This window comes from Harpia harpyja, chromosome 9 (assembly GCF_026419915.1).
Source record: "Harpia harpyja isolate bHarHar1 chromosome 9, bHarHar1 primary haplotype, whole genome shotgun sequence".
In the NCBI taxonomy this organism is placed as follows: domain Eukaryota; kingdom Metazoa; phylum Chordata; class Aves; order Accipitriformes; family Accipitridae; genus Harpia; species Harpia harpyja.
The window spans coordinates 45,186,630-45,310,718 of record NC_068948.1 but is presented as its reverse complement, the minus strand read 5'-3'; the positions used below and the strand labels follow the sequence as shown (position 1 = coordinate 45,310,718).

General features: G+C 43.1%; 4 protein-coding genes across 13 annotated transcripts; 2 read left to right on the top strand and 2 right to left on the bottom strand.

Annotated features, from left to right (window-relative positions):
• Positions 1 to 2,469: 2,469 nt before the first annotated feature.
• FBXW8 (F-box and WD repeat domain containing 8) lies at positions 2,470 to 55,748 on the bottom strand. Of its 2 annotated transcripts, XM_052795753.1 has the most exons (11): positions 55,184 to 55,748; positions 52,213 to 52,317; positions 44,232 to 44,396; positions 43,540 to 43,628; positions 29,559 to 29,716; positions 21,555 to 21,751; positions 19,829 to 20,038; positions 9,727 to 9,854; positions 5,928 to 6,101; positions 4,079 to 4,195; positions 2,470 to 3,363 (listed from the first exon to the last, which is right to left on the bottom strand). In XM_052795753.1, the coding sequence occupies exons 1-11, from the start codon at positions 55,460 to 55,462 to the stop codon at positions 3,219 to 3,221; spliced, it is 1,767 nt and encodes a 588-aa protein (XP_052651713.1). In that variant the 5' UTR covers positions 55,463 to 55,748; the 3' UTR covers positions 2,470 to 3,218. The 2 variants fall into 2 exon arrangements, with proteins under 2 accessions (XP_052651713.1, XP_052651714.1); XM_052795754.1 differs by lacking the exons at positions 2,470 to 3,363; positions 4,079 to 4,195; positions 5,928 to 6,101 and adding an exon at positions 7,122 to 7,653.
• A 2,677-nt stretch (positions 55,749 to 58,425) lies between these two features.
• HRK (harakiri, BCL2 interacting protein) lies at positions 58,426 to 67,361 on the top strand. Its single transcript, XM_052795770.1, is given in 3 exon segments — positions 58,426 to 58,451; positions 58,453 to 58,738; positions 67,242 to 67,361. Coding segments are annotated over 2 exon segments (264 nt in total). The 3' UTR covers positions 58,691 to 58,738; positions 67,242 to 67,361.
• A 7,915-nt stretch (positions 67,362 to 75,276) lies between these two features.
• RNFT2 (ring finger protein, transmembrane 2) lies at positions 75,277 to 107,130 on the bottom strand. Of its 9 annotated transcripts, XM_052795762.1 has the most exons (13): positions 106,850 to 106,870; positions 106,336 to 106,523; positions 105,223 to 105,320; positions 104,071 to 104,110; positions 103,618 to 103,676; positions 100,351 to 100,829; positions 99,121 to 99,197; positions 97,444 to 97,544; positions 94,675 to 94,828; positions 84,032 to 84,181; positions 78,741 to 78,806; positions 77,591 to 77,692; positions 75,277 to 75,852 (listed from the first exon to the last, which is right to left on the bottom strand). In XM_052795762.1, exons 5-13 carry the CDS (start codon positions 103,662 to 103,664, stop codon positions 75,718 to 75,720), a joined length of 1,311 nt encoding a protein of 436 aa, XP_052651722.1. In that variant the 5' UTR covers positions 103,665 to 103,676; positions 104,071 to 104,110; positions 105,223 to 105,320; positions 106,336 to 106,523; positions 106,850 to 106,870; the 3' UTR covers positions 75,277 to 75,717. The 9 variants fall into 9 exon arrangements, with proteins under 9 accessions (XP_052651722.1, XP_052651720.1, XP_052651719.1 ...); XM_052795760.1 differs by lacking the exon at positions 105,223 to 105,320; XM_052795759.1 differs by having other exon boundaries at positions 103,618 to 104,110; positions 106,850 to 106,869.
• A 103-nt stretch (positions 107,131 to 107,233) lies between these two features.
• On the top strand, positions 107,234 to 113,777 carry SPRING1 (SREBF pathway regulator in golgi 1). The gene is made up of 5 exons (XM_052795769.1): positions 107,234 to 107,505; positions 108,110 to 108,266; positions 109,563 to 109,714; positions 110,230 to 110,343; positions 111,382 to 113,777. Exons 1-5 carry the CDS (start codon positions 107,395 to 107,397, stop codon positions 111,463 to 111,465), a joined length of 618 nt encoding a protein of 205 aa, XP_052651729.1. The 5' UTR covers positions 107,234 to 107,394; the 3' UTR covers positions 111,466 to 113,777.
• The last annotated feature ends 10,312 nt before the right edge of the window (positions 113,778 to 124,089 follow it).

The window sequence follows — 124,089 nt, the reverse complement described above, 5'->3', positions numbered from 1 at the left end:
TGGCAGCAGCTGGAGGCTGCTATACAGAGACAGCCTCCCCCTTTGATCATATATTCTCTTTGGAGAACAGCAGGGAAGAAATTTATATCCAGGGATCCTTCTCACGAAGACAATGGATACCTCTTTTTTTGCTAAGAATCACTGTCATCAAGAGCAGAAACCAGAAGTTGTTCTTGAGGCTCTTCACCCCAAACTACCACCTCCTTTGACGCATTCTGATTCTTTAGCTCTCCCCAACTACCCAGCCCATCTGACGGTCACCAGCCTGGTCACAGTGTGAGCCTTTGCCTTCAGTTTAAACTCTGCCTGGTCAATCCACAACACTGCTCCAACACGTCCTGACTGCAGCTCTTCAGCTCGAAGCCCTGCCGTCAGCTCCAGGCACCACCCAACACAGAAGAGGTGCCCCCTTGCTGAGCGATAACCTTTGCCTGTGGGATACAACAGGGGTCTGCTGAGACAAGAGTCCACCTTTACCCCTACCTACCTCAAACTGGTAGCACTAACAAGTCCTAGGGAGTGCCCAGATGGGAAATCCAAAGGTGGCATCTGTCTCTGGTAAAGACTGGATGGTGACTCCATTCTTGCTCTTGAAGTTGTTAGGGAAGAGGATCCATTTAAATGTCACCTAACCCTGGCAAAGATACAAACACCCACGACTGCATTTGCTGCACTCCAACACAGTATTAATGACTACCCAGTGAAGTAGGACAACATCTCTTTTCAGAAACAAAAATTAAACTCCCAACATGGATACTCTCCAACAGCCTAAGTGCCCTCATTTGCATTATGAATGCTAGTTAAATACATACACAATCTTCTGCTGTGGTACAACCTTCCTAAATGAATTCCAGCGATAGGAAAAACAGACCAAAAGGACCACCCTCCAACCCACCCAGAGGAGCTGCATCCAGACTGTGAGCCAACAAAATGGTGGCTGTGGGGACAGAGAATTTCTTTTGCCGCTGGAGGTGATGCAAGCCTTCCAGTATCCGGATGGGGTGACGTTTGGTACCCGATGAACTGATGACTTGTCTTCTCTGCATAAAAAAAGCAAACACCTCTACAAACGCAGGTGCTGCAAAGCATGTTCTCTACCAGCTCAGTGACTACCACGGGTCAAGGAGCAATACGGAGGCAGCCTTGCCACAGGCAGCGCAGAAGTAGAGGGGAAGCACAGGGGAAAAGGGCTCAACACACACAGGCACAAGACAAACTTATCTGCTACTTGCAGCAGGGAGACAAAGGAAGAACAAAGCTGTCCTGAGATAACGAGGCAAGATAAGGAGAGTCAAAGTCAGAAGAAGCCAAGGGTGTATTAAGTGAGACGGGGCAGCAGGTCACAGCGCGGAGGGGAAGAGAACAATGAAGCAGAAGCTCTCTCTGTTCAGCCACATCAGAAGACACAGGGCTGGAGCAACCCACAAAATCATTTGTGCTACCGAAACTATTATTTATTTGACAGGTTTCAGCTGAGCTCTTGTCCAAACTATGTATCCGTGACACTTCTTGCTCTTCCAGGAATGAAAGAAGTGAGCTGGCTTCCCAGAAGGGCAGAGGAAGAAAAAGGAAAAAAAAAAAAAAGACCAAAGCTTTATGAAAGATAAAATCTATTGGTCAGACAGAATGACTTTGCCCCTTGCACTTCTTGTACCAGTCCATCACAAGGAAAAAGCTAACCATTAAAAACAAAACACGTGAAGGGCTAGCCTAGGGGTCATGGAAAACCACCCTAAGCCAAAGACAATGAAAAGCTGTGAAACACGTCTCTCTCCAGGCAGGAGAATGGTAGCACGAAGCTCTCCAGGAGCTGCCTCAGCAACTGGTTAAGGGTTGAAGTGACAGTCCAGCCAGCCCCTCTCCTGCAGGTTCGGGCACCTTTCTCACATCCCACCCCACCACTGTACTTCTAAACTGATTCCATTTAGCCAGCAAAAAGGTGTTAAGTTACAACTTAACCTCAATTTAAACTTGATTTACATGGCTTTGGCTCGCACCAGTAAGTTTACAAGTGCAAATCACAACCATAAAACAGTAAACCAGTATAACATACCCATGCAGGACTCCAGCTCTTGTTCGCCAAACTGGTTCTACCTATGTCAGCGCAACTTGGATTTAAGATAAAGCCTTACTCCTCATTTTCACCTGAGGTTCTACACCACATCTTTCAGCCTGGATGCTTCTCCACAGCATTAGTGTGAACTACTCATGCAGAGGGATTGCGGCCAGTTCATCCCTTCTGCGTCATTAAATCAACATGATCAATTCCCAGCTTGGAAGTGAGGGCAGTGTCAGAAACACAAGTCCCAGGCATCTGGGGAAAACCTTGAGGTGCTGTGGAAGGGCATGATCCAGCAAAGAACATACCTGACAACTAACCTGAGACACAACAGCCTTTTGTTTCAGTGCATAGGGGTTAGCTCACCCTAAAAGACTTCGGGCCAAACCCCCCACAAACACATGTACATATACAATTACAAAACATTTAATCCAGAATTTGAGAGACTTAAAAAAATAATTTATTTTAAAATAATTTTGATGCGTGTGTCCTGCTGAGTTTCCAAGCATCCGGCCTGGCCAAGGCCAACCTTCCCCTCCCTCTCTCCATCATACTCCCCTCTCCCAACTGCCATAACCTTTTGTGCACGGTTCTGTTCCTAGACACATTCTGATGCACTCCAAGGAAAAGAAGAATGAGCAGCTTATTACAAGGAAAGAAATTTCAAACATGTGGCTCTGCCAGATGCTTTTTCCAAGTCCTTGGTGGGGTTTTTTTTTTTCCCCTCTCAGGACAGGCATCAATTCCTCAATGTGCTCCCAGCCTCCCACCACTTCAGCAGTTTGCCACTTGGGGCTCTCGCTTCCTGACCATGTCCTCTGCCAAGATGGGATCAGCAGCATTTTTCCCACAAGCAGCATGAAGGAACATTTTTGTTTACACCGAAGCATACTGTTCCCCTTCAGTCTTCAGTCTCTCCATTCCACCATAGTGGACCTTTGAACATTTGCGCAGCAACATATTTTAGTGATATGCTCGAAGGCAGCCACACTCTCTGTTCTGGTTCATATCCCCAAGTTTTCGGCAAATGCTCAGCCCATTTGATGTGCCTGCAGCCAATGCCATCTTTTTGGCATTTGTCCCATGTGGATCTCCTTTTTGCCTTTGGCCATGTACTTGGCAGAGGGCTGGACCACAGAAGCCAAGTAAAGTGAATTACCTAAATGTTATCATAGGGAACTGCAAGGCCAATGTTGTAGTTGTAACCAGTCACTTCATCGTAGGAAGAGCGGCAAATAGGAAGGATGCTTTCTACAGCCAACTGGTCCACTGAGAACTCGTAGGCATAAATGATTCCTCGATGCCTGTACAAAACACAACCAGGACACACCATTTTACCTTAATTATGTACTTCAACAGGGGAAACAAACAAAGTTAGAGATTGCCATAAAGGATCAAAATTTGATGCTTCAGGAGCTGAATATAAAAACACATCCCTTCTGCACTAAGGCTGTCTGTGCAGTTCTAGCAGACAAAACTCCCTCCTGCCTCCTTCCAGGGACCCCACCAAGCCCTGGAAACGGTCGGTGAATCATTCACTTTAGCACTGCAGAGACATGACTGTCATCTGCTGAAACATTTCTCATCTATTCAGGAAGGGGGAAGAAAAGTACATTTTAGTTTGATAGTTCAATTAGACATGCTAACAGCCATCTGAGATGCAAATACCAAAACCTGGAGTTTAAATATCAGTACTTTTCCTTTAGGAGGAGATATCATTACTAATACTTAAAACAAGGAAAGGGCTGCATTCCCTGTCTGGCTTCAGTGGCCTTTACATTCCCCTGCTGAAAAAGAAATGCATTTTTTTTGCGCTCAGAAGTAAATAAAGAGCCAATTCATCAATGGTTTTCAAAGCCTTATGTTTAAACTTTTTTAAATTTTATTTTTTAGATGCTACACCTTCTCTATTATTGCTCTGGATCATGACTCAGGTGCCTAGTGTGCCATTTTAAAATATATAATAAAGCAGATCTTTGCAGTGCCAGAAATCCTACCCTTCAGAGCTGGCTTACTCACTTGCGGTGCGCAGTAAGGTCATCATCCGTGATGCTGGCGCCTCGGGGACTTTTCTCATCAGGGATGTTTGCAGTGATGAGGCTATGAGAATTAAACCATACATGGCGGACTGGATGTCTGAAAAACAACCCACAGCACTGGGTGAAATGCCACCTGCATTAGACTCCTAAAATCCAAGTGCAGTAAAGGAATTGCTCTGGATTAAACAAGAACTCAATTAAATCAGTGCCCTCTCTACGGCCAGAGGCTGGGAACCCACACCTTTGGCTCTTCTCCTCCTGTCTGGAGCAGATAAACACAGCTTTTATCCCCATCTAGTGGGCTGTTACCAGAACACACGTGGAGGCCAGAAAATATTTTAGACCCTTGGCAGCACACAGGCTGCAAAGGATCCAGGCTGCCCGCTTGCTTTGCTGCTTTAAGGACTGCAGCAGCACACTCCTGGGAAGAGCAGGATGCTTCCCAAAATGAAGGATGGAGACACCCAGGACCCCTACACCCTCAAGCACTGAGCCATGGCTGATTTAGAAATGCACTATATGGCACAAGCTAAGAGGTCTGGTCTTCATTCCTTTTCCTCTCACTGGTGAATAAACTAACCCTGAACCATTGTAACAGCATTTACTGTTCAAGTAGGAGTAACTTATCTTCTCCGATTAAGATGGCTCATCTCCATGACCCTAATGTGTCTCCTGTCATCTCCCTTAGCTTCTGCCCTTGCTTTCCACTCATGGCACTGGGCATGGATAACAACACACAGCCTTTTTGATTGAAGTGATCCCTTCTTATTGCTATATAGATTAAACAGTATTTTAAATGTTTAATCTAATGGTTTCACTTTTAGTACACCCCCAAAGCTCAGATCTGCACTGCCTGCCCTCCTTCTTGACATGCTCATTAGTGCTGCTCCAGGAGACAATCAATGCAATATCGTCCTTAATGCATCAGCCGCATCACAATGGGCTGTATAATTCACAGGGTCAGAAGAGAAGGAGATACCTGCTATTAATCAATGACAACTCCAACTTGAACTTCTCTGACTGTAAATACCTCATCTACCTCCTCTTTGGGGAAGATGCATTAGGGAAAAAAAAAAAAAAAATCAGGATTTATCTGTTCATTTTATTAAGGGGATCACTCAGACTTACAAGGGGCTAAATCCTTGAGGTCTTCATTCAGACAAAGCTACACCCTGGGAATTGTGCCTCGATCAGGAAATCATAACTTGGCTGTAGCAACTAACAGTCTTCTGTCAACTCCAGGATACTGATCTCTGCTTGTACTTTCAGTACTGTACTTCTTGTGTTTTCAGTACAAACTGGTATTTTAATATTTAAATGAGTTTAAATACCAGCCTGGTTTTGATGGTTACTGCTAAGGGAATGCATGAATGAGGTGAAGAGAAACACAGGTATTGTGTAAGGATATAGCGGATAGAGACAGCCAGGACCAGTCATTCTGAAGACAACAGCCAGGAGTCCAGCATTTTAAATCCAAGGTTCAGTAAAGTAAATACTGGTTGGGGATGGGGCGGGGAGAAGACACTAACTGAACTTCACAGAAAATCCAGGGGAAACAATTTCCATGCTCCCTTACGCCGACTGAAGCACTCTTTAACTAACGAGCAAAAAGCCTATGACAGCTAAAGGGCACACACAGAACCAGGCACAAGACTCCAGGTGGGGAGGCAATCTGTTCCCAAATCACATGAAAACTAAACAGAATTCTCAGAAGCTTTAGACATGGACATATTATCATTTTGGTCCTGGATCATCCCATTCCCACGTTCCTCCTGTCAGCCAGATCCAATAAACACCCTTGCGATAAGGCCCCACACAGACAAAATTACCTGGCATGCACTTCCCAGAGTTTGGTGCCCATCCGTTGGTCCCACACACAGACCAAGCCCTCTTCTCCTCCACTGACGACCTTCCAGTCATCCATCTGAACCGCAGACACTCCTAACTGGTGGGCATAGAGGGAGCACAAAGATTCGCTTTTGCGGAGATCGAATACCCTGACCCTAAACAAAAGCAAATAAAGAACAGAGGTAAGAAAAGCTGTAGCTCTGCAGCCTGTGGGTTCTGAGAGCGCAAGTACTTTGGGGGTTACGAAAACACATCTGGGATAGCAGTAGTCCCACAGCTGCTACAGGGCCAGAAATCCAATACGGTTGACACTTTTCACCACCGAATTTTCACTATGACTTCTATTATCAAAGATTTTTTGAGGCAGACTTCTCCCACCATACGGGACCTCTCTGTCTCTTTACAAGCCCCAGGTGATACAAGATGTAAGTGAAATTTGGAGAAAGCTCCTCTGTTTGTGCCTCCCAAAATGTTAGCAATGCCGTGGGGCATAAAGCACCATGTTTTGGGTATACTGCTAACACATCCTACCCCTTGGTACCTAACCCATGTCCACTATGGCCAAGGGGTAATATTATTACGAGGATCAAGGAAAAGACTATTATTACAAAGATTTAGGAAGAGACTAAATGTGGGGCAATTCAAAAGTCAAGTGAATTACAGGTTTATATGCTTGAGTCAACCACCAATACTAAAACAAAGCTATCCACAAGCATCCAGCAATCAGTATCTCTTCTGATTTAAAAAATGCAGCTACTGACTGTGGGTAGCTTTTAGGTACATCTGGTTTTCAGAAATTATTGATCACTCAGACAAGGCATTTTGAAGAGAAACATATCAAACACTCGGCTAGAAGCAGAACTGTAGAAAAAGAGCTTAGCATTTCAACCACTGCAACAAGTCCACAAAACCAGTTAAAGCTAATGGTGTTAAGTTTTAAACCCAGCACTTATCACAAAGGAGTATGTTTTTTGATCCGTATGTATTGAGATTAAGAGATAAAGCAAGTACATTTGTGAATAAAAAAAAAGATGCAGCAAGTGAAAACAGAAGTAAAGGGGAAATACTGATCTCAGATTTGAAAAGAAGCCAGAGAAAGTTCCTTCCAGCTGATGGCCATCAAGAATGAAACCATCAGGTACATATTAATTCCAGAAAAGGCCAAAACACACTCGTTCCAACACATTAACTTTACTTTATTCCATACCCCTGCTACGATCCTAACGGTGTTGCAAGTCTTTCCTTTTCCTTTCTCAAATGGAGATTGCATCATACAATTTTACAAACACATTTCAGCAACCGAAATAAAAGGCAAGAGAACAGTCCAGAACTCCAACAGAGCAACATCCATCTGACATGTAGAAAAACATGCTGGAACAGAGCAAGGAGCATGCTTTGTGTGGCTCTGCAGCCACCCTTAGGAAAATCCCATCACAACAGCTGCTGATGGTGAAAAGGACTTCTTGCTTTCTCCAGCTCCAGCAGAGAGAAGCTTTGGCTACGTATTAGAGCTGTGCTTTGGGTAAGGATGGGGTATTTTGGAAGTGTTCACATCCAGCACTCGCCCTGTCTTGCTGCATGTGTTCTGCACGGCAATCAAAGCTTCTTCTGTTTGGTAAGCACAGTTGGAAATGAAGATCTGATTGTGTCCTGGTTATTTCATCAGCAAGGGCCCAGGTTTCAGGCAGGTGTCCATTCTGGCACACCCTTGGAAGAATTAGAGGCACACTTGAGTTGTTTAGATATGCTTTACAAAAAAAAAAAAAAAAAAAAAAAGCATTTTGCAAATCTAATGTGATGCTCTAATGCAGACCTGGCATGGCCTGCCATCTCCTGCCTCAACAGCTGGGCTCAGTGGGAGCACATAGGATTCATCCGAGTTCAACGGAGCCATAAGGAATGCGTTCTCATGACCAGGCTTTGACTCTCCTGCTAGACTACTTTAGAAGTAAGCTCACTTGCCTGTAGGAGAACATGGAATACATGTTTTGATCCATACCTTTCAGAGATGGTATACACCAGGCTTGCCATATGTTTGCTTTTCCAATGCTATTCACCATCTTAGGTTCCACCAAGAAAAAGGGTGCTGTTGTGCAGTGCAGCAGCACACACTCCCTGTTATCAGGCCTCCTGTCAGTGTGAAGCACAGCTAGGTAATCAAATAAATCAGCAATGCTTCAGGAGTATTTTCTGATGGAAAGACAGATTTTATAGGTCCTACCAAAAACATTTGACAAGTGTCACTTTTCAGAATCATGGCTTTGAATGAAAGAATACCATATACTCGTAAAATTGTGAAATTGCTGCATTTAATTCAAGCAGTAAGTTTTCCCACTGGCCATCAGCAGTGTGAACTCCCATGGCAAGATCCCTATTTAGTACACTTGCTCTGTAATAGGGCTATGGAGGTTCAAGTCACATTCCACCTGTGGATGCCCAGCACCTATTAATGCCCTTCATGCAGCACCACATGAAGAACTGACTTCTGAAATACACATGGTCTTGCCTCCTGGATGCCAAACTTATTTGCTGAATTATTGATTCCTAACTTTTTGCTACTTTAGTGATGGCCAAACCCCTTGAACTCAGTCAGTGCTTGAGCGGAAAAACTGAAAAGCTTTCTGGAGGGGAAAGGGTGCAGACACTTACTCTAGTATAAAGGGAGTAAACTTCAATCTCACTTAAGGGATATCAACTTTATCTACTCTCCCATCATTGCGCAAGAGATCAAAATTGGAGGTAGTTTTACTGGGGTGCTTTGGAAAATCAATTATCTGCTTTTAGAGGGGGAAAAAACTCCCAAGGATTCAATTACATGTGTCAAACTTCTGATATTTCCTTTATCCTCTTTGCTGAGAAAGTGTGAGGTTTGCTTGTACTGCCTATTCACTGAGAAGGAAAAAAAAAAACCTGTTTGACAAAATAATCATTTTTGCAAGCTGCTGCACTGGCGGGACAGAGGTCTGGGATTTGGCAAAGGGAAGTATCCGCCTTACAATCTGATACCCACCACCACACCAGACCACCACCTGCAGCCTGATGCCCAGTGCAGAAAGGAGGAGGGAAGGAACAGGGAGCCATTAGAGACTGGCTCCTCGCCATCCCACATCTCCTTTGGTGCACTGGATCAGACCCCACAAATAACTAGCCAAAAAAAGAAAATCTAAAAATTGGACTCAAAGGGTCTTTTTAAGCACTTTAATCCTTTTGCACTGTTCCCAGCGCGTCCATTCCTGGCACCAGATATTGTGCTGGGAAAATCCTACTCCCCAAGCCAAGGAGTTAAAGAGAAAGCTGCTAATCAGCTAAATAGAAGCTGGAATCTGTTCATATGAAAGTCTCTTTTTTTTTTTGTCACCTGAGGGACATCACAGTGTTCCGAAATACACTCTTGACATCATTTGGCAGACGGACCCATCTCATCCTACATGATTCATCCCTTAGGTTATTTTTTTTAATATCAGAAAGTGAGCTTTTAAATGCCAAACTAATTTTGCGGGTGGTGGTGGGGAAGTGGAAGATATTCCAAGTGGTCTCGCTGGGCTGTACACCAACTGCGTCCACCAAATGGCTTAGAAAGAAAGTCTTCCCATGGAGCTTTCTGAAACAAAGCAAACTGGTAGCCACATCCAACTCTTACCTAATATTTTGTTCCTGAAGTTCACGCAGGCTGCATTTGAAACATTAGAAGAGAAACAAATTCTAGCAGGTCCAGATGTAGGACAGCAGGACAGGAAGTAAGCTAATTTGAGATGGGTTACAGCTCTTGGTAGCACCTACCTTCTGTCTTTATTGCCTGTAACAAGCATGTTTGGAGGACTGTTCTGGAGGTTGACACACGTAAAGTCACCTATCGAGTTGCCCATCTTCTTCAGACACTGACTTGTTTCCAGATTGTAAAGAAGAATCTGGCAGAAAGAGAACAAACACCAGCTAAATGTAGCCTGAGCACAACAACTACATTTTGCTGCAGCATAAAGTAGAGCAGAGTTATTACCATCAGAGGTGGTTTGCAGGACTCGTTTCTCAATATGCTAATACATAACCAAGATACAGATCTACCCCTATTAAGAAGGGCAATAACGCCCTCAGAAATGAGGAAATCAAGTTTCACAATGGAATCCATCAAGAAGCAGGGATGCAAGGCTCTTGCCAACCAGTATCAGAAAGGTATAGCTCTCAGGCAGGCAAAGCAAGCCATACAGATTTTCTCCAGGTCACATTTTTAAGGCTTACATGGAAAAGCAAATAGTTTCTTCATCAATTTTAATATTTGGAAGACTAGTAAAAGTAAACAGAATCAACATTTAGAAGGTTTAGACAGATGGACTGGGCAAGAAACATTCAATCAAATACAGCAAAAAATGAAGAGCAGAACTGAACACCGACTCAGCGCTGACAGGCCCTGCTGACGGCTTTTGTACAGATCCTGCGGCAGAAGCAGATTAAGAGAAATATTACATCTGAAGTGGCAGTTCAGATGGGAAAGGAATAAAAACAGCTCTGATTTTAAGCAACATCCGAGATGATTCGACTAGAGACTGGAAGAGAGGTACGAGTTGTTTCCCGTCTGTTCACCCACCTCTCCTTTGCACAGCAATCAGTTTAATCATGTTCACTGTCTTTCCTGTGTGGCCAGATGAGATTTATCTGTTTGGGCCTTTCAATTTAGGAGAGCAAGTATTTTTAGAAACAGAAAAATGTACTGGTCAAAGCCCAGTGGAGTTCAGCACAGTACCTGGTCTTACATAACTTCATAAACATTATTAAATTTCATGGTGATGCTCCTTTAGTTTAAAAGAAACCTATGACTATGAAAAGAGTAACAGTAGTTAAAACATCAGAAAAAACTTATGGCTTCCATGGCAACATCAGCATGGCTATGTCAACGTCACATCAATATTCTTAGCTTCTACTCTTCTGATTATGTCCACATGCAGCTTAATAAATATTACACTATCTGTACATATTATTTCAACATTTCCCAGAACAGCGATAGTGATGCTGCCTGGCCTTTTACTTCCTATCTGTGCAATTTTAGTTAGCATCTCAAAGGTCAAATTGAGAGCAGGAGGGGATCATTTTGTGATGGACGCCTCTAGGCAACAAAACTGAAGCTTTAAAAATTTCTAGGAATACTGCAAAGAAAGGCAGAGAATTTGTAGGTTTCCTACACCTGCCATTTCTCCCAACTAAAGGGCAGGCATGGTTTTATTCAGATATGTTATCAGTTCCCTATTAGAATCAACACATTCATACCTGACTTCCTCAGTTGCTTATAATATTTGTAATCTCCCAAATAGTTCCCTTTCCCAGCCTTGTCTTTGTGAAGCTATCTGCCTCAAATACCAGTCTTTAGCATGTAATCTTTCATCTTTAAGACTTAAGGTACTTTGCACAGGTTTCAGTGCAAAGGAAATCAGTATCTGTGCCTGGCAACCAAATTTCTCCTTGGAAAGTTTTGATCAAAAGACAAAGTCAATAAACGGCTGAATTCAACTTATGAACAATAAATGATCAGGTCAACAGCAACATATTCCAGCTCCCAGTTGAGCCTCTGAACAAGCCCTTCCCAGATGTACGCTAAAACTCTGGAGAGGAGAGGGCCAAATGCTGCTTTCTCAAAAGTCCCCTGGGGCTAATACTTAAAATGAACATCCATAAAGTATTAATTTATCTAAATGACCATAGCTCCCATCTATCCTATAAACATATGATACACACTTGAAAAATTCAGTTATGCCCATGAAAGACTATAATGAAAAATTACTTCCACATAGCATTTAAAGATTCCCTTGTTTTACATCAGAACAAGCATTAGATATTCTCCTGCTTGCAGTCTCAATTTTAGAGCTGTGGCAATCCTCATATCTAGGTAGCACCAGCCGAAAAACTGTTTATTTCTCCTCACATAACTTGTAGATGGTCACCAAGTTAACGTGTTTGCATCTAAGAAAGAAAATCTGTAAAAAAATAAAGGTTTAGATCCACAAAACTGGAATAAAAGCCTTTGTCTTTTCATCTTCTCCCACTCCGTCCAATTCCTTCTCTTCTCACATCAGTCTCCATTCTTTTAGAGATCGTTGGGTTGGGTTTTTTTTAAATTTTATAATGCACGTGTGTATTTCCAGCCAATTAGCCCTGTCATTGGAAGAAAGAGTCTCTTTGTGATTTTCGGTATCCAGGTTTTACCTACCTTTAAATTCAACTTCTGTCTTGACCAATATTATGGTCTGCAAATGAATTTCAAAACCTTACCCTGACATACTGATAGGTAAAGAAACAAAAAGAACTCAGAATGCTTTTTTAAAGTCTGAATAATAATTTCTTTAAGTCAGGGTTTTTAAAAGCATACTGATGACAATTTTGAAGTTGCTAGAACACTTCTGATGAGCTCTCCTATGAAATCCCAAGGCAACAAGGGTTTTCTTTACAAAGGCCAAGGAGAAAAAGAATGAGAATACCTGGTCAATAGGGACTTGAAATAAGGGCCTGTATGTTAAAGGGCAGATAAAGCGTAAGATCTTTAGGAGGTTTATAATCCTGTAATGCACACTGCAAAGGGATTACCCTTTTAAAGAAATTTGTAATCCTATAATGGACACCCAAGACCAGTGACCTAATAGGTACCGAACTGAAGGTAAGTGAACCAAGAGCATTTGGGTGTGAAATGAAGTACCCTGGGATAACACACTAACGAGCATCCCTTCCCCCAGTGGGACTTTGGGGACGCAAGGGAGGAAAAGCATTAAATACTCTGTGCAGATGTACCAGGATCTAACGCACAAAATAAAAAGTGTTACCTATTAACATTGTTCAAATGAAAAAGTCTTAAGTTATTGGATAAGAGCCAAGCAATCTCCCAGAATGCTTAATAATTCAACAAGCCAGAAATAGCCAGAGTACCTTTACCATTATGTTTAGTTAAAGACCACAGAGATTAGAAAACACATTATCCATCTCAGAGGCGATTCTTTCCATGTTACAAGTCCCTTAACGACCTTTACCATCTCTCCCTCTCTCTCTCTCCCTCTTTTAATAAGGCTGAGCAAATGGGACTTCATTTTATCCGATTGCCACAGACTAGTGGTATTAATTATTCATGCTCATACTCTCTCTTTTGTTAAGGCAGTGCATTAGACTAATTTCCCTCTTTACTGGGAGAGTTGGGCACATCTCAACCTGTGACCACTGTTCTCGGACAGATGCGCCAAGAAGCTGGCAAATTCATGAGACCAGGCAGAGGAAGAAAGGAAAAGTTACTGTACTTCATGAAACTGCAGAGCAGTGGGTACGGGGAACTCTCTTTAAATGCTGTCCAAGAACTCAAGAAAGACGACTAAATTAATTCACAAAGAATTAAAGTCTCTGTAGTCAGAATAGCTAAGCTGTGAGCTTTGTTACATCTTGCAGCTAAGTGAGGTCAAGCGTGGTCGATGTACTCTGGTTGAGATACTTCCAAGAAAAACCAAGGAACTGAAGGAAATGCTGTTGATGGAAGTCTTCCATGCATGTCCAATACCCCAGCAGGTGTTTTGGGATCCTGTGTTGTTGGAGATGTCTTTTTTGGATGGAACATTAAAACAACAAATCCCCAAGCGCTTGTTATCAAAGAGCCTGTGGTACTTTCAACAAGAGCAGGGGTGTTCAACCCACTGTCCTGGCTGAAAGCCAGCAGACAACTGCTTTGTGAAATAGCTCGTTTCCCTCTGCAATCACATTTCTGCTTCTTGTCAAAAGTTACCACATCGCGCAGCTAGGAAAAACTGAGCTGTCTCTCGGAACTGGGCAAAGCGCTCTGTATATACAGTATATTTAGTTCTTATTTAGATGAAGTATTGAACAGAGTATCATAAATATTAGCAAAATGTGTACTGTAAAACCACACTCAAAACCTACATCCTCTTCCATTCGGAATAACACACAGGACACATTAAAGAACCCCTTTCTCAGAAAGAACTGTCTAGTTTAGAGGTTCCTAACTGTCATTTTAGAGACAGAGGATCAAAATAAAAAAAACCTGAGATGCTCAAAGAGGCAGAGGAACAAGCAGCAAGATTGGGAACAGAATCTGCATTTATTTTCAGATTATGTTTCTCCCCCTTTCCTTCTGCCCATCCCTCTGCCAACTAGAAAAAACATTGTCTGAATACATACAAATATTGCCAACAAAAGAAAGGGTCATGAAATTTCAAGTCCATCATGAATAAAAAGGGATCTGGTTTTCGCTCAGGTCAAAACCATTCAATTCAAAGGGTATCTACAAAAGCGGTAAGGCTATTTCATATGCATTTGCAGCAGAAGTCATCAAATTAAGTACAACATATGGTACACACTGCTGCAAGTTTGAATTTTATTTCTAAAGGGATGTGGAAAAAGAATATTTTCAAAGTTTACAAGCCTCAGGGGCACAGTTTCCCAGTGCAAATGTACTGAATTGCCTTCTGTAAATATGGCACATAACACTGCAACAACAACAACAAAATTTGACTATTAACAAATGCAAGGTCAGCATATTGATACTTGTACACAGAGATAAGTGTTCTGGCTCCATAAATTTAAAGATGAGCTAAGATTTAAAAGGAGCAGCTGAGGGAGACAGACAGACAATCAGAGAGAAAGAAAAAGAGTAAATCATACACAAAACAGCCAGTAAAAAAAAAAAATAAAAAAGCAGTTAATATACATGAATAATGGATGTTTGATTTAAAAGCAGTTTACTCCAATATGATGTAATTTTTGACAATCAGCCAGAGAGACTATTTTGCAAGTTCTTGCCAGATATAAGTCATTGTGTAAAGCTGGTAACACAACCGTTCCTCCGAGCATGTGGAAAATTGACTTTCATGCCATCCTAAAGGTGACTTTACGCTGGCAAACGAGAACTCTTATTTTGCATGCGCTGAGCTGCACCAAGCAGCCTCAAGCAACGTTTCAAGATCCACACAGAGGACTGCAAAAATAACAGAGTCTAAACAGCTTGCAGCAAATCCAGCAGCAAAAAAAGCCAGCCACACACACTACCCAATCCTCCAAATACCTATACCTGCCGTAAAAGTTACACATGAAGCTAGAGACAAGTGTAGTTTGGTTTTTCCTTTCAAGTTTTCATCTGACTGCAGTTAAAAAGTAAGACTCCAAGCTGGTAGCAAGAAGCAGAGCCAAGCATTGTGCAGGCAGGCAGCGCACAAGCTTCAGCAGCGAAATTCTGCCAACGCACCTGCAACCCTTGCCGTTCCAGCACTGGACACTGCCCCAGCCCGGGCTGCCAGCGGCCGGGACTCTGCCAGACTTGATGGGCTTGTGATGTGGACAGATGTCTGCTAGGAGCTGGAATGAGGTCACCAGACTCATTTGACTTGTGGCTGAAGACTGATGTAAGAGTTCAAGTACCCAGAGACGAAAGGACAGAATGTTTATCCACTGAACCACCCACTCACTAAAAAACAAGCCCTAGCCCAGAAACACATTTTCCCTAACCTAAGGATAGGACAGGGAAAAGGAAGCCAAGGTAATTCTTAAAAACCTGAATGAATTCTCTTGGTTTCATAGATTATCACCTTGAATACTCATGACACATCCTAGCAGCTATATTTTCAACACCTGAGACGCTTACCCAAGCAGCTGTGCCAAAGTTGAGGTATTCACGTTAATGTACAAATAGGAGAGAGAAAAAAAAAAAAAAAAAAAAAAAAGCAAGCAGAATGTCATTAACATTAGCCAATACAAAAGGGATTCTTTTTTTTTTTTTAACTTGCAAAGTTATTTCTGGTCATTTACAAACACAGAAAAAACCAAGATGGATGATTGTCACTTTTCAGCAAGAGAGGGGTTAATCGATACATCATGCAAAATTTAGGCAAGGAAAACTTCTGGTCTCTCTGCTGGACTGTATTTCTTGCAATGCCTGACTTATAAAAAGTTACACAGTTCAGATCCTCAGAAAGAGTTCTGTCACTCCTACATGGTACCAAAGAGTTTATAAAGAAAAAGGTATTTAACACACCTTTCACCTTCAAAGACCTGCTAACACCCTACAGTCCTACAGCTCCGCAAAGCAAAACGTTCGGGCAAGTCCCATATGTTCAAATTCAGTGAGACCTGCCCTTCTACTGGTATGAAAACAAGAGTTCAAAAAGACCAGTTTATTGAAAGCTGGACTATTTACAAGGGCCACAGTGGTTAACAAAACTGAAAAAAACCCAAATTTTTTAAACAAGAAAAAAATCAAGATTAAAAAAAAAATTGAAGTCTTTGGAACTCCAGGAGAACTGGAGACACTATAACACCAGAAAAGACAATGCAAGCTTACCAGTTAAAGAGGAGGATTTTAGTTAAAATAAGGTGCAAGGAAAGTGTAACCTATGACCTAAATACATCATCCAAGAGAGACTGTAGAGTACGAAATTCAATTTAAAGGATTATTTAAAATTTGTTTTTCACTTACTATTAGTTCATAACATCCACTTCAAGTGGTTAATTCTACTGGATACGCTCACATTAGCAAGCAGTTGAAGAACTCTGTGGAAATATTAAATACAGGAGCAAAACTAGGCAGTATTTCAATCGCTGATGAGAAGAGACAGGTGATGTTGAAAGCCATTCATCAAGTACAAGCCAATCACCAGCTCAAAACAGATGAAAAAGCGACAGCATAACAAACAACTCCCAAGACATCTGATCTCAACATATCTAGCCTTCTGTTCCTAAGTTGGAGGCTCTAAAATCATTACTGTCCTCCCTGCGCTCCTCTCTTCCCCATCTACCTGTTCTGAAATAAGGTTCGTTTGTGCGCAAAGCAACCAAAACCACAGACATGCTCTGAACTGCGCCTTATAATGCATGCAACAGAGTTCTTCAGCCCCACGAGCTTACAATAAAATTCTCTTACATGCTATATGAAGTTTCTTGGGTGGAAAAAACCCCCAAATCCTCCCATGTTGATGATCTTCTATCACCAAGAACTGCTGAATATGTTAAAAAATTTCAACTACATTGTAAATACAGGAGAAGGTTGGGTTTGTTCCCCCCCCCAAGAGAATAAAGCACCTATAAATTCCCAAGAAATAATCCACAAGCAGAAGAGAGCTCACCTGAAGCTACAGTAGGAGACCAGACTTACTTGACAGCAGATGGTCCATTCAGGCAAGCTTATAAATATACCAACTATGAGAAAAGCTTCAGTGAGATCCTACAATCAGCAAGATAACTGCATCAGAAATCGGATGATGTTAATCCTGACAGTTATAGTGCTACCTGTTTAAGAGGTTTATATCCTGACAGGAAGAGGACCAAAGCCAGCTCTAGTTTAAATCTGTGGATTTAATTTTACATACAATGCTCAAACCCAAAATTCAAGCAGGTGAATGCCAAGACTGTGATGCTGCTGCAGCATCGAGATCACAGGGCACCAAACTGCACGACACAGGGTAATGTGTTATTCGCTAGACACCATCCTTCAAGGCATGTCCACTGGATGTCATGAGCACCACTTTAGGTTGAAAGGGAAAGCCAGGGTTAGGGTTTTCCCTGTGGTTCATTAGCTGATCTATATTTTTAGCCATGTACGAGCCTAGATGGGAAGAGAGACCTCAGTATTTCAAGAATTTGGAATTTACGGAAAATAGTACATTCCACGTTGAGTTAATACAGCTGAAATAACCCTTACTAAAGAAACTTCTCTTAGCTTAACATAAAACAAAGAGCTCCAGGAGCACTAAACAGATGAACTTTCAAGAAACAGCACCATTAAGTCTGATGCCTAAATAAAGTGAAAGTTGAACTTCTCACAGATGAAGCATTTATATTCTCCTCTCTCTCCTGCAAGCATGTCTGTCATCTAACAGTAGGCAAGTCTATGCCACAGATTTGATGTTTTTCTCCTCTCTGACATAAAAGTTCCTACAAAATTTATGCCTCAGATCTCTACTTTGCTGTCAAATTTGGTTAAAATTAGACAATGATTAAAAAAAGAGAGAGGGAAAAAGATGGTTTCTCTAACTATATTTTCAGCAGAAAGCAGGTTACTAGGCAGTAGCATTAGGATTGTGAGCTTACACTAAAGAAAAAAAATATCCCTCAGGAAAACCAAATAAAACCCCAAACCGAGAAGAAACACAGCTTTCCCACTACAGCAACACAGCCAGAAGCAAACGGGGCTGGAATTCTTCATCATTACGTTTCTGAGACTGAAAGCTCTCCTAAAGACAGATTGTCAACTTGTGACCAGTGTAATCAGCCAATGCGAAGTCCCTTCACGTCTGCGCGAGGTGAATAATTATCATAATAGACATTAGTAATTAATTTCCGGCGTGATGTCAGCTGGTGCGGCAATGCCAAGCAAGCGTCCTTGTCAAACACACCCCAGCCGTCTGGACGACTTCAGTCCCATCTCCCTGATTAGGATGCGCGCTGATGCACTGCTTAATACAATCTGCCATCAAATGCCAAATAGTTCAGAACTAAATTAGGAAATATGTCCGGCTTTACAGAGTGACGCTCAGGGGTCTAAGTAGATTTCTCTATTCCTTTATGAGGCACAAAGGCGATCACCGACGTAATGCCCCCGAATGAGGCAATTTTACCTTCTAACCTCCCACCTCTGTAGGGAAAAGAATTGAATTAGGACAGCAAAGGAATTAATAAAGACAGCATGGCCTCGCAGCATCTCTCAACCCTAGAGGTATTTATGGTGGCCTCAGCATTTCCCTAGTGAACGTGAATTTTAAGGGGAAATTAGATGCAGCTGGACACATTTATTCCTAACACAGAGGTAGTCCTAAATTAAGCTTTCCTGTTCCCATCGCTTGCCAAAGAAAACACTGCATTTTTACACTACAGACCACAGCTCATCTGGGTGCTCACCTCCTGCTTCTTTCTGCACCTGCCTGAAGCACTCTCCTTCCCTCATTTCTGATAGCCCATCACATGCCTGAAGTATAACCACAAAAAATGGAATTAAATTAGGGAGTGGAAAAGTTAGGCAAGATGCTGGAAAGGGACAGGAAGTCTTCTCAAAGCATCTGGAAACAGGTCTTTCCGCAGCTCGGTCCCTGCCCTGGCATGGGGCTGTGTCTAGGAGCAGGCTGCTGCCACCAGCTACCTGGGATCTCAGGTAGGATTCTGAGTCCCCCCCAAAATGCAATTATTTACGCTACCTATTTGGGTCTGCAAGCCCGAAAGAGCCCCTCCTGCAAGCAGAGAAGTTTGAGAAGAGTTGCATTAGAAGCATGCCTCGGCTATGAGTCTTCAGCAGGGTTACAAAACCAGTCTGGTTTTCATCTACCCTGCCACTGCTAAGATGTGCTGATAAAAGAAGCAGACTGTGTCACAGGGGGCTTCAAACCCATGATTATCATTTAGCTTCTTTTAATACAACAGTCACACCATCCTCACCAAACTGGAAGTAACTTAGTTCAAATACTCAAGTGCACAAAAAGAAGCAGCATCCTCCTAAGATCGCACATTTGAATGTACAAGGCTTGACAAGCTGCTCAGGATGCCCTCATCAGAAAGGCTGAAGGATGTTTTGGCTTTTTGGGGCAGGGGTTGTTTATTGGGGTTTTTAGATTTTTCAGGTTTTTTTTGAGGCGAGTTCCCCCTAGAGGGCCACTGACACAGCACACAGCTGAACAAGCTGGGATTCACTGAGGAGCAGAGAATGCAAAATATTTACAGTGAACCCAGTTACCTGAACTATAATCCCTTACCTCAGCCCACTAGAAGAACACTAATAGAAGCATCAGATTGTTGCACTAAAAGAATATCTTACCTCCACTGTCAAAAGCTGAATAGCAGGAAAGGAAATGGTCAGTAGCATTAACTATTTTTTCCTTTGTTAATTATGAAGGTATAAAAATCTTACAAAAAAAAAATTAAATACCTGGTTGGGCTCATTCAATAACCAGCCAAAGGTTTTGACCCCAAAGGCTGCTTCATGAGCAGACACATCGAGACATGTGACAGGCTGACCATAGACAGAATGGAGAATTTTGCCAGGATCTTCTGCTTTCAGGAGATAGACAATGTCTTCTGCAGCTGCTACGGTCACTGGACTCCCCGTAACATCTGGAACCAGATTAAGGAAGTTGACCTAAAAAGAACAGACTTTTTATTTTTATTAGAGCCAAAAATTATTTTACATCGCTACTGCCACAAGCTAAACTAAACACACTACTGATGTGTGGTTATCAGCTATCTTGAATCATCCCAATTATGGATTAATTTCAGACAAAGACCAAGTATCAATTTTATTTCTGGACTTTTGCAAGTTTAGCTCCTGTGATGAAGTCTAGGTCAGTCTTTAGAATGAGCCCATTTAAAAAACTAATCAGAACACATTACAACAAAACACACCAAAATGTGCCATCAAAGAAAGGAGCAAGACTTAATGGACTCATTCAGACGAAGAGCAGAAAACCATAAGGTTAAAGCACACAAAGCAAGTATTGTGGCTAGAATGTGAATATAGTGCTCCAGAAGAGGCAAAACATTCACGCAACTAACATAGAATAGTTGATGCTTACCCTGCAATCATGTATATATACCCTAAATTAACAGAAAAGTCATCACATGACTCTAGGACAGCCCAAATATCAGCTCCCCTATCTTCTGTCACAAGACCAGAATGACGTTGCTCTTCCCATTTCAGTAAACAGTTAAGATGTGGCTGAAAAGTCTCACCACAGGAAGGGTATAAACTCTTTAACAGTACAGCTATTTCTAACCCAACCTTAGAAGAGAGTGTAGTGTCCTGAGTGTCCGTCTTTCACATGTGGCAAACTGACATTTCACAGCAAGCAAGATGCAAGAGTAAAATGGATCCAACTACAATGGAGTGTGTGGTAGTGTTTTAACATTTTTGCTGGGAAACCTCTTAAAATGTTTGGGGATTTTGTTTATTTAAGTATTTTAAGACTGACTTAGCTTTGAAAGAGGGGATTAATCAAGAGTGGTTTAAATCGCAACTTCATACCCATTAGCTGTGCAGTCAGCTTCCTGCAATAGGAGAGAAGCTGCAAGACTCAATTTATTCCTACGCACTTCCTTCCCCTTTCAAAAAAATGTTGCTACTCTGAGACATAATAAAGCTTCAGAGAATGGGACAGCTTTGAATTTTTAATTAAAATAGTCTCAAAACTTCGGTGACAGAAGGTGCAACCTAAAGAAGCTGCACAACTAGTTACAGCTTCACAAGTGATACTATTAGCTCGTCTGCAATATCCTGCCTCAGAATTAATCAGATAGTGTTGATCTGGAATGAGACCTTGAGTTTTAGCTCCAATTCTACGCGAGAAAACTGATTTACAAAATGAGCCAACTTAGTTTAGTGTTGACAAAAAAAGTAATTAAAAACAGCCAACCTCCTGCACCATATGGACTTCTATTCATTTTCACTTGTAGCTTAAGCCAGCATTTCACCCTTGCTCTTCAGTGATGAAAGGCTCATCCATTAACCTGCTTCAAAACCATAGCCTCTAGCTGCTAATGCTGTTATCTAGTTCAGGCAATGTTCTTGTAAGATTTTGCTAAGATCTCTCTCAACTGTACCAAAAATAATTAGTGGATCAGGAGCTCCTGGAATGAAGCTGAGTAGCCTGGAGACTCACCAATTTCTGGATTTCAAATGTTGCCGTAGTTTGCCAGAATCCTCTGTCATTAGGGCTTTCCACTTTGACCTCAAAGCCAGATGCTGTTGCTACCGTTGCACCCTCTGAAGCAAGAGCTAAAGCCTGTATCCTCTGATTGTGCTGGTAACGATGGATTGGCTCCCGCCCAAACATCAGGTTCCAAACACTAACAGTTCCTGTATACAAAAAAAATAATAAAGTAATCGCTATGCATTATCTTAGAATTTAACAAAACCTTAAAAGATCATTTAAAGATGTAAGCTTAAAAGCATTGTAATGGAGAAAGTTAATACACAGAAAAAAGACTGCAGGGCAGCAAACCAGAACTTCAGGACGCTGCATAGCACCACACAACAGGTTCAGGGGAAACTTTCCAAAATTATGTGGTCTGGCATTAGAGGCTCTGTTGCTCTCTGTAAGTAATTCCTAATTTTTGACTTTCAGATAACGATGGCATCTACCTTGAGGAAGACTGCTTGACTTCTCTCACATTTCCATGTTTGGAGAAGATCAGACTTAAACAGATGCCTAAATTCTTGTTCTACTATATACTTGCCCTCAATTACCACAAAAAATAGTGAAGAAGAACCCACATTCAAATTTAAGCCACTCTGCTGCACAACAGAGAAGTTTTAAAGTGAAGAACCTGAAGCTCTGCACACACCCCAATCAGGTCAGGGATTTTAATACCATTCTTAACAGTTTACAACCAGCAACAAAGCTCCTAATCCTGATGCTCTGGAAAAACAGAAAATGCAGAGGACTTCAAAAAGCTAAAGAATACAAATCCCAAAGAATACAAGAGTATAAGTCAAAAGACAACACATTTGCAGTTGCATTTTTTCCTGGTATAGATCACTGATACTCTATTTAAAAGCATGGTACATTAAAGCAATAATCTGAGTAAGAGCAACCTAAAGCAATCAGGAGTGTATTACAGAACAGAAGGGCCAGACAGAATTGGAGACTTCTGGGCCACCTTTGCACTGAATTAACAGAGAAGCAATCTTCAGACGTGATACAGAGGGCTAGAGAAGCCTTCCTTCTACTTGAGCATAGCCATTAATGATGAAATGATTAATGGTAGCTATTCCTTCAAAAGGAGACATAAAAGCTCTGACAGACAGCTGTGGACGGGCACCAATGCCAGTTTGCAAACACTCCTCCCATGTCCCAAAGGAGGTGAAGCAAGAGTGTGGTAATGAAACTGCACATAGTGAAATGGTATCTAAATGAGTTTAAATTGATTTATGTTTGCTTTTGTAAAGATTATTTGGTATCTGGAAAGTGCTACCAATGTGAAATAATGCAGATAATCCTTAAGATCCCTGTCTAATGGCACTCCCACTGAATATTTATATTCCTCGCCATGGGAATGAGTACCATAATGGGGACCATTTTTGTTTTATTAGGGATGCATATTTAAATTAATCTGCTATTTGCCTAAACAATTAGCCGCCTCTGTTTGTTTACACAAAGCCAAAACTGCAATTAGGCTTCCATCAAAAAGATAAGTCCCGACTAAAACTGTCCCGATGGAGTCATAAGGGCTCAGAGCATAACTTCCCAAAATTACTTCTTAGCATAATGGTAATTATGTTAATTGCTTAAAAGGTAAATAACTGCTGAACTGGTTTTGAAAAACAGAACGCTAGCTCACATCACAAACACTCACGCTTAAAACAAGTTAACAAATACAAACGGACAGCACAGGCTACAATTCCCTCCGCAGCCTGGGCTGCCCCACGCGAAGGCTTAGCAGCGGCACTTTTGTGCCTTCACAGCGAGTCCTCGGCTCCAAACTAAAACAAAGGGAATGTGTGAAGTCTCATCTTCAGGATGGCTGATTTAAACCAGCAAACGTCAATGATAAAAGACTGTAGTGATATCAGATCGCGGATGTTAGAACTAGACTTTTTAATCAGACAATGAAAATTGCTGCCAAGCTCCTCTGGGCAGGAGTATTTTCAACTTTTTTATGTAGAACATTTATCCCAATTAAAGACCACTTTTGTGAAGGGGGAAAAAGGAAGCTGATTTGCTTTCAGTGAAGTCGTCTGTTTACACATGTCTGTGATGAGCATTTCACTGTTTTTAACAGAGTGTGTTAACGTATGAAAGTTCTCCAAAATACCAAAAAATATTCAAGTCAAAGAACCCTCTTCTGACCATGCGAGCTAACTAGGAAACTCAGAATTCAGCACTCTCTTCCCTAAGTTTGGGCAATAATAATAACAACAACAACAGTGGCTTTGCATCTCAAACATCACAAAAAGAGAAGACAGTGAAAATGGCTCATGCAATATCAGTTCGAGACAGGTACTTTTTTTTTTTTTTAACCAGATGTTTAACTGCAAAATCTGTCCAAAATATCTGAAAATTTTATCAGGCAAACACAGCGTGTGCAACACCTGATGCACAACATGGTGTGAAAACATCCCTGGTAATATCAAAAAACCAAGTGACTTGTAAGGTCACAAGTTAACATCTGTTTAATGAAGGAGCACAATATAAAGAGTAAAAAGGAGAGTTCAAAAGGAACGCAAAGAGCAAGAGAAATACCATTTTCTTTCATTAGGTTGAACAACTATTTGCTCGCAGAAGTATTGCTTGTCCCCCTTACTTCTCCCCTCCTCCAAAAGAGTGTACGATTCTGTACGTACATCCTCCATCATTTGTTACTTGCTACCAGTCAGAAGCTTCAACCATTGCGTGCAAGGACCTTCTGTGGAAATGCGCTATTGTCGAAACAGGTGTATGCATTCATGTATGACAGCAGGAAAACATTATCAAGTTTTAAATAGAAAAAGCAAACACTCCACTGTATTTATCAATAGGTAAAGCTACTACTAGATCTAGAAGTGCTACTCAGAATATTCTGTATTTCATGGCAGAAACAGCAAAATGTATTTATTAGCGTGCAAGCCTTTGCAGCAGTCAATCATGTTTGTGTAAGAGAAAAAAAAGCCACCATTACAGTTAAAGTTATTAGTACAGCAACATAGAAAAAAATTAGGCATAAGATTTACCAGTGCAGATGAGATCACTACTTTACATAGTCTATCTTCCTGCCTCCAGCAGTGACCAGTACTTCATTTCCAAAGCAGTATCTTTGCTAAGGTGAAGTTAAGGTTGCAAGCATACGGTATCTTTTCTTTCTTTCCTTTTTTTTTTTTTAATACTGTAATCTTAAGTGTTAGAAAGTCATTAAATCAAAGTTATAAGCAATACTTTCACAGCATGCTAAAATCTGCACCCCAATTGTGATTATTCCAATTGAACTCTAACAATAACTCCTCAAACCTATTTAGACTTTACAGCTTGCTTATATTTCATCCTGGCTCAAGGAAACGAGTTAAGTGCAAGAAGCTGATGAAGATGGTACAATTGCTGACACTTGACATTACAATCACTGTACCAGCCCTCGTTTATCACTTTGGCCCAGACTGTACAAAGAATTCAGGTTTGTAACTTCTAACCCAATATATTGTTGAAATGTGGCCTGATGAAAGGTCCATTTATTGCAATTCACTCTAGATTGCAAGGTATTTGGATAAAACGTTTAACTATGAGTCTATTGTGCCTTACACAGTGCACTGCTGATCCTGCCTGTACTCCAATTTTAGTAAGCATCAGCCAGTCTTACACATCTCTTGCTATATCAAAGGTGAATGGCAGGAGCTGTTGTCCATTAAGAGTGCGTGTCTCTAGTATATTCCCCTCTTTGCAGCTGGAAGCACAAAAGACATCCTGCAAAAGCAGCTGGTTTTTATATCTGTTTCACATAGGTTTCTCTCTGGTATAAAAGGCAATGCTTTTGCCACAACAAAAAAAAGTATCTCTTCTCCTGTAAAACTCTAATCCCATAACAGGGAAAGGCAGCATAAACACAGAGGCAAAAAACAGTAAATCACATTTGTAAATATTATACTGGCTGCGTTCGCTGGTGTAATACAGCATGTCACAGCTCCTTCTAAGTGCCAGCCACAGCAGAGGACAGCTGCCTGCTCGTGCTACCTGCTAACAGCAAAACCTTGGGCTAAGTGGAAGGAGAGCTGTGTTTTGGTGCAGAAGGAAGATCCTACGCTCAGATCCTAATGACCCATTACATCAGCTCTCCCACATTATGATGATACAGCTAGCAGTTGCTGTCAGCTTTAGAAAAAGTAGTAATCTACATGTGCATTATCTGCCAAAAAAAAAGAGAGCAAAGACAGAATTCTGTATATGCTAGAGCAGGGAATCGGGACGTGCTCATGGTTTTCATGCTCATTCACTTCAGCTTCTAAACACAATTCCACGGAAAGGCCGGAAGCTGCTTAATTCACATCATCTACATGATGTTTTTCCTGTTTGTGAGTCGCTGTCTTACCACTTCTATCTTGATTTAAACAAAATAAAATTCTTTTTCACCTGCTGAAAACACTTACATGTATTTTTTTCCTCCAAGCTGGGAACATTAATTTATTTCCTTGTAATTTTCAGATAACATCATACTTCTATGAAGTACAAAGATGAAATACACAGGTGGAGATGAACACCGTCCTGAAGTCTCAAAACTTCTTATGTTGAATTTCAACTTTCTCCCCAAAACATTTCTAGTTGGAGGGACCACCAACACACAGCCAGTTTAACCTTAGTAGATGCTTGGTGTTCATTAACTAAAATTTTACATTCTATTTTCACTGCAATGTTGTTTCTCAACTTTCAGCAGGTACAGCAAGGTACTCACCGTACTAAACACCGAGAGACTAGACCTCAGTCTTAAGAGTCATGTCTTTACATTACCATTACCACATCAGTTTCCACCAAATGTTGTCAGGCTTTATCTCCACCACTCTTCTTACAGAGATTTCTAAAGGACACCATCCCTGTACAGTCCCTCAGAAAAGGCACAGACAAGAAAGCCTGTATTTTGTTCCCAACTTGGGGACTTGAGTCTTGAGAGGCAGACTTCCCTGGCTGTGATGTAAAATCACAGGCTGTTTACCCAAACCAAGAGTTTTGCATCCACAGCCTCCTGTACGTTATCTGATGGGAATAAATATACTACTGCCCACGACGTGCAGTTTTCTTCAAAAACTTTTTCCTTTATTCGAGCCAGCCTGTTTCCCTGCTCTTGCTACCATACAGCATGTCCTGGCACTTAGGGGAAGGCACCAAACACATCATTCCATTTCTGTCTTTGCAAAGAGGGTACAGAAGGGACAATACCCACGAGCAGCTTTAAGGGCATCAGAATGGACAAGACAGCAGATTTCCAGTCCCAGAACGTAGCACTGCCAAAATTCCCTTCCTGGAGCCTGCTAACAAGCAAGAGCGCTTCTGATCCATGCAGAAACCACTTTCCTTTGCTCCATGTTGCTACTCTGCAACTTGTGAAGTACCACTAACTCCTCCCAGCGGGTCTCAAAGCATTACCATGAAGGGCAGCAGCGCAGCACCTCCCCACCATGCCTACACAAGTATGAAGCACGGCATTTAAAAAAAAAAAAAAAAATCAAAACAAACCAAAAAAGTACGTTCTCTTGTTGCAGCACATTGTTTTCAAGTCAAACTATGAGACTCCGGAGGCTGGGGGGGGAAGAGTGATGGCTAAAGTAGACTGCTGTTTCCCAAAAGCTGTGGCTCACAGCCAAAGTCAGGCAAGCATGGAGCAGATGGAGTCCTGGCAAGGCCTCTACTGTCCCTGCATTAGCAGCATCTGCTCATTACCCAGAACCCTCGCCTGCTTTATCTAATGCTCCAGGAAAAGCATTTTGATTTGATTCATTTCAGTTCGGTAACGTGCAACACAATTAGTGGTAAAATCAAACTGGAGGACTGCCAGTGCTGACAATAGGAAACAAGGCAGAAGAAATATGAGGCCAGTGGGTTGGAATTCAAAAATCACAACTGTGGATCAAGTTGCCAAGTCCCGTTGCCCCAGGTGTACATACAGTGCCCCCACTGAGTATTGGCATGGGCGGAGGGAACTTCATTTTCTCCCCATACATTTTTCTCTCATTTACCTCTCCTTGCAGCTTGTTTCTCAGAGGCTGACACCGTCAGAAACATTCACCAGAAGTCGCAATTCAATTTTTCTTTAGTGCCATCATGGAGTTACAATTCACTTTGGATGCAGGCATCCCAGTAAGACAAATCTTTCTCCTTGCTATACTTCATATGCCTTGGGAAGCATTTGCTACTACTGAACCAGCAAAACAGCGCTGTAAGGCAGGCACGGCGCGAGCAGAATCTGCCTGTTAGTTCTTCCCTGTGATCGGATGCCAAGGACATCGCTGCGTGAGCTCTGTTGAACTGGGAGAAACTGATGTTATCTGAACGAGTCTGCTAGCCAGGGATTCGACAGAGAAGTCTAGACTCTTTGCCTGACAGCACCACCTCCAACACTAGCAGATGGTTTCTCTGTGTTAGTCAAACTTACAAACAAAAGAGAAAAGGAAGCTGGAAAAGTACAACAAAGAACAAATCAAACATATTATCTTCAAAGTCATCCTCTCCCTCCCCGAGTTTAAAATAATTCTCTCCACCAAATACACGCTTTCAGATTCCAGTTAGTAAACATTTCTAAAATCAGTCTTTATAATTCCCTAGTCACACAGAAGCTAATCTATTCTGACCAGGCTTCTCAAATCAGAGTAACTGCCGTATCACAGAGCCCATTAAAATTTCCACCCAAAAGAATAAAAGACGCCGAGCTTTATGCAAACTAGTTTAGTCACAGCACACACAGGACTGATGACAAGGAATATGACAGAAAAAAACCCCTAGACAAATTAGAAGATTAGTCAGTGGGAGACTAGAAAACAAACAAAAGACCCTCTGCTAGTCATTGTTTGGCACACTGGACAAAAAGCCAACACTTAAAACTAGCACTGTGTTATAATTTCCTATGACTCGAGTAAATAATATTAATGAGTATTCTGTAATACCAGACTTGCTGTTGTCAGAAAACGTTGCCTATCAACAATTCTTAGGCACAGAAATCCATTCTAGCATGATCCATGCTAGAAAAACAGCTAAGGGTGTTGATCATCTTAAAACAGTTGTTTTCACATATAAAGCATTTAATTTACTTCTAAAATAAAGTATACGGATTAGAGATTTTGTTTGGATTACCCATTTTCGGTTTTGTTTCCACATGCAGAAATGCCAGGATCAAAGATAGTATGTGTACAATGCTCCCTAACTTAAAAATACTCTTTATTCATACCCAAGGAGAGGTTTTTTAAGTGTCAAATCATACATTTTAAAGAAAGATGATAGGAGTTGAGCTCTGCCTGAGCAGCTCAGGCTAGGATCACAATTGGCTAGCACTATCCAAATCTGACTTTAGTTGCTGTTCCCACATCTAGTAGATGCACGGTTAGGCTCTGGCTCTTGTTGCCCATTAGATAAACATCTAAGTATATTTAAAACAATGCATATAACCAGGATTTTATTAGGGTTCCATTAAATATTAGGTCATAGTTTTTAATTCTCTACATCAAAGTATACAATAACCCACCACTGCAAACCAATACTTCAGTTAAGAAAATGTGCATCCGTACACTACGCCAAGAGCAAGATAGGACGCAGATTAATCAGACATGGAAGTTTACCAGTATTCCCATAACAAAGCTTCACAGCACCCCAGGGGAGTTTTGGACAGAGGAGAAGGCTGGTGGAAGAATATTTAATATTTTTATAGCAAAACAAGTTATTTGCTTAAGATAGTTTGGCTGGACTACAGCCTGGCACTCAAGCTTTGTGTAGCAGTTCCAGTAGGAATAAACATCAGTTTTAATGGGTGCTATGTTCCAATGCCTCCTAATGCATTTAGGGTTATTGGCCAACTTTCTCACATAAAAGCAAGTGTGTGCGTGTGTGTGTATGTACAGGATTACAGACACACAAAAAGCTGAGCACAGCTGCTTCATTTTTGTAAAGCCTTTTTTTTTTTTTTTTTTTTTAATAGGGAGGAGAGTTGTGGTTACTTACCGTCCTCATAAGCTGCTACAGCCAGAGAGCTGTTTATCCTCACAAAGGAGACATGTGGCTGAGGTCCAGCATCACCAGGACCATGCATTGGTTCCAGGATGGGGGCTGTGTAGTCCCAGGTGCGAGTGTCCCACAACCTCACTTCTCCTGATGTATATCTGGAAAAGAAGGCTATTACTCATCCCAAAACATCTAAAAAGAGGTAGCTGCAGAAGGGAGGAAGAAACAAAAAGCGTCTTAAAACCCAACACCATTTACAGCTCCTAGACTGATTCTCCTCCTGTTTACACACTCTGTGTACAAGCCCATCAACTTTGCTCATTTTATTCCCATTTACTGAATGTAACATCAAGCCTACTAAGACAGCCAGGTAAAACGGAGCTACAAGAATGACATGACTGAGCTACCACAGGTTACAAACTATTGATATTAGCTTTACAACTAGAATGCAAGGACAGCTGGGCTCAAGGGAAAGAAGGTAGTCAGTAACGAGTCTAAATTACATTATGGCAAAACTTCAAACTGTTTTTCTTCGGTCTTTAAAAATTTGTGATTGTGGTTGTGCCAAGGAAAGGCTGTTCAATCAGAACATTTATGTACGTACATACAAGCACTCACACGCATACACCCATCCAAACTACTGCTCTTTATAGAAAGAATTTCTTAGTGCCTCATCAACGGATCAGATTTGCCTACATCTCAAAAGACTAATGAATTTATTAATACAATTAAGTGTTGTCTTTAGAATTAAGGCAGTGCTGCCTTCTTTGCAGAAGGCTCTCTTGCTGAAACATCAGAAAAACTATCGTTTAAGATCAAACTACAGTTTGCCAATGAGAAAACGAAAAAATAGAACTAAACTTCTCGGATAATACTGAATATATCTAAATTAATGAAGGCTGTTACACAGCAAACACCACAGAAACTGTTCTGTGCCATCTATGCTGTGGCACACAACATACTATTAAAGAACAAAAAAGAAACCCACCGCACACAAAGTAAAGGAGAAGCTCCCTCTATGACTGGTCAAAGAACACAGTTCAAGAGCTATTTGGAACAGTTCAATAATTATTTAACATAAATTTTGACAGAACTGTGACAGTTAACACTGTCAGACAGTCTCAGATGTCTTTCTCTGCCATAGCTGAGACTTGGATTCTGTTGGAAAATGAAGGACGCTTCCTGGTCTGTCAGCTTTGTTGTTACATCCTGACTTTTGGGGGAAAAGTATTTCAAAAGAATGATTCTTATAAGCCTCAGAGGTCTACTGGTTAGAAATCTGGCTGTCCTATGTTTATGAGGAAAGTAAGAAAATAGTTATTTACAAAGGAGGTGAAGGAAAGTGCTTAATAAAGGTTTAGAAGATGTTGGACTTCAACTCAGGTTACCCAGTTCTTTGGGGAGTACCATGCAGCAGTGTTACAGGTACTCTGGAGCAGATTACTCCCAACATCTCCGGGTGAAAACGCTCCACTTTATACAACTAATTAAAGTGCCTGAGGGGGCGGTGAAACCTGCCAAGCAGAAAGAGATGCACATTAATTCTCTGCACTGCATCAGGAAGAGAGGAGAACTGTGTCCTTGTCACCTGGCTTCCTCTTCAGTGCTTTACATGGTAAGACAGAAGAAAATGAGAGAATAGGCTGGGATAGCACTTCTCCCTTTTTCTCCTTCTGCAAATGAGGCCCAAATCCTGCTTTCGTTTCCAATTTACAGCAGCACTATTAAAAAACAATAGATCAAGAAAGAAGCTTCCCCAAAGCAAAGCAAAATGTTTCATGTTGGACCGAACAAGCAGTCCAGGTTAGTCCATAACAAATAGTTTACAAACCTGAAAAGTACTCATTTCAGATACATTTTAAAATTTGGAGGTAAAACACAATGGGACAGGCAATTGCACAGATCTGCTGCAGTCCCCTTCAACAAGGGACACAAATAACATTTTGGAAGCATTTTCATTTTGAGCTGCTTTTTGTTTCCCTTTATGTTTGGGCCGGTTGGGGTCATGTTTTCAAGCTTCTCCTAACTGTGATGAATAGCAGATTACTCCCAAGGGGGAAGCCAAAATTCTTTCGTCACTAAGTGACCCTGAAAAGTGAGTTGAGGGAAACATAAAATACTGGTAGAATTGACAGAACTAAGTGACAGAATATTCATCTTCCTCCCCAAATAAGCAAGGAAGAACAGCATCTCCTCCTAGTGCATATACATACTCGCTCTCACACAGTCCAGTCTAGGAATGTAAAAAGACAGACCAATAGATAGAGAAAACAGAATGACAAGAATAGAGAATTAGCCAGCCCCGTGTCTCTTCTCCGAGCACACTGCTTTTGGTTTTTCTACATAACATGCAACACAAGTGATCCAGGGCTCAAGACACACTACCATCCATAAAAAAAAAACACGGACCACAATCTTGGAATTAAAGATCCAACATCACGGTACCACAATAAGTGCTCAAATTAATTTTATCTCAGAATTCAACCAAGTAAAAATTTAGTTTGAACTATTCTTTGTTCTTGAAGAACCACCTGAACCACCTCTACAGCTAAGCTCAAACTGGAACAGAACCACCAAACACTTCTATCAGTTTTAAATAAATTTGACTCTAATTCCGATATGTTTGTGCTGGGACCTGTTAAATGCAGGAACTGTCTCTGCATCAGACCACCCTGTAGCCTCCTCTTCCTCACCAGTGACGGATAGGCACATGCTGAAGAGCTTTCACTTCTATACCATGAAGCCATGCTGCTCTCCTACCCCTAGCAAGGACCTGTTGAACACAAGAGCTTGTTAGATGTACCTCGGGTACGCTCCCGTGGGTTCAGACAGATACTACAGAACAATCCGTAAGAGGATCCTGGCCGTAGCGCTCATTCCAGTTTTGTCATGACAGAGAACTGGGAGCACCGTACATGCCAGGAAAACCCTGCAAGCGCCCGCCAAACCCTACCTTCGTGCATGTCCGTTTAGAAATCCCACCAGCGTGCTGCAAGATAGGACAAGTGCTTTACGTTCATCAGGAAGAGGAGGGAGGAGAGCAGTAAGGCATCTTTGCCCCCATCCCTCCCGTACCTCTCCCACCCCCATTTCTCACTCAGCAACACCACTCACATCCTTCCCAGTGCAGCACGACAGCAAATCAGTCCCACGTGGCAAACCTAAAGGATTTGGAGAGATGTTACAAGACCATGCTGGAAACGTAAGTGGAGGTCTAGGTTTGGGCAGGGAACCAGCATGGGGAAACAGGAGACATAAACCATCTCCTCAGCTGACAACATGCTCTGTTGGCCATCACCACCGCATGCCCATTTCCAGCATCCACTGGGCCTGTACCAGAACTGAACTGGAAGAATTTCAAACACAGACGAATCCAATTCAGAACTAAAAAATTTAATGGTTCAACTCCCCGCTTTTAATGCTGTTGTAAAGAGCAAAACACTTTCAATTTGTAACCACAACAAAAGGCTTTTAAACTATTAAAGCATTGCCTTGCTGTAAAAAAATAAAAAGGCCGCTTTATTGCAGATAATTGGCAAATCTGCCATATCAATATAGATAGCTGAAGAGAAGAACACGCTGCACTTTACAGAACCTATTTCTAGATAATTTCAGTATTTCTATTCATTTCCTACCACAACAACTTTTACACTTTCCCATGAAAATTTAGTTTGGATTACCAGCTACTGAATGAAAGAACCCTAGATTTAAGTCTTCTGCCCCAGAACAAGCACAGTCCTCCGAACTCCTTCAGTTACTGATTTTTCTATCAAGATGGCTATGAAAGGCCCATACAGCTTTCTGCTGGAGTGAAAAAAAAACCCCCAAACCCCCAACCCACAAAACCCCCCAACCCCAAAACCCTAAAAACTTTTCTGTTTGATATAACAATGAGCACATTCTATTTGCTATAATACCAACAGCATTCAGCTGCTGCTTTTTTTCCCCTGGTGGGTGCAATGAGATGATTATTGCAGTGGCAGATAAATACTGCAACATCTAATATAAGCCACTTGCGCAAAAAAAAAAAAAAACCAACCAAAAAAAACCCAACCCACAAAACCCCAAACCCAAAACCTACAAATTCTGAGTTCTCAAGTTTAAAGGAAGAAAAAAAAAAAAACAAAACCACAATCATGTTAGAGACCATACCTGATTTACTTCATTTAGAAAGGCTGTTCAAAGCCTTGCTTTCCCAAGCACAACAGGGAGCAACAAGCAAAAGACTATTGCTTACAACGCCAAGTTTCCCCCTCTCCAGATACCCCCTGCCCTGCTGCCTTCCGAGGTGTTTCATCCACACAGTGCCTGGCTTTCAGCTCTGGGTCTGCGTGTTTTGCTCCCTATTAACCAGACACAGACATCCTTCTCTTAGCGTTCAACAGAGATTCTCCACCCAAGTAACTCAGCCTCTTTGATGGACTTATGTTTCACTTTGCTCTTGTTCTTCTGAGAATTTCAGTGTATACAGATGAGAAGTAGCAGGAGGAAAAAGACAAGAGCTATATTTTTCTAACTGTACTTCTCCTTGACAAGCCAGTTCTGCAATTCTTGACAGATATGTATACAGCTGTAAGAATTAGTCTGCAAATTCAGCTTAAGCTTTACAGATATGCAAAAAAACCTTGCTGAAATGGAGCAACTATAGGTGGAATGCATATGGTATACAGAAACAGAAAAAAATTAAATTCATATGGTATCTACAAACATACTGTAATAAAAATACCTACTCGCTAATCAAAAGCATTTCAACTACTTTTTATTGGCAGTAATGTCATAATGAGATGAACAATTTCCTCATGCCCTCTCACATGAGTGAAAGCAGAAGACTGAAGGAGAAGGAGCTGGGGGTTAAAAGCTCCTGATGTCCCACGATGGCTGGGAAGCAGGTGGTGAAGTGCAGAGCACATGTGGGAGGAAGCAGAGATGGAGGCTGGGCACCGCTCTAATGAAGTGGTGCTGAAGAGGCAGATGATTTCATAAGGAGAAAAACATCAGGAAACTGGTCAAAACACAGAATCTCATCTGAAAAAGCTCAACTGTGTTGGATAGCAATAGCCAGAACAAATTTGGGGAAGAGGAGGAGGGGGAGGCTGATCTCTCTCCAGAGCCCCAGATGTCTTTATCGTTGCCTAATGACAATTATACTCAACCAATTAAGACACTGCTATCACAGTTGCATTGTTAGTAAGCCTTTGGCCCTGAGTGTTGATGGCTGTCTTATTAGTGTTTGTGCAAAGTACAACTGCAACTAATATATAAACTGACAAATACACAAAAGAAAAACTGTTAACAGGAACATTTTCAAAACAGTCGATACTCTACTCATTCAGTCCATGGCAGCAGCAAAGACAAACTGCTTTCCTTCATGGCTTGCTTACTGCTGGCACTGCAGAATTTCACTTCAAACAAGCGGGTCAACTAGACTGTTGCTGGGTTTCTGTTGAAACAGGATGCTGGTGTCAGTCCATTTTGTCAGCTGCCTCAAGCACACCACTCCAGGGCAAGTCTCACTACACTAAGTTGGTCTGAACACCAAAGACTTTTGATAAGACACTTCAGAAATCAGTTAACATTTTCCATATTTTCTCCAAAGAATTTGCAGCAAGAAAATAAAAAGGAAGGAGAAAGAAAAACCTTTGTTTCACAGTCAGGTTTGATTTCCAGAAGGCAAAGTCTGTTCAGTTTCCAGATACCTGCGGTGATCAACAAAACAAAAAAAAACCCAACAACTTTGTTTCAGGCAGTCAGTGACCATCTGTTAATACTCAAAAGATCTTATTATAAAGTCCTTACAACGTCAATGCATTTTATTGAAGTCAGTAGGAATTTTGCTCAAGTAACAATCTCTAGCTACAGCTCTGTTTAAACCGATGCCTGTTGATAAGCAAGTAAAAATAATGAGTATTTTGCATTGTCTTGCTGCAACAAGCATCTCGGACCTTTCATCCTTATTCTACCAAAAGCAACTAACCAGTCCTTCATGTGGTTAATTAAGGTATCTAGTCAGTGACCCCCATCAGTAGGCTTAAGAATAAGGTCCAATTAAACATGCAAACCCAAGTCCAACCGTTGGACTTTGTTGTAACGTTGTAAGTTGGTTCAAATTGCTCCTAAGCTTCACCTTCTCTACAAGGCTCAAGTAAGACAGTGGTAATTCATAATTTTCAACTTCAAAAAAAACTCTTCATCGAAAACACTGCAAGTTGGAAGATACCTCAATCACAACGCACAATACTGAAATTAAATGGATTCTATTACCTTCTTTATACTCAACATTAAGACCCACAACTCTTCTCTGAAGTGAGGGATAATGATGGACTGCTTAAACACATTTACCACAGTGTTTGATGCCTCACAGAGTAAGGCTGGATGAAAGAGGTAAAAGTTCCCAAGCCTTCCTGTGTTCTCATTTCCAGTTATTTAGAGACACTGATTTCGCCACTACATATATAACTGAGAGGTAGCTTGGCTATGGGATCCCTTAGGGGGAGGATTCAGGAAAAACAGCCTAGTAGCAACAATGGAGTAAAGAACTACTTTATATGGCAGAAGGGAATATAAATAGAACACAATGACAAAAAAAATGAAATACAAATGGAACAGAAAAAATTTTCTGCTATTACATAGCATGGCCGAAAGCTACACCATAAAATACAAGAAAAAACAGATGGGGGTAAACCAAAACCTGCATTTGGAACAATCCTAACACTGGTAGAAGAACATGAAGTAGAAAAGTAATGTCACTGATTTCATCCAAACATTATTTTGGGTTGTTTGATATACGAGTGCAGCTACGAAAAAAGTGACTAACTTGTATCAAAACAGATCTGGAAACACTTTAACATGTAGGAAGTACATTCTGAGCATCCCTACAATCGGTTCCCAAACTCTTCTGCTGGGAACTTGACTTTCCAACTCATCAACCCACGTCCATCTGTGGACCACTCACAGAAACTGAGCTGCAGAGAGCTTATACCTTCATTCTTAAGCCCTTATTTAGGAAAGCATAGCTCTAGAAAGTGGGTTAAGCTGCTGGAGATAGCGTGCAGTTCTTCTGCAGCTTATCATTGTTATCTGTAACAAAATGAACATTTCACCGTCCTAAGTACTTCTGCGTGGCTCACCTTCTTATTAATTTTAAGTGCATGCAAATATCATACCAAGGGAACAGAAACAAGCCGAAGGGTTATATGGTAGGCAAAACATTTTAATGAACACTTACAAAAGCAGAAGTTAGAGAAAGCCAAATTGTCTCTAGTAATTTCTTTTTTAAGGCCAAGAATCTCCCATCATTTAGATCAAGGTTTCAGTGGCTTGCATCAGCCCAGGCCCATTAATTAAGCCAGCTGCTCTGACCAAGGAAACATATTACTGTGGGTACCGCCTCGGGCTACTGCCATCACAGGAGAAAAAAAAATTATCTTTTTCAAAAGAATTCAAGAGGAATTATGATGCAATTTGGAAAGGATCTGGTCCCTCAGCCCTATTTTTTTTCACAAAGGACAAACATGTAATGCAACAAATAAAACAATGGCTCCAGTTTCAGATACAGGCAAGAAAACACCATTTGAAGATGATGTAAATTGATATGTTTACATGTTGGAAGGAACACAAACTGCAGCACACTGCAAACAGCAGAGAGGAAAAGTATCACCTGAACTCTAGGCACTGATGGCAACAGCCCAGAGGCTGGTAGGTTGTGAAACAGTAAAAATGAAGTGTTCAAGAAGTTTACTAGAAAGAAGGATGGGTTTGTCTGGCCTCAGTAGAAAACCAGGCTTTACAAGCTCAAAAATAATGACTGTGACTTCAGAATACTGGGCATCACTGCACATAGTGCATCTCACTGCAACAACGCATTCCTCTGCATCCAGCAAATCCTATAGGTAAACCAATAGCTTAATGGTCAGGCAGGCTGAAAAAGCATCTTTCACAAAGAGTCAGTATCAAGCTTCTACTATTGGTTTCACCTGAAAGGCTCTTTTTCACAAGATGACAGAGAAGCCAACATGTTTGTCACTTAACACAACCTTACCTAACTCCCGTAGTTTGTCATCTGACCCCTCTGAACTCATGATGTCATGCTGTTTTCAACCCTCCTAAAGGTGACTCACTTGAAAAAAAGAAGGCCTGACACTTATTACTTCTTAACAATGATGAGAATGAGTGAAGAGAACACAAAAGGTTTGGGGAAGGTTGAAGGAAAAAGGCGAGTATTTTTACCTTCTGCCTTACTGCTTTGTTTTACATCCAGGCTCTCAGTCACTGGGAGGGGAGGGAGAAGCCTATCAAAGTTGTGCCATTATACAAGTGAAATTTAAGCAATTAAGTAAGGCAGGGGTTTATTCAGGCTGTTTAAGACTTCGGTTTGTTAACTTTTATTCATTTTCATTACTAATTAATATTTTGGTTTCCTCAGGTCTGCACACTGAATTAAGATGCAAGAGCTAATAATAAATACCTTGAGAATAGCCCACAAGCCCTATAGCAAAAAAAACCAAATTAGATGAGAGTTGACAGGAAGTTTTAAAAAGTGCAGAAAAGTGTTTTCAAGCCTTTCGGGCTAGTTTCACACATCATTATGAAGCTAAAAAGAGTGGCAAGCCCATTTTTTTTAAAAAGTCATTTGCAGGTCACCTTTGAGCAAGAGGAAAGCAGAGTGGGAGGTGATCATAGAGAACAAAGAAATCTACCGTATAGTAGCAGCTACTTATATGTCTGTATGTTGCTCATAATGACTTAAACTGAAAGGCCCAAATTGTTTGAAAGTGCTGCAGTGTTTAAACTCTAACTCCCATAAGACTCCTTCAGAACGAAGACAACTGTATGAAAATTATTTCTGAGCATTTAGTTTCTCAGTATGAGAGAATCAAAACATATCACTACCTCTAAAACAGATGATTCCCCTAACCACGCAGGATATTTAGAAAGTTCTTCTCTTGCTTCTCATTGCCTTTATCAAGCATCAGTTGGAGAAATACCATGTGTGTTCCACCCTGAAGGGGGAGGAAGCGTTAAATCTGTTGATTTATCAAGGCACTCTGAGCAGATGAAGCTCACCCTAACTCAGGAAAATAAAATGTCTAGGAAAGATGACAGTACTTACTGGGGGAAGGAGGAAAATGTCTGAAGTTAAAATGTAAAGAGAAGAACGAGGGGCTGATGCTCAGCCCAGTCTGTAAGAGGTGCAGGAACTCCACACAGCATCTGCTAGATCAGTCTCTCTGGCACAGCAGAGGCATGCCCTTAAATCTCCATTTATGGAGGCTCTTCACTAACAGTCTACCCCTCTTTCTTCAGTCACGGAAAACTGAAGAAAGAAAAAGCAGACACCTTTATATTTCTGGGTCTTTGGAAGGGTGGTCTGACTCTGGATCTCTTCTGTTTATTTTCATTTGGGAAGCTTTCAGAGCTACAAACAGCAGCAGTAAAGCCACAGTGCCCTTTCCGCAAGCATAAAAAAAAGTTAACACAATGCACAATAAAACATCACCCTGACTCACAGCAGACTCGGTGTGGTTTTACGGGACAAGTTGCAAGAGAGATGATCGCCACCAACACACGGCAAGTTTACCACACAGTTCAAGGACAGCCACACTTGAGTATTTCACACAGAGCCAGTCAAACAGCAAAACAGCCTCACAACACGCTATGGACACGTTACACCACAGGATCCACTGTGTAATGACAACACAGTTCAAACAAGGACCAGATGCATGCTCTGAGATCGCTATCTCCAGGAGGACCTAACCTCTGACTACAAATGCCCATCAGCGTGGCTGCCGACACTGCCAAGAAAAAAAGAAAGTAGCAATTTTACTGTCTGAACGTGAGCTTGCTTAAAAAAAAATAATAATTTAAGATTTTATTAACAGAAGGTGAAGAAATCCAGGCATTCGGTACTGAAAGCAAACATACGACAGCATTAGGTACAGTGAACCTAATCACCAGTAGTAATTTATAAAAGCCAAGCGAGCAGACACATAATTGCTTTAAGTAAACTCTGACTTAAAGATGAAACTACATTTGAATTGAATATGTAGGGGGGGAGGACAACATCCCTTTAAAGAAGATCCTTTGAGACATGTAACTGTAGAAAGGCTGGTGAATACAACATTGATTGGGAGTGAGGTAACCACAAACACCGCTGTCTCAAATGAAAAGGGATTCAAGGTCTGACCCAGAAAACAAGCATCGTAACCGCTGGGATGAAATTTTAATGATAAACACAAGATGCTCTGCATGCAGGCCAGATTGAATTATCTGATGTCAGCCAGTAAATGCAAGGCGCTCTGAGAAAGAGGAGCTGCTAGCAGCCACCTTCAACTCGCAGCTCAGGTTGCACTTAATCAATCCTTGATATTCTGCCATCTTCTGGCTCGAGCTTTGGCAGCAGCGTGGGGAAAGCAGAGGAGAGTGCACGAAATAGGTACATTTCTCTAAGGGAGAGCTAACCCCGTAGAGTTTATCTTTCCTTCCTTACACAGTGTTAACAAAGAGATCCGCTCCTGAACCCATTCAGGCAAACTATGCCTCCATGTATTACACTTGTAGCTCCTGTTTTAAGTCACGCTGCTCGCAACCTGTACAAATTCCTTTCCAGAAAGATTAACAAAACACTCTACAGCAACTAAAATAAAAATTATCCCACTTTCCAGCAGAGTTTGGAGCAGCATAGTGAAAAACACAAGATGAGGTCTATCACAGCACAGGTTCAAATCAAATAGGATTGTTCCCAGCTTTGCTCGAAGACTCCAAATACAAAACAGCCCCAGCATTTCTGCTGGAAAACCTCTCTCCACCCCTTTTTTAATTTTTATAACCATTCTCTGATCTCCCAAGATCCTGAGTTGAATGTCCTGAAACCAGGGAGCAGCTGCTATACACTGCCACAGTTTCCAGCTCTAAAGACAGAGTGTAATGCCTGGCTGGCCTGACCGAGCTGAGCCAGAGCGTTGCAGCTGCTCCCCAAAGTCAGACATCAAAAAACCTGCTAAAAAACCGAGTGGCCCAATTTTTCTCCAGTGCAGCAACCTGACTATAGAAGAAAGGAAGGTAAACAATGCCACAAGCTACTGCTTAGAAAACCCCAGGAAATGCCACACACAAAATTAGCTTTCAGACCTTCACCAACTTCAAGACGTGCAAAGTCACACATCAGTTCAGCTTTATGCACATGGCAAGTCTCACTGTAATCTATGATTATTCACATGTAAAGCTAAGCACATAAGTGTTTGTGAAACTGGAGATATAATCATTAAATGTAACAGATAATTGATATTTATACTGAGAAGAAAATTGACTTCTGTTAACCTCAGCTATTAAATTACTTGTTCAGTACTGAAAGAATGCAACAGCTAGCTATTGATCACCAGATTCATTACACTTTTATGACAAATTTGAAAGCACAATGCCATTAACTACAATACTATAAGCTCGGAGAGAAAGGGGAGGGTTATGTTTGGATTTAAAACAAACAAACAAACAACAAAACCCCAACAAATTCCTCGATCTAGCTATCTTAAATACTTACTGAATGCACATAACGAACAAAGTATTTCCCTGCACAATTTGCTAATGTCCTTGGAAGTTTTAGTTATAACTTCAAGTCTGTCTTGTTTGATACTTACCAGGAAATATTATTGGGAGGTACAACAGCGTGCTACTGTCTTGCAGACTTTGATCATTGCTGGCAGAACAACAAATTCATCTTCTTTTGGGCAAGATTCACAGAATAGTTTTCTACTTGCAGCAATTTAAAAGAGGCTTTCAGAGATCTCGAGCTACCAAAGCAGAGTGAAGGGCAAGTAGTAAAGAGCAAAGGAAGTAATGTAACTTCTGCGTTCTAATATTCTAAACATTTCATTTACGAACCAGGTGAAGTCAAATAGCTGAATTCTGATTTCCCCATGTTGTTTTATCAACTATATGCTCATAGCTTCATAAAAAGATACTTCATTACTAAAATTCATTTTCTCAGAGAAGGGAAATTACTGAAAAGTAATTTGAGTGAAACCCGTAAGATCGCTTTTCCTAATGGATACGTATGTGCAGCTTTTCCCTCAGTGGTCTCTTACCTGCTCACCTATTTTCAGGAACCTTTCAGGAACCTAAATTATTTAATGGCACCACCTCCCTTCATCATGCCAACTGATGCAAACTCACCAAAAGAATCAAGAGACACCAGAGGAACTGGGGAACCAATATGAAAAGACTGTGTGAAACTGCATAAACCCAACTTCTGTAATACGCCAAGCTAAAATACGGACTATTTGAGTTTAATATGCAGGATTAATGTCCTTTGTTTATTAATTCTTTAGAAATTTAATTTATTCTGCCTACCTTCTACGTATTGCATGTTCGGATATTAACACAACGGAGAGAATGAAGAAAAAGAGCTGGATGTTTTGGCAACAGCATGGAGACAACTGGGGTTTCTGGCTCCCAAAAAAGTACAGGAGGTTTCATTAGAGACAGTGGAACAGATACAGTAGTGCAGATCCCCAGCCAAGGCCAGGAAACACACTGCCCACGCTGAAGGGCACAAAAGAAGTCAGGCTGCTAGCCACAGAGCTGGATCCCAGCTGCAGACCACAGCAGGCTGGGAGCTGCCGTGCCTTCTCGGTGGCTCAAGGAAGTCTCAACATCAGACACGAGTCAACGTCAGATCTGCGGTACTCCAGCCACGCAAATTCTTCAAGCCTCTTCCCATGGCCACTGTTGAGGTTAACCGCTGTGTGGCACTGCCCCTCTAGAGGTCACAGACTACAATGCTCTTCAGAAGAAACATTTTCATTGTATAATGCAACCAATTACAGCAGCGAAAACATCGCGTGAAAAGCGGAGAAAGAGAAGCAATAGCCAATGAATAGGATGGCAGAGAGAACAGAAAGGGAGACCTCCAAATGCAGAAGTAAAACAAGTGGAAGAGCATCCAGTAAAAAAACCAAATGCACACAACACAAACCAATCAAAGATTAAAATTCCCCTTTTACTCCTGCCATCTGCTAGTTCAGACTTCCACTCTCAGTTGTCCAAGAGCATTCAACGCAATTTCAATGTATATGGGAGTTATCTACACACAATGTATTTCAAGGCACTTTTCTTACAACCAGTGTGTGAATTTTATAGTATTTTATAAGTCGTTTTCTCTAATCCCACAATGCATAAGCATACCATTAACATGAAGTGCTACCATAAAATATGGAACTCTGGTATGTTAAGGACAATGTCCTCTGACTGGCCCCAGGATGATATCATTTTTATTTACTCATGTGACTTCTTCTGGACGGCTACTAATTACTGAACCTATAAATTCAAGCAGAATACAGTAAAGCCTTACACCTATTGAGACAGTCACAGTAACCTCTTCTAAGAGTTTGTGAGGTTCTTAAAATTCTATTTAAGAGCATAAACCAAATGAATAGCTAACATTAAATCAAGGTCCTGACAAAGCTTTTTATTAGGAAAAGAGAAGTTTGAGTTTGTCTATTTTTTTGGTGGTTTTTTTCCCCCCAGATTGTCTTTTAAATAACAATGGAGAACAGTAACAGTCCTTCTAAAGTTATCTTGTGACAGCACACAGAACTATCCTCGTGATTAAGAGATTTTTATGGAAACAAATAATAAAAAGAGCATTTTTCAGTAGATGTGTACAATATTTAATACATTTGGGTGCTTCCACAGCAAAACAATAGATACAGTTCATCAGAAAGTACTATAGTCTTTACAGAGACTACATGTACATGAGATAGCTTTTTGAATAGTACAATAAAAATTTGCACTGCTGAAATGACTTGTAGATAACCATCATTATCAGTCACTTTAAGGACAATCTACCTCACCCATAAAGGAACTGCAGTCAGAAAAATTCATTCTTGTTGCCTCAAATGGGTGCTTCTTTTGAATTCATTAAAAAGCAGTACATGAGATTTGAAACAGTGAAGATTAAGTGAGTATTATGCAACGTCATACTCACCCAGCAATAACAACTCCATCGCAAGAATGTACATCACAAAGAATTTTTCCCAGCTCATATTGCAGCTGGCTCACAGCACCGACGCGGTTCTGCACAGAAAGACAAGACATGGTGTTGGTATTGCAATACATTCATCAACCAAGTTAATTTGCTGCTTTGTAAAAATCTCCAAGCTTTGCTATTGCTACTGACAAGTTGCAGTGCAGCTAAGAGAGAAGACACATCTATTTTATGCTTGCTGCCTGGAATTTTTTACAGATGGAAATGAACGAGAAAGAAGCTATTACTCTTCATTATCATTCATAATCTTTAGGTAGAGAAACAACTACCCCAACAGCAAAAAAATTACAGCTTTATTTTAGCCAGGATATGTAATGAGCAGGGGAAGCAGCCTTCATCTGAAAAGCTGATTCTCATTATCAAGGGATGGGTGAAGTATAAACGTCTCTCTTTCACCAAAGCCAATGGAGTCGCATAGCAAACAGAAAGACTCACTCCCAAAAGTAATCAGCCATTGGGGAAAAAAGGTATTACAGCTAAGGCTAAGCCTCATAAATCCTTCAGCAGCTTTCCCCTTTTAAGTGGCAAAAAGAAGCTGCAATACAAAAGACCAACTTTTCACTACCACTTGCTTGAACCAGGTTCCCATTTTTCTACAGCATCTGGATACCATTAAAGAAATTCCCTTTTACCTTCCAGTTGGTTTTCAAAGTGCGCTCTCTGGCACGGCAGTTCTTGAGGGTGAGCTTCCAACAGGAATGATCAGAGATGCTCGTATCTAAGAGGTATCCTTCCTGTTGGCACAACCGGTACCACAACACTTCATCTTCTGCAAGTACTTTCCATGTCCTGCTGACCTAGAAATCGAATTTATGTTTTTTATATATATATCATAAAGTTATAAGTAAAAAGATTTCATATAAAGTGATTTAAATAACATCTGAAATATAGACATATATATCAATATCGGCCTGCACTGAGACTAAATGCTTACCTAAACAAAGACATTTGTTCACCCTTCATACTACTGAGAGTATAAAAAGACCAAACCTTTAACAAAATGCTTGTTTTCTATGGAATCTTTTGAAAATAACTGAGTTTCTACTCCATTAAAACTCCACGCAACATGGACACTAGTGTTTAGTGGCCACACGGCCAACCTGAAATATCAGTGTATTAGAAAACTTTGAAGGGAAAAGAAGCAAGAAAACAATTAAGACAGCATTGTAAGTTTAGAGAAAAAAAAAAAAGATTTATTTTCACATTTAGAGCTAAGAAAACCTCTCAGATCATACCACCATATCTCTAAAGTCCTACTGACAATGCCTGATTAGGTGTATAACATTAGTGATTTATAACCTATTGTATTACAGTGTGCATAAATAGGAATGAATTATTAAGTTTTTCAAGTAGCCTCAAGTTGCTGTCCATTTCAGAGAGAACAGCTTCATCATAATCAATTGTGGGCTTAGAATTAAAGATTCAAGAGGTAAGAGCCAACTTAAGTAGCATTTGTCCTCTGTAATTCTTAATTTAAAAAAACAGATGCAACCAATGAAAACCGCTACCGGTGAAAGCAGTAATCAATTGTACGCTGGTTCCAAAAGATTAAAAAAGCCTTCTCAGATTGACATCATTTTTAGCAACTTACAATTAAGCATCTAATGTCCATTTCAGTCCCAAGATTACACCAAGAATCTAGGCCTCCCATTAATGCACTTTCACAGGACCATCTCTTTGTGTTTACTTGCCACTCCTTCCACATTTACACACAGATACAACATGGCACAGGGAGGCAAAAGATGAACTATAATCTCATAAAATGGGGAACAAGTAAATCTCTTTTGTATTTTATCATTACCACGCGCGCCTTGCTTCAGACTTCTTAAAACTACAGCTTTCAAACACAAAGTATAGCTTCACAGAATTATGTATCACGAGGAACGCTGAAAGTACGAGACCCTTTTGGCTGGTACAGATTTGCAAGAAGTCCAGGCAGAACAAAAACCATTGGAGCAACAAAGCGTGTAGCAAGGCTTAGGAAAACAACACGCCCCACCTTAAATAGATCAAGCGATCTCAGAGTTTGTAACAGGATCTGTCAAATTTTATATGTGATGACTTGGAAGATCCTGCCTCAGTCTGCTGTATTAAATGCAGCATGAGGCCAAGACTGACTGGTCAGCCCAACCAGAACACTCCCAACACCGCAGGGAGACAGCAGCTAAGATCCAGAAAGCAGGTCAGTCCCGTCAACACAACCCCGTGTCTTACAGCTCTCCTTGGGTCACAGTAAGTGCAAAACCATCTTACGCACGTGGTCCCAAACCTCCTTGCATACTATATAGTCCCCAAACAGTGGGACAGTATGCCCTGCAATGAACAGCAGAGATGTCCCCTTGAAAACTTTATGAAGCTTCTAGCCATCTTGTTTACGTTGTGTTGCTGGTTGGTCTTGCTGTAAAGACACACAAGTATCATTACTGCTCTCAAAAACCCACATCCCAGTAAGAATCTAGAATTCCATCATAAGACATATCTCATGACCTGTTTCTTCCAAAGGAGGGGGGGAAGTTTAACATGAGAGAAAAAAGGGGAGTGGACTGAGTAACCTGCATATGTTTTTAAGATTTGATATCTACATATACGAGCAGCTCTCAAACAGGAATAGCCAAGTCCAGCAGAGCTAATATTCTAGTTATTCACCAAAAGATGTCAATTCAAACTAGCAGACATACAATCTCCTTCCACCACCAGACAAACAAAACAACCTGGATACAGCAATCATAATGCCTTACAAATCACAGAAATAGCACCGAGTCTTCTCTAGCATTATACATCATCCTGTAATAAAAAAAAGCAGTGCTTAATGCTCCTGTCCCTATAGGGACACACTCAGGAAGTTCAAAAGCAAAAAAAAAACCCCAAAACAATCCAAATTTCAAACCATTACAGTTTAGTGGGGAATTTGCTCTCAATTTGATTTTAAAGTAACATAAATCCATATACTGCTCAAAGAAAAAAAAAAAAAAACCACTCAGCTTTTTGCTGACACACAAAAAAAGCAGGTGTTCTGCAGGAGTTGAGCACCCCGGCCAAGCCTGGTCAACCGTAACAGCACCTCTGCCACCCTCCTGTAACAGCAGCACATTTATGCTAACATTGAGGGGACAGGCTAATACAAAAGCAGAAGTAAACAAAGCCAAACTACGGCAACTTTTGCCTTGCCTTTAAAAAAAAAGAAAGAAAAAAAAAGGAAAAAACACATCTTTGGAGTCTGCCAAAATAGACAATGTTGTACAGACCTTTCTAGTTTCAAGGTCTTAAAAGCATTTTATAAAGACAGTAAAAAAAAAAGGGGGGGGGGGGAACACGACTACATAAAATTTAGACTGCCTTTTCAACTTTCAGGAACAAACATTCAAGGGGAATAAAGATCCTATCCTATTATGATTTTTTTAAATCAAATTACATCGAATCCTGCTGCTTCACAAGCATGAATTTCCAAGGGTCCCTAATGCAGCCTTTTCTTAATGCACCAAAACTGGCATGACAATCCCTTGTAAAAGCCCCACTGAGCGAGCCTCAGCTGCAAGAAATCGCTAATAAAAGAGTCTCAAGCATTTCACTTTACAGCACCACTGTGAGCTGCCGCATTAAAACCAACCATTGGCTTGAAGTCAGCTTTATTAGATCTGCTTGACTTAAGAGTTTCAGGTGAGGCCCCGAAAGCCAGAGCATTATGGCTTTATTTATAGGCACCCATACATTCTGCTTGTTGGAGAGTAGCTGAGAGGTGCAAAGCTCTTATTAAACTACGAACATCATTATTTCCAAATCTACACTACGTAGAAACTCCAACAACGATCAATGACAACATCTTACACTATCGTTTATAGATTTAGAGTTCCCAATTTAATTTTGTCTTCAGTGTTCCTATTATCTTTTTACTACAGTTCTCAACTGTTCTCAGCAAAGAAACTTCGGTTTCCCCTGAGCTCCACACAGGAACAGTTTTATATCTTATAGTTCAGCAAGCAATAATGTTCTGAAGGACTTCGAAGGCTTATGCTGACATAGGTTTTTCTATTTGGTTTTGCCTTTCGGGGATTTTTTTTTTTTCCCCCAAAACCCCCCACCTCTTCCATCAAATCCTAAATTTCTTCTAATCCTCTCTAAATCAACTGGCTCAAATCCTAATGAAGGTTTATTTATCCCTCTCCATCTGATAACTCTTTGTTTCATTAGGTTTGTTTTCTTCCCTAGACACAAAAGACATAGTCAAGGTTCATTCGCTGAAGCCAGGGGCCTCAACTGGAAATATCTGGACTCTCAGTTCACTACAATATGTAGCGCCAAATATTTAAGCCAAAGCCATTCAGATGGAAGCCATACCAGGTGGAAGCTGCTCATCTTTTCAATTCACAGCCATAATCATAGAATCATCATAAAATCATAGGATGGTTTGGGTTGGAAAGGACCCTAAAGATCATCTAGTTCCAATCCCCCTGCCATGGGCAGGGACACCTTCCACCAGACCAGGTTGCTCAAAGCCCCATCCAACCTGGCCTTGCACACTTCCAGGGATGGGGCACCCACAACCTCTCCGGACAACCTGTGCCAGTGCCTCACCACCCTCACAGGGAAGAACTTCCTTACATCTAATCTAAATCTACTCTCTTTCAGTTTAAAGCCATCACCCCTTGTCCTGTCACTACATGCCCTTGTAAAAAGTCCCTCCCCGTCTTTCCTGTAGGTCCCCTTTAGGTGCTGGAAGGCCACAGTAAGGTCTCCCCGGAGCCTTCTCTTCTCTAGGCTGAACAACCCCAACTCTCTCAGCCTGTCTTCATAGGAGAGGTGCTCCAGCCCCCTGACCATCTTCGTGGTCCTCCTCTGGACCTGCTCCAACAGGTCCATGTCCTTCTTAAGTTGGGGGCCCCAGAGCTGAAGGCAGTACTGCAGGTGGGGTCTCATGAGAGCGGAGCAGAGGGGGAGAATCGCCTCCCTCGACCTGCTGGTCCCGCTTCTTTTGATGCAGCCCAGGATACGGTTGGCTTTCTGGGCTGCAAGCGCACATTGCCGGGTCATGTTGAGCTTCTCGTCAACCAACGCCCCCAAGTCCTTCTCCTCAGGGCTGCTCTCAATCCACTCATTGCCCAGCCTCTATTTGTGCTTGGGATTGCCCCGACCCGTGTGCAGGACCTTGCACTTGGCCTTGTTGAACTTCATGAGGTTCACACGGGCCCACCTCTCCAGCCTGTCAAGGTCCCTCTGGATGGCATCCCTTCCCTCCAGCGTGTCGACCGCACCACACAGCTTGGTGTCGCTGGCAAACTTGCTGAGGGTGCACTCAATCCCACTGTCCATGTCGCCGACAGAGATGTTAAACAGCACTGGTCCCAGTGCTGACCCCTGAGGAACGCCATTCGTCACTGGTCTCCATTCGGACATCAAGCCATTGACCGCAACACTTTGAGTGCGACCAACCAGCCAATTCCTTATCCACTGGGTGGTCCATCTGTTATCTTAAGTCTCATCCTGAGCCCAGGATACCCTTATCCATCAGTTTCTCTGCTCTCTCTCTAAGCTATGAGGAGTATGGATGATTACTTTTACCCATATACAACTTTGATGCAAAAGTATGCTCAAAAAATACACGAGATTTTCTTTTTTTAAACATATAAACACTAAAAGCCTAACAGTTTAACAATTCCAGAAGCTCTAGAGGCAAGCATCTGAAATTCTTGATTTATGCACAACAATTCATTCTTAAAATCCTAGAAACAGTCTCCCTTGTCCTAGATACATACACAATTGTTGTGTTGGTAAACATTTCTAAACTTTCTCTCGGATGAAAATGCTAACAGTTCAAGGCAATTTCCCACTGATCCGTTCAGAAATAAAACTGCCTTAGCCTTGCCAAAATTCAGTACGTACTGGTATTTCACACCACAAAATGCAATTTATGCAGTCTCTGGTATTTACTAGAAAGCAGTAACAACTATAGATATACGGAGAAGTTAATAGATGAGACCCATCACCTTATCACTAAGCTGACAGTTTAAAGGCTAGGTCCTCAGACCACGAGTGAAGTTAATTGCAGGTATCTGCAGCATCAGCCGCAAATAACACAAGAACTTCTGATGTATCTCAATTTGTCATACTTGTGGTGTCCCAAGTGATTGTTTTGCTTTTCCCTCTACATCACAACCAGGACGAAGGACTGACTGCTCTCAAACCCACTCATCACAGAAGTCACAAGAAAGTCGCTCGTAGCATAGCTATTTCTTTCAGTGGTCAGAACAGAATCAAAAGGTGTTCATAGGGCTGGCACAAAGCAGAGGAAAAATTTTGCCATTACTCTGGACTGTTCTGCTGACTAATTAAGTCCTGAATACCTTTGTCCTTGAATTATAAACACGGGATATCAACAGAGACTGGTCTGCTGGATGCTACTGAATATTGCACAACTACTGTGAACCCACCAGAGCTCAGGAACCGATGACACCATTAATTTACATGCTGCACATGGCTTTCGTATTTCAAGTCCCATACAGATAGTTTGTGTTTTATAGTACTAATTCCAAAAATCAAAGAAAAGCTGTGGGGAAGAGGGGGAGGGGGAAATATCAGGGTGAAATTAAAGTTCTCCAGAGCAGTCTGTGGTGTGATTAAATCTCAAAGAGGCTCTGCAGTCAGGCTACTTTACTGTTAGTCAGTTACCAATTTGGCATAAAGAACTAAGCAAACAGGTTTTCTCCAAAGGCACTCACATAGTTCACGATGCCAATTGTACTAACTGGCCCAATTTCACTAAAATCCCAAGGCGCCTTAATAAAAAAACCTTTCTACGATAACACTGTAAAGCAGCAGGGCTTTCCATTTAACAGAAGAGGGTTTCCCCCCCTTCAAAAACAAAATCACCAAGAGAAAAATGAAAATGGTATTTATTTTTATTGCTTCGCTTTTTATTTGAACCCCTAAAAAGAAGCCAGCTCTGCACTAAAAGCATTGGATATTCATCTCATTTGGAAAGCCTTGTAAAACACCAGGCATTTGCTCAGCTACCTGTCAGCTGCCATGTAGGACCAACTGACTAAGTCTGAGAAGACGAATGAGAAATGTGGAAAATTTTCTCAGTGTTAAAACATACCTTACGAGAACAGGTTCAAGTTAGAAACCAAAGCGAGAGAGAGAGAGAAATCAAGTGCAGCCCAAGCACAGAGAAAAGGAGCAGCCCTTCATCAGCCAATCTTTTCACTATGCCATAAGGTAAACTGATCATGCTGGGGGGGGGGGGGGAAGAGAAAGACAAAGAATAACCTTAAAGTAATCCACTTCAAATATGCAACCCTGTTCCTTTCCATGGGATGCAGCCTTTACTGATCGTGTATCTCTACCTCAAATGACAGAAACTCGAGCATATCTGAAAGCTTCACAGTCCCCTGGACAGCACCAAAAAATAATCCTAGACAATGTTTTCCTCTGCAACAGAAGCCCTGCAAGAGGAATTATTTTTCTTCTAACAGTCCTTGTTCCTAAAAGGCATTAGCAAGTCAAAGATTCAAGCAATAACCACCTGTAGCTATTTAACGCCATGACTTGCTCATACTGAACATTACAAGTCCGATTTCATTTCAATGCATGTGCCATCTGGATAATACTTGTGTCTAGTTTACCATCCACAACAAAGCTATACCCTGTCCATCACTTTTCAATTTTTACATGTTAACATTTCTTTCTCTTGCAACAGTCCAGGGCATGGTTTGAGTGTAACACAAAGAATAGTTTTGGTTGGATTTTTGTGAAGTTGCAAGATGTGCTTTGTACGTAAGAGTTCAATGAACACCAGCCTGAGACACTAAATAGTGGTCACAGGAGAAGCTGGCAATGAATATGCACAATATTCTACTCTATTTCACAGGGTAATCAACACTTGCCAATTAAGTTTGCTTTGAAGACTCATTCAGAGAGCAGGTTCATCATTCAACGTGTGCAGAAAGGACATGAAGAGGCTCAATAGTGTGGGCTGAACAATTCTTAGTCAGGTGTGTGTGTGAGCGTTTAACTTAGGAAACGGGCAGTTTACAACTACACATAAATTATGGACCATGTCTGAGTACAGACCAGTGAAAGCACTCTCTTAAAGTATCACCAACGAAAAATATAAACTCCTTGCGGGGCGGGAGGAAAATCAGTGTCCTTTAGGAATTTAGCCTCACATGAAATTACTACAAACAAAAAGTTACTACTCCAATTCCCATGGTTCAAGTCACGGACTGGAAAGTGGGAGGAACAGCTTTGTTGCCATGCCCTTGGCACTGTAAAGTGCCGAGTTCTTAATATTGCAGCAAGACACTCACTTGTTTCTAAATACATTCGCTTGAATCAAAAGATCTTTGCAAGTATTTATTTTAATTTTTAAGGCTTCGCTCTTGCCCGAGCCACAAATGTTTTATTTAACTCTACTCAACTGCAAGCTATAAATCCAGCTCATTTACTGTTATTTTTTCAATATTCAGCTTTGGATGTATTTCTAATAAGTAAAAGCACAATCAGCTGAGCTACTACGGCTACCACGCATCTTCCCTGCATCAAGGTGCCTGACTGTTTCTTCAATATTTCTGCCAGTTTTACATGGTATCAGAGAAACAAACTGTCAGCAGCACTTACCTGAGCACATCTTCCCAATTCAGTCTTGCCCAGGTACTGAAATATCTTCAGTGCCAGTTCATAAGGCAGCTGGATATCAAAGAAAGGAACCTCGTTTATTTCATTCTGAAAAGAAAAAAAGAGAAAATAATTTGTTAGGCTTCTTTAACGCACAGCTAGATAGCAGCAAAAGTTACCGTAGTACAAAGAAAGGACGTTGCATCCTCAGCGCCATCACAGTTCCATAAAAAAGGCAGAAGTAATTCTGCCTCCCCTTCCTTATGGGCACAACATCAGAGACACCACGCCGGCATGAAGGTACCTGAGCTACTCTTTGTTCTCTGCGAGTCATATCAGGTAAAGAATATTAGAAGGCTAATATTGGAGCTAAAAAGCAAATTGAGGAGAACTGCAAGGCTTGTCTATAGTCAGATGGCAGAGAAAGGCAAGACACGAGCTCTAGTCAAAAAGTTTGTCTAAGGTTTCAGCATCAAAAAGACCAAACAAGTAAGCACTTTGAAGATATATGCCCACTGTTAATTTCACTTACAAGATTTCAAACACAGATGATGAAAAATGAACAAATATTTTGATATAAAACTGAATGGAGATGACCTTACAGTTTGTTTCTGTCTTTCATTAGTAACGTATAAATACCTTCTTAATATGAAATATGCTGAAAGAGTTGCTGCTTTAACTGATTAAGTATCTAAAAAAAAAAATTAAAAGCAAAGAATCCATCATTTTAATCTAACAGCTAAATGCAGCACATACATTTTTTCCTACAGGTTTTTTTGCTTGTTTTAACTACGTAATTATTAAGTCTTCTTCCTGCAGTTATGACATCAAGATTTGTCCTCTCCTTCATTTTTATCTGGACATTCCAAATTTTTATACTATATAACGGAGAGAGCAAAATCAGCCCATTCTGACCATTTCTATGTCACCCATTTCAAAGTTTTGCTCTCTAGTGTTTTTTCCTGGTTTCTGTACCTCCCCAGTGCTCCCAAACACCTGATCACTCTCCATCAATCCCCATGCACAAAACCAGCTGCTCAGTTAAAACCTACCTCCGTTGTTTGCCATCAGAAAGTCAGGCAGATCCCAAATCAGGATCATCCCTTGCCTCTTAGCACTTCTCTAGCCCCAATACCTTTGTTTCTTTGTAGGCGTCTTCTACAACTACTCCTTGCTCATTTAAACCTGCACCCTTTGCAGTGCCAACGAAGCAGCAAAAACAGGCAATGCTGGGTTTATTTAAAGTACAGTTACACTGGAAAACCATTGTATAATATGGTTGCGTGGAAGCTTTTAATGCAAAAGGTGTTCTACACTAGGTAAGTGTTTAGACAGCACAAACACGGGCAATGTTCCCATTAGGTCTTTTTAGCAAAACAGCACCAGATTATAGACACTGGAACCTCGCGCTCATTCTAAAGTTACTTAAACTAGGACCTTACACCAACCTTTCTGCTCCCCTCCCTCCTTGTCCACAATTTTCCTGCACAAACAGCTCCTTTTCCTTTCCCTCTGCATGAAGACCACTGGCTCTGCTGCCTGCTGTGGATTTGCAAGATTGTTTGCTTTCACGCGATTTAAATTGCGTCTATTTCCAAAGGGGACACCAAAGGAAAATATGGAAGGAACTCTGAGAGCACATCTCCATGGCCACATGCAGACAGACCCCAAGCTGCCCAGATGTGAACCAGCTCAGATCCAGGAGCCGCATAACCATTTTAGAGCAACACGCTGCCCAAACTAATAAGATGAGCCATTCGGCAAGCCTTATTAGCTCTAGGCTTATGAGCTCAGGCACAGCACCACTATAAATATATTGCTTCCAAATTGGAGTTGACTCACATCCAACCAGCAGAACCCGGTCTGTCTGCACGTACCCAAACGTATCATCGAAGGACAGACTGCCTACAGACAGACCGGTACAGGCACAACAGTCAAGACCGATAGCTCTCTCATGAAAAAGGGGGGAAAAAGAAAGAAAAAACAGCTATACAGATTTTTTTTTTAAATAACCTGCAAGAGTATTTATAGTCAAACTGTAAGCACGAGCTTGCGACAAAGCTCAAGCAATGGCTCATACTAATTCCATTCTAATGCAATCTTAACACTAGAGACAGATCAAGGTCTTCCCTTCCCACATCCCCAAAATTCACGCAGCTTGTCCTTAGCACAGTGCTCACCGCCGCAAACGAAGCGGTAATGTTAAGTCAGCACCAGCCTGTCTAAAAGTCTACTGGAATGAATCCAAAACTCAAATACTGCCATCCCCTCTGAGACAGATTTGGGCTCCTGTGTGCTAATGGAGCACTAATTCTGTAAATGGATTAATTTGTGCCTTGCAGACAGAAATTTAATCTGTTCCTTTTAATTTTTTTTTAAGCAAAGAGTAATTAGTCACAGTTAGGTTAGTGAGAAGCAAGAAAATGGGTTTCCCCCCTAGTTTTCCTACGCTGTAAATAAAATATCTATTGCATTTAGAGGATTTACCAAAGTAACTTTTATCTGGTTCAGAACTGTATTTAAGACTATTTCCAAATTAACTCCTTTATTTAAAGAATTAACACTTGTTCTTTTACTACACCGCTCTGTCACAAAGCAGGATACCCTTAATCGCTGGCGCTGCATCAAATCGCCTGAACACGCCACAAAATTTTTTTTTAAGGGGAAGAAAAAGTGCCGCCTCATAAGAAGAAAAGTAGATTTTGGAGGGCTAAAACCCCTGTAAGACGCAATGTATTCAGAAGCTGAGCTTATACGCAAGCTCGCAGGAACCCAAAACTCAGCGTCCCCCTTTCTCGCCCCATCCCAGAGAGGAGGCACCACCACCCCCAACCCCCCCAAATTTCCACAGCCCCCCCCCCCTTGCCACGACCCGACCCCCCTCCTTCCACCCCTCGCCCCCGGTCTCTACCCCGAGGCAAAGCGCCAGGGCCGCCACGGCCGGGGCACAGCCCCGGGGCCCGCAGAGCCCTACCAGGTCTCGGATGAGCTGCCCCAGCAGGTCGTCGCCGTCGCCGTCCCCCGCGGGCTCCTCGGTGGGGCGGGCGGGAGACGGGCTACGGCAGGCCGGGGTGCCGCCGTCCAGCAGGCCGCGGGCCAGCGTTAGGTAGCCCGGCTCGCCCGGTTCCGCGCCGCGGCGGCTCTCGGGCTCCGCTGCTGCTACCGCCTCCCGCCGCCGTCGCTTCGCGTCCCCCGCCAGCTCCTCCCGCCAGCGGCGGCGGAACAGCTCCAGCTCCGCCGAGACCTCGGCCATGGCGGCGGGGCCGGGCCCGGCCCAACCTCCAACCGGCCCGGCCCGGCTCGGAAACCGCCCCCCGCGCCCACGCGTTCCGCCGCGCAAAGGTTCCTACGGCCGCCGGGGCCCGGCTGACACGGCGGTGGGGGCCCGCCGGCCGCCATTTTGTGGGCCCGAGGCCGCTGTCAGCGGTGGGGCTGCCGGCCCCCGGCGAGCACACGAGGGGCGCGATGGAGGCTTAGGGATCCACGGCCCCGCATTGGAAAGGCGCTGGTGGCCGAGCGAGGGCCGGGGCGAGGGCAGGGTCCCATGCCGGCGCCCCGGGCCTGGGCTCGGCTGGGAAGCCCCCAGCTGCCTCCCAGCCGTGACCGGCCCGTGTGGCCCCCACGGGGGAAACGCCGCCGCCTGAAAAGCCGAAGTGAGGCCGCCAAGCAGTTGGTTGCCCATGGAGGAGGCGCAGAGGTGCGTTGCTCTGCCACCGGGCGACGGGCCCCGGTCGGGTCGTTTCTTCCACCCGTTTTGTTGGCCAAGTCTGAACCAGAGCTTGTGGGGCAGGGGTGGTCCTGCCCCACGCCGTGTCCGTTACACCCCCTTGGGAAGATGCGCCGCGCTGCTCGGCGCGCCCCGAATCACGCCCGCCTCCTTCTGCAGCCGCCGCAAGCCCGAGAGCTGCCACTTCCGTGGCGCTTTGGGGAGGAGACGACGTTTGCTCCGCACCTCTCCGGTAGCAACCCACCTTGTGGCTGAAAGGCTGCGTCTCAAACAACGGCTAAACCCAACCGCTGAAACACGGCTACTATTGCTTCGGCCGGTCCAGCTGCCCGGAGGAGTGGAAAGGCCGCGAGTATTCGAGTCTTCAGCACAACTTCTGTGGAGCGCTTGGGGGAATAAAACAGGTAAGCGATACTTGTCCGTGTCAGTCAAACAGCTGGTTGTCGCTGGGCGACGGTGGACACGCTAAAATGCGCGGTCCTTGCTCTCAGCAGTGGCACATGCCAATGTACCTCCACCCTCGCGTCCGCCTCCAGCTGCTGCCGTTCGGCATCCTCAGCGGCCCCTTGCTGCTTTTTCTGCTTCGCAGAGTGTTCCTGCCCGTGCAGGTTACAAAACCCAACTTAATGAACACAAACAGGCGTTTTGGATTGCAGGAAAAACCTGAACTACCTCATTGTGGGGAGGAACTCGTGTGTGTGGAAACCCCACAAAAGATTTGTTTTCCCTACAAAACAATCCTTTGGACTTGGAGGAGGATCTCCCCGGTGTGTATATGCTGACTGCGCTGAGCCCTGCAAACAGAGGGGCTGCAGAGCAGGATCTGCCCCTGTAGCAGGTCGTGGGGCTGCTCCAGGGAGGGTAAGGTGGTTTGGGAAGAAGGCAAGCCCCAGGAGGGTCTCCTTAGACCCCTTTGCAATACCAGGGTGATCTGCCAAGGGGGTTGCAGCAGCCTCCCTGCCAGGCAGAAGGGAAACAGGCCAATTTGGGGTGATTCCTGCCCCACAGGGAGCCCCTGCTGCCATCTCCAGGGCTGATGTGTGATGGGGAGTCCTACTGGGGGGGGTCTCAGCCCTGCTTCTGTGCTCTGATGGCTGGCGGGGCTCCACATCCCCCTGGGTCAGTGCCTGGGGGCTGGTGAGGTTGCTGTGCACTCCTGTGGCCACCTGAAATGCGATCAGAATCAGTAATGCTCAGGGTGATGAAATCCCCTCCAGCTCTATGTAATCCTGTCACCGCCCCCCCTCCATCCCCATGCTGTCCTTCCATCTCTACACTGCCCGCTCCATCCCCACGCTGTCCCCTCCATCCCCACGCTGTCCCCTCCATCCCCACACTGTCCCTCCATCCCCACACTGTCCCTTCCATCCCCACGCTGCCCCTTCATCCCCACGCTGTCCCTTCTATCCCCACACTGTCCCTCCATCCCCACGCTGTCCCCTCCATCCCCACGCTGTCCCTTCCATCCCCACGCTGCCCCCTCCATCCCCACACTATCCCTTCTATCCCCACACTGTCCCTCCATCCCCACGCTGTCCCCTCCATCCCCACGCTGTCCCCTCCATCCCCATGCTGTCCCTTCTTTCCCACACTGTCCCTCCATCCCCACGCTGTCCCCTCCATCCCCACGCTGTCATTTCCATCCCCACACTGTCCCTTCCATCCCCACGCTGTCCCTCCATCCCCACGCTGTCCCTTCCATCCCCACACTGTCCCTCCATCCCCACACTGCTCCTCCATCCCCACGCTGCCCCTCCATCCCCACACTGTCCCTTCCATCCCCACACTGTCCCTCCATCCCCATGCTGTCCCCTCCATCCCCACACTGCCCCTCCATCCCCACACTGTCCCTTCCATCCCCACACTGTCCCTCCATCCCCACACTATCCCTTCCATCCCCACACTGTCCCTCCATCCCCACACTATCCCTTCCATCCCCACACTGTCCCTCCATCCCCACACTATCCCTTCCATCCCCACACTGTCCCTCCATCCCCACACTATCCCTTCCATCCCCACACTGTTCCTCCATCCCCACACTGTCCCTTCCATCCCCACACTATCCCTTCCATCCCCACACTATCCCTTCCATCCCCACACTGCCCCTCCATCCCCACACTGCCCCTCCATCCCCACACTGTCCCCTCCATCCCCACACTGTCCCTCCATCCCCACGCTGCCCCCTCAGTCCCGCACCCCCCCGGACAACACAGTGACCCACCACACACACACACACACACTCTCCCCTCCATTCCCCCCATCCCCACGCTCCCCCCCCCCCAGCCCCGCACCGCCTCCCCGCTCCCCGCGGCCGAGCGCCGCCCCGCGGGGGATGATGTAACCCCCCCCCCGTCCCCCGCCCGCCGCCGCCGCCGCCGCCGCCGCCGCCGCTGCTGCCGCCGCCCCGGCCCCGGCCCCGGCCCTCCCCTCCCTCCCTCCCTCCCTCCCGCACACGCCGCGGCACTCGGCGGCGAGCGGCGGGCGCAGCCATGTGCCCCTGCGCGCTGCACGGCGGCCCCCCCCGCTCCCTGCCCCTGCAGCCCCGGCCGCGCCGCCCGGCCCTCGGCCGCCGCCCGCCTGGTCGCCGCCCGCCTGCGCCGCCTGGGCGATGAGCTGGAGCAGCGGGCGGCGCGGCGAAAGGCGCGGGGCCGCGGCCCCTCGGCCGGCCGCCGCCTGGCCGCCGTGGTGTGCCTGCTGTGCGCCCTCACGCCCGCGGCCGCGCTGGCCTGGCTGATCCGCAGGAGGAGCCTCTAGGCGAGAGGGGCGCTGGCCGGAGCGGGGAGCAGGCGGGACGCGCAACAGGTCGGCACCGCGCCGCGGGGGGGGGACGACGGGGACGAAGGGCTGGGCGGCCGCCGGGGCTCGGCACGGGTCGGTCCGGGACGGGACGGGACGGGGCAGGGGTGGGTGCCGCACGGTGCGCCGCGGCCCGGCGCGGCGGGATCCGGCCCGGGGGTCCGGCTCGGTCCGGGCAGGCTCCGGCGGCGGGGGCTCGGCCCGGAGGAGCGCGCTGTCCGCGGTACTCGCCGGGCTGCGGCGGCTGATGGCGGCTGCGGCGGCGCACGGGGCCCCGGGCTGCCCGGTACCGGCGCTGCCGGATCGCACCGACCTGTCCTCTCCCTCTCCTTCTCCCTCTCCCTCTCCCTCTCCCTCTCCCTCTCCCTCTCCCTCTCCTCTCCAACTTCCCCTTTCCCAGGACTCCCCAAACACCCCCTTTGCCCTTCCCCAAACTTTCACGGCTTCCAGCCCCGTGCCTCCCCTCCTCCCGGGTCATCCGTGCTCTCATGGGGCAGTTTCAGCTCCGTACCCGCACTGGGTGAGCCCGTGGCCCCGGTGGGCCGGCGGCAGCAGCGCAGCAGGGCAGGGCAGCTCAGGGGGATCGGAGCAGACCCCACGTCACCCTGACTGCCGGCCCTGGGAGATGGGGGATGCTTGCCCCGCACACCCGTGCCGGCCAAGCCTCCAACCTTCTCGTGAGTGGAGGAACTTCCCCTGTGTCCTGCCATCCCCCGGTGGGCTTTAGACCCACGGGTGCTGCAGGGCACCCATCGCTAAGGTCCCTGTGTGGTGGGATGTCCCCACAGGACCGTCCAGCGGGGCAGCCTGGGACTTTGGCCGGCTGTCCCTGGCTCTGTGTTTTGGATAATAGCTTGCCCAGTGCCAGAGGCTTTCTCCAGGGGGGGTCCCAAGCCAGCAGCCAGGGAAAAGCATCCAAGCACAGTTACTGCTGGTTCCTAGAGCCCCCACTGCGCTCCAGAGCCACCGAGCAAACGAGCAGCAGGGAAATGGGACGCACCTGGTCCTGTAACCCTCATTGTCGTCCTGGTGACACCTCCTGGGCTGGTGGGGGTACCTCTGCGCCCTCAGCCCTGGGAGCACGCAGGGATACTGAGCATACGTGGGGTCACCTTGGGGATTTTGGGTGCTCTGAAGTGCTCTTTGGGACATGGATTTCTCCCCACAGACATGAGGAGCAAGGGCTTCTATTTGGGGTGCTTTAAATTGTATCTATGAATGTCCCCCGATGTCTATCCATGTTCAGGGCTAAGTGCATGTCTAACTTTCAGCATGCGCTCATCTCCCACCAGCTCGGATAGGGTTTAGACGAGAGCTTAAAATCAGTTGAAAAATGCCACCAATACTGGGCTGACTTTGTACAATTTCAGCCTAACTGGGCTGTTTGCAACTCTTGGGCCAGACCTTGGCTGTCAGGAATCAGGTCTTACGTTGCAAAATGTCTTGCATGCTTTTTAGGTGCATGAAATACCATTAAATACATATGTATAGTGTGGGGAAAAAGTATGGTTATCGAGAGAGTTTAAAAACAAGGTTTTCCAGCAGGCATGTGTGTTTGCACTGCGTGTGTGTGTGTGCGTGTGCACTGCTGTATGGGGGGGGCATTGTTGTCATCTGTCTGTCTGAGCCACAACTGCTGTGTCTGTGGGGAGGTTCAGCTGGTTACCTTTGGAAAGCTTTCTTTGAAAACAAAACCAGAACAAAACTGGGTTTTTTTCTGGTGAATCAAAGCCTTAATTTCTATAAAACCGTCAGCTCAGAGGTATGAGTTTCCAGGATGGTGTCTGCAGAGCTGTGCCCAGCAAAGCCCTTGGAGAGGTAGTGTCAGTGGTGCAGGGCAGCGGTTAGAGACCTGGGACTGCGGTCAGGAGCAGAGCTTAGAGATCTTCTTTCCTTTCCTCTCACTTTGTGGCAAGTTTGATTCTAGTGTTTGGAAGCAAACCCACCCGTCTGACTTTCTTGCCTCTCTGAGCTCAAAAAAAGTCGAAATCCAAGGGGGAACAGCAGTGATCTCCCTCATCTAGTGTCCCAAGTGTCCTTTTCTTTCTAACAAGCCGGGGAATTTCCTCCCTGCCCAGTCTGGGACTTCATCCCGTGTAGAGAAGGTGGCAGGTGAGAAGGGCTGGCAGAGCGAGCCGGTTCGCTGGCCCTGTGGATCCGTGCACACACTCAGCCCAGACTTCCTGGAAATCCCACGAGGCCAAAGCTGTTTGGATTTTTAGTTTTTGTGAAGGTTTGCATAGCTTTGGTTAGGCAGATAGTATTTTTTTTCCCCGGTCTCTTCTGCTGTTGACTCTGTGGAGCCCTCACCTTCATCTGGCTTTATGCACTTCAGGCCCAACAATAACCAGTTGCTTATAAATTGCTTTGATAAAGACACTATAGAAAAGCAAAGCATTATCCTCAACACAACCGAGGCGAGCTCCTTCAGCATGCACAGTCCTTCCTCACAGCTTCAAAGGCTGCCGCAGACAGGACGTGCTGAGCTGCCTCCAAATGCTCTGGGGCTTCATGGACACAAATACAAATGTAAGTCTCTGAAAAGAAGATCCTTGTGTGTGATGTGAAGCAGTTTCAGGGATAAAGAGGCCAGATGTGGGAGAATAACAAGCTATAACAGTCTCCTGGTTGTCCCTATGCGCAGCGGACTGACCTGTGTGGCTCCTGGCAAGCTTCTAAGGCACAAGTGACCAAGCTGCAGATGAAAATACAATGCAACCCCCAAATAATTAAATATATCACCTACACTTCAGTTTCTGTGTTATTTTTGCCATTAAACATCTTTTCTATTCATCCTGAATAGTAATTTGCTCACGCCAGTGGAGGTATCTGGTTATCTGCAGTGTCTCACAGCTCAAGTGATAGTGCAGTGAGCTGAGTTAGACTTAAAGATGTGGTAAGACAGCATTGTTTTATTAACTCAGCCGAGTATTTCTGAACAAAATGTGTATTTTTCTGCCATCCTCAGAGACGCTCTGCAGTGATAATAACACTGTTCTGCAACAAGATGGGAAGTCCAGGCTCTGAGCACTTGTGATCTTGGGATTTCATGGAACGGCTCATAAGAGGAGAGTAACTTGTACACTTAATAAATGTGCTGCAAAGTCAGCATTTGTCTTGTGAACTGGTGGTTGCAGAAGGAATAGAGAAGTTAGAGGAAAAGGCCAGTTTCAGCTTGGCTTACTACTTGAGTTCCCCTCCTGCTTTTTCAAGTGGTAATAGCCTTTTGCATTGGCTGCCAGGAGAGTACGTACTGTTTCTGAGGAAGAAGGCTGGTAGGTGTTCCCTCAGGTCCTTGTGGCTTTACACAACAGTGCAGCTCAGGGAATAATTCTGTGTACCAGGGAACTTCTGCTCTCCCAGCCCCTAGATGATGCCAGTGAAAGCAGGGTTAGGGCTGCTGCATGTGACCAACTTGTATCTGTGGGCCATGCCTGAGATTTGGGGATGAATGCTTTGCACATGGCAGTTTTATAATCTATAATCTGACATCACCTTGAAATATCCAGCCAGGGCTTGAAGTATAGTTGTCATGTGCCAGTTTGGCATACAATGTCACTTGTATTTCGCTCTATTAGTTCAGAAGTGGCAGTGTATTAAAATCAAACCCTACTTGTCCCTGCCAGCTTCACCAGCCTGGTTCTGTGCCCACTGTGTTGCCAGTAATTCCCCCCACTGTTTGCTGCGAGGTTCATGCAGAGCCACTCTGTCCAAAGTCTCAGTGCAGTTAATTATCTGTATTAAAATTGGGTTGGTAAGATTTCTGGAGATGTCACACTGAGCTGTGCAGGAGTGCAAAGAAAATTAAGGACCAGAGGCAGTACAGCTAGCACAGGACTAAGCCGACTGGCTCAGCAGTGAGCTGCAGTTTTGCGCAAGGACAAACATTCAGCGTGTTGCACCCTGTATGCATCCCTGACACAAAGAGGCAAGCGCTGTTGTTTGTCCTCCTGGATAACTAAGGAAGAAGGAGCCTGCCCTTCCTAGTGGCAAGCATCCTACTCAAAAATGCCAAAGGTCCCTGCCACCCTTGCCTCAACCTCACAGTTAAATTGCAACAGGAAAACCTTCAACATTAACTTTAATGATAAACAAGCAGCAGAGTTTTCAAAAATGAACAGCAGTCCAGAAATGCCTCTTTCCGCAGGTGGGCTGTGGCCAAGCAGGCTGCTTCTTTGCGGAAAGATTGGAGCCCCAACATATTTCTTTACTCTGTCTGGGTTTGTAGAATCATAGGATGGTTTGGGTTGGAAAGGACCCTAAAGATCATCTAGTTCCAACCCCCCTGCCATGGGCAGGGACACCTTCCACCAGACCAGGTTGCTCAAAGCCCCATCCAACCTGGCCTTGAACACTTCCAGGGATGGGGCAGCCACAACCTCTCCGGACAACCTGTGCCAGTGCCTCACCACCCTCACAGGGAAGAACTTCCTTACATCTAATCTAAATCTACTCTCTTTCAGTTTAAAGCCATCACCCCTTGTCCTGTCACTACATGCCCTTGTAAAAAGTCCCTCCCCATCTTTCCTGTAGGTCCCCTTTAGGTGCTGGAAGGCTGCTATAGGGTCTCCCTGGAGCCTTCTCTTCTCCAGGCTGTACAACCGCAACTCTTTCAGCCTGTCTTCATAGGAGAGGTGCTCCAGCCCCCTGATCATCTTCGTGGTCCTCATCTGGGCCTGCTCCAACAGGTCCATGTCCTTCTTAAGTTGGGGGCCCCAGAGCTGAACGCAGGACTCCAGGTTCCTTGATCTTCCTGTGCTAAGATCTCCCGGGAACACCATTCTTCCGAGTTCTTCCCTAGTAGTTAAACTCTTCTTTTGCCTTACCTCTTGAATCCCCTCCTAATTGTTTTTTGGTCTTCCAAGTTACCCTTCCGCCTCCCACAGAGATGCTAATGAAGTGTGAGTGTACATGGATGCAGGCTGCTTGGGAATTTGACAGGGCTCTTGCCCAGCCCTTGTTTTCTCATTAACCTGCTGCTGCATGAGGAAGGAAGTGAGCGCGCCTCGTTTTGTCCCTGCCTCATGCTCTCCCTTAGCAATCCAAGGCCTTGAATATTTTTTTTTCTATAAATATATCAATAACTGTTATTTTGTTTGTTAGGAGTGGAAGGTATGCCAGCTGAATTGCCTGTGTCATTTAAGTCAAGAAGTTACATGCTGACACGTTAGCTGTGAGCAGAACTCCTTTTGCCAACTGCTGTAGGGGACATGAGCTCAGATTCTCGTATGGCTTTATGCAGGTGCTACCCAAGCATGGCTTTGTGTCCTGTCTCTGAATAAAGATTAGTCAAAGAAATGCTGCGATGAGACTAGGGACCCCCTGCCTGAGTCATTTCATGCCCATCCTACTCAGCGTCCCAGAGGAGAGCAGCTTTCGTTTGTTTGGGTTTTTTTTTTTTAAACACCAGCTCAGCAAGCCGTGTGATAAAACTGTAGGATTTAAGGCTGGAGAGTTCAAAGTAATTGAGAAGTTGAGATGCCCGTATCTATTAAAAGCAATGGGATGTGTCGAGGCTGGCTGAGATGGTTTTGCAAATATCGGCCAACACGATTTGCCGTCTCACAACCTCATTGCTCAATAGGTGCAATGAATAAGAGCAACTTTCTGAGCAAAATCTGCATCTCCCTAAATGACCAGGAAGAGAGGGATACGTCACCAAAGGGAATGTTGGTTCCCATGAAAAATTCCAAAGCAAGTGATTTTTTTCTTTATCACTTCAATCCATGGTTTCAATAGACTCCGCATTTTTCATACAGGAACCCAGCTATAATTCCTTTTTTTTAATAAGTAAATGAAAAATTTTGATAGTAGTGGACAATCCCCTCCCCGAAGTTTCTACATTATACGAACGACATGCAAAATAAACAATTTTTCAGCAGCTCTGCAGAGGGGATATGCTGGCACTCTTTCCAACTTACTATCCACCCCAGTATTACAAATGGGATGTAGTTTGACTTTCCTCAGCCTTTTTCAGACCGAAAGTACCATATTTTGATCTATTTGCTGAGTGCCTATTGTGGGAAATTTGGAGTAACTCCATTGAAGTCAATTGGGTTGCCCTGGATTTACAGTGCTGTAAATGAGATCAGAATTTGGCTCAAAGTATATTCCATTAATGAGTCAGATACTGGCAATGCAGCCAATATGCACCCAGAAATGGCTTTAACACAGCCTAGGATATTCAAAATTGTTTTATTGAAAGATGGGCTGAAGGCCAGGATTCTGGGGTTCTCTTTTATTCTTTCCATGAAATTCACCTTTATGCAGAAGGCCCGCACGAGGCTGATGCAAAACTTAAGAGCCATTTAAGCTCTTAGAATAGGGCTTGTGAGATGCATAAACATTGTGCTGAGCTCTTTGCCTGCCCCAGAGCAGATTTATCACTCAGAGTTCAAGACATTCTAGGATTTATCAACTTTTACAGGTTTTTAAAGATTTTCTATACGTTAAGTGACACAGAGAGACAGTTTGTAAAATATAATGACACCGAGGGTGATCTGTTGCAGGCCATAGATGGCACAGTAGGACAAGGGTTCACAGCTGGCATTTGGAAGAAGTGCTACTACAGGAGAAATAATAAATAAAGATTAAATGTTTGTGCTTTGGAGGAAATCCTTTAATCAACTCCTGAAGTCTTTATTCCAGTGTAACTTGAGTAAATACCTCACCTCTTGGAGCGTAAGCAACTGCATCGCAGGCTCTTCCTCCGTATCGCCAGCCCCGTTTCTCAGTACCCTACACGCAGCTCAGGTTGTGCCCTGCTTTCCCACCCCAGCAGTGCCGATGTGGTTCATTACAAAGACCTCTCTATAAAGACATCTTGTGTGAGAAACGCAGATGCCCACAATCTCCTCCTCGTGACATTTCCCAGGTCTGCAGCAAGCCGTGGTGCTGTCTGTCCGTCTGTGCTCAGCATTGGCCTAGACCTGAGCGTGCAGTCGTGCAAGCGCAGGCTGAGATTCCCCGGAGGTCTGGGTGGGAGCGCGGGGCGGCAGGAAGGAAGGGCTGTCTCCTGTGCGTGCTGGCCAGGAGGCCGAACCTCTGGGCTACTTACTGACGGTCTGTGCTCTGTCGGCTGTTTTTGTGTAGCCGGTATTATCATGTTCATGCTTTCTCAAGTAGCGAACACCTTTCCTATTTACCTTCTGCCAAAAAAGCTAAGTAGCTCTGCAGAAAACCTTTTAAAGTACCTCCAGTACTTCCAGAGAGCGGGTACGTATGTGAAAGTCTGTGTGCGTGCAGATACAGAAGCCACAGAAACTGTGTGGCTAGCTGGTAGCCTTGATCACAGCAAGACAAATGAAAATGTGCTTCAAGTCTAGATGATTCATTCTGGCTTTAGTCCTTCAAGCTATTTTCACTGTTGCTTCAGATTCCTCAAAACTAGAAAGCAAGACTGTAAACTGAGGGAGGGAGAGGTGGTAATTGCCACATCCTGTGCACAGCAGCAGCTTGAGCAGCTGACAGTAACTGGGATAAAGCAGATACGGTTAAATATTTTGAGGCTGAACCAGAGACGTTCTAGGTTACTCAGAGTCCATCGCAGCACCAGGATTTGCCCTCTTTCCTCACAGTGCAGGTTTCAGTTCATCTCAAAGGCAGCGCCACTGAATCGTGATAACCTTCACGCTGGCATAAACAGGGGCAAGGGAAGTGATTCTGGGTTTACATCGGAGTAATGCCGATCAGACTCTACCCCAAAGCTGTTTGCCAGCCCTAATTACACTCTGACTTCATAGCTGATGCAGTTGCACAGTCAGCTACTCCCCCCTCCTTTCTCCCACCCGGGTGAAATCACCTCATCCAGAAGGCCAGCAGAGATTTCTCCACTGAGGTTTTTACAAGATCACTCATTGTCACAGTCCCTGCAAACTAGACAACATAGTCTGAAAGATGGGATCTACCCCAGCAAATGCTGGTATCAATAAACCTAGGTATAAATGCTGGAAATGGGAATTTCATAGTAGATGCCCCTTGGGCACCTCTCCTGCTAATTTGCACTTAGATAGGTGCCTTTCTCTGAGCGCTTTATTAATTAAGGCTTGCAGCCCACCTGTGAGGCAAATAAGTTATTACTGCCCTCATTTTACAGCAGCAACTGAAAGAAGTGGTTTGCCCAAGGCCACAAATCTAATCAGTGGCAGAACCAGGAATGAGTGAGTTCTTCCAGTCTCCTGTGATACTCAATGCACCCCATTGCCTACCTGTAACAAAATTAATGGCTTCCCTAAAAGTTAACATTTTTGTTAACGTGATGTAAATGAAGATGGAGCACCCAAAAGAACGAGCCTTGCAAAATGAGAGCTCACCAGAAATCCTGCAGTAGCACAGGGATAAAGGCGTAATCTCTTGTGTTGAACCACAAAACCATCCTCCCCATAAATTATATACCTCTTCTTGTCAGTAAATTTAGCAGGAGGGTTCGAGCATAAATTTAGAAGAAGCTTTTATTGTAACCAATGCATCAATATAATTAAAACCAAACACAATTCTTTTGCTTTCTTAGGCTGGAGAAAACCCTGTGCCCTTGGAGAAAATTGTTTCCCCTTTTCCTACAGGGAATCCAGAGCCTGAGCAGCAGCTGTGAAGAGTGGAGATAAAGAAAGAAGTGGAAGATGTTGGAAGTGCTTTGGGCAACGTGAAGAAGGATTTGCACGGAAGGAGCTGTTCAAGAGCCCAGCAGCAAAACAGAGACACATACATGCTTATATATAGAAGAATGTAAACCCTCCTGTATGCATACGTTAAAACGTGCATGCCTTGTTGAGAACGTAAGCAACATTCCTTGTAGATGATGGTGGTCTGAGCATTCATGCTCCTGCAGTCTGAGTCAAAAGATTAGTGATGTCCTTGCTGTAATGCTAGCATTTTCTCCACTGCACCTTGTTTATGGCAACATAAACGTTCCTTTCAATGCAGCAGGAAGAAAAATAATCTATACATCCAGAGCTAAGTAATATCTTGAGAGATGGAACTTGCTGCAAAATGGGCATGTCCTAGCCGTGGCGGTGGGGGAACAGGTGCTTAGCAGCTCGGACAACAGACAGTTTGTGTGTGTATATATTAAGCGCTATAGCACCAGGTGAGACAAGCTTTTCTTATGACTTTAGTTTCTCTGGTGCTACATTTAATATTTGTCTGGGGCTAAACTGCCTCTCTGTGGTGCTACAGTTTCCGCAAGAGGATGTTCTGAAACATGGGACAAGGAGAAATCTATTTTGGTTATTAATATTTATACACAAGATAGCAAAAAATAATACGTGTTGAGAAGGTGCTATTTTTTTCTTTCTTTCAATCTCTGCATAAACTAAGACAAAACAAATAATCTAGCCCAGAACTTTATAAGACTAATTTTCTTTGGGGCAGTTCTTTTTCTTTTGACGGTTTGGAGCTTGGGAAGCAGCATTCACTGAGGTGGCAAAGACACACCGGCTCTTTTCACTGCAGTGTACCTGTCAAAGTCTGCTAGTGCAGAATCTCCTACAGCTCCGGAGCTGGGTATTCTCCTGGATGGTGATTTAAGCAGTCTCAAATCCTGTGAACCAGGGAAGAGAACTATATCTAGACTAATCAGTAGACTGGGGGATAACAGGAGAACTTGTCCTTAGAAGTCAAAGGGCTTTTTTCAGTCTAGTACTGAGCACTTTTTTTCTTGCAGCCAAAACTACCTGTCAGATTTAGGATACCTTCCAGATCCTATTTACAGTAATTATTATGCACATTTTTTTAGAAACATTTTTCCCAGCTTCAGATATTTGCACCAGAAAATTGACCCTCTCGTGGCAGGGGGGAGTTTTCAAAGGCATAAAGGAATGTGAAGAACCCAATTTCCAAAGGAAGTTTGGCTCTTTGTCTTTTAAAAATACTTCCTAACCCTCACCCAGTCAAGGAACAAGCCGAGTGGCCTCTATGTCCCAGTCAAACCTTGCATTTTTCACTACTGCAGGAGAAATGTTTCTAAGCAATCTAAAAGCTAAATTCTCCCTTTGTCAAATATTCACCGATGTGTTTTGGGCCCCTGCACACATATTCTTGGGTATTATTGATCCAAGTCAATTCACAAACAGCAGAAAGGGCTATGCTGAAAGAGCAAATTGTTCCTAATGAATAACCTTGCCCTACTTTATATTATGTGCAGTGTTGGGAGGGATCATGTAGCTAAGTGTAGTTTGTCTATTGATAGAGTTTGGATGGTGTCAGAACCACAGGGACCGATAAAACATTTTCCTGCCATTTTTGGCCTGACGCTCAGTAATACTCGGCATCCTGTACTCCTTCCCGGCTCAGGCTCCTACTGAAATAAGTAAGAATTCCTCTCGCAAAAGGAGGAGTCTCAGCTGATTTCAGCAGTGATGCAAGTGCTGGATTAGTGACTGCTGGATCGGGCACAGTCTTCAAAATACAACTTTCTGCAGATCACTCAAATGAGGAAGTGAAATCATGTGTATGGTATTGCACCAGTCAAATTTGAACAGAAAATAATTGATCAGGAAGACTGGATGTGTCACTTTGCTATACAGGACACGCAGCCCACAGGAGGTCTCCCCTCCGCAATCTTCCCTCACCCTCTGTGTGTGTACCCCACGTACACAGAGGCAGCCTTGTGACAACCCATCTGGCATAGGATCTGGCTTACATTTCTCAGTGCAAGAGAGAGGGCTCTCCCACATATTCCTCACCTTTAACAATTATTAGCTCCTGAGTTTTGAATGCTTAATAAACTTCTCACCCGGAATATGCATTATTCCATTTTCCCTTCCATCTTCTGTGCGTACAGTTTGCACTGCCGTTGGTTCTCCTGCCAGACTGGCTATTTGGGTCTGCAGCCTTGAGTTGTCTTGTAGCATTCTTCCCAAAGAGGCAATTCCCCTGAAACATTACAGCACAGCAAAGGAAAAGGAAAGCAAGTTCTGTCCCTACCATAGCGTCTCCACCTTGGGAAAGCCCCCTGAATCGGTGATCAACCTCAGTAGCAAAGCGATTGGCTAATCTCCCTCAGTCCTACCTCACTGTGGACAGGCTTTTCTGTAAAAAAAACCCTAAACCCCAGAATTCCCAGGGGAGCAGTCTCCTCCTGGGTGGTTCCCAACATTAGCAAAAATGTTAGAAGACACGTGCTGCCTGTTTTCTCGTGAAACAACCACCAAATCTATGGTGCTTCCCAAGTGTAAACAAGAGCAGGTCCAGTACCCCAAATCCTGCTTCAATCCTGATTTGCTTCCCTTTGGTAGTTCTAAATTGGATGTTTAGTGTGAACCGAGGGTTAAGTTTTGGAGACTTTCATCTATTAGTTGCTGGGTCAAGCAAGCTTTGCTAGAGAAACAGCTTACCAGCACATTATAGCCAGCATTCACTGTACATAAATTGAATTACTTACTAGAGGGTATGTATTTGTCAAAGCCTTACATTTTCTGGTATAATTGCTATTCTTGAATGCCTCCGTTTTTTGACAAGGGGTGTTTTTATCCTTTTTAAAATATCTGATTTAACCCTGGTCGATGTTTGTATTGGAAAAGAAAGCATGCTGTATACTCCCCTAGTGCTGTTCTTACTGTATTGCAACAGCTGTGTGAGATGGTGGGGGGTTTCTGTACCGTAGTAATGGGTAGGAAACCAGCACAGTTCCTCTCTCTTGCTCCTCGTTTTTTTTTTTTTTTTTTTTCCAGCAGCCAAGAAGTCATTGATTTTGATTAGCTTCGCAATTGCGCCTCCGTGAAGACTGGGGAGTGCTCTCTAAATGAAAAAAAAAGACCTCATCTTAGGTTTCAGCAGACGGTGCGTGTGCAAGCCAGAGGAGGAGGTTATGAGATCATAGTCTATATAGAACGCCGCATAATGTGGCTGTGAGGAAAGTCTTTATTAATTTTTAAAGCAGCACTCCACCAAGATAGCTCCCATCACATATTGGAACTTCATATTTCAAGTTAAAAAAGCAGTCTAGTGTTGACTACTAATCAGCTTCTCTCCCCTTGCCTGTTAAAATAAGTCCTTTGGCCACATTAATTCTAGGATGGCACCGCTGTCTGCTTGCAGACCGCTGGGTTACACCCAGGACAGAATTTATCCCATTAATTCCAGATTCCTTCCTCTTCTCTCTTAGAATTATTTTCAGTAGATAAAAAAAATATGGAATGGGACCAGGCCTCCTGTCATACACTTTCATGTGCCCAGGAGAGGCATCACCCAATAAAAACATAGAGCAAATCACCAAAATCAATGAGTTGTCAGCAATGAGGAATGAGAAACCCATCATACTTCTGTTTTAGAGCATGTAGGCATGCAGAAATTACCCTAATTCAGCTAAGCCTATTACTAAAGCAATTTACTTAAATCAGAAACACTTGTTAAATCAGTTTAATCTGATTTGTGAATTTGCTTTGTTTCTATATCATGCTAAAATTATATGGGTCTTAAATCCACTGCAAAAGCAGAAACAGTACCTTCTAATGAAATTGATTACAAACAGATTTGGTTAAACCGGTGCAGTTTCTATGTCCACGTACACCTTGGAATCAGGCACTTTGCCCTGCTGTAGTCCTTGTAGGTTGAGCAGGCAGAAGAGAATCTCATTTGGGAGCGGGGGGGCAATGGAGAATGGGGAAGCAAAACTGAAGGAGATCTTTCCCTTCTGAAAAGCTGCACTACCATGTACAAAATGGTTCATGATGAGCACAGGGTAGTACATCTACCTTAATATTTAGTTTTCCTACAAATGGTTTTAAAACATCTGTCTGTGGTCTTGACAGAAGTCTGAGATACGTAACAGACTACCTGTGGTTCCAAATTAAATCCTGGACCCACATTTTTTGTCCATGTCAAAACCATCTGGCTATATTCTACCTCCACAACAGGTGAACAGTATCTTCACTTTTCTTAGGGCAAATTTGCTTAGAGCAAATTTGATTTTGAATCCAAGCTTCAAAGCCTCATTCTTGTGTAACACTTTGCAAGGCACTGCTTGCTGTATGCTGAGCTAAACTTCTTCATCTCAGTACAGAAGGTTAGGAGACACTCACTAACCATGTTAATTCAAAATCCAAAAGCTTAGGGAAGTCTACGTAACATGGAACTTGATCTGCCTTAGGAAAACACCAGTATATCAGCTAGTCTGAATGGAGGAGAGGAATCCTCGCATGCTGCTCCTGCCTTGGTCTTCTGATTCTGTCCTGGTCTGAACGGGCAAGCCCTTCTCGTGCCAAAGGCAATCTCTGCTCACAGTACAGGTGTATATCCCTGTCCCCAGCGTAAGACACCTCTGTGCTTCTTCTCTCTGCCTGTCCTACTGGCTTGAATCACGCACCATCTGCACAACAAGAATCTCCGTGAGTGTACGCCCTAAACACGCTCCCACGCTCAGGTCTTCCAAACAACAGTTCTGCCCTCAGCAGTTGTGGGAAAAAGCTGACTGTTCCAGTCAAAGCTGCAGAATTTCCATTCCCCATCTGCAACAGGAATTTAAAACTACAAAATATAAAACAGGTGAATATCTTTTTCTGACAATACTTATTTGAATACAAGAGTGAATTTTCATGTAACTCCGATCAGACTTCTTCGGTGTTCACTCTGCATTAATACTTGAGTACTTGAATTTCAGAAGTTTTTTAATATTTACAGAAAGTGACTTTGGAGCTTGACAAATACTCACTGAAAGCATCTGGGTATTGAACTGCCATTATTAGTTACATCCATTATTAGTTACAGATGCCACCTAAGTAGAGAGCAAAACCAACTGCAATGGGATTTAGTTTTCATGGGTATTCACGGCATAACCTTTCCAATCAATTTGAAGACCACAATTTATCAGAAGAAAAAATCTTCCCATTATCTTTAGTCCTTAGGACATTTGCAAATTTTCCAGTCTGCTCCCAGATGTACTGCTAACAGAATAAAACAGATGAAATGCAGTGAATACACAATTCCTTGCACATTACTGATTTAGTACCATTTGGATGTAAACTCTTGGAGAGTCACTGTGCAAGTTTCTACCCTCACCAAAGCAAGAGCAAAGCATATGCTCACTGCTGACAGGAGTTCATGAAGGCTCCTGTTTATGGTTGGATGTGGCTTCTCTTTTTTGTAAAAGGAATTTCATATGCTGAGACTCTTTGTACATATTTATAATGACTTTAATAAAAAAAAAAAAGAAAAACAACTGTTCAATGGCGAAAAAAGGCTACAGTTTTTATTTCCTCTCTGAAATTGGAGACAATAATTTCCTTCCGTAACCCTAACTGTTTTCCCATCTCATAAATTGTCATTAGAACTGAAGTTTCCCCTGTATGTTTTCTGGTCCAAATGTCATGTTCTAGGAGAGGGTAGAATCGTCCTGCCTCACAAAACCATCACCGTAACTTACCTGAGGAGGGAGGGTTTGACAGACTGCTAACAGCACAGAGCTGTTTCTTCCACAGCATCCAGGCCAGAAGAACAGGGACTGAAGGATGTTGGTTTAATTTAACAGCTGTATAATAGTGGCCTGTAGTAAATTCTTTATCTTGCAGGAATTAAGAGGATCTTTGTTATGCTTCCAGTAGAATAAATATCCACGGCATAAAATTTCACTTTCTATTTAGCACTAATTAATTCTAACAGAGCAGTGGAGCACTGGCTGGCCCACCAAGTCTCAGGCACCCATGGCCTCTCAGGTACAGGCTCTTCCCATAATAAAGGCCTCGCATACGGATCGCGGTGCTGCATTTTGTCACTGAGGTATCTGTTTGAATAACAACTGACACTGCCAACTGGTAAAGAACATTCAATAAAGAAAAAAAAAAAAAGGACTATAAGAATGTAAACAATATTCCCCGAACTTTCCCTTTGATTGCCTGCCTTCCTTAATCACCAAATAAAAAATAGTAATTTTGAAACAGTGTATCAAATACTATCTGTAGTGTTAGGCTCATATTGACCTTTTCGTACACTTCTCCAAATACATTTTCCAGGAGCATTTAGAAAAAAAATCAGAATTAGAAGTGGCTTTTCAAACATTTTGAAAGCAGATACCACCAACCCTTTAATTAATTGGCATTGCACTGAAAACTGATGCTGAAACCTTTCATAAATTGCCTGCCCACAGAATCAGTAATTTTGCCTTTTCCTGGTGAATATACCAGACTATCGTACATAAGAACATTTTTATGCCCACTGAAAACCTTGCTTCCTTCCTTACTGAACTCTCTTCCCCCATCCCAAAAAGGCTTTTCCCATTGGAGATAGCCACTGGATTCCTTGGCTTAGTTCTCCACTTTCATGGGATCCATTTGACAAGAATCAAATCACTTTGTTTTGGAAAGTAAAGCTTTTCCTCCTCTACTTCCCTGTATCTCCCAAGCCAGATTTGGACTATCTTCCCCGCTCAGGCTCTGCCTCTCATCACTTCTCCTCTAGCCGTACTGAACTATTATTTCCAAAGAAATGTTGAGCCTTAATCCTGTTACCATTAGCTCCTGTTTGCTTTAATTCTTCTCCCTGTGGAGTTTCACAGCAGGCGGGGAAGGCGGCAGTCAGTACATACACATAGGCTCATTTCCCCCAGGTACAGTTCTTCCTGATTACCCACTCAAGTGGGATTGTAACCTTACGGCCATTTCCATAGTAATGAGCATGGAAGATGCCACAGTTGCCTAATGAGGCACCTTCTCTGGGCGTTCGGCAGAAAGCAGAGGTTGTTTAGTGAAGGAGAAAGCTCCAGCGAACAAACAGCAACTATTTGCATGCAAGTGCCACTGCAGCACCCTCAGCAGAGATGGAAATTGCAGCAATATAAAGTACCTTAATTCTCCTGTTAACAATACAAGGTATCTCCTCAAAGAGCTTTTTCTGAAGCGGAGGTGTTACAATCAAGTCTCCGCCATCACAGGTGGATTATCCAGCTTGTGTGTAAACCAGGCTGGCTCCTGAAGCAATGCAGCTGCTTCATTATAATTCTGCCCTCAAGCTAGTAAATCTCACTAAACCCAGTCTCTCCAGGGGGCCCGGTATCCTGATGCCCCAGCACTTCTGGTATCAGCAGTGCTGTATGGGCTCAGTTCTGTGTGAGCACATTTTTTCTGGTTTTGGACCGAGGCAGGTTCTGGATGCTGAGTGGCGCTGGTTTTTAAAGCCAGTAAGTCTTGCCTCAAGTGGCTGCAGTGAGGAGCATATTGCAGAGATACCTGAATTTGTGAGATGCTCTTGGTTAGGACCTTAACTTTTCACCTAGACAAATCAAACTTGACTTTAAGCTCTCCCTGCCTCCCACTGTTCTCCCCATGTGCTAGGAAATCAGAAAGTCTGATCATGAAAATTAAAGAGGAAAAACATTCCCAAGAAAAGCAGGTGTCGTTTCCAGCTTCACTAGCATGGTCCTTCCCAAGTTCCTTGAGATTTCATTAAGATGACAACACGTGCAATTTGTGGCATCAATTGCAAAACCATGGCTGCTGGGAAATGATGTTTCTCCAACCCCAAATATACTTTGGACTTGAGGTTCTGAAGCACTGTTTTGGAAGATTTCTCAAAGGTAATATAACAGCAACAGTGTAATTCTACGAAGTTACAGATTCAGGGAAGGTAGGACCATTTAATGTGAAAAATGTCACCAGTGGTTTGAGGCAGAGGAAGACAGCTTTCTTCCAGTATACCAGGTTATACACATGCAATTCACAGTACGCTTTCCGTATACACACAATACTTATCTATACTAAAAGCACAGGAAAAAAGGAAACATCCCAGGCAGTTTATAACTGTGTAAGTTCAAGAAAAAATCTTGGCTGTAGCTTAGCCATGGAGTTTGCCATAACGTAAAACACATCTTTCTTGCCTTTGAGGATAAAGTTTCTGGCTAGTAACAATTATTGTTCTGTTGGCTCCCGGAGAAACAGAGCTGGAAGAAAGACTAAGACAACAAATCCACAGGCAACTAAATAGGGGCATGGGATCATCAGATTTTCCAGCTTTTTCTTCTCTCCACACGTTATTCCATTTGTTGGTATGTATTGGTTTTAATACACCTGGAAATGAGCAGAGGTGGTGCCATCTTTCCAGCAACGCAGGGTTTCTACTGTGACAGAACGACAAAGAGGACAGGTCTTCTCCCTGTCAAACCAGAGGCAGAGGCATTCTTCACAAAACACATGCTGTGGAGACAAAAGGGCATTATCACCATGAGGGCAGGAGGTCCGGTCTCGTCACCAAGTGTGCGCACTCAGTAGGACAGCCGTGGAAACAAGAAATTATTCAAGTTCAGGTGGACAGTGCAGCTGATTAGCAGTACTCACATGATATGAAAAATAAATCCCAGCATTACCAGTACATCAGTTTGCCAAAGCTAATGATATATTACTCTGTTTCTTAATACAGCAATAGAAAGAAACATTAAAAAGGCCTATGACATTCGGGCTAACAAAGTAGGTGAGAGGCTTTTCTCTACCATGTTTCCATCCTCAATTCCCTGAGTTATTTTACAAGTCTTTACTTAGCTCAAACAACCCCCTTTCTTCCCCTTACTCCCTATTGCATTTGCTTTTTTCTGCTCACATCATCCATCCTAATCAGTAGCTTCGCAGTCCCGGTTTCCCCTTCTCTATAAACATCAGTTTTCAGCCCTTATCTTCTCCTCTCATTTCTACACCGAGCCACAACAGGATTCTCGCTCCAGCCTGCCTTGGGTACTAACAAAGATCAGGAGGGACGGCTGTCCAGCACACAACCCCATCTAGCCCCAGACTGGAAGAGCAGGAATAGGGCAAGAAGGGAGTATGAGAAGCCGTAAGAAGCTGAGATGTCCTCAACATGTGTGGAGTCAGCAGAAATGTTAGTCATCAAAATATCAACTCTGATAAACACATACAAAGATAGCTTCTCTGGGGCTTATAGCTCGATAACATCTGCACAGATGTTCACAAGAATAGTAAGAGGCATGTTTGATGCACAGGTGACCTACTTGCTTTAATTTGATAACCCTGTTACAAAGCATGGGAATGTTAAAGCTCTCAAAAAAAAGGCTCTTGAGCTTTATTTTGATATCACAAGAAAGCATATATCCCACCAATTCCATTCCCAGAAATGGCTGAATCATTCTGCCTAACGTTTTCCTGCACACCACACATCAGCCAGAGACAGCCTCCAGGATGCAGAATTTCAACCCCAAAAGACAGAGCTTGTCCGAGTTACAACTGACTGAAGAGAAAATCTTGGGGAAGCATCACCAGTCTTGCCACGAGGCAATGCCTTCAGCTGGCCTCTGATATATTAACAGAACCCATGGCAGTGTGGTGTGTTTGAAGGGTTTTACCAGATTAGGACTACTGCATTACTCAGAGCATGCCACTCTTAAGCTCTAGGTTTTGCCAGTTTTTACCAAATGAGAAACAGGACAATTCTGAGTTACTGGCAGTGGTGACCAACTTCAATATGCAGAACTTTTATTCCTGTCCAGGTGTTCAGAGGCAAGACCATGATTACACAGTGCTGTACTAGTCTTCATGCACCCTATCAGGCTCATTCTGGATCTATGCCCCTCTTGTAGCACTTGCTCATAATTCAGTTGGCCTATTGACTAGTCAGTCTCCCCAACGGTCAGATAAAAATGTCTTGCATTCTAGATCCAAGATCTGGACTGCCAACTGGCAGTCCCTGGACTACAAGGCTGGTCTTCTCCATCTCAATAGCTATGATCAGTCCCTAAAGAGTGGCTCAGCTATCATGAATCACTGGCTTGAATCACAGAGGGCAAAAAATAGCCACTAGGACCTCCATCAAGACCCAGCAAATTATTTTAGAAGTACCTAGGCTAACTGTGCCTCTCCCCAGCTGCAGAAGTTAACCAAATGAATGCCAATGGGGGAACCTGACGTGCGAAGCTTGCGGTCTTACCTGGCACATAAGAATCAAAGGTTCCCTGAATTCAGCTTGGCAAATGGCACAGATATCACCTGCCTCACTGCACTGCTGGCTGGTAGCACGAACTCCATAGGTCTGTTAGGGAGAGATGGAAAAAAATCCCAATGTCAAAGGGTTTGAAGGCAATCTGGTTTGTGGCTAAGCATATACATTAGACACTGTTTTTCACACCCAGATTCCCTGCATGACCTGGGAAGGACACAGGTGTTACGTCACTGTGTATGGGGAAGGGAGATTTGGGCACCAGCACACAGAACACAGGGAGTCTGGAGCTCTGTGTTGTCTGGTTTGTTTTCCCCTCGAGCTGACTCCATCTTTTAGTGCCTCCACTTGTGGAGCAATGATAATGAAATTTAATGAGCTCAACAGGGAGCTGAAAGGATTAATTCAGCATCATTTGCAGAGGTGTTTAGATAGTGGGAGGTATTATTATTAGCAAGTTAGACAATAGAAGAAAGAATAACAGCAGCAGCACCCACAGGCTCCATTTTTCTTTTTAAATATGTGGAAGGTAAATGTTGCTTCTCCTACGGTAACAGTAATAGGGGAAATGGAAACATGCTGAGGAAAAATGACCAGCCCAAGCCCACAGAATAAGCAAGGCAAGCTCTAACAAACTTCTATGATGTTATGTTCCTTTACTCTACAGTCTTTGATTTTACCATTTTAAAACATAAGTCACAGTATTTCAGTGCAACAGATCTAAATATCAGTACTGTATAATGCGAAGCCTGGGATAATTTCTGTGCACTGTAGGATCTCTTTTAATGTCATTGCACATCAGGCACTACGTACTTCTATTTAAAGTCTTTCTCACACTCCGCACTACAAAGTTTTGTCAGCTTCGTGGAGTTTTGGCCTCAGTGGATTAATCCATATTACACAGGGCTTCCAATCAGGCAAAACAGGCCAGACTAGCAACAATCTCTTACCACAGCTGGGACAGGGCAGGTATCAGAAAAGGTTCCTAACATCCCTGACAAGAGATACCAGCTTATCCAGCCATGGGACAACAAATTATTTTATTCTATGATCCTGGTACACTAAACACTTTTCAACTCCATCATTCAATAGTAACAAGGTTTCCACCTGTGAAACTGCTTTAATATGTATGACTACTTACCTGTGGGGTACAAAGGACCTTCAGTGCCTTCCGGACACTTCCCACACGACCACAGATGTCAAAAGACTGCAATAGAGACATGTCATTTTAGATACTTTTCACAAAATGTGTGTGTGTCCCCGCCCCGTGTGTGTGTACAGTCCAGAAACTCAGCAAACAGTGTCTCCAAATGGGTATTTGGAGGGAACAAAGATCCAAAGTAACAACGGTGCCAAGAAAGATTTCATGGTGATCATGAAATATGTAATAAATGTGAACTGACAGTGGAGAAGGGTAGCCAAAAAAGCTCTGGTAACAGTGGACTGCAAATCAGGGACTTTACAGGACAGAAAGAGGAGCAGACATCAGGGGGTTGTGGTAGGGTAAATTGCCCAGCCCCACTAAGTAGGAAAGGGCTAAAGTGGACCCATTCCCACCCTGAGAACTGAGTACCTGAGAAGCCCAGAAGTGAGGTTAGAAAACTCTGCGCCTAGCTTGAAAAAGAGGGAAGGAAGGGCAGTCTTTTCACATCGAAGAGGTAGAAAACGGCTTTCCTCAGCCTCTGGGGAAAAGGGGGATTTCCAGGGCTGTGCGCCTCTGCCACACAGCTGACACTTCAGTGCCCACATGATACTATGAAAGAAGGAGTGGGAATTGCTTGTCCTGCTGCAGAGAGTGATTTAGTGGAATGCAGTGATTAAATGCTACCAAGAGAAGAACAGCCTGAGGAATGAGAAGCAGGACTGAGGCTGAGTTGCTCCCATCTGCCTAAAGAGTGAGAAACTTCAAATGCCAGGAAGGGAGTGAGTTTCCAGCACCTTGGTACTTTGCAGACACCCAGAGATGGCCAACAGCAGGGGCAACGCCAGGTCCTTTTCTTTCCCCCTCCCTTCATTGCCCAGCAAACATGATGTAACTGCAATCTAGAGAGCAGCGCTCATTCTGGGCTCCTCATTAAAGACTAAAAGCAGTTCAGGGAAGGGCAGAAAATGAGCCTGCAGAAAATTATTTCTGAAAAGAGACTAAAAGACATAAATATTTACAGCTTGGCTGAGCAGTACAAAAGTGGGGGGGAAAAGATGATAAACTGCCTACAAATATCAAGGGGCTGAGCAAGAGTGGAGACACTCAGCATTCTTAAAGTGAAGACACAGTGTCCTGGTTTCAGCTGGGATAGAGTTAACTGTCTTCCTAGTAGCTGGTACAGTGCTATGTTTTGAGTTCAGAGCGAAGAATGTTGATAACACTGATGTTTTCAGTTGTTGCTCAGTAGTGTTTAGACTAATGTCAAGGATTTTTCAGCTTCTCATGCCCAGCCAGTGAGAAAGCTGGAGGGGCACAAGAAGTTGGCACAGGACACAGCCAGGGCACCTGACCCAAACTGGCCAACGGTGTATTCCATACCATGTGACGTCCCATCCAGTACAGAAACGGGGAAGTGGGGGGCAGGGATTCGCCGCTCGGGGGACTGGCTGGGTGTCGGTCGGCGGGTGGTGAGCAATTGCACTGCGTATCATTTGTACATTCCAATCCTTTCATTATTGCTGTTGTCATTTTATTAGTGTTATCATTATCATTATTAGTTTCTTCTTTTCTGTTCTATTAAACCGTTCTTATCTCAACCCACGGGTTTTGCTTCTTCTCCCGATTTTCTCCCCCATCCCACTGGGTGGGGGGGAGTGAGTGAGCGGCTGCGTGGTGTTTAGTTGCTGGCTGGGGTTAAACCACGACACACAGTACTACTAATAAAAGGGAAAACAGCTTGAAGACCTAATCCGGTATGTCAGCTTCATCTTCCCTATCTGCTGGCAGAACACAGGGAAAAAGACACTATGAACTAGACAAGATATGAAGAAATGATTGTGCGAAGAACAGCCCTGCATTAGCTGGGAGAAGGGCCAGATGCGGCTAGGAGGGCAGGGGAAGATATGATGCAGAATACACAGAGCTGTAGTTGACTAGCAGTACAAAGGCACCAGAATGCCGGGAGTTGGCTTTCTATTTTTTTTTTGGTTAGCATGATTAAGTGGGCTCACTGCAGGGAATGCCAATGAGATCATCGTGCAATAGATGTGGAATCAAATGAAGGCACCAATAATGCTTCCAGTCAGCGTGTAAAAAGGCTCCCAGGGTCCTTCCAGTAATGCTTCCAGTCAGCAACTAGCACTTGAGGCTGCAGACTACCACAGACTTTTTATCTTCTAACAGGGATAGGGATCAGCTCTTTTCCACAGTCCAATTCACAGCTTTTTCTGGTTGCTTTGCTTACAGGTGACTTCTAATGCCTTTGCTCTGGCTCTGATGTCTCCTCTTCTCCCAGTCCATTTCCCCCCTTCAATTTTTTTTCCTCTGGAGTTTCCTGTACCCACAAAAGATGTGTGTTTCAGTAATCTAACATCTATTTATCACCCCATGCACTGAAGTCTATGTTGCATCAGTCATCTTTCTAGCAGTATGATTGCAACAACTGGGTTCATAGGCAGTGAGTGCTTCTGTTCAGGATAGGCAAAAAGTAAGACCTGGATGCCCTTACTGATGAACACCTGGGATTTCTTCGCCAAAATCAGAGGTTCATGTTTACACAGTCCAGACAGAGACACCAAGACAGCGCCCATCAGCTGCACTATATACAACGTCCTGAAAGTCGAGCCTGCCCTTTGTGTAGGGAAAGGGGATGCAGCCCTAGCTGAGCCCTGGATTTTTGCCAGGAGCACAGAAGGTCTGAGTGCCAAATTGGCTTCTGTGGTTTTTCTAATGTGGTTTGTGGGTTTGCTAATGTGGACTCCTTTGGGTATATTTTCAGTGTCTCAGGCAAGGAATTAGACCTGCAATTCTTGTGATTGTAAATGGGATGCACACACCTAGTATTTCATGACCTGTATTGGAAGAGTGTGCTCCCGCTTTTCTTTCACTTCCAAGCAAAGTCTCTAGCGTGCAGAGGTCTAATCCTAACCTGGACACAGCTGTAGTACTAAGTAGTTGCCACAGAATGACCTGGGACCTGTTCTTGGACCTATCACCCTTCAGCTGGCCTATCCCTCCATTTACAGCTCTGATGAGCTAGATGAATTAAAGGAAGAAACATGCATGTTAAAGGCATAGGCTGTAGCCAAGGCACTTTCACAAAAGTGTGCCCCACAGTCCTCGTCCTAAGTTATAGTCAAGGCCAGTAAATAGCTGTCCTTTTCTCATGGAGCTTCTAAATAACAGATCAGCAGAACTTTTCAAAATAAGGTTGCTTTTCCAATCTAGATCATCGCAACACTACCTATAAAGGCTTCATAGTACAGAAATGTCAAGTTAACCCATAAAAAACTGCTTGCACTTATGCGTCAGGGCCCTGAGTGCATTAACAGGCCTTCGTGGCCCTGACAAGCCTCACCTGGCGTCTCCACCCACAATCCCTGCCCATGGGCCCACGAGCTCTATTTAAGCTCAGCCCTGGAGGCCTCAATTCATGTCTGAGCTGTGCTATGCAAGTACTAATTTCCAATTCAGCCACAGCCATACCTCTGCCTAGCTACAGATCTTACTGATCTGGACATCCCAGCACATGGAGTGACTTCCTACCCTCACTTTGAGCCTGTCTCATCACTATGGCTATGCCTTGCAATTGTTGGACCGTGTCTGACCCTGGCTGCCTTCACCAGACCTGATCCTGACCTGTGGATTGATGTTCTGGCTTTATCTTGGACCTGCCTCCCCAGCTGAAGATCTGGACTCTTTGAACCTGGCTACTGCCTCCAGGCCTGCCCTGCCTGACTTGTTTGGGCCCTGGCTGATGAGGCCCTTGTCCTGCCAGCTGTGTTTTTGTGCTTGGCTCCCCTTCCTCCAAGGAGCAGGTGGGCCCCACTGCTTCTTCACACTATGAGGACTTCTCCAGATGTAAGAAATGGCATGTAGAACTGCAGGTAAGCATCCCTTTTCCAGGTGTTGAGTAACTTTTGCAAGAAGGGACACCAGAAATATCACTTGAAATCTGCCCTTGTAATTGTGATCTGTATACCTGACCTCACAAGCCAGAAGGGCATGGAAGGGTTGGATGCTGTTGTCTAGAGCAGATCTAGACAATGACATCTCTGAAAAGGGCAACAATGCTCTCCCACAGCACGGAGTAAAGAGCAGGAAACATACAGCTGAGAGAATGGATGGGTGTGCAGGGAACTACACTGGTTTCATGTGCCTTCTATTCTGGCACGTTTGCTCTGTTTCTGGTTTGATCACAGATCTGCTGTGATCAAGTTGCTTCACTTCCCATAACCTCCTCTGCCTATCTTTCTTACAAAAACTGGTAATTCCTTGACAGTAAGGGTTGCATTGCCCCATTCCTATACAATATATAGCTGCAACTGCAGCCACATCTCATATGAGAACTATAGTATGATTTACTATTGCTTAGCAATCCATTAGCCCTTTTGAGCTGTTTTCAGCTCAGATATATTCTCTCTTCTCTGTTCTTCGGTCTGCTTCTGCAAAGCCATAGCCCCTTTCTCCTAGGCAGAAACAAGTATCAGGGCTGCACCAAGAGTGACTCACTTGGCCTTTCTCAGAGGGATAGATAATACAAGTGTATCATTGTTTGCTTCAGCTACTGCTCTGCCTCTAGGCAGGGTTCAATACACACAATTAGAAATACAACTATTTCTAGACCTCAGACTTGAGATTCTTCTAAATAAGTCACACCTATTAATTTACAACTATACAGGCAGACTTTGTGCTCTTAACATTCTTATTTCTGAGGAAACATTAATTACTCTTGTCCATCACTGAGATCCTGGACTTGTATCAGCCATACCAGGACCTAGAATGGGGCCAGAACCACCTGTTTTATCTAGGCAGGACTTGGATGACCCTCTCTCCCCCTGCTGCATTCAGCACTGTGAGTGACAGAGTACCTACCCTGCCTTGAAAGACTTAGAGAGAAACATTTAAATGTCTTCAACCTTCCTTTCAGGGTTGCATCTAGAACTCTGGAGACGGCTAATGTCTCTTCCAGTACTGGTCCCCCAAGACTCTACTCCCGTTCTCCTCTAGCCATTATAGAAAGGTATTAGAAAGCAGCAATGACTTCATAAGCCTGATGCAACACTACATGAGCAGTCACAGATCTTCCTCTAGTTCACCAATGCCCACATCCTGGTGAAGCAAAATGCCTTTGGCAACTAAAGCACATGGTGTCCCCAGCTGCTGCAGCTTCCCTTCCTGGGTAGTGATAGCAACAATCAAGAGGTATATTTGTTCCCTTCAACTGTGCTTCTTTTCTCTGCTTTTGCTACAGCTCCTACAGAGGTTATTAATGAGGTGGTACTTGCCTTGCAGAGGCTATACAGGATGATCAGGATCCCACCTAGGAAGTAGCTGCTGGATGGATCATCTCCCATGATGTATTTATACCATAGCTGGATGGGGACAAGGGAGCGGAACAGCTGGCTCAGCTCCTCAATAATCAGATAAAACTTTCCCTGTAAAACAACCAAACAAGTGATACATGGTTACTATCAGGAAGTCAAAAGAAGAGCACTAACAGGTGCAGAGCTTGAAGCTTACAGGACTTGTCTTCACTGTCCACCTATGTGCTCTGTTAAATGGTGCAAAGACCAGTATTCATGAGATGGAGCTTTCTTTGCAGCCATTTAACTCGATACCTAGAAAGGATAACTATCACTTTGTTGTTTCATAGTGTTCCTCTTGCTCTGTCACTTATCCAGCTACTCTATCCTTTTGAATCTTAAACTTTTAGAGCACATTATGGATATACACTTTATTGTATATCTGGACAATGCTACAGAACAGTAGCAGCAGAGGTTAATACTTACAGGGATTAATATGATGTAAATTGTAGATACTATTAATAATGAGAAAAGGAATGCAAGGTAGGTCTCTTTGATCTTATACTCCTTCTGAAGGTACAGGGATTAAATGTAAGGTGACATCAGTCTTCCCGACAACTTTCTAGATCATCCCAAAGAATCAGATTAATTATCTATTTGCCAGCATCCTTCCCCTTAAACTCAGGTGTGTGTTGGCTCTTTTACAGTACACAGATAAAAACTGGTGCTGGAGGAAAAAAAAAAACCAACAACCTCAAGGCATTTTAAACTCACAGATATCAAACCTTCCTGAGGACCTTACAGAAGAAAAGGGAGGGGAGGGGGAAAGCATGCTGGTTGAAGTGCTTCTCTCTCAAAAGAGAGTCAAAGAATGGGCAACATCCTTTGTAAAGCTTCACTGAAGCTGTCCTTGCCATTCTGGTGTTTAGTCCAAGTAGAAAGCTTTCCTTCCTTGAAGGATACCTGCAAGGTAACATGAACTCCCTCCTGGCTTACTACAACCATGAGGTGCAACAACTAAAAAGGATTTTTCTTACCACATAATTTCTATTTTAAAGCACCTAAGATTAGGGAAGCTGGCTAAATAAGGCTATCTAATTTAGGGCCCCCCAGTCTTAATAAGGACCTGTTTATGTTCTGTCCCACATTGTTTAAAAGGGAGAACTGGTGACAGGGCACTAGGTCAGGGCAAGCTGTGAGCCCAGAACTATGCTTAATCTGCAATGACATTATCTGGAATGAAAGATTTGTTTTTGACATGTCAAAAATCTTCTATTTGATAAGATCATGGAGAAGGGGAAATTCCCCTGGAATTTTGCTGTGTTGTCCCAGTTAGCTTTGTCATCAGTGATGTCATCACAGGCCAATCGTTAATTGGTGAGATGTGGAGTGGGGATTAAGTCCTCTGCAGTCCATGAGGCTAGCAACAGCTAGCGCCCTTCCCTAGGGTCTCAGAGATGAGATCACTCGGCAGGCCATCCTGCTGTACTGAACAAATCGAATCCTTCAGAGAGCTCTGGCATTCTCATGATCTCATATCCCCCCGGGGACAAGGAGTGAGGTCACACCAGTGGTTGCTAACGGACCTGGGCTGCTTTCTTCCTCTCCCCCCACAGCCCCCCTCCTTGTTAATCCCAGGTGGCATCACATAGCAAAAATGTAACAGCAACAATCTGGGGTCCTAAATGCAAGCAATTTATTAGATTAGCACAGAGGTCTCTATCCAGCCTCATGCTTCAATACAATCATCGTTTATTTCAGGAGCCCCTGTGACAGAGGGTCGCAGTCTGCTAATGACTATGCTGTCACTTCCTCCCCTTCACACAGGCAGTTCTCCACCTCCCCCTCCTCAGCCAGCTCTGATGAAAGCTACCAGCAAGCTAAAGGCAGCAAACTGTTTGCTTTCTCTGACTCGTTCCTCCCACCAGGCTCACACTCATCATCTTTTATTTAACCTTGCTTCCCTAGCAGGCTGGGCTGGGACAGGTCACTGCTTACTTTCTCATTGCATCAGATGGAACTTCTGGATTCAGTATTTGCGGCATCAAAGCTGAAATTCTTCTACCACAGAAGCTTTTGAGGCACTAAAACACTAGAGCCCACAGCAAGACGTAAGGAAAGATGGGTCACAGGGACTCTAAAATAAACGTGCAGCAAGGACAAATTTCAATTTTCTAACCACAAAATCTCTACCCTTTACAAGGCTTTCACAATTCCTGTATGCAATGCAAATCTTCAGTTTTCAATGGTAACTGCAGGGTATCAGGATTTCTTAGAAGCTAGATACCTGTTAACACCCTCACAATAGAGGTTTTAAATGGATGCATCTCTCCATCCAGGCTGTTATCACCACCCCCTTGACCACTTAAGAAAGGCTTGTTGATAAGCTTAGAGTGATTACAGCTAGAAGGGAAGCAATACAAGGACAGCTGAGCATCACTGAGAACTAGTCCTACAGTAAATGCTTACAGAAATTTAAGTCTTGTCAGGCATCTCAGTCCTCAGTGCAACACACCAGCCCTTTTTTAAGCTACAAGAAGTGCCTAGAAAATCAGAAGTAATTCTACAAAGGGCTGCAGCAGAAGTGGGGTCTTCCTTCTGAGCCAGAAGCTTAGAAAACAAGGGTTGTTCCCTATAATTTCAGCAGCAAAATTTAGTCTTCTGATAGCAGTAACTTACTGCAGACAGCACCCATCGCTCGTAAGCACACTCGATATACCTTTGTCTTCTGCTCTTCAGTTTTGTTATATCTTGGCTATCTAGTTGAAGTTTTCAAAGCCAAATCTTTGTCTCAAGCTGTATTTTGTCTGAAAACTTCAGCTAAAGTATTTCAGTTATTTCTCATCAAGATTGGGAAGAACTGTGTGTTATATTAAGCACAAATACAATTATTTCTCCTGTGCATCTGACTTGGAACAACAGCTTGAAATAAGGCAAGGCCTGCTTCTGTTAAGTGACTTTTTCTATTCCATAAAAATCCATGTAAATCTGGGAATCTTCTCTTGAATACACTCTATAGAGATTGAACAGTTCTCCAAGATCAGCAAAAGCTATTTTTGGTGAGCCTGTAAGCCAGTCCCAATGCATGACTGGATTGTGCAGGAGCCAGCCCTCCAGAGCAAGTATATCTACCTTGCTGGACTGCAGAGATTAAATAGGATATTACCTGAAATTACAGCTCCTGGTTAGGGTAGAGTCAGATACCAGAAAAGAGCCTCTGCTCTGTTCTCATCAAGCCCTTGCGACCTGTTGGAGTAAAGCCCGACTAAAAAGTAAGTAGTACACTGCTTACCCTGCTTCCTCTGTAGGGTCAGTTACTGAAAAAGCTGACAGTCTACTACTACTGTTATCAAACACTTCATTAGCACAAGTGGCAAAGGACTGTACTGTGGATCTAATTATAGCAACCCTGCTGATGAGCCTTATCATATCAAAATTTCACCATGTGGTTCCTTTTTTTCTTCCAGAATGCTTTGTTAAAAACTAAGTCAATGACTCATGTGTAACCTTCCATTTTCCTCTACCTCCTTCACCACATAGAAAGACCATTTTTATACTTTAAGTCAAGCACTTTTGAAAGAGCAGAATTCATGATTTTCATACAATTGCAATTTTCTTTCTGTACCTGCAGTACTATACAGTCTGTAATGATGTGAACACATACTATTTTTTCACAGAGGGTGAGCGGTATTCATTAAGCATGTAACTTTTTAGTACTTTTTTATATCCTCATTACTTGATGGTAGACCTGCATCCTATCACTTCATGCTATTTGAGCTCTGTTCAGAGTAGCAAAATACTAACATTTCTTCAGCCTCTTTATGACATCACCAATACAGTAAAAGATTTTAAAAAACCAACCTTATTTTCACATTGCTGACTGACATAAGGGACAGCTATTCTCTGCATTTTCTAAATGAACACTTGAGACATGGAAAGACTAAGGTTAAGGAAAGGGTGTTTTGGTGTCAAAGCTGAGATATCTGGGATTAGACTTTTTATAAAGCACTTAATTTTATAGATCACATTACCATTAAAAGCTAAACCACTGACTTCAGTTTGCAGCTGTACATGACTTTTCTGGAATCACATAGGAATTATTTGGCAACATAAAGGATGGAATTTTATTCTCTAGTGTAGCATTCAACTTTAACTTGTAGAACATTCTTCTTCCAATGGTCTCTTTGTTCTTTATGCACTTTCCAGTTTCTACAACAGCTTCTTTTAATACCTCACCTTGCTTCATCCGTGGGGCACAGTATATACTGGTGATGGATGGAAGAATTCTTGCAGAAAAATAACATGGAATCACATAATTAAAAATTGAATCACAATATATACACACCAAAGGGGCAAATTACAGCTGCAGAAGTAATGCTAATTCACGCATAGCCTAACCGAGCACTGACTTTGTAGTCTCTTTTGACATAAGGCTTTGCATAAGTGTGCATGTGTGCCTCCACAGAAGGAAACAGAAAGGCATGCTAAGGTTTTACACAGCGGAATTAAAATGGGATGTAAGAGAAGTGAGAGAAGTTGCAATGAGGCAACTGTAAGTTGTGATTAGCACTCGAGGGAAGTTCCAAGTCTCGCTTGTTCTGTTGCCAGCAGCATTAGGACATATTCTGAAACAGGAAGATGCGAGAAAAAACTTTTGAGACCTGCTGGCAATTTGGATCAGAGGAGAGCAGGCTCTGCTGAGATTTCAGGTCATATTGCCAATATAAGAAAGTGTTGGGTAGGAGCAGTAAACAGGATTGTGACGCAGAGGATGCTGGTGAAAATCCATGCAAGACTAATGAGGAGTAGTTCCAAGGTAGGACTAGAGAGGAAAATCAGGTTTTTAGTTAGTGCACAGCACTTCTGAAAGTCATGTCTTGGATATCTTAAACTGGAAAGTTAAACTTGGAAGGCACCCAAGAGCAATGATTCCTTTAAAAAGTTTAGCAGCAGTGACTTTCAAAGTGTGTAAGGGAGAGGGACAGAGAAGAGTCCCAATTCCTCAGTATCTAGTCTCATGCTTCAGTTAGTCTTTTTCTTTCATAAGTAATAAATCCCATACTCCTGACTCTGGGACACCACATCTGTCCCAGGCTGCAATAGGGAAAAGTCTTTGCAGAACCATCACGTAGTTCCTGTGGCTCTAGAGGATCAAGGCTCAGATTGCTGTCCAAGAAGAGTGAATCTATTTCTGAGTGAGTTCCCTCAAATAGTACCCAAGATCATCAAGGAGAGCGTGAAGAGAAGATAGGCTGTCACCTATCTGGAAACAACACTTTGGCCATACTATTAGAGAAGACTAGAATTAACTTGCATATCACACAGTACAGGAGAGCACAGACAAGGAACAGGAAGATCTTTACCCGGATATTTTTTTTGTAACACATCTATGCGCACATACATACATCCTGATCCTGGTGCTGCTTTTAATGCTTCTGTATTTTTTTGATCAGCATCTAGAGGACTCAAATGTTCCACCAGACCTTGTTTTTTCTCAGGATGAAAAACAATGTACACAAACTTCATGTTAAATGATTGATAAATATCTCATCCCATGATGAAAGAGAGGCTGCAGGGACATTAGAAGGCTGCTACCATCACAATTAACATGACTTCCCTCTGGCACCTTCTCTCCTAATGTGAGCCTTCTGGAAGAGGCTGTGGCCTAGAGAAAATGCTTTGGCAGCAGCAAACTGCTCCAACTTGCCCTCTTTCCCCCAGTGCAAAAGGATGGACTTTGTTCTGTCATGGGTTGTTCTACATGAATGCCTAGTGCAGGAAGAGCTTGTTGCTCAAGGAGCATAAAACTTCTGCACACGCAAGTCATTTGTGCAACTAGTCATGTGATGGAGGAAGGGTCACTCTGCCCAGTGAGAAAGGCTGGGCACCAGGCTTTTGCACCATGGTATCCCATGGAGCTGAGCTCTGACACAAGATGGAGGCAGGCTGCAGAACAATTCTAATCACTATAAGGTGAGTGCTCATTTTCCTTACAATAACTGTTTAATTATACATGGCTGTGCACAGAGACAGAAACAGGTGGTGACATGATCACCAAAGTAACTGTGGATATGCTTGTGCTCCATTAGAACATGGAAGAGCACTGGGGCTACTCAGTCAAGTCTCACTAGCTTCAGACTCACAGAATACACAGTTATCACAGATGAGCTGACACTGTAATACATTGCCTTTAGATAGCTGAATGATCCAAATCATACTACTTTGTGCAAAAGACATTCTGATATTTCTTTCATGTGCAAGGTGCAGCTTCAGAAGGAATATGGAAAGCTTAGTGTGCCAGTTTACATGGCAGAGCTGTAACCATCTATCCTACGAAACGTGGTATGCACCTGAAAAAGGTATCTGGTCCAAAATCCAAGTGCAAAACTATGTAAAGAATGGCTGCCACATACAGGCCAAGTTTTCTCCAACCAGATTTGATGAGATGGTACTTTAAAAAAAAAAAAAAAAGCACCAAAAAAATCAACCAAAAAAACCTACCAAGCAAATATTTTCAAAGATGCAGTGAGGAATCCACACTGCTAGTGTGGACTAGTATTTGTACACTTGCCACTGACACCATTTAAACAGCATAAAGAAAAAAATGTCACACAAGTAATGCCAGTCTTGCCACAAAAAACCCATTTACAATGTCTAGATCCAGCTTTCAAACAAAACTGACAAGTATTTATTCAATAGTAATTTCATGCTGTGTTTTCAACACACAACTGTGTTTTCCTTCTGAATTTTCAGTCTTCTGAAAATGCAGCCCCTTGTAACTTGGCTGCACATCTGTATTGAGCAGGCAAAGAAAATTCTTACTTAGGGCCTTTCTTATATACCAGCCATTAAGACCATTGGAAAAAAAGTGTGTCCTTGGTACCTTTCTCCCCTATAGAGATAGGGATATATAAAAGAACTTGGGATACCAGTTTCTTACAGTTCTCTTGGTTTTGTTTTCTTTTTCCCCCTTCCTCCCCATGCTTCACACTGTTCTCTAGGACACCAGCTTAGATTGCTGACAACAGCATGAGGAGGGGATGGGAGACTTGCAGGCACCTGGGATTTCCTAAAGGAAATCTTTGGCAACTGTGTCTTTTTATTATTTATTTCCTTATTTTTAATTCCACCCCCCTCAAGCTGTCATTCCTTAGCAGTGAAAATGAAAAGCTGCCATTTATGTGTGTACAACAATGGAGGCCTCTGCAGGCCACATGGCTCCTGCAGTTTAATTTACTTTAATTCATTTTATATTGAACCAAATGATCTTATTTGCCTTTTTTAATGGAGGGCCTTCAGCATGCAGGGTGGGAGCCAAGCCCCCCTTGCAAAGAAATTATGAGCCCAGCTGCTATTAAAACTTGTACTCAGCTTGACGTGCCCATCACAGCTCATGGAGGAGGAAGGGACATCTTTAGCTACAGGTATGCTCCCTCTCCCACAAACTCCCACTGATTGTAGAGGTGTAAGATTGGAGTCTGATGTTGGGCTTACCTTCCTTTTTCTGCTTTTCTCTCCTATTCGCAAGCTCTTCTTTCCCTGCCTTCCAGCCTGATTGTAGTCTCACAGCCTCTCTTGGCACCTCTGTTTTCTGGGCTGGTTTGGAACCTGGGAAAGTCTGGGATTATTTTGTCACATTTTCAATCTTCCCTCATTCTTTGGAGGGGTTGCTTGCAGAGATATTCCATTTCTGAGTTATTGAAGCTTGGAGAACTCTGGCTAGTTGTATGCTCATAATATAGCAGTCCTCACGCTTCACACTTCAAGTGCTCATGATCATGTTTATTGCCCTCTGTATTCTGATTGCAAAGAAAAACTTCTTTTTCTGCCTTTTTAGTTTGCTTTTTCTCAGTTAAAGCATAAACTGATGCTATAAATCCAAGATGGTTCTTGACGTCACCTTAAACCAAATGTTGCCCTTCCTGTGATGGGGCCATACTAGGAATACATGATGCGGATACTTTAGATTGGGAGAACTGAGTGCTGTAGCCCAAATTTTTACTGTGTTCACTATCAAAATGAAAAAATGCATCTAACAGAGGTAAGCAGATTTTAGTACTATTCACTAATTTTCATTAATGATCTTGATGGAACACAGTAGGCTTATCAAATGTGCAGTCGACACTAAACGGGGAAAGGCTGTAAACACTGCAAAGAAGGATTATAATCAGAGTGGAGAAATGGTCTGGAAAACAGGGGGGGACCAAAGACAGTCCAGAAAAGAATAATAAGATCTGGAGTGAATGATCTCTGAGAAAAGACTCAAAAAATTAGTGTTCTTCAGTCTACAGAGAAGACTGACGGGAGATATGAAGACTTTGTGTAAAAGAAAGATAAGAATCTGATCTTGCTCCAATCACAATGGATATGGACAGGTAAGAGACTTAAAAGAAGGACATTTGGAGGAGATGCCTTGTATTAGAAAGGCTATGCAAGCATCAGTGAAAACCACATAGTATTCAGAGAAGACTAGAATCTCAAGGAGCAGCATGAAAAGTCAGACTAGCTTTGGAACTGCCTTTGAACTTCCAAAATGAGGAAAATCTGAAAAGCCTGCTCAGAGGTTGAGTGCAGAATGATCAAAGTCCCTGATATTCCATCCATGGGCAAGTTTTATCATCTATTACTGACTGCCAGCAAGAAGGTACTGCAAGGAAGCTCATGATTAAATACCTCTATTACATTCACAGGTGTGCTGAACTCTATCCCTGACAGTGCCACAATCTCCACTTCAGGCCCTGTATTACAGGGAGCTAGAGGCTGCTGTTCTGACTATCAGCAGAAAAATTCTCAGTATATATATCTTGAAAAAAATCTTGTAGCTCTACTCTGAGTTTAATTTTTATTTCTCCAGCAGCTTGCTACCTGCTACCGCTAAGTGACAACTGTGCAGAAGTTCATAAACTACAAGCAGAAACACTACTACCAGCACATGGGGAGGAAGAGAATAACTTTGTATCTGGCAAGTATTAAGATAGCTGATAGCAGATAACTTGATAAGAATTTGGTCAAAGTTAATGTGCCTAAAGTACAATAGAACAGTCCTAACTCAGGAAAAAAAAGCTTACACTTAAAAACTCATCTGAAAAATAAGATGTGTAGCATTGTGCTGGCCTGTAGAAGCTGGGTCACCAGGTTCAGGGAAAGAGCTCAGCTATGTGGTTACCAATTACAATTTCTATGGCATCCTGGGGTTCTCTTGGAGCTCTCCCATCCCAGTCTGATCTTGCTTAATTTGTTACACCAGATCTCATCGCTGGTTGGCTTAATGGATGCAGTGTAGAGAGAGGGATAAAAATAAATCCAGATCCATAGTGGTAGGTAACAGCAGACTCAGATGTCAAGGGACAGTGAGACCATCAACAACATCCTAAGACAAAAAGGGACTTAAAAAAAAGTGAGAAATATTGCTATCCAGAAAAAGGTATTAAAAATGAAGCATCTGTGCTCTGAGTCATTATAGGCCCTTGACAGATGTGATCTTACCAGCCTCCCACTGTAGCTGCAAATAAAGACCCCTTCTCTTTCTTCTCTCCCGACAAGGATTAATGAGTACTTGGGATAGCTCTCAGACAAGCAAGCAAAGGCTGTGAACCTTTTCCAACACTGCAATTTATCTTGGGAAGACTATTCACATCACTTTTCCCTCCCTCCCCAGGCTGGATTATGCTCTGACCTAGCACATTAATCTCCCAAAATAAAATAATAATAATAGAAGAAAAAAAAAGAGCTGGACAATTGCCAGAAATAAATTAATAACCATCTCGAATAGCCCTGCTGTGCAGGAACAAACTGCTCAACTCCCCTGCCACCCATGTCATTTGTAAGCAAAACTATTCCCAGTTTAGATATCCCCTTAAGTGCCCTGCCTGAGACTTTCAGCAATTAATGATAATATCTTGCATCTATATAGTGCCTTTCATCCCAACAGCTGCCAGAAAGTTTCTTCACCAAATGCAAATAATACACATTGCTACATTTGCCACTGAAATGTAGACACTACTAAGTGGAGGAAGAGGCAGCATGACAGATCTATAAGAATAAAAAAATATGAAAAGGTGTTTCAAGAGAGAGAATGTAGTCAGAAAGTTTCAAAAGTTAGGCCTAGTCTACATATGATTTTGTACACATTTAAGTAAAATATTTCTTTACCCATGGTTAGAACTGGCACTGTCTTTTCTGGCATCAGTAGCTTTAATTTAATACTGTTACTTCTTTGACCCAAGCAGAAAGCTGAAGAGACAAGTACCTGCAATTTCATTCCATTAAATGAAGAGATTTGTCCTTCAGAAATATCTATTTACAGAGATAACTCAGAAAACAAGACTTAGAACAAAGTCAACCAGAAAAGCAGTTATCTTGCTGCTAGTACCTATTCCTTCTCAAGCAACGCTTACCTTTCTCTCTCTGGACTTTAATTACTTGCTGGTATTACCAAACCCTTGCTCAGGTCTGCAATGGCTCAAAAAACAAAACTCACTACTCAGGTGACTTTCTGCCAAAGTTTCATCAAAGATTTTATTATTTTTCTTCTTCTACCTATATTTCATGCTGCAAACATGTTGTAAAGGTATCTGATTATCAGAGACACACATCTGTATATCAGGAAGAAAAGAGACTCTTACCTTTGACTTGACAGCTAGGATGATCTTAGGCAGGGCAACAATTAGGCATTTCAATGCGATGGTGAGGTACTTCAGTACAAAGTCTGCGATCCCCACAATCCACATCAGGTCGAAGAAGTCTAGCCTCTCAAGGTTGGGTTTCAGAAATATAAGGCTGAAAGGCATGACACCAAGGCTCAAATACCAATGAGGAGAACTTCACTTAAGCTTCTTGATATCAGCTGTATCCACTGCTGGCTAGAGAAGGCCTAGAAACTCCACTGAGCTTCAGTGAAGTTCTCAAGGGCAATAGGAATAAGACATGCAAATTAGTCCCATGGCTCCTCTGGGCCTCTTCACTTTGCTCTTGCCCATTTCTACTGAGGTCAGCAGGTTTGCCCGCTATCAGAAAACAGGACCCAAATGTGTACAAAATCTGTTTTGGAAGACTGCAATCTCCATAACCTGCAATCCACACTGCAAAAGAGCCTTTGGTCTAACGACAGTGCCTTTAGTGTACAGCTTTGCTCTATCAGATCTGCTTGTAAAAGCTTATCCTTTGAAGTCCAAGTCAGCAGTAATTATGATTTCTTGGGGAAATCATGGCCAAGTCAAGACCACTATGTAGGACATAGTGAGGCTGACTTGCCACTGGTAGAACTACTGCAGGGGCAGCAGTCTCTAAAGCTACTTGTGCATGTGAAACAAACTGGTGAGAAAGGAAGCACTGTATTAGGCATGGCAGAAAAGTCAGAACTTCAGGTGTGTCATGCTCTGACAGTGGCTTGCCACTGTCTGAAGCAGAACTAGAGCTGGGCTGTGTTAATTAGCAACTCTTACCTGAACCAAAGATCCAAAAAGGTAGTGCCCTTTACATAATGTTATTGACTGGGCTGAACATTTGCTCTTTAAAGAAGGGGAGTCCAGGACAGCAGAACTTCATATAGCAATGGGCAGGAGCTACTGACCTGAGCAGCAATGAGGACTGGACCCTATTCAGACTGAAAAACCAGGATTCATCTTCAGGATATTTACCTACTATAGCCTCATGGTAGAAAGCAAAAACTTAACAAAAAATAAAAGCAAAAGTAAAATAACCAACCCAGAATGAAAAGCCTGAACATGAATTTAAAATACTCACAACACTGGCACAGCACAACAGGTAAAATTACACCCTAAAAACAGAAACAGAATCAGAGACTTTACTACTATTCATGCACTAGAAACAATCAAAAAGTAAATAAATCAGGAAATGAAAAATAAGCCAGAAAGAAACAAAACTGAAACAGCTATTTCTAATTTCACAAGCCTGCCTCGTGAATAGTCACAGGTCCCCACACAGCAAGCAATAGATACACTAGCCCAAGCCTGATGCAGCAGGCACCACTACAACACGCGCAGGAATAGGGCTTTTCAGTCCAGCTGTTGACTAGTATCTTCACTGTTAATAAACCACACCCTAAACAGTGTGTAGGATGGCCCCAATTTGCTGAAGCCCTTTTATTTTAGATGGTCTATCCTTTATTCTAAACTAGTTCCATTCATGCTTTTAACCTTAACCACCTTCTTAGAGACACTCTGTTTCCCTGTGGTGCAAACAAATTTCTTCTTAAAGCTTTCACACCTTTCTGCCATACCTGTTTCTTTTCTTGGATTCCTTCCCACAAGCCCTATACAGAGTATCCCAAGGCTTGCCACTCCCATTTGGACCCACACATAAAAGCCTTCTCATCTCTCCCCCTTTCTAGAAGCTTTTACATATGCAGCCTTCCAATGATCAAACTGAAATACATTAGGGGTAATTTCAAAGGCTACCAGGGTTGTGGGCAGACCTTGACTCTTCCCATAGACAGTATTGGTGGGAAGAAGCAGGGAGGCAACAAAATAAATGACAGAAACTCAAGAGCCATCTAGCCATAACCCAACTGATGCATGCTACACTCATTGTATTTTCAGTCTGAAGTTCTAAGTCCCCTTCAGCGGGACAAATAAAATTTTTATTCGGAAGATAATTCATACGGTTTTAGCTACCAATATCAAAACTACTTTCTCAAGTAACTAGTTTTGATATTGCTCCATTTCTTCCTATTTATTCTACTAACGACCCCTTGCTTAAGTTCTGTTTCTTTGCTTCCCATCTGTCATTTAATCCCTGCTTTATAATAAGCAGTGATAGTACCAACCAATTCCATGGGTACCAACTTTTCTGTATTTGAGAACCTCTTTAGTCAGAATTTGAAAGTGGAGGCTATCTTAATTACCTCAGATCCAGGCCCTGAGGACACTGAAGTAAAACACTACTATTTCCTCTCCAGTTTATCTCCTGTAATACACTCAAAGCTTGATAGACTGAAAAGAAAACATTACAGGAAGAGGAAAAATGGTGGGTCAATTTCTTATCTGCTTCCAACACCTGCTCTTTATGTTCAGTCACAGTGGTCGAAATGGAAATTCAGAAGTCCCACTATAAAAAAGTATCCACCCTGCTTCAATACATAAGAAGATTGCAAGTGTGTATGTTTCAGGCAGCAACACTGTAGTACATCATCACACCCTGGCCCGTTTAGACCCTGGTTATGCCATTTATTGATAGGAGCATATAGTCCACTGGTAGAAGCGACGCACACATTCTTTTCCTGCACTGAAAGGTATTAAAAAGATGTAACAAAGACAGCAGATACCTTAAGTATACACACTTCCTCTCAAAGTGTGGGGAAAAGTGGGCTTCCCTCTTTTCCTCCCTGGCAATTATCACCAGCTTCCATCAAGTACAATGTAAATTTTGCTCACCTGTTGTACAGCTGCTGAGAGCTGAATGTGTAAAGCAAGTACAAGGTGTTTCCAGTGAGAAAGGCCAGGATCCAGAAGACAACCAACACTGATCTCTTCTCCTGAGCAAGAAAAAGAAGCAGAGAAGATAAATTCAAAGTCTCAAGGGTTGCACTGAGCCTTCCACTGCTGAAAAATGCAAGACCAACCCAGGGGACACAAATATGCGACTAAGTGTTCAGTAATTAGTTTATTTACATAGGACTAAGACTCAGAAATAGGCTGCTAGGTAAAGACATATATAAACACAAGCAGAAATGGCTCTCACTCAGCTAACCTGTTCAAATAAAGTAACTTCAGAGAAATTAATCGGCATACACTGGTGAAAATGACAGCCTTCCTTGCAGAATGCAATTTTCAAAGTTGGGATCTTTCTTGGGACATCTAAATTCAGCTGATATTTAAAATGCAGTTTGACAAGCAGATTAAAAAAAAGTCAGTTCCATATATTGTCCTATAATTCTGAGCTGTCACCTGTTTGGAATGACGCTTCATCAAAGGGGTGGCTTACAAATAGATCCAAAGTCACTTAGAAGAAGACTTAGCTAAATCAAATATAACATAACCCATCACTACCTGCAGCACATATGAATGTTATCTGAATGCATGGAGGTTCTAGAACATACATTTTTGATTGAAGAAATAATTAAAGGTCAAAAGAAGGGCAAATTTTACATTTCAAAAGACATGGAACATTATAGACATTATAGGAAGCTGGATGGCAGAAGATCCTGGTCTGGGTCTTGGCCCAGTGTAATTTTGGTGAGTAAATTTAACTCCTGGGAGGAAAAAACCCAGCATTTTTCCTGTGATTTGATTTATTAAGAAAATAGCTCCTTGTAGCTATTCAACAGTCAGGGATGTTAGGTTGAGATTTAAAGCAGGCAGATTAAGGGGCACACTGCTGGAAAGACAGAGGTGCAAAGTGCAAGGCAACAGCAATCTATCACATGATCGTGCAATTTATCTGTTCATTCAGCATTGTATCACATTTATTTTACTGCTGCTGGTAGATATAAGTATACACTTGTGCCACCCATGTAATTTTTACAAAAAAGCAATTCTAGTCTTGTGCTTTCAGTGCTGTTGAAGTATTCTGCTGACACTGGAGACCATAAGACCTGAAAAGATCTGCTTGTTTCTTTATATACTAAGCATATTATCAACAGAGCATTATAAAGATACTAGCAAGCAATACCTCTACAAAATCCTTCAGCTGAACATCTTAAAACATTATCTAAATGCTAATAAATTAAAACTTATCATTAACTACTGAAATAGTTTTCAGCACCTCTGCTGTATATAATGGGAAACTGAGGTGCAGAGAAGTGCTTGAAGATGTACTGCCAGTCAGTGGCAGCGCCAAAAGCAGATTACAGTATCCCTGACCCTTCCTCTCTTTGTTTTATTATGCGACACTTTCACAAAAGAGCAGGATAGAAACTGTGGGAGAGCGTCAATGGGGAGAAGTAGGAAGAGGAAGTGAGGATTACGGCACGGTACTCTTATTCTGACAGATCTGTATGCATATAACAGCATTCAGCCCTACATTGCAAAAGAAGGTTCAACATAGACTTTGTTTTGTATACAGAGGGTGATGTTGCCTGGGAACATAAGAGAGTAAGATACTGTACTCACCTTCAGAGCAACCTGTTCTCGGAGTGTTGAGTTGGCATACGCGAATGTGCTGGCCATACCAATGCACACAGCAATCCCTGCAGGGAAAGACACTGTCAGAGTATATATGGCTGAGCAGGAGGATCTTCAGTCCTAAGCCATTTGATGACAGCATCTCAAGCTTAGAAAAAAATTTACTGGGTGATATTCTGGATGCACTGGGAATTAAAATATAAAGGTGACTAAAACAGGGCAGTCTGGACTCACATAAAGTTCAAATTCAAGCTAAATGAAAATTAAGCTACTGCAGTGAGCACCTGCCACCCAGCCCAATACAGACACTCCATCCTAATGTCAGTTCTGTGCTGAAGGAGAATAGAAGTGCTGCAAGCTGTGGCTGCGTTGTGCAAACAGAACTCAGCTAGATGACAGTAGTACAAGAGCAGTTCAGCAGCTTATGGAGGACAGGGCACGCTATCAACACCATATAGGATACCAGGTCCAAAGAGCAAGATGTTGCAGACATGGATCAATACCTGGTTTTGGTAATACTGGCAGAGCTGTAAGTGGGCCAAACTCAAGCATTACTGGCTTTCCTGTGATGATAATCTCAGCATACTACTCCCAGAATGAGTAAGGAGCCTCAGACATGGCATACATACAATTTCATACTAAGAGGAGGATTAGATGAATAGATTTTACATGACCACTGAAGGGCTGAAATACCCAGGTACTATTAAAGAAACCTGGATAGATATATTCTTTAGGGAACTCTGAAGATCTCGACTGTAAGATGTAACTGCTGATGCTGTCTGGCTTGATTTCACAACTACCATCCCCCCAGCTATACAAGTGCCTCATCCATCTGAACCCTTCTGTGCTACACAGAACCCTTTGCTAGTCACTAATGTAAGCTCTCCCCATCTCTTCTAGAGAGAGTTCTGAGGGATAAGCCTTGGTAACATCCACAGCCCCTACAGGAATGTCAAGGAGAGATGAGGAAAAGGAACAGAACTGGTCTCCCACAGGTCAGGACAGGAAACAGATGGGACTGACAAAGATGAAAATAGCTTGGACTGAAAGTAGGGTGAATTTATCAAATGCATTATCCCATGCATTTGAATATGTCCCCTTCATGCTAGACTACCTCTAGACACTGTCATGCAGATAAATGTGTCACACACCACAGCACGATAAAGCTTCCTAACCACTCTCTAATACACTTACAATCCAAAAAGGATAGATCCTTACCAAGCTTGTGCTGGAAACACACTTTAGCCAGGAGGATCAAGATGAAGGGAAGTCCCTTCTGCAGCCAGCCGATCACAGCTTTTAACTCTGAAAGAGCGGGAGCTGGAGTTCCAGCTTGTTCGTCACTGCCTTCCTCAGCATGCCCGTGGCGGTCCCCTCCTGCCATGTGCAGTAGAGATGAGCCCCGGTGATGGCCATGGTGGAAATGATGGGACGATTGCCGGTGGTGAAATGGGGCTCCTTCTGTACGACTGGTCCCTTCCTCCCTTGGGGCTGGCATCTGAATGAATACTTCCCCACCTCCTGCCGAAGAGCCCAGAACCAAACCTGCCTGGAACGGCGTGGCTGTGATGGTGCCCGACGGAATACCTGCCAGGCCTGAGAACAGCTGTTGTGGTGAGGAAGCTTCAGCCTTCAGACTTTCAAAAACTCCACTTTCATCCACGCTGGTTTCAGAACTGACTGTTTGGCTCCGGTTTCTGCAGTGGACGGAGAATAGAGAAAAGTGATTAAACAAAAATGAGTGCCACAGAACATCTCAGTCTTTTAGCCCAATCCTGACTGTAGTCATTTAAGAGTTTCTCACACACTATCAGAATATGTAGGTCTCCAGATGACAGATACTTTTCCTCCTATTTGCTGTTGGAAAGTCACAGTTGCAGAACTAGAGGCCAGTAACCAGACTCGTAAGATCAGAGCACTTCTAAAGAACGGATCAAAATGCACCAGTTCCTTCATCTAAGAAAAAAAGTTACCAAACACCCCCTTTACTTTTGGAGGAACTGAAGAAATAACACATCTGATACCAAATCCGACATCTTCTATAATGATTTTAATATTTAAAGAAAAACATACAAAACCCCATGTAACTTGACACAGCATGACCAAGACTGGGCATATTATATACAAACAAATGAATCAAGCTAACTCAAAAGAAATTACCTACCCCCAAAATCTTCTGTCTTTACTTAGGGATGATCACTACTTGCCCACTGATGAATAACACCAAGAGACAGAGTCAACTGGGGAAGAGAAGCGTTGAGAGCTGCTTGTGTGCCCCTGACCCGACAAATACTGTAAGTGAAGGATGTGCTCATGGGTCAAGAGAAATTGTTTTATTTTGATATTCTTGGCAAATTGGACATGGATGTACCTAAATTACTGGGCACTGGACAGGATTAGATCTGGCACCGATTCTTTCCTGAGCTTGTTGGATTATAGCCAGATTACAAAAAGAAAGTCTTAAATATCTTCATCCTAATACCAAAAGAAAATAGGCTTTCTTCACCTGAACTCAATACTGTGGTACTGAAATGAATACATGTAAAGTTTAGATGACAGGGAACAATACAAGTAACAAGTAGAACAATCATTAGGCAGTGAATGCCGGCAGACAGCAAATACCTCTCTAACTTGCAAAAGGAGAGTAAAGAATAAATAAAGCTCAGCAAGAGGCAAAGCCCACAAATAAGGCATGTTGCAGAGCTTCGGTCTCTCTTGATTTTAATCCTTAGAGATCTCTAACTTTAGAAATAGTGGTCACAAGCTGAGACAGCACATGCAGGCACATACAGGGCCCTTAACCCTCTCTCTCCCATGGGTTCAAAAACCTCCCCAGACATCTTACAGGGCACAGAGCACTGCCTTTCTTCTCACACTGGAGATAGCTTCAAACCTCTCTGGGCATACCTTTCTACTAAGTAAACTCCTAATAAGGCTTTTTATAGCTACACCCCACTCCCAATGTCTCTCCACAGGCTTCAGCAAGGAATCAAGTCAACAAGACATTGCACATCTCTTTTTGGTTCAAAATATTCATCAACCAGATCTTGGCTTTTACACCTAACATTACAATTCAGGGATATATACATAAAACAGAGACATAATGTGACAGTACTTATGTCTGGGAAAATAACAAGTTGGGTGTAACCCAGTGTTACAGATAAAGACACAACTATTGTTTGGAACAATACTACCAGGATACATGACTATGCTTTCAGCAGGAAGGAATTAATCAGGGACATATTTAAAAACAAATAAACAAGGATAAAATTGTGTCTGCTGAAGTTAACAGAAGTGAAGACCAGTGGCAACAGCATTTCATTCTACAGTTCGAAAACCTTCAGCCTCTGATACTGACTATAAGTATTTACCCTGTTAAAAAACAGAAGCATTTATAAAAACCAATTGACATTACTCTCCCTATCTTTTGCACTTGATAATAGAAACCTATCCTGAATATATTTTAACCATTCAAACAGATCCTGAAGTGCCTTACAAGTTTGTACAGACTCAGAGAGCTCTACATTGCAGATGAGAGGGCCCATACAACATCTATGTGCCTCTCAAGCCCCAGCCTTGCCTGGTGATTTAAGACCCACAGACTGCACTGAGGCTTGGGCAGCATCATGCAGAAAAAGTTGAAGATGGCTTCCTTTTTCCCTGAAATTAAGAATGAAACCATGCTAGAAGTGGTCATGACCTCAAGCTTCATCTCTACTTGCAAAACCACTAAGAAATACTTAGTAACGATCTTTCACTTACAATCTCAGCTCAGCCAGAGCAATGAAATGCGTTAGTTCCATCTTTGTCTTAAGAGTAATTAGATTAGTTTCTTCTTTAGGAAAAAAAAAAAAAAAAGTCAAGCTTTAACCCTGGGAAAGCACAAGGGAATATTTAGTACCAGAACAACAACAGTGGCAAGGCTCCCTTGCTGATGTTATAATTACAGAAATGAATTAGAGGTATTCTACTTCTAAGTATTCACATACATGAAGCTAGATAGAGCTTCTGGGATGATGTAAAGGATCACTCAAAATCTTTATAAAATACTAAGTCATAGTAGTTGGGAGCTTCAGACCAGCAGACTTTTTAAACACCTTAGCAACAGAAGTATAAATAGCCTCTGTTCATACAGATCAATCCTTTCAGATTGATAGCGCTCAGGATCCCCACAGGACTGTGCCATGAATCGCTCTTCTTGAGCTCCAAAGTGTCTTGCCTATGCTAAGACAACTGTCTCCATATGTGCCATACTGGATCACGAAACCTGAAACACCGTAGGTGGTAGCAGTCAATAATTGACATGAAGGAGAAAAGTAAATCTGTCTCTAAACTCAAACAGAAAGCCCGGCCACACTACATGCACAGGAAATATATGCCTTTCTCAATTTTGAGCTTTCATCTGCTAAAACACACCATACACTTAAATCAGAACATTCCCTTCTGGAGAGGAAAACAGAGGAAAAAAGAGGGAAAAAGATTTACCTTTCAGGAGGAACGTTGTCAGTGTTGCTGCTATGCCGTCTCTGCATTTTCCTCAAAACCTTAAAACACAACACGCTCAACATCAACGTTGCAGGTCAACAGTTCCCAGTGTGACTACTAACAAAGGCCCACAGAGTCAGAGGGTTGTGAAACCCATTCAGCTAGTGACATGGCTGGCATAAATCATTCGCTTCTCTGAAAGAGCACCTCAAGCTTGCATTTGTTTCTTAGTACACTTGCGAAGAAACAACATTCAACTGGCAAATGGAAGCACACATACACAGGTCTCCAGGCAGAGCAGAAACTAGTCAGATCCCCTTTTGTGGTATGTGGCAGTCACAAGAAGTGTACAGCTGTGTGATGACATGTTCTGATAAAGAACTTGAGGACAACTAACAGAGTACCTCTTGATGTGACACGTGAATTGACATACACTCTCTGGAAATGAAATACCTTCTTCCTCTTTTGAAGAAACTTGCTTTGTAAAGCACAACTGAGAGCAAAGAAAAAAAGAAAACGTATAAAAATTTTCTACGAAAAATACAATCAGGTTATGACAATATTCTTTTAAATAAGCAATCCATTCCTTTTAAAGCACAAAAATGCCATTAGCAAACTCTGCACTACAGTCATAAATAATATGCACATATGCAAAAGATCACATGTTCCCACTCCAGTCATTCTGGAATTGTCAGCATAAATAAAGTAAGGCCCAGAGTGGGAAATGAAAGGGCACTGAAACTGTATTAACTTCAGGAACTTTTTCTAGAACAAGGAGAGAATTTCTTTATTTAGTTATTTAAATCTCTGCTTTCAAGTGTCTAATTTTAAGGGAACAGCCTCAAACACATTACACCTTTTTAAAATAAAGTTAATTGAAAAGCAAAGAAGAACACACAATCATCATCATCAAGGCACAGCACAGAGTACCCAGCAAATAGTCTTACACTACTTAATGTTATATTAGTTATATAAGACCTGAGGAATGGGCTATTTTTGCAAGTGATTTGTCCAGGTTCCCACAGGCATTTCATAGATTTAGAGAGAAATCCTTTAAATATTGAAGTCTGAGCCTACTCAGCCCTAGACTACAATAGCTACTGAATAAAATATAAAAGGCTCTTTTAATTAAAAAAATACTTTTGAATATCAGAAGTTATAACATTATTTATAACATTTCATACTGCATGAATATATGTAAATAAATGTATCTGTATTCTGTAAAGGCACAATGGCTCTGAGAACATTTCCTAGCTGTCTGTAAGCAGAAGTATGGAAGCTGAGAAGTAGAAAATATGGAATATTTATTTTTTCCCCTATATTTGCACCTTTTCATTCATATTCTTTACTTTCAGTGACCTACTAGCCCATGCAAAATTGCATTAAATTCAAATTTTATCCCTTAATAAAGCCCAAATCATGCAGTTCACAGTGCATAAACAGACAGTTGTGTTTACCACATACACCTGCAGTAAAAGTACCTGTAGCTCGCCCAGCCCTGAAGATAAGTTACAAAACAGTGAAAGAAGAAAGGGTATTTCAGTTAAATCACACAGGTCACTGTATTGAATTTGTAACAAGATGAGAAAAAAAAAAAAAGCTTACATTTACAAAAAAGGGTAGGACCCTTGGTTTGTAACATCCAGTCTTGAAGAACCCCATCAGGTAGGCTGAACTGAGACAGCACTGGATTTGAGTATTCGCTGACAGAGAACACGGAGGTTTTAATATGAGGTACCAACTTTGGACATCCCCTTGCCAGTTAATATAAATACACACATATCTATGTAAATAAAATTTGGTATAATCATATATGGTACGAAAAACACAGCTTTTAACACATTTTATGGAGAGGATGCAGGAAGCCATCATGAGTACCACAAATCTAATTCTAACCAAAGTTTTCTGATACCCTAAGTAACCAACACTCTCTTAACTACAAATTTTGATCTTGTAACTCCTAGCAGTTTTTTAATCTCTAGTTATACATTTCAATTTGTGTCGTGTTTTCAGGGCCAAAACTTGTTTTATAAGGATCTGTAAGTTTTATACAGTAAAAAATACATATTGAAGGGTTTTTTCCAGATTTTTTTAAAGCTGCATTTGTAGTAACAACACTTAGTACTCCAAGAATCTTTTGTGCTTTCCCTGCAGTAAATGTTACTTAATCCTAACCTGACAGTGTCTCTGTTGACTTAATACATAACATTATCCTCTTTTTAACCAAACCAGTAATTAAGATATGATGAAAAGACCAAGACAGGCTGGCCCATGCAGGCAGAGCTGTCCTACCTGCAAACAACTTTGGGGTCACTGCTTATAAAGAAATCTGTCCATCTTCCCATGCTACAAGCTGAGAGCTAGAGCCAGTGTGGAGAAACCTGGAAAATCTTTCACTCTCTTCTAGACCATCAGAAGTCTACTAAATTGCAATGTGGGGTGAAATTATGTTCCAAAATGACATGCAGCTCTACGGGGAGACACTTTGCCTTTTGGCATCAGCCATGAAGGGGGCAGTGACATGAATGCAAAGTACTGAAGATACAGGACTTCGTGAGATGTAATCATCTGTTCTGCCCAGAGTCCTACAGATTTAAGATCAGACAGAATTTAAATGGACTTTGTTCCAAAAGGCACTCAGCTTCAGTACTGATTGGTCCTGCCTTTTCCGGATAAGGGGTTTTCATCTTGCAACACTTGAACATTTTTTAACAGTACCTGAACAACAGGTTTAACCAGAGGTGCAAGGTGCCACCGTGGGAGAGAGGGAAGCTCAAAAGGGTGCAGACATCTCATACATGGAGTCCTTCAGATAATCCAGGATGGTCCAAATTTCAAAGTCATCACAGGTCCTTCAAGGTGAATGACTGCAAGGCACCCGGATCACAGAGCTGAAACAGGCGCATCTGTAAGAAGCACATGAATAGAGTCATTTTCACCACAGCACAGCCAGTTTCACCTCTCCATCTCCTTAGGAAAGACAGACAGGAGCAGGAACCCTTGGTGCTTCAACCCCTGCACACGTGCACGATCCAGCAAGGCTGTTCTCCCCTGGGATTGGCACCTACAGCCCTGCTCACTGCCCAGGCACTCCCTGGGCGCCTGCTGGGCTGTACTCTGCCTTCGTTATGTATACACACACACGTGTGTGTAATAAATCAATATATACATAAATGTACTGATATATATACGCACACATATACATAATAAATACAGTTATACGCATACACACATATATATGTATACACAGAGAGAGACATAGGCGCGGCCTTTTTTTCCAGTTAGGTCGGGGAAGGAGATTCCCGCTGGAGTAGGTGGCTAAATGCCCCAGCGGGGGCGGCAGCAGGCCGGGTCTCGGCAGCAGCAAGCCCGGCCCGGCCCAGGAGGCCGCGGCCCCCCGTACCTACCCGTGCTGGGCCGCGGTGACGGGCGCCGCCCTCGCCCGGCGCGGCCGCACCCTCTGAGCGCACGCACATCCGCGGCTTCCGCCTCCTCCGCCCCGCGGCCGGCGGAAGCGGCTGGGCCGCGCTCCCCGGGAGGCTTAGGCCGGGCCCGGTGGCCGCGCCGGGGGCGGCCGCCGCCGCGCCGAGGCTTTCCGCCGGGCGCGGCCCGCGCTCGCTTACCTCCGCCCGCCCATCCCTCCCGCCGGTGATGCCGGTCCTGGATCAGCGCTGCCCCCGCCGTTCCTCTCCCTCCCTGCGGCGGGCGAGCGCGGCGGCGGCGGGGGGCTGAGGGCCCAGCCCGAGGTGCCGGGGCCGGGCCGGCCGCCGCGCCGCCATGGTGCCCTGGGGAGCGGTGCTGTGGCGGCGGCTGCTGAGGAAGCGCTGGGTTCTCGGCGTCGTCTTCGGGCTCTCCCTCGTCTACTTCCTCACCAGCACCTTCAAGCAGGTCAGTGCCCTCCCCGGAGCACGCTGGGGCGGCGGGGGGCGGTGGAGATCGAAACATCCCAGCGTAACTTTTGTTCTTCGAGTGCTGTCGCCGAGCTCCTGGGATACGTTGCCGTAAGAATTACACCGTAAGGATTAAAAAAAGACAGGAGTTAAAAAAAGTCATGGCTGATACCGTGTTTGACTGCAATAGTGTTTAGAACCAAAACCGGGGGAAAAAAAAGTTTCGAAGGGACTTGATTATTCTGTTGTAATAGCTCTTATGAACTGTAACTCCACAAGCAAAGAACTTACAAAAGAGAAATATGTGTACCTGTGGTTATTTAATGTAATATATGCTACTTTTGTGGTTGTAGTAACCGAATTCAGCTGTGTTAGCTGATCCTTTGGTGAACTTGCATACCCCCGTTTCCTGGATTACGTTGCTTTCATGCTGTGTATAGCAAAAAGTAAGCTACTGCAAGTAGTATTGTGCTTATGCCATTGACACTCAAGTTTCCTGTAGTTTACGAATACTAGGCATTTTTAATTGTGGGGAAAGCACGTGGATTGGAATGGCAGAAGGAACTTGTATGTTTGGTTGCATTGCTGTCTTTTCCTTGCAGGAAGAGAGGACAGTGAGAGATCGGAATCTCCTCCAAGTGCAAGAGCACGAGCAGCCGATCATGTGGAAGGTGAAGTTCAGTTCGGGAAACAGCAGTCAGCTGAGTAACCAGTGCAGGAATTCTGTGCAGGGGAAGCTCCTCATTACAGATGAACTGGGTATACTTGATACTAAGAATTTATTCTGCATATTGCAGTGTCGAATGCTGCTTTGCCTGTCTGATTGTTGATGGCACTTCCAAGTAACAACTGCTCCTTGTTAAGGCATTCTTACTGCAGAACCTCAGCTGTTGGCATTTTATCCTCAGACTGGATTAATCTTGCTGTGGCTGCAGACACTGCTGACCTGGTTCTGTGCACAGCAGGCTTGGGTCCTGCTGGACTTGGCTCGGGCATGGTACCTTATGAGTGCAGCCGCACTGTTTCCAGGACCACCTTAGATTCAAAGAACTCCAGTTACCTTTGCACAGAACTCAAACATTGAGTCCTGCTCAGCTTAGCGCGGTTGCTTGCAGAGCTATCTCTGTCTCCCTGCAGTGTACTCCTACTGTCAGGTATGTTAGGGAGAGTAATCAGGGAAACCCGACTGGCCTTGCATGGAGGCAGCTCAGGACTGGTATAATTAGGGCTCAGTCACAGTTAACAACCTCATCTGACCCTTGTAAACCCAAGGATATTTCTTGCAGGTTCTCCAATTAACCACTTGTTTTAAGCATATGGAGCCTTTCCTGCCCTGCACATATGCTTCCCCAGTGTGCTTGTTGCTCAGGCATGGGACCGTTCTTGACTAGAAATCAAGGCTGTAGGAAAACCACCACATCTTCTGTGATTTGCAGCAATGTTACATTTAGCCCTGCCTGAATTATGCTTACTGCTGATTCACTAAGGTCTCTAAAATCACAGGTATCTTTCACGGTCTAAGGCTGTGGTAGTACAGTTTCTGTAAGGACACAGACTGTGGTTCTATACTATTAAGGACTCTGCTCAACAAGGAATATTACAGCTATCCTGCATGGATAAATCTAAGTCTCTGCATATTGAACTGTAAAGAGAGTTACCCAGACACAGACCAGTTGAAAGAACGTATTTCATGGTTTTTTCCAGTATAATCATCACCAATCACCTTTCCCCTTCCAATCACAACAATGAATTATGCCAAAAAGAAATCAGAACTTAAATATTCTGCATTTGAATACTCATACTGTATACACAGCATATCAGAGTAGGTACGTAACAGTTGTGCAGATAACACCATGCTGTTGTGAAACTCAGCTCTATGTCCAAGTGTTATTTCAAAGAATTGCTAGTTAGGACTTAAGTGAAATTGAGGGGGATCATAATCTACTAAATGATGAATAAACCTGTTCTTAAGTAATGAGGTTCTTTCTATAGATTTCTACAGAATGTGCAAAGGAGTATGTCTTGCCAGGTGGTACTACTGTTTTTGTTTTTCAGGCTACATCTGTGAGAGGAAGGACCTACTGGTAAATGGCTGTTGTAATGTCAACGTGCCCAGTACAAAGCTGTACAGCTGTGACAGCTGCCTTCCCAATGGCTGCTGCAGTGTGTACGAGTACTGTGTTTCCTGTTGCCTGCAACCCAGCAAGGTGCATAGACCTTCTCCTGCTTTTCAGGTGTTCTCAGCTGCTCAGGTTCCTCTGTGGCTAAAAGTGCTTGTTTGTGAGGAGCTTTTTCCTTAGAGGGGACAGTTCCTTTTTTTGGATGAGGAAAGCCTGCAAGGACCATATGGCAAGCTATAAATAAAGCTTTAAAAAAATTCATCCTTCCCACCTTTGAGAGGAAATACTGGGAGCCTTGCAAAATGTTTCAGCTTTGGGGGAATTGCATTTGCTGAAGGGAAATGATTGTAGAAAAGCTATTCCAGCCAGGATCAGTTTTGCAACTAGCACTTCCCTGTATTCTGTTAGCTTCTCTAGATTCTCTTCCTACTGCTGGGGTTCTGTGGTGTGTTAGCCTCTCAGTGCTTGCTAGAAATTGTGAGTGCTTACTATTCCTCTGATACTTGAGCTGTGTAGGTTAAGGTGGGCTATGATTACTCCTTGTTCAAGTACAGCGTTTGTGATTTTTTTTCACTTTGTCATCTTTTTTGCTAACCACTTAGCAACATCTTCTGGAACGTTTCTTGAACCGGGCAGCTATTGCTTTCCAAAACCTCTTCATGGCAGTGGAAGATCACTTTGAGTTGTGTCTGGCGAAATGTAGGACTTCATCACAGGTAAGACACAAGTACATGTCCAGGGCTCAAAAATGGAAAAATACCCCAAAAACGCCTTTGGAAAATGGGGCTTGGTCCTATGAATGGCTGGTCTGTTGTGCTTGCATGCACATGGGCATTTTCATGAATGCTGAAGCTATGGGTGAGAGCTAATCTGAAGGCAATCCTCTGATTTGTAAGGTGAAATAGTAATATCAGCAGTAAATGAAGGGCAAAGTGCCTATTTAGAGCAGGATGAGTTGTACACTCTTTAGAAAAGAGGTACTTAACTAAAAAGAGACTAGCCGAGTTCAATGATGGTAAAGATCTCTGATGTGTTCTGGAGAAGATCTTGTAAGGAAGAGAAGCGTGCGAGTTGTTCCCACTAGCTTCAGAATGCTGTTTACTTTATGGTACATTTTTAGACTTACCATATGCTTAGAATCATCTGCACAATAACTCAAAAAGTATGTTGTAATTTTTTTTTGCTTTTTAAGAACAGAGGTGAACTTCTGTTACCCATATGATTTTATTAGAAGTTTTGGACTAAGCAAGCATCGGCCCTCTTAGAAAGTGCTCTTGGAGATGTCATGCAGCTTGAGTATTTAATATAGCAATAGGGGTGGACTGCAAACAAAGGGCATAGTTCCAAATGTCTCCAAAGTTGTTTGTTTTGTTTTGGTTTTTTTTTACCCGTAACATCTGAACTCTAGCTTTATCAAGAAAAATGCACGCATCTCAAGTAGCAATTTTACTATGCCTTGCTTGCTTAGGACATTTGATGATACTGCCTAAGCATATAACATTTTTTTTGAATATTGAATCTATTCCCACCTACTTGGATAGTCTCCTGAAAAGGAGGTTCTGGGTATGGTTTAACATTAAAGTCTATAATAGCAACTGGCTCTTACATGTTGGGAGTGCAGTGTTGTCTGACTCCAGATGATACTCTCATATATAGAAGAATTTGGGAAAAGCTCTGGGTTTTGGCCTGCATTAAAGGGATGTATTGTTTCAATATGTGTGTATTGTTAAAGCTTCTCCTCCTTTTCCTGGCAGAGTGTGCAGCATGAAAACACCTATAGAGATCCAATTGCAAAATACTGCTATGGCGAATATCCCCCAGAGCTGCTGCCTGTTTGAAAGCTGCATGATCTAAGCAACAAAGGGAAGGAACTGGAGACTAGAATCCAAAAGAGCAAGACAACAGCTGTTACTTTACAAGACCCTCAGTGTAAACGGTTTACGTTGTTTCTGTACACCCAGAGGTGCACAGTGTAAGCGAGGGACTTAAGTTCTCTGGCACTGAATCTTGCTTTCTTCAGTTTGTTATGCACCTGCTTTAGAGTACTAGAGTACCGGTACTGTACTAGATTACTAGTACATTCTTTGAATACTTTCTCTAAATTTTAGGATGCATGGAGTCAATCTAGACTATAAAACATCATAGGAAAAATATCTAATGTAGCTTTGCAGCTGTACATGGAGGTTCAGTTGTGTCTCTGCAGTCCAGAGACTTTCCAGAGTGACAGTAATTGGAGGATTTTTGCTTTTAGAGAGTAAAGCATGCATGTTGTGCTTCTCTCTCTGGAGCACTTCTTGACATGCATGGTGTACACTACATATGTAATTATGAATTATTTATTCATTTTGTATGGATTACTAGCTGAAAGTATTGATGCTTTGCATAGCTAGTTGTTGATGCCTTTCAGTCCCTGTTTTGTTATGTCAGGTAGAAAGGACATTTTAGTTCCTGACTAAAATTGGTTGGGTTTTTTCCCTCCTTAGTCTAAAGGAATTGTATTGGGATTCATCACTATAGTGCTTATGTTCCTCTTGGTGAGTTTAAAGCATTCAGAACTCCAATGGAGTTGTTATTTTCTCCAAGTCCCACAGCACGAGACAAGAGCAGGGATCTGCCTAGGATGGGATGTTTATTGTCTGTAAACGATTTCCTTGTTACTCTGCAACAGTTTCCTTAAGAGGAGTCTTAGTTTTGTAAACAGCTCTCTTCTAGTCCACTTTCTGACACGAAGCACTGAAGATTTGTTTGCTTGAACTTGTTCAGGCCTTGGTTATTCAAATGTACCTAACTCCTTGGTTGTGCAGGAGGCAAAAGGGTGGAGTTCTACGATTTCAGTTTAATGATGTCCTTGTGCATGAAGTAATTAGAATGTCAGAACATGGTGCAAACCCTCCTCTGAGGACACCTGTGTTGCATGAGTTCAGTTAAACAGTCATGATGGTTTGATTTGCTGTTTGACATGCTTGCTACTCTGGAATTTTGGTCTGAGCAGAATGGCACTAGAACAGGGTTGGTTCTCCCACAATTTCTCCTAGCTTTCTAAAGTTGCAATTTAAACTGTCTCCCTCTTAAGGCCACACAACACAGAAAAGATGGGTAGAGAACCTGTAAAATGCTGACAAAATTTGTGCTCCCCCTGCAAGTCACTCGGCGATGTCCAAGCGCTAGACAAAATTGGGCTGTTCTTCTCTGTGAAGAGCCTCATTTCTCTTTTTTTACTCCATCCATCTCCTCCATGATTTTGACTTTGTGTATGCTTGTTTAAACTGATACTTCCTAGTCCCTGACTGAAATAAAACAATCTACAGAGGCTTTAAAAAAAACAAAAACAAAAAAAACCCAAAAAACCCAACCAAAGCACAGTGGTAGAATATCCTGGTGCAAAAGATCTGTAGAATGCTATTGCGATTACGTATGATATAAACAAGAAGTAGTGTTACCAGCCATCTAATAAAATCCACTTGTATTGTTTTCATTGTTCTTTCCCAGAAGTCATCAAGTGAGATAATGGCTCTGTCAGCAGATTCTCTTGAAAATCTTGTTTTTCCAAAAGCTTAAAAGCTTTAGCATTAGCAGTTTATCCAGCTGAAAATCTGTCTCCCCTTTGCTGCCATCCTATGGCAACTTGCTGCAGCAGACATGATACAGTGTGAAGATGCAGTGTGAGATGCTGTCTTCAGAGGGTAGCAGAGGTTACTTCTCTTTTCAGTGTTAAACAGATTCTTCACCCCTGTTCCAGCACTTCATGACTGTTTTCCTCAGGGAAGGCCATCAGGTTGGTCTATTATATCATTCCTGCTGAGAGGTATTCCAGCACTTTGTGGTTTTTTGCACCACGACTGATGAGATCAAGATAATGATGGCTTGCTCTTGCTTTCTCTTCCAACTTGGTATTAATTCCTTAGCAAGTGATACCACTGCTTGAAGTGGTAATTGTAAGAAATTGTAAGAACCAACCTAATCTGGACAACATGAGTGGGAATTTCTGGCCCCTTTCTCCCCTAGAAAAACAGAACGTGATCAGAAGTGTGTTGTGATTGTTGGCCGTTCAATGGGACAGAAACTGCATCCTCTCTCCCTGGCTGTTGAGCTGTTCAACTAGTGTCTATACGATATGTTAAATCATTAAAAATTTATCTGTGTTCCAAAAGAGCACCTGTTCTCATGTCTTTCCTTGAACTACCAGGCAACTGTACCAAAATGTAAGTTCGAAGGATGCAGTGGAGTGGAGAGGGACACTAACTTGAATATGTGTAATAAAGGCAAGCAAGTAGAGGCAAACAGGAAATCTTATTTAATTTCAATCTAAGAAAAGAGCATGCTTCTCTCAGTGGTGTACAGAAAGATCTGGCCCTTTGCAAAAGTGGACTGAGCAGGGAAAGGAATGCATACGATTGCTTCATGTTGTGAAGATATGGTGAGAAATGTCAAATCTGTGCTTCTTGGTAATAATTCTGTGTGGTTTAAGTGATGTCCATTCCTCTTGCAAAAAAGCCTGGTGATTCTGTGGTTGTCAGTGGCTGTCTGACATCTCTCTATTTGTCAGCTAAGAAACTCAGGTTGTTGACTTGTGTTTGGCAGCAGATTTAATGAGAGCACTTGATGGAGTGACTAGCTCTGCTTATCTGCACTGAGGTCAATGCTGGGGATAATTGAATGGGTTGTGTACTCCTTGATTTCTGTAGTTTACAAGAATATTAATGCTAGTGAAAAATGGTAGCGGCTGACATCTAATGAGGAACAGGTATAATATTTACTTGTACCCATTTGGAAACAGTAATCTATGGCAGAAAGGCAAAGCAGTAACTGCCATCTTTGCTGAATTTAAACTTGAGCCATTGAAAGAACCTGCTGTACTGCTCCATTGGGATGTTTCGTGGAGAATTGGATAACAATTCTTATTGTGATGGCCTGGAGTTCTGAAAAGGCAAAAGCAGACTTCTGGCTTGAGGCCAACACTAAACAGTTGATGAGGTGGGATCATGGTTTCTGCTTTCTCAGAATCTCACTCATTGTAGTGGCAATTCTTCAGTCTCTCTCCTGTATGTGTTCAGGCTCTAATTGCTTGGAGAACTTTTTAACAAACTATATTAGCAATCAGTTTCTGAATATCAAGCACTAAGGACAGCAAGTCCTAAATGTCTTTGTTCTGATATGCTTTTAAAAAGCAAATACTTTTTTTACTTCCCTTGTCACTTAGCTGGACAGGCTTGAGCTTTAGGATTTGTTCTGTCTTGTGCTAGTCACTTAAACTGCAAACACACTAGACCCTTTTACGTAGCACCATAATGTGATATTTGTTCTTCAGTTATTCTAGTCAAGGAGAGGTGGGGGAGGAGGTGAGAAGGAATTTTCTAACTCAGCAAGTTCCACAAAAGATGGGGTTTAGCAAATTATTGGTGCTTTAATAACAGCCCTCTGCATTTCTTGACAGCCGGAGGCAAACAACTAACTATATGCAGAGGGGGCAAAATGCCAACTTCAAAACCTGGAGGGAATGATGGGAGAGTGCTTAATTCTTCATTTTTGATCCATGTCTAATTAAACAGGCAGTTCTATCTAATATTTTTGGTCAAATAAGGTCTGACTTGTAGCAACATGCATATTGTCTACATGATGTTTTCTATTTTTGAGGCAGTCATGGCCACAGATTTTTCTTAGAAGTCACGGTTCTTAGTAGATAAGAAGTACAGGTCTTAAGCAAGAATTCTCAGGATGCCTTCAGATTGAAGCATGTTTGTTGCTGTGGTCTGCTGTTTTGCCTACGGTAAAATAACACAAAGTTGCAGAGTAGAGAAAATAAATAAATTAATTCTGGCTGAAAAGCTTGCCTTGTAGAAGCTTTTCTAGTAGGTATTTCAATTAAGGGGATAGAAGACCACAACAAATGGAATGGGAAGCAAGTGTTAGGTTTTCCATAGATGAGATTAACAGTAGAAACAGAGTAATTGTAATGGTTGAAATGAGGACCTGCACCTGATTTCTTGCCTATTTCATGGAAGCTTCCAATAAAATCCAGCTCTCATTTATCCTGTATGTTTTCTGTCTCTACAGAATAAGGCACACTAATAGGGACCAAGGTGAATGGGAATCATATGTCAATTGTCTGCATTCTGTTCCTCTCCGGCACAAAATCTGTTTAGATTTTTAGACTCCTCAGAGTAAAAAGACAATTCCACATTTGTAGTTCCTATGACTTTTGACCATGACCTCACCTGGAGCCTTTAATGTACCTATTGATATGAATAATAGCTGTCTTAGATACGAAATATCACCATTTGAAGAAGTGCAATAAGGTTGGGTATAAGTCAGAGGTGTGACATGTTTAACACTCAAAAAAGTAGCATCCTGAACTACTGACATTATCATATGCATAAAAATGCATCCATCAGCTGTGTAAGGTGACTGATAGTGGGTACACTGTATCCACATCTTCAAACTGAAAAATGTAGATTAGTTGCAAATTACAGTTACAGACCTGCTTAGTGATAACAGTTGTGCTATCTGAGGAAATCAACATGTTCATGGATGAAAAGGGTCGTAATTTACCTAAATCGCTGATGCCTTAAAAATACACATTAAACTAAGAAAAACCCAATCCTGTGCAGTAGCAAATGCATACAAAAGTATGAGCAAGCAAATGTAATATACCTCTTCTGATGCCTTTTTGTCTGCTCGGCTGCTTGTATCAGCCTACAAGCTTACTTCTAGTGGCATGTCGCAACCGGTGTAACAGCGAGGATCAGCCAGCAGAGGTTACCACAGCATTTGGATAAAAGCCGCTCTCCTCCCCAGGGAGCCAGGCTGGCAGATGGCCCTTAGAGCTGAATTTCACTTGGTGAAAGGCAGGCAAACCTACAAGTACGGAACACAAGTCATTACATTGCTCCGGGAAAACGTGTGGACTGTCTGTCTGGAATTACTCCTGCACCTTTGGCCTGGCCACCCAAATCCACAAAATAAACTTACCTTTGAGGGCTGCCTGGGTTTTCAACCTGTTGGGCAGTCATGGGTGCTAATGTGGGAAAATAGCCGCAGTACTGGCGCCACCTGATTGACAGCTGTTGTACTAAAATAATAATAATAATAATAAACCCCTGACTCTCACAGGAGGGGGAGAAATTGGAAAGATTTGCCCAACTGCTGCTGTGTGCTGGTCTGTCATGGCGGCTCTCCTCACACCACAGGGGGAGCAGTTGAAAAAGGCTCCTCCCTCCGAGTCAGGCTCCGGAGGTGTGAAGGGACGCCTCTGCGGTCGAGGCCGGGGCTTCTCCAGAGCCGAGGGTCGCTGAGGAGGGCTGGTGCCAGGGCGCAGAGCGAGCCCCCCCACTCCCGCCCCGCCGTCTCCCCGCTCCGCCGCGTTTCCCGCCTTTTTCCCCTCACGTCCCCATCCCCGCCCCCCCCGCCCTTAGCTGCCCGGCTGAGGGCGAAGGGAACCTTGAGCTGAGGCGGCCGCTGTGGTAACGAACCGGGCCCCGGGACGAGGCTCTCGGACAGGACGGGGCGTCGTGGCTCTCAGACCGGTCTCCTGCCATTCACAGAGCTCCATAACCGTGTCCGGACCGTGGCCTTCGGCTGGAGTGTCCTCCCCCTCTCCCCCGCTGCACGGCAGTGCTGCCCGGTGGCTCCTCGGGGGTGGCTCTGACAGGGAAAAACGAGGTAAGGCAGCTTTTCAGCAGTTGAGATGTCACGGCGAGGCGCGTCCACGCTGCTCTAACGCCTGCTGCTGCTTTGTTTTAGCACTAGTTTTGTTTACAGTCGCTTCGAAGCTTCCCCTGACCAACTACAGCTGAACAAGCCTGCTGCGGGTTTGGTTTTTTTGGTTAAAACAAACATGCACAAGGCCGTATTTTAACATGTAATTAAGTCTTAACCTCGCTGCTGCCCTGTTGTGTCCCTGGTGCTGGGAGACTTGCGGCCGCTTGTTGTGTGGGGTGTGGGGCCGGGGTCACAGCCGTCTCCGTGCCCTGTGGGACAGCGGAGCCCTTCAGCCCCTCAGAGCCCAATTTTCCTTCTCCCTTTTCCCAGCCTCTCACCGCAGAGTGCTGTGCTTCTGCTTTTTAACCTCCTGCCACCCCTAAACCTCCTTCCATTTTTCTTCTCTCAGCTCACTGACTTCTCTGGTTTCTCTTTCTTTTTTCTTTTCTTTCCTCCTTTCTTCAGGCCCCTCTATCTTTTCTCCCTTCCCCTGCTTTGCCTTGGATCTGTCTCAGCTGTAGTTACTGAAGGTTGAAATAGGATAGTGGGAATTCTCCCTCCTAGAGGAAACGTTGCTTTTCTAAGTAGGGAGAGGTAGTGTAGCACTCCCCCTTGCTTTCGAGATAAGAGGGCATCTCTCTCCTCTTTTCTCCCCTTCTCAATTTCTCTTCGCTCCCACTTTAATCTGGTGCTAGCTGTAGCTTTCTAGTGTCTCCCTCCACCTTTGCTTTGAGTATTTATGCAAGATTTCATACTGTCACGGTTGCAGTGCATGTTAAAGGCATACCCATCCAAAGTTTTGGGAGAGAAAACTAGTGTTTCTCAGCACCTGTGCTGTTTGCTGTGCTAGGAAGCAGAGTATGAATTTTCCCATTTATGTTGCATTTGTACCTAAGAACTCTGATCTTGGACCTGGATCCCACTAGGCAAATGCATCTCAGATACATGGGGTTTGCTTTGATAAGCATACATTTACTTTTTTAGCAACAAGAGTTCTAAATCTATTTGAAAGTTACGAAAAACCTCTAGGTTGCCAAAGAAAGCACTTGCCCTAATTACAATATCCCAGCTTGCTGCCAACAGCAGATGAGGCTTGCTTGCAGGAGAAATATGACTTACGAAAAAGAAAGGTGTACATGCTATCCAATCTCAATCTTTCACTGTGAAAAGTTTATATTTAGAATTTGTTGTAATTGCCAAAATAGCACCAGCATCAGTTAAACATTTTTTTTTTTTTGAGTGGTCACTTAAAATTTTGTCGTTATCTCAAAATGAGCCCAGATGAGTTGCACTCATGAACCTTCATCTCACTGTATGGAAGCCCAGCCCTATGCTGAAAAGTAATTCTAAAAAAATACATAAACAATGATCTCCTCCTTTGCTTAGTGACACCTGGGAAGACTAGTTCTCAGTGTTTGACATGCTTTTTTCCTGTCCTGCTAGTTTGTAAATTCAAGTTGGGTTCTATCTGTATCATGGATATTCCTATTTATAAAAGCTTTGCAGTTGGAAGTGAGATGATTTACTGGTGATATATGAACCCAGACAGTGGTGTTGAATGCTGAGAGTTCTAAATCTAAGTGTTCAGCAATCACAAGCCAGGTCCACTCCTAACACCATAATAAATTTAAAAGTAAGTGAGAACTGTGCTTGTTTATCATCTGAAGATGGACTAACGAAGTTTCAAAGTTCTGAGTTCCTCTCTACAACTGTCGATGTTTCATTTTTCTTTCTTGTGTAAAAACTGAGGCTTCTATGTGACCACCTTACTCCAGCAGCTGCAACTGGGAAAAAAGCAACAAATATTATAAGACCCATGAAAACATTGTAGGGGTTGGTGACTGACAGCCCTGGTATTTCTGCAAGACGAATGAAATAAAAATCAAACTTCACCATATAAGGACTTAATTGCTTCTGTATGTAAAATGGAAATTCATTCAGGGTTTTTTTGGTACACAAGTAATACTCAGCTACAGAAGATCTGGTAAGGATCTGTAATATTTATAAAGTCGGTTTTTCTGATCCTGAGTCCTACAACTAAAAAAATGGTGTGTGGGGGAGTGGAATTTCTTTGGAATTTAAGTGCTGTGAACTGGGTAAAGACTGAGAGCTTTGGACCTCATCAGGATTCTCCCTGGCTTCCTGCCAGCTGGCTTTCAGGTAGGTTCCATATAAAGAGCTGATATATTCTGTCCTCAAAACCAGAGTTTGCAGTGGAAATGCTGCAGGGGACCAGGCTATTAAAACAAATTAAGCTATCTATTAGTGAGCATCAGTGAAACATTTTGTGATGTTACACTATATGCACTTGTCACAGTCCTGCCACATCAAGGTTAGAGTGAGAAGGTGACTAGCTGGCAGTCACTTAATCAAACGGAGATGTTGATTTCTCAGGTAACCCAGGCAGGGTGAGGCTTGCATGCTCCGTTGCTTTTAACAGCCAGATAATGAATATGCTTTCCAGAATTCGTGTTTCTCATAGTGGAAGCAGCAGCTGCATGTGATCTGTGTTGCTGTCAAAGGCAAGTGAGATGTAGTTAATTCAGGTCTACACAACAAAGACATATTGATCAGGGCTCTTCTTGCTATGGTTGGATATCTGCAATAACAATGACTAGGACAATGCAGCAAGCCGGGATGGGAAAACCAAATATGCTTTGTCTTAATCCAAAAAGTGAGAGGGCTTTCTACCTAGATTCGCTGCTGAGCATCAGCAATTTCAGAGCAATTCTGCTCCAGTCTTCAAACGGTCAGTAAGATACTGAAATCGAGTGAAAAGGGCACATGTAATTCGTGTCATTATAAATACACTTCATTTGTAACTGTAAGGTTAAAATCATGGATTCAGTACAAACAGCTTGCAGTGGATCAGTTCCACATGATTTAAAAAAACCCCTCTGTTTATGGCATCTGGATAAAGTTATACTGAGCTGCTTATGGAGGTACTGAATGTTGCAAGAATTATATGGAGTGGATGTATACATTATGTTTCCTCTGTTCCTTCTCTACTAGTAGTACTTGGATGTGGATGATTATGTGCTATATATTTAGTAGAGTATTGCAGTGTATTTTTTTTAGTGCAGAGCTAAAAATCCTCATATACTGGTTTTGTAATAAAAAATGTAATAATTATTTTTATTTCTGCAGAGGTACCCAACTCATTGTCTGTCTTCCCACTTTTCCTTCCTGTCAGTTTCCCTTAATAGCTGTGTCTGCTTTTCTTTTGTTCATGTGTTGTGCAGGAGAAAAATGGGCACTAACAGGTTTGCTAATTACTATAAAATTCTTCCCAGCCTTGTTCTGTTCAGATCATTCTATTAGCTAAAGTAATGGAGTGCAATGGCGTGATGGCTCTCACACTTTTCATTATATAAGGTCTTTCTGGTGCAATATATTACTGGGATTGTCTTCCGGGCTGTCACCAATAGCTTTTGATTTTCTACACCTGCTGTTTTCTTTTATCTCAACATTCTTTTTTTGCTACGATGTTAATCCTCCTTATCTTTCCTAAATGACTTTTAAGGGCACAGGAGTGTTAGCCCCCTGCTTTCCCAGTTTTTGCTAGGAACTAGCAGAGCTGAGTATTGATGTGCTCAGTATCTTGCCAGACAGTCTTCTGACCAGTGTCAGTGCATTCACATCAGTGCAACAGTTCCTGTCAGTTTTAAGTTTTACTACTATACCTAGAGGCAAGGTCTTTACACTCACTGCATCATTTTGCTACTGACACTTATTTTTCCTTACCTATCAGTATTGTCAATGTCATCTTCTTCAGCAGTATTTACGGCAGCAGACTTTTGTCTCATCACTCTGATTATATTAGCTCCAGTGATTGTACTTTCACTTCATTACTGAAATAAAGTTAACATTAATGAGAGTCATGCAGCTAAACCTCTGCTCACCTCTCTGGAAATTTATTCTAGTGATGAAAAGGAGATGCATGTGGATCTATTTAAAAGCAACCTAGCTTTTTTCCCCACCCCCACCTAGCTACCTACCAAATTCAGTGTTAAATGAAGTCTTTTGTTATTAAGAGCTAATGATACAAAAGAGTCCAAATACATTATACAACATTAACAAGGACAACTTATATTGGTTAAACACTGATCTATGTACTGGTCTGCTACAGAGTTCCTTTATGACCCAAGTTTCTGTGTTGCTGCTGCTTCTGGAAAGGGTTTCTCATATCTGACTCTCACAATAGATTAGCTGTAAAGCACTTGGAGGTCCTAGGGGGTATGCTAGGAAAGTTCAAGATATTATCAAGTGTAACAGTAATTGCACCTATAAATGAGATGAAGCATTGAGAGAGGGGTGGAAATTGTTTATAGAAGACACAGCAAGGCTTTGAGCTGAAAGAAGAAATATAATTTAGATAAGCAAAGTTAATGAGATAAAGGTACATGATGCATGCGCCAAGAAAAGAGACTCATGAGATCTTTTACTGATCGGAATTTGGATTTACAATAAGAGCAGTTATTTCACTACTGGTCACTTGTAGGGAAGCCATATCAGTAGAGGTGGTTTGTTTGTGGGGTTTTTTTTTTGTTTATTAGTGAAAAGTTAGAGAATAAGAATTCTCTTTTTATTAAATCTTCTTATAAGCAGCTACCGTGACGTGGCCTCAGTCCTGTCTGAGGCCACTGTCTGCTGTAGCAGCACAGGTTAACTAGAAGAATAATAATATTGACTAAAAGGAATACATCCTCTGAATCAACCTTATTGTTTGATGTTTTCCTTAAATGTTACCTCTTCATAGATGAAACTAGACTGAGCCTGGTGTAGTTTCAGAGGTCCAAAATGATTCTTGCTAAAAATTTGCGTATAATTTAATGAGCTTTTATCAAAAAAAAAAAGGAAAAGTTCACCCTGCACAATGTCGTGAGTAAACAAACCTCCTTTGTGTCCAAAAATATATGTCCTACTGAAAGATATCACTGGCCTGTGTGGTAAGTAGAATGTTTTAGACCCTAAGTGTTCTCAAATGCTTGCTTTAGGCTTTCAAAGAAAAAAGTAATCCAAGAATTGCCAAAGCATGGTTGACTCAGAAGAGGAAGTGCAATATTACTGTAATGATAATCATGCTTTGACCTATTTCAGATTCCAGGGTGTAGAAATATTTTCTCCCTTGTGCAGGTTTGTCATTTTGACCACAGAGTTCACAAGGAAGAATATGTAGACTTGTCACCAAAAGAGAAGCTTTCTAATGGGAAGACTGTTTAAGTTAGCCTTTTCAAATGTCAAAATCCTAAACAAAATAGATAAAGTTGGATAAAGGTAACCCATTACAAAGGTTGGTGAAATAACATTATCGCCCTTTGGCAGAGGGAGAAATTGAAACACAGTGTTTAGGAGACATCAGCCTTGTCAGATGATGCAGCAGGAGCAGGCTGGGGCATAGCATCTAAAACTGGCTCCTGGATCGCTGTCCTGCTCTGCCTTCTGGAGATTTCTACCTTCTCTTTCTAAGATTGCTGCTGTTGTGCCTGAAGATACCACTGACTAGTGTCTGTAGTCACAAACTGAGTATGTCAGGTTGAAATGTGCCTTATGAAATAATTCATGTTATGTTTAATTCGAGAGATTTTTACAAGACTCTATCCTAAAGCAGCTTTTCTTGTAGATGTAGAAAAATGAAATATTATCTGTATAAGCAATGTGAATGAAATAATTTTCAGCTCATGTTTCATGGTCATTCTTACTGCTCCTGCAAGCTCTCTGTTTTGAAAATAGTCTCTATCAGCTGCAGGTATTTACTTCACAGTTTGTTCTTTTTCCTTTATGTGCACATCCCCTCTTCTCCCACCTGCTTCCCAGCTTGGCTTTTCCTCATCTTGGTGCCCAGGAAATGCCAGTGTCTAGCTGAATGAGCTCTGCTATAAATCAAAGTGTCATCACTTAGCTGGTAGAAGTGATTTAATTAATGCATCGTGCCATCCCCAGAGCTTCTCCCCACCTGACTGCTAATCAACCTTCATCAGCAGGAGGAAAATGTAGCCCTTCTTAGAACTGTGCAGGAGAGACTGAAGGAAAGACAGTTAATTGCAGCTGCAGAGATCAGCCTTGTCACTTCTCTAATCTGCTGTCTGCTTCTTGAAATACTGCTGTCCTGGTCTCTTACAAGCCACGCTTAACTCCATTCATACACAAATTATCTAGTATTATATCAGCAATCACTTTCTGTCAGAAAATGTATTTGGCAGATGACACGTTTAAAGGCACCCTATTGTGCATATGGGTATTGTAGCAACTTTTACAGCCTGAGTACAGTTTTAGCTGGAATGAGCAGTGTATACATAAACATTTCTGTCTACTGTAGATGTACTTCATAGGTGGTGCTGTGCAGTTAATACTGAGGATCACTGAGCCAAAAATGGTCATGCCAGTATGGAATTACAGGGCTGATGTTGTTAGCAAGTGTTACCCTTTATCAGCTGCTGAATAAATAGCTGATGATTTTATCTCAGGCATATATGTATCAAAGTGATAACTTTTGTGCAAGCCAGAGCACTTGTCCATTTCAGTTTGGTGGCTTCCAGGACTTAGGGCAGGATCTGTGGTAATGGGAGTCTCAGCCTCCATCTATTGGATAACATGAGCATAAGAATTTCATAGAATCATAGAATCACGTTTGGGTTGGAAAGGACCCTAAAGATCATCTAGTTCCAACCCCCCTGCCATGGGCAGGGACACCTTCCACCAGACCAGGTTGCTCAAAGCCCCATCCAACTTGGCCTTGAACACTTCCAGGGATGGGGCAGCCA

Excerpts from the sequence above, each read along its gene's own strand:
- FBXW8 (XM_052795753.1), bottom strand. The coding sequence starts at position 55,462 with ATGGCCGAGGTCTCGGCGGAGCTGGAGCTGTTCCGCCGCCGCTGGCGG. Across the intron at positions 52,318-55,183 it reads GGCAGCTCATCCGAGACCTG|AATGAAATAAACGAGGTTCC; the intron begins GTAGGGCTCTGC and ends TTTTCTTTTCAG. Across the intron at positions 6,102-9,726 it reads ACAGGCAATAAAGACAGAAG|GGTCAGGGTATTCGATCTCC; the intron begins GTAGGTGCTACC and ends GCTTTTGTTTAG.
- RNFT2 (XM_052795755.1), bottom strand. The coding sequence starts at position 105,962 with ATGGGAAGATGGACAGATTTCTTTATAAGCAGTGACCCCAAAGTTGTT. Across the intron at positions 97,545-99,120 it reads GAGAACAGGTTGCTCTGAAG|GAGAAGAGATCAGTGTTGGT; the intron begins GTGAGTACAGTA and ends TTTCTTGCTCAG. Across the intron at positions 84,182-94,674 it reads TCCTAGCTGTCAAGTCAAAG|GGAAAGTTTTATCTGATTAT; the intron begins GTAAGAGTCTCT and ends GTTGTTTTACAG.
- SPRING1 (XM_052795769.1), top strand. The coding sequence starts at position 107,395 with ATGGTGCCCTGGGGAGCGGTGCTGTGGCGGCGGCTGCTGAGGAAGCGC. Across the intron at positions 109,715-110,229 it reads GTTGCCTGCAACCCAGCAAG|CAACATCTTCTGGAACGTTT; the intron begins GTGCATAGACCT and ends CTAACCACTTAG. Across the intron at positions 110,344-111,381 it reads AATGTAGGACTTCATCACAG|AGTGTGCAGCATGAAAACAC; the intron begins GTAAGACACAAG and ends TTTTCCTGGCAG.